This window comes from Myxocyprinus asiaticus, chromosome 3 (genome assembly GCF_019703515.2).
Source record: "Myxocyprinus asiaticus isolate MX2 ecotype Aquarium Trade chromosome 3, UBuf_Myxa_2, whole genome shotgun sequence".
In the NCBI taxonomy this organism is placed as follows: Eukaryota; Metazoa; Chordata; class Actinopteri; order Cypriniformes; family Catostomidae; genus Myxocyprinus; species Myxocyprinus asiaticus.
In genome coordinates this window covers 65,003,454-65,130,302 of record NC_059346.1, presented here as the reverse complement: position 1 = coordinate 65,130,302, position 126,849 = coordinate 65,003,454, and the positions used below count along the sequence as shown (strand labels likewise).

Below are 126,849 nucleotides of genomic sequence, written 5' to 3'. Positions count from 1 at the left end.
GCACTGCTGAGGTGGTATGGAAGCCCAGGTTTCTTTGACAGTGGCCTTCAGCTCATCTGCATTTTTTGGTCTCTTGTTTCTCATTTTCCTCTTGACAATACCCCATAGATTCTCTATGGGGTTCAGGTCTGGTGAGTTTGCTGGCCAGTCAAGCACACCAACACCATGGTCATTTAACCAACTTTTGGTGCTTTTGACAGTGTGGGCAGGTGCCAAATCCTGCTGGAAAATGAAATCAGCATCTTTAAAAAGCTGGTCAGCAGAAGGAAGCATGAAGTGCTCCAAAATTTCTTGGTAAACGGGTGCAGTGACTTTGGTTTTCAAAAAACACAATGGACCAACACCAGCAGATGACATTGCACCCCAAATCCTCACAGACTGTGGAAACTTAACACTGGACTTCAAGCAACTTGGGCTATGAGCTTCTCCACCCTTCCTCCAGACTCTAGGACCTTGGTTTCCAAATGAAATACAAAACTTGCTCTCATCTGAAAAGAGGACTTTGGACCACTGGCCAACAGTCCAGTTCTTCTTCTCCTTAGCCCAGGTAAGACGCCTCTGACGTTGTCTGTGGTTCAGGAGTGGCTTAACAAGAGGAATACGACAGCTGTAGCCAAATTCCTTGACACGTCTGTGTGTGGTGGCTCTTGATGCCTTGACCCCAGCCTCAGTCCATTCCTTGTGAAGTTCACTCAAATTCTTGAATCGATTTTGCTTGACAATCCTCATAAGGCTGCGGTTCTCTCGGTTGGTTGTGCATCTTTTTCTTCCACACGTTTTCCTTCCACTCAACTTTCTGTTAACATGCTTGGATACAGCACTCTGTGAACAGCCAGCTTCTTTGGCAATGAATGTTTGTGGCTTACCCTCCTTGTGAAGGGTGTCAATGATTGTCTTCTGGACAACTGTCAGATCAGCAGTCTTCCCCATGATTGTGTAGCTTAGTGAACCAAACTGAGAGACCATTTTGAAGGCTCAGGAAACCTTTGCAGGTGTTTTGAGTTGATTAGCTGATTGGCATGTCACCATATTCTAATTTTTTGAGATAGTGAATTGGTGGGTTTTTGTTAAATGTGAGCCAAAATCATCACAATTTAAAGAAGCAAAGACTTAAACTACTTCAGTCTGTGTGCATTGAATTTATTTAATACACGAGTTTCACAATTTGAGTTGAATTACTGAAATAAATGAACTTTTCCACAACATTCTAATTTATTGAGATGCACCTGTATATATATATATATATATATATATATATATATATATATATTTTGTAGTTAACATCTGTTATTAAATCTTACAATAATAAAGAAAAGCAAAACACACACATATATATACATATATATATATGTATGTATATATATATATATACAGTTGTGCTCAAAAGTTTGTATACCCTTGGAGAATTGGTAATATATGTACCATTTTTAAAGAAAACATGAGTGAGAAGGCAAAACACATTTCTTTTACTTCTTATGGGATTCATATTCAACTGTAGGTTATAACAGAATGGCACAATCATAAAACAAAACATGGCAACAGAGAAAAAAATTAAATGACCCCTGTTCAAAAGTCTGCATACCCTTAGTTATTAATACTGTGTATTGCCCCCTTTAGCATCAATGACAGCGTGCAGTCTTTTGTAATAGTTGTCTATGAGGCCCCAAATTCTTGCAGGTGGTATAGCTGCCCATTTGTCTTGGCAAAATGCCTCCAGGTCATGCAAAGTCATCTTGCATGAACCGCACGTTTGAGATCTCCCCAGAGTGGCTCGATGACACCCCCCCAAAACATCAGTGAGCCACCACCATGCTTCACAGTGGGAATGGTATTCTTTTCACTATAGGCCTTGTTGACCCCTCTCCTAACATAGCGCTTATGGTTGTGACCATAAAGCTCTATTTTGGTCTCGTCACTCCAAATTACAATGTGCCAGAAGTTGTGAGGCGTGTCAAGGTGTTGTCAGGCATATTGTAACCGGGCTTTTTTGTGGCATTGGCGCAGTAAAGACTTCTTTCTGGCAGCTCGACCATGCAGCTTATTTTTGTTCAAATATCGTCGTATTGTGCTCCTTGAAACAACCACACCATCTTTTTCCAGAGCAGCCTGTATTTCTCCTGAGGTTACCTGTGGGTTTTTCTTTGTATCCCGAACAATTCTTCTGGCAGTTGTGGCTGAAATCTTTCTTGGTCTACCTGACCTTGGCTTGGTATCAAGAGATCCCTGAATTTTCCACTTCTTAATAAGTGATTGAACAGTACTGACTGGCATTTTCAAGGCTTTGGATATCTTTTTATATCCTTTTCCATCTTTATAAAGTTCCATTACCTTGTTACACAGGTCTTTTGACAGTTCTTTTCTGCCCCCATGGCCTAGTATCTAGCCTGCTCAGTGCATCCACGTGAGAGTTAACAAACTCATTGACTATTTATACACAGACACTAATTGCAATTTAAAAAGCCACAGGTGTGGGAAATTAATCTTTAATTGCCATTTAAACCTGTGTGTGTCACCTTGTGTGTCTGTAACAAGGCCAAACATTCAAGGGTATGTAAACTTTTGATCAGGGCCATTTGGGTGATTTCTGTTATCATTGTGATTTAAAAAGGAGCCAAACAACTATGTGATAATAAATGGCTTCATATGATCACTATCCTTAAATAAATAAAAAAAGTGTTTTAGCATGATCAGTCATATTTTCAAAATCAATGCCAAAATTTCACAATTTCTGCCAGCGTATGCAAACTTTTGAGCACAACTGTATATATATATATATAATATATACAACCAATTCTCTATATGACTATCCCCCACATCGATGACCGCCCCATCACCCAGAACACAAAGTCTGGGGCAAAACGAAACCCGAGTGCCTACCACATCACACACAAAATTCTGAACCTTCAACCAGAATTTCTGGATCTCAACACACCACCAAAAACATAGGCCATGTCTCCATCCTCCGATTGGCATCACCAGCAGGTGGGTGTGTCTTTAATACCAAGCCTATACAATCTAGAGGGGGTCCAATAAAATCTATGCAAAATCTTGAATTGCATAAGACGCACCCTTGCATCTCTAGATGCAGACTTAAAGTTTTTTAGAATCCTACCCCACACTCCCTCCTCCAATACCAAGTTGAAATCTTTCTCCCATAATCTCTTGATAGAAGTTAAAGCTCCATCACCCAGGTTCTGAATTAGCAGGGAGTAATACACTGATGCCTCATGACCTTTTCCAAAAGCAGTAATCACCTGTCCCAGAGTATCTGCCTCTTTAGGGGGGTGCATGCTACTCTCAAAAATAGTACAGAGCAGGTGGTGCAGTTGTAAATACCTAAAGAACTGAGATCTGGGAATTCCAAAATGTTGAACCAAATTTACAAAAGATCTCAACACTCCACTCTCATATACGTAGGTCACCGAGTGTAATAACCTCCCTCACAATCCACTCTGACCAGCAGAAAGGGGACTTATTAAAGCATAATTTTGGGTTCAGCCATATGCTCGAGGCAACATTTAAATAAATGTCCGAATTAAACACTCTGGACACTTTTGTCCATACTCAGTGCAAATGTGAGATAACGGGGTGTAACTTAACTTCTCCAATTAGTTTGACAGAAAGGCTTTGCAATGACGAAATAGGGGCAAGAACTTCCTGTTCAACACCAAATCAGGGAGGGGCTCTCTCAGGTGGAAGTGACCAATGAGCCAAAAGTCTGAGACTGAACGCATAGTAATGAAACAAAATCTTGGGTAGGCCTAGCCCACCTTTGTCAATCGGCCTATGTAACTTATTGAAATGCAATCTGGGACACTTACCATTCCAAATGAAGGACTTGAATTAAGAGAGGGGGACATCTACAGGGAGAGATTGTAGCAGGTAGTTGAATTTTGGAATACAATTCATTTTAACAACATTAACCTTCCCAATCATCGATAAATATAATGAAGCCCACCTGCCCACATTGCTCGAAAACCTTTTTATTAAAGAGTCAAAATTAACTAACTAAATCACACAAATTTGCTGGGAATAAAATCCCCAAATACTTAATGCCCTGTTTAGGCCAATGGAAGGCCATTACTGGACAGTATGTTGTCAGAGCCAAAGCTTCGGATTTAGACCAATTGACTTTGTATCCTGAGAATTTAGAAAAGGAATTAATAATTTTGTGGAGGCAAGGCATAGATCTAGTAGGGTCAGAGACAAATAATAAAATATCATCTGTGTAAAGCAAGAGTTTATGCACCACACCTCCCGCCATCACCGCTGGAAAATCATCCTCCTTTCTTATTGCGGCTAATAATGGCTCCAGGGCAAGACAGAACAATAATTGGGAAAGAGGGCAACCCTGCCGTGTGCCCCTATCCAGAGTAAAATAATCTGAAATTAATCCATTTGTTTGTACCGCTGCTACAGGGTGTCTATAAAGTAACTTAATCCAACCAATAAATGTACTCCCGAACCCATACATTTCCAAAATCTTAAAAAGATAATCCCATTCTACCATATCAAACGCCTTTTCGGCGTCAAGTGAGATGGCAGCGACCGGTGTCCGATCATTCGCTACTGACCACATGATATTGATGAAATGCCTGATGTTATCAGAAGAGCTGTGGCCCCGAACAAACCCCACCTGATCTATATGTATAAGAGATGTCTTAACTTTACTTAATTGGTTAGCCAAAATTTTTGACAATATTTTTACGTCTAGCTGGATCAGAGAAATTGGACGGTAACTCTTACACTCGCTTGGATCTTTGTCCTTTTTAAGAATCAGACTGATCCAGGCTTGTGTCATGGTTGGCGGAAGCTTTCCATTCTTTAATGATTCAGTATAAACTTCTAACAAAAGTGCAGCCAGTTCTGTAGCATAAGATCTAACAAATTCAGCGGCAAAACCATCTGGCCCCGGAGCCTTGCCTGTAGGTAAGGAAGTCCATAAATATTAAAAATATTCAAATTAGTGATGAATAAATATGGCTGATTCTAAAATGATTACCCAGTAGTGTTGCATGGTACACTGGTGCCATGGCACTACTTTGTTACATAATCTTCAAAATACTGGTGCCCTGCAATATTCATATGTTGATGTTTTTAAGTCATAAAATTGGTATAACTGTCTTGAAACAGTAAAACATAAAATAAAATAAAAGTCTCATTAAAAGATAAATTTCTTGAAAGAAGTTGTTTTACATAGTTTAGAATAATCTTTCATTATTATTCCTTAAAAATAAGCAGTGAAACAATTTTGTTTACAAATAGCATTAATAAATGAAAAACTTGCAGCATGCAGGCATCCATTCTTCTGTCATGTGACAAGAAAACCATAAAACAGTGTCAAGGTCATTAAGTAAAAAAAAAAAAAAAAAAAAAAGATAGTTTGATAAATATAATTTGATAAAAAGACAAATTTTACTAAGAAAAAAAAATACATTGACATTTTTTTTTCTCCCTCTAATGATGATGATAATGAGTATGTGTTCACACGTAGTGTATGGTGAAAGGAAATATTTCAGTACATTTTATAGTTACATCACTTGACATTTTTCAAGTCATTACATATTTTTTTCTTTTTTTGTAAATTTTTTAAATGTTTTTCAGAAATGTTTAAAACCAACATGGACACAATGATTAAATTCTTTCTAACTTGACACGTGTTTTAAACTAGACTTTTAAAATATTTATCATTTTTATAATTCCGGACATTCAATGATTGTCAGTGACCCCGATACAGTCAGTAAATACAGTTTTACCATATCCATTTACCATATAGCACAAAATTAAATGTTTTTTTTTATATAATTACGTGAAGTTCCGGCACTAAATATGTTAGCTTAGTGGTATAATTGATTAGCTTGCTAATTGTAGTGAATGCATGATGGAATGTTAGCTGGCTCAGTGCTCAGCATGCATTTATCTTAGCATGCTAACTGAAAACACAAAAGAATGATTTATAATTTGACAATTTGTTGCTCTGGTTATATCATGTGATATCCTTCCTTCAGTTGTTTGTTGAGGGTTTGACCGGCCCACATTGCAAAGCTGTGTGAAAGTGAAGAAATTAAGGCAAATGTTCAGAACTGCATTTTTTTTTTTTTAGACAATAATATATACGTTTAATACACAATCCTAAATATTTGTTTACAGCCTTGCAATGTGCCATTGCTAACCAAAGCACTATGTTATTTCAACCTCATCACAATAAGATTGGAATATATGTACTTGATCTTTTGAATAGATACCTGAGTAAATTCTGGCATTATCAAAGAGTTTCAGTGTACCTTGTAATAAATTACACATTCTAAAAAAAAAACCCCAATAATCTATGACATTTCTCTTTGGAATGTTTTAGTTGTTTGTGCCAACCCTGTTACTTTTCAAATATTTAGGGACTGAATAGTACAGGGTTGAAAGTCAGAGCAAAAACAGCTAGTAATGGCCTTAGATAACAAATGTCATTGCACCACACCACGTTACTTACAATCAACAGAGGTGGGAGCAAGTCACACATGTGCAAGTCTCAAGTCCTCACCTTTCAAGTCCCGAGTCAGCAATGCATACAGCCAAGCAAGACAAGTTATGTCAGTGGTTCACCTCAAGCAAGTCAAGTCGAGTCCTGCATCTAAATGTTTTTACAACATTTTACCATAAAACTACATGTATTGTCTTTTTAAATATATTAAAATTTTTTAACTTACAAAATGGAATTTGTTATATTTTATGATAACTACTCATTAACCAATTTACTCTTTTTTATTGTAGCATTTTTACAGTCTTTTACCGTTAAAATTACAGACATATATATGTGTATATGTGTATATTGTAACAGTTAAGGTTAGGAAAGGAGGAGGTGGGAACCGGCTCAACAGTCAAAATAATATTTAATAAGAACTTTAACAAAAAGACACACACAACACAAACACACACACACACACACACACACACACATATATATATAATTGTTTATCATTACTATGATCACATTTTAGCTTTTAGAAATGTTGAAATTCTTTATTCAATCACTTACTATGATGTAATAAAAGTACATATATTATAATAATATGAGCTGTAATTGGTTTAAATTATTTGAACAAATAAGTGCTAAAATTGTACTGTCTCTTTAAGAATGATGGAACACATCACATCCCAGTCACATAGAGAGGTGTTTATAACACATACATGAAATGAGTGATTGCAATTCATGTTTCTTTTTATTTTTTTGATCAATAACTGAGTGTAAAGTATATTAAAAGAGACATAATTCAATGAAAATGGAGCACGTGGATGTCATCTTTGGAAACACAGGGAAGGAGTGAAACCAAACTTTTACTCTCATAACAAGGAGCTTACAGTATTACTGTAATACAGTACACAGAGATAGACTCATACCATATGAGATTATTAGCGTGCTTTAGCCCTTCATATTGCATAATGTAGTGAAAATTGACATTGATAATGGTTCTTCATGAAGTAAACATTAGAATCCATCAATATTTCTCTTAAATATGCACAATTTTGGACTAAACATTGCAACTCGAGTCCCCCTCCTCTGACAATCAATGTTTTTGTGCTTCCTGCCGAGATTAATATTTGTCTGTAGAATATAAATTTGCTTGTCCCATAATAGAGATAAACAAATTTTGACCAGCCCAATATACTGTAGACTTTTTGCAGGTCATTGGACAATGTTTTCCACTATAAAATTGCACATTTATTACTGATTAACTGCTGACACTGAAAGGTGAATTCAAAAATAGGGTACAATATTCTTATTAGGTTTAAGGCAACCTGGTCTCATAGCATCACGTTACTATTCCTACATTTTTGCAAAATGAGTTTTTCGTGGCTTGTTGTACGCTACGTATTGCAACATTTTCCTGGTGAGATGAACACTAGAGGTGCCACAACAACAACAACGACTTTTATTCACTTTCAACAAATCATGAGTAAAATGGCAGATTATCAGTTCGATACATTTTAACATTTGCATCACATATTCATCTACATTTACATGCTTGTTTGAGTTTGATCAACTAATAGAGCGTTTCAATTGTGATGTAAAGGACCGGGGTACGAGTCCTGAAGAGAACCCAATTCAACACGTGAGCCAAAAGGGTCACAGAAGCACCACAAAATGATGTGGATGTTTCAGCAATTGTGTTTTTCATCTCACATTTCCTTTTTCTAACTCTATCGGTTAGGTTTAGGTTTAAGGTGTAGGTTAGGAAGGTCGGTTTTGTTGATTAAAAACACAGAGCATTAACTTTAAAAACCTCATCTGTTTGGGTAAACATTTACCTCAGTTTTTGCAGCACACAGTAGACATTTCATCACAGAACTAGCGCAATATGTGTAATAAACCGCATAATATGATATCAGACTGGTTTTAGGACATAATACATTCAAAACCTTGGATGTACAAAGTACAAAATACATGCATTTCAATGTCAGAAAGAAATGCTTTTCATATGAGGCAGATCCATAGAAACTCTCAGAATTTGTAGTTTAAGGAGCTGATGTGTGCAGTCAGGTGTGGACAGGTAATCAACAGTTTTCAAAAAACATTACTTCACAGTCCATGGATGATTGCAACATACAATAATCTCTCTCTCTCTCTCTCTCTCTCTCTCACACACACACATACACACACACACACACACACACACACACTCTCTCTCTCTCTCTCTCTCTCTCTCTCTCTCTCTCTCTCTATGTCTTTAATTATGTTGTCTCATTAACTCTCCTATCATTAACACACACAATTCTGCTCGCAAACGCAAACAACAGCCAATCATCAGACAGTATACACGTTTGTGCTGCAGCTCTCATCCCGCGCATCTGACATTAAATTCCTTCACTCCCCCCACACCCCAGTCCTGAGTCTTCCCAGCGTTCTGTGCGTCAGAGCTGTCAGTGCTCTATATAAAGCTGCAGCGGGCAGAGGGAGGGCCGCCGTACAGTGGGTCATTCACACACAGGCAGAAGCCGAACACTCGCCTTCACTGGACTCCCTCAACCAGAGAGACAGACACACAGAGAGAGAAAGACAGGTCAGTACAGACGCCTGGAGAGGAAGACCCATTATACAGCACGGAAATGAGCTTATTGTATGACTGTGTGTGTGAGCCAGGCAGTTAAGCTCTTTAAAGTCTTGTTGTTTGCAGGCTGCAGTAGTTTATCAGGCGAAAGGGGGCTGGACTGTAAGACACTGGGAAAGTACCTTGTTGCATGAGAATTAGAATACAAAAAGGTCTATTCAGTGTTTTGACAGCTGCAAGGTCAACTGGAAAAAATAAAGCTGTGTTGATGCAAAAATCTTGCCGAAATGACATGCATCTAGTTCTGCTAATGCATACGACTTCATGTCATAATGATGACATGAACATTATATTTTATTATTCCAGTCACCTACAGACCAGCAGCATTGTGTTTTATCAGGAGAATGTTGTGTAGCACTCAATGAACCCCAAGCTGGCATGCATTAACGTGTTTATTCTATTGATTGAGCTGAATTCACTTCCTGTCCACTCAGAACAGGAATAAACACATCGATGGAATCAGTAGTGTGTTCTCCATTGTAAACACAGCCATCACGCTCTCATTTACGTCAAACAGAGCATCTCGCCTCTCTTAAAGCTACAGCAGCCTTTAAATGGGATACCGTCACTATAGCAACAGCAGAAATGCTGTAATGCCCTGCAGTTTCAAAGTGGTTGCTTGGCTTTTCAGGTTCTGGGAATATAAAGAACACTTTGAAGTGAGTTCTCTCTAGTGCTCAGCAGTGGACAGCTGCAAAGGAGCTTGGTCTTTTTTTAGTGTCGCCACATGACTGTCATGGCGGGGGTGGGGGTCATGTATCTACCACTGGGACATTATTGAGGTTTCCCTGCTTATCTATGTCACCCTCCAGGAACCAGCAACTGTGTGAGAAAGAGAGAAGTGTGCAAGGTTCTTAAACAGATGCACCAATTTCGGATAAAATTTCAGCAAAAGGTCTATGCCGGATTATGTCATTAAGTCAAATCGTAACCCAATTTGGAGACACTTACTGGCATCCTACACTCTTACAAATAAAGGTTCTTCAGTGGTTCTTCAGGTTTAGCAAAGAACCTCTTCTTACATTGCTGTGTAGGGTTTTGAGTTGATATATGATTCTTTGGAGATTAAACCGACCCAGTCTCATAAAATGACCCAGTTTTCAAAATCCCTAATGCAATTCTTCTTTTTCGGTACAAATTTCACCATCTAATTCGTCCCGCATCAACTGTGCTACGGACATGAGTGATGACTCAAATCATGTGGTTTATGGAGAAAATGGTTTCTATGACTTTTACAAGCTATCAGGTGTGCCCAGTTTGCCCGGTTGGCAAATAAAGAGCCAAAAAATTCCAGAGACTTAACATTGAGCACGTTTACATGCACACCAATATGCTGGTTACTCCCAAAAATCAGCTTATTTAAAAATCTGACAAAGCAAGAAAACTGTGTTTAAATAATCGCATTATTCTCTGCTTTTTATGTCAAACCGTGAAGAGACATGCACTCAACACATGCGCACATTGGATAAGCCAGTGAGAACACCGGGAAAGGTGTTTACATGCCACCCGAAATCGGCGTAATGGGCAAAAATCTACCCATGACGACCAGTTTATTCTTGCTGTTTATGTTATAACACCAATAAAGGAACACTGTTTAAACACGCTCATTAAAAAGTGAAAATAGTGATCATATCTCTGGATCAGAATGTCATAGAGACTTGGGGTGGGACTTATGGTGATGGGAAATCCACCCACCTGTCTGCTGACTGTACTGGGGTCATATTTAGAAGAGCTTTTAATAGAAAATGTTACTAACAGATCTGAGCACCTCAAGTTGCATTTGTGACTTCTTGTCCTGGAAATAGAGATAAAACTCTGCAGCATTACGCTATCTAGTAACCTAAACCTAAAGTATAAAGTTACCCAAGCGTTAAGTAATCTAAACCTAAACCCAGCAGGTTTCCTATTTACAGTATAGACTTGTATGTACTGTAGTTAGGTAGGCTGCTCTGTAATAATACAGGAATGAACATGAGGCAGTGAAAATTGTCACGATTCTCAGCTAATGGTTTCCATAAAGGCATAAATGCATCCATTATGTCAGTGGAAATAACTAATATGCCTCCTGAGACTGAGAGCTTTTGACTGTAAGCCACACCTGTGTTTGCGCTCATGTGCAGATCAAACTCTGACACATTTTTAGTTAGTCAAACCTTCAACCGTCATACATTACGTCTTTGTACCAGCTTCCCTTGTAGTGCCCACTGACCAGTGAACTTTAAGCACAACTGCCCACATGCCAAAGAAACCTACACAATCACCATAATTGGCCAGAGGGGGAGTCCTAAAGTGTCCAGTGCTGAGTCAGGCATTTGGGTGACATTTACAGTGAGCACAGGGGTCACCAGACTCATAAAACCAGCCCAACGGAGAACACATCCAACTGGATAAAAGATCAGTGTGGCAAGTGACAGAGTTATATGGAACCACACAACATCACTGACCACTAAAACTCTGTACAAAAAAGTCATTTGAATTGGAAGATAGAGAATATAAATGAATATTCATGAAAAACAATGTCAGTGTGCAAACTCTACTACTTCAAAAATACTTTATGTTGACATTTCACTTACAAAAATGTACCAAAATTTACCAGAGTATTACCACAGCTTTATGGACATGGTACAATGTAAATACCACAGTACTGTACCTGAATATGGTAATCATTCTGATACCAGCACTGTATCATGGTATCACACATTTCACACAATGGTTAATACACTCCATGTGTGAGATATAAAAATCAGCCTGTAAGACTTTGTACCCTATGCATGTTACCGAGTAAATTCTAGTAGTATCACTCGTGCTAAGTGCCTTGTAATGAATGAATATTAATAATGCATGACATGTTACTTATAAAACATGTTTTATGCAATGCTCATTCAACTCTCTTACATTCAAAATGTTTCAGCCAGATCTAATGAAAATTACATGACTGTAGCGCCATTTTTAATGTGGCCCATTACATGTATAGTGGCACTTCCGAGGTGAAAAGTCCACTATGTGGCGCTAAAAGCGAGGTAAATGGTCTCCCAAATAGTTATTTTGGTTAAGGTTATTTCTGTATTGAGTTTTAAATCAACAAAACTGACCTCCCTACCCTAAACCTTAAACCTAAACCTAACCGATAATGTCATAAAAAGCAAATGTGAGTTGGAAAACAATTGCTGAGGCAACCACATCATTTTGTGGTGTTTCTATGATGTGCTCTTCAGGACTCGTACACTGGTCCTTTACATCACAAGTGCAATGCTCTTTCAGTTGAGCTACCGCACAATTAGACCACTCTTGAACAAGCTTGTAAATGTAATTGGTTATGTAATGCAAACGTTAAAACAAGTCATGCGCTATTGTAAATGTTTAGATGTTATAAGATAGCATTGTGTGAAAAGTACGTGTTTTTTAACTAATCATCCATCATTTTACTCGTGATTTGTGTGAAAGTGAATGAAACCCTTACAAAAATTGAAACTAGCTGCTCGTTATTTTCACATGCAAATGAGCTTTTGATTCACTGCAAATGTTTGCCAGACGTTTGCAGCTCTTCGCCGGTAGTGGTGAACCTCCAGCAAACCTTTGGCAACAATGGACAATTTGCCGCAAGTTTGCCACAAAGCTCATTTTCATGTGAAAATTATCAGTGGCGAATTTGCGGCAAGTTTGTGACAAATTTCCCATGAACTCTCGATTTTCGTAAGGTAAGTCATTGTTGCTGTAGCATTTCTAGTGTTCATTTCACCAGGAAACTTCCACAATACATGCAATGAGCCACTTTAAAATCATTTTGCAAAAATGTTTGTATAGTAACGTGATTCCATGAGACCAGGTTGAAATGTTTTGGAGTTGAACATTACAGAGCTGAAAGTCAGCGAAACATTGCTAATTAGCTAGCAAATATCATTGCACCACACCATGTTATTTATTCAATATTTCTTGTGCTTTGTAACAAAAAAACAAAACAAAAAAACACCTGCAAAAACGAACCACTTTTTTTTATCCACATTACAGACAACTTAATTTTTCCCCCATACTTAGGCACTCTTTTTTTTTTTTTTTTGTCTTGTATGAGATATGAAAAAAACAGAACTTAGCTTAGCAACTGGCTCAAAGTCACAGTAAATGCTCCAGCAGAAATAGATTAAAAAAAAAACACAATATGCATTTCTTAACAAATCTTAATTTAGACATATGGAATTCAAATAATCTGTTAATCACTAGAGCAGTTATTAAGACGAGTCTTTGAAACCAAAGCATTTATATGCAAGGCATTGAGGGTCACATGACCAACTGTTCCGTCACTACAAAAAGGGATGTGTTTACACTTGCCATCTAGACGTTCAAGACACAGAACATTTCATACTTACTGCAGAGCGCACTGAACAGTAAGAGGAACACTTTTAATGTACTATGATTTTAGTCAAGTGTTTTGAGACGTTTTGTGGTGTCATAAATTCTGTTTTAGAAGATGACAGTTATTGTGGTGGGTGTGTTGGCTGGGTGTCACTAACTCACAGACTGACAGAGCTGTTTTTATAGGAAGTCAGGCTGAGTTAAAGGAATATTCTGGGTTCAATATAAGTTGAGCTCAATCGACAGCATTTGTGGCGTTATGTTGATTACCACAAAAATGAATTTCGAGTCATCTCTCCTTTTCTTTAAAAAAAGCAAAAATAAAAAACCCATTTAAACAACTTATTACTATAACTCAAATAATACAAAGAGTTTTAACAGAAGAATAAATGTAAGTGCTTTATAAAATTATAAGCATCACATTTCTGCCTTTAAACCTTCCAAAAACCTTCTTTTTTAAAAGAAAAGGAGCTACGAGTCAAAACTAGTTTTGTGGTAATCAGCATTATGCCACAAATGCTGTCGATTGATCTCAACTTGTATTGAACCTGGAATATTCCTTTAATACTTAAGGGATAATGTACAGTCACCAGGTTATCGCAAAATAAACCCTGACTGGGTGATCGCGTCAGAGCAATTAGAGCATTTGAATTAACCTAAAGAGGTTTATTTTGCGATAACAACCAGATGACTGTACATTATCCTGCTTATTACACGGCTACTAACCAAATAAATAAATACATTTACATAAAATATTGATTTGCGTTGAAATTCTGTAATTATGTGAGAAGAAAGAAATTGCTGAACAGCTGAATTCCACCTTAGGTTTGCATCAGAGTTCTGTTGGTGTTATTTTGTGATTTAAATGATTTTATTAGCTTACTTGTAGCGATCACACAGTGATCCGAGAAGTAGGAATGATGACTCGTTATACCCGGATAATCGGTCTGATATGACTTAATCCCTGGATGTAATTCAGAAATATCAGACCACTAGATGATGCCAGTGACCAATCAGAATCGAGTATTCTAGAGACTCATGTAATAATGCAGAATTATGCACAGATATTAAGCTGCAATTATTAAATATATGGTTAGGATATTTCATATGCTGTGGTTTATTAACATGTAATTGCATGCATTTCCACATATACAGTGACTGCATGTTACACTAACTCCAACTTGAGATCAAAATACCACTGCAGCGATTATTGGTGGTTGAAATTTTTAAAGAGTTTTGAATTCCAATCACCTTTACATTGTATATACTGTGAGACAGTAATTGCCTACACATCAAACCAAGTGCACTCAACAGTTGTCTAGTGCTGTCTGGTTCCTGTTCTGTTTTTGTACTATTACAGTAAAAGTGTGTGTTTGTACTAGTTATGTATGCATGTAGTTACTACTAGAGTTCATCTGGAAATGCATTTCCTATAGAGTAGTGTTGTTGGCCTATTTATCTGGGTGCTTTGATGAGACTGCACAGTCCTTTTACAGTGCAGGGTTTCAAAATTGTTGTTAATAGCTGTGTTTTTATATCTATCTTGGGAATACTCACGGGTAGCTATTTTCTATGGATACACGTGGCATAAAAGTACAGCTCCTTTCTACTTAAATGGCAAAAAACAGAAACTGAAATCTCCAAAACGGTTGATCAAGATTACGATCAAAGAACATATTCAAAATCAGCAGTAAAATCTGACAACAATATTATAAATTGTGATTCTTTAGCTCAGATCACACACACAAAAAAAAGCTATTGTTCTTTGACTGACAAGCGATGTCTGTATCTATAAGGTGATTGGCTGTTTTACCTGTAAGGCAGAACTTCCTTTTCTATAACCGCCATATTGGGCATTCAGTTTTCTCCAATTCATTTAAATATAAGTGGTACAACTAAAACATTAAGCTGTCTTATGATTCAGGTCACAAAATATTCAATCAGCTGTTACACTGCAAAAATAATTTTCTTAATGTGTATCTTTGACTTGTTTCCCAGTAAAGGTATCTAAAAATCCCTAAAACAGGATAAATGTACAGTACCTAATCATCAAAACTGTAAAAAAAAATTTAGAGAATGTTTAAGCATAAAATACTATAAAAACCTACCATTGCCACAAGACAAAATACACTTATATTCAAGATACATCTGTCCATATTTTTACTGGAAAACAAGACCAAGATGCTCGTTAGGAATATGAGTATGATTGTTTGAAGTGTATACATATATATATATATATATATATATATATATATATATATATACAGTTTGCACATAGTGTCTTCTCTAAAAGGGGTCATATAAAGAGGTCACATTTTCCCTGACTAATGTCACTTTAAATTTGGCGACGGTAGGTGGAAAGTTTCCCCCATTAAAATCGGTCTGTGCTTACCAAAATTCGAATCCCTGCCCCCAGTGGCCGAAGCTGGAAGTGTCGTTGAGATTAAATGTTCACAGGGTGGCAGCAAAAGTGAGATGTATTTTTAGTTGTAAATGAAAGTCAACAGGAATGCATAATTTATAAACCATAAAACCCAACCCTAAACCTAACCGTCAGTGGATTGAAAATGCAACTTTCGAATCACAATAACCATTTTTTACATGGGTGTGATTACTTCCTGGTTCCCACATGACCAGCTGTGTCTCTGAGGCTGCTCACGCAACACACTATAAGAGGGAAGCATGTTCAAACTTGAACTGATGCAAAAATGTCTAATGGGGGATGACACTCAGTAATTTGGAAGATTCTGGTCGATGTCGAAGGATACAAACTTTTGGAATCAACATGTACATTTCCTGTGTGATCATGTTAGCTCTGCAGATCGTTCTGAAGAATCCCAACATTAGAAATGAGCGGTTGAATTTATTTTTAACAAGATTCAGGACGCACTATACACTATGCAATTACAATATTCACTATGCAGTCAGCCATGTAGTGTATGAATGTTTGAAGTGTAGTATCGTCCCAAATTGAACACTTAATTTATTTATTTTTTACCTACACTGAAGCATTCACCGTTTATTAGCTGACAGAAGTGACTTTCAAACGTGTGTCCTCATGGCCCGGCACTGCCTTCCTCCTCGTCACACTCCATCACCCGACTCAGGCCGGGGATGACGCACTCCCCTCCCCTCCCTTCTGGACGTGCCTGCCGGTTGGTCTTCCCCACCTTTTGGAGCCTGGGAGAGACGAGGGGAGGGAAAGTGGAGATGGAAAGAGCGAGGCGGAGAGACAGAGAGCGAGAGAGAGGAGAGAGAGAGAAAAATTGCTCGCCGGCTCCCGGATACGCTGTTGCCCAGTTCTCAACCGCTCCTCCGCCCTCTGGCAGACGGCAGCTCGCTCCTCCTCCGGCGGACGGCAGCGAGTCCTCCGGCCCCTGGTGGACGGAACCGCTCCTCCCCTCTTCGGCGGACGGCAGCAGTTCCTCCAGCTCTTGGCGGCCGGCAGCGACCCCTCCGTCCCCAGACAGACGGCCGTGGCTGCTCCTTTGGTGGATGGCAGCGGCAAGGACTCCGCGACAGTGCATCCCTCCTCCCTCCCGGGTTTCGGCACCAATGTAACGAGGTTAGGTGGGCAAGGAGGAGGCAGGAACCAGCTAAACAGTTAACGTAAAGTGTAATGATAAAACTCAACATAAAACAAACATAAACAAACACAGACATACATGCAACGCGGCCATGTGTGTGTCCCTCCCTCTCAAACTGGCACCTCCAACTAGTCTTTACCCCCCTCTTGGCTGATTAGCCCGAATCAGGGCCGGCCATGTGTCCTCACGTGCCTTCTCCTCGTCACCCCAATAAAAACAGTGGGCCTTACACATAAGTATTAAAGGTACAGCAGCAATTGAGAGGGTTGAAAATGAGTGGGGAAAAAAAATTATTACAACATTTGGGCATAATTTTTTTGAAAATATTTAGACAAAAATTGTAACATTATGGGTAGACCCCAGGGGGAAGTAAATGAATAAAATGATGACCCCTTTAAGACAACTGTCTGTTTAACTGTGAATGAAAATGTTGTCCAAAGTTTATTGGTCACATGACCAGCAAATGCTCAGCTCAAATGCAGGAAATGTTCTTTTACAACTAATATTACTGCACAAATGAAAGACAAAAAGATGGTGAGACAGACATGAAGGTAAACCATCAATAACAAATCATTATAATTTACATGAAATATGCAGAATGCGCTGTACACAGCAGTGATATGCAGCTGTGTATGTATGTTTGTGTAGAGAGGTGTGTTACAGTGCTACAGGTCTCTGTCAATTAAACGCTGATAGTTTGGGGAAAGTTTCTCCTCTTGAATGTGTCTATATTGACTTTGTGTTTCAGTATCAAGTAGTTTAAAGTGGCCTCAGAAGTATTCGAACATTTAAGTACTAATTCACCCAAAAGTGAAAATTCTGTCGTCATTTACTCACCCATTGATTACTTGTTTACTCACAGGTTGTTTCAAACCCATTGACCCTTGAACATGTCCAAACTATAGACAACCGAGAAGTGTCACAATACTGCATATCATAATTTGAACATGTGTGTTAATATTTGAAACTAGAAATGACAAACTTCTTTTTGTGAAATGTTTTGCCTAAAAAGTGTGCATGTGCTATCTTTCTTTCAAATGAATGACCTTTGCTTTGATGTTTTCTTTGGAAGTATACTTCAGCGTCCAAAAACTTTTTGAGGCCACTGTATTCTGTATCTTACAGGACTTAAAATCAACAACAGTTTTTCAGTCTTCAACTGGACTAATAATTTTTCCTTTTGCTCACAGGAAAATCCCTCACATAACAGACAACCATGGCAGGTAAAGAGAATTGCAGTCCATCACTGTTTTCATATATGACTGGTCATGAAACTCATTTACACTGACAGCCGTTTTATGGAGTCAGCTTTATTGATTTGGTTTAAGTAAACGGTAAAGATAGTTAAAACTGCAGTGCAAAGAGTCTCCTCAAGTGTGACCCGCAGAGAGAAACAGCAACAGTGACCTTTATACACACACATACACACACACACACACACACACACACACACACACACAAAGCAGTTCATGTTTGATCCTACTGCATTATGAAATTAAAATGAATGACAAACACAAATGCCTCTTTTATTATGATTTTATGGTCTCTGTTGACCTCATGTGGACAGTCATGTGTATTGCAAGAGGACAACATTAAAGGAAGATTACAAAATAATTCAAGTTAAACTCATTAGACAGCATTTGTGGCAGCTCAGAGTTTTAACAGGAGAATTAACTTAAGTGCTTTTATAAAATTATAAGCTTCACATTTAAACTTCTGCCTTTAAACCCTCCTAAATTTAGCCCCATTGACTTCCATTGTGTCTCACTGTAACACAGATTTTTATAAAAGAGGGACGAATAAAAATGTTTTATTTTTTTTATTTTTTTTTTGTGGTAATCAACGTTATGCCACAAATGCTGTTGAACCCATAATACTCCTTAAGATTCAGAGTTATATTTGTACATTTCTGACAGTTAGATCTGACGATGGGGGGAAAGAAGCGAGGGAAACATACTGTACTGTGTTGTTTGTGGCCCATATCCTCATGTTAACATCATGTTTGATACACACTTCAGGATCAAACCTGTTTTACAGAAGCTCTTCTATCAGCTATTGCGAGATGTTGGCAACAGTTGCCATGGAGACTCAAGCATTGAGCTCTAACTGAAAAAAAAAAAAAGAAGAAGAAGAAGAAAAAAGAAAAACAATAAAAACAAACAGGCGAGTGTGGTAGATTTTGAGAGTGCTTAAAGATGGGCTCCTGTTTGAGTAGATCAGCAGTGTCTGCTGGGAACACACAGGGTAAAATATCTTGAGAGAAACACACTGACTGATACTCACAAATGACAACAGTCTCATAGTGTCAAGAGTCCTCACAGAAGAAATCAATATGTACAGACAAATGTCTTTCCATGCTCTACAGCCTATATTTATATAACATTTATTTATTAATATGAATGATTTAACTGTGCCACAGATAAACTTAAGGATGCTAAGATCGTCTTTGTTGTGGGTAAGTTCATGCTGTCATTCTTTGAATATGATTTAGGATTGTACTGTTTGGTCATTTACATGAAACTGCATGTATAACGTGTATTTGTTTGTTTTTCGTAAAGCTAAAATGTGTTTAAAAATGATGAATATAGCTTGGTGAGATCAAATCAAAGCAGTGCTATATGTGTGTGGTCATGTCAGGCGGCCCTGGCTCCGGCAAGGGCACTCAGTGTGAGAAGATCGTGGCGAAGTACGGCTACACTCACCTGTCGTCAGGTGACCTGCTCCGTGCGGAGGTCGCATCCGGGTCAGACAGGGGCAAACAGCTGCAGGCCATCATGCAGAAAGGTGAACTCGTACCTCTGGTCAGTACAAAAAAAACCTTCCCATCTCTTCTATATTCTGTGTATGACCTCAGGATTCCACAGGCATCAAAAATAAGAAAATGGATAAAAGTCAATTCTGACAAAACTTTCAGAAACAAAAGTTTACAGTAATGCACTTCCAATGGTAGTCCATGGGGTTAGACATTGCACCAGAATAAATGTCAAAACTCTAACTGTTTCACAGTGTAACCACAATAATAGTATCAGAGCAAATATTCTACCATGTACATAAAATATTATGCATTTTAATATGAGACTAGTATGAAAAAATATATCACTTACTAACTTTGTCTTGCCCATGTAAAGCAGGAAACCTCCATACAAAAAATGTGTGTTATTTTAACTGCGAAGGGTCTAAATCATTTTTATAAGCTTTTCTAGATGGATTAACTTCTAACAAATAAGAAATTATCTTTTGCATATACATAGAATATGAACTTTATTTTTAGGGGCCTTACATTTGGACATTTTTCATGACAGTTAAGCACATTTTACCCCACAATTCGCATTACCACAACATAAATCTAAATAAATTGTAAAGTATTTATACATCATAACAGCACGCTTGGTACTGCCTTTCGTTTTTGTTGATTTTAATCAAAATAAATAAAAATCTATGTATAACAGTATGTTAACATAACCATCATTGAAAACAATGGGAATAATGAGCAAAAGTAAAAAGTCCAGATGCATCACCCCAAAAAATGAAAATTCTCTCATTTACTCTCCCTCCTGCCATCCCAGATGTGTATGACTTTCTTTCTTCTGCTGAACAAAATGAAGATTTTTAGAAGAATATTTCAGCTCTGTAAGTCCATACAATGCAAGTGAATGGTGATCAGCAATTTGTATTAGGGCTGCCAATTTAACGCGTTAATTAAGTGCGGTTAATTTTATAAAAAATAACTTAACTAATGCAATTAATCATGCCCCCGGACCATAATAAGGAATATTCCTGGGCAATTCAAGCTTGAAGTACCACCTGTTTTCTCCAGAGGGCAGTAAGTGAAACTTCAGCTGTATAGGCAACACGCAGCTTATCCACCTTTATCCTGGGGGGTCTTACTGGGGAAACGAATGTGGGTGGGACTTCCGCCAGAAGCCGTTCTACAGTATTCCCTAGCTCTGGCTGCAGTCATTTTAAGACCCTGTTTACAGCTGGTAATAAGACGCATTTCCGATGATCCGATCGCAAAGGTCAGCGCTAAATATAGTTGTAAAAGGGATGCAAAATGTTTTGTGATTGGATCACAAAAAACACATAAAGAGGTAGTCAAAAACCACATCGCATCTGAGGTTAAAACGGTGTCCTGATGCATCCCAGACAGCAGCAAAGATCCATCTCTCACCAATCAATCACCCGCCAAACAATTTTTTAAACTTACGTGTGGATTTAAAAGGATATAACCGTCCGATCGGAAAACTTGAAAAGCGATTTCATACCCAAGTATGAGAACTTCAAAGCTCTTCCTCAGTGTGTCTGTCTGATTTGAACATGCAGGGTAACAAGATGAAAAGCACACACATCTGAAGCTGAACTAACACAGGTACTCCACTAAAACAGCCAATAATTCTGCTCGAAATGTTGCGTTTGTGCTTAGATTAAATCTCAATTGCATCTGGGAGAAACAGCATGCAGGTTTTGTTCGCGCTTTCTTTGTCTTTCTGACATTTTTGCAGTTTATTATCGTACAGTAACACACTGGTATAGTGATTATGTATATCCATACGAAATCATGCACGCTCTCCTCAAAATACCAACACCACAACGAAAGAATGAATGGACATACGCCACTACAACAGCTGTGTTAACATGACAACGGAGGTAACGCCCATATTTCTCACTAAGCGTCACGGGACGTAGGAAAAAAGTGGATACAGAGAGAACAAACCAACTCTTCAGCAGACAACACAAAAAGAAGACGAGTTCATGCGTACAAACACAGCTTAATGGAGCACAAATCTGAATTTAGGGATCTCAAGACGTGTTTTTCTAAGTATTAAACTATGTTTAACTTGTCACAGCAACCTAAAAAAGTATGTTTATGTTGCGACTCAACCAAAGTGAGATGCTCCAAAAGCGTCCGCCTGACGGAAATGTACATTGACGCGTCCTTAAACAAGCACTTATAATAAATCTCGGACTGACTGACAAATTCAATTTCAAAATGGATTGCTGTGAACTGTAGGCCAATGACTGGCTTATGTTCAATAATATGCAAATTAACAATACAGTGGATTCTAAAGCCATTTTTTATTGTCTTATCAATGCTTAACTCCTCAATAATGTCATGCATTTTAATTATCTGAATATTATGATATTCAGATAGTTAAAATGCATGAATTTTCTTGACAGGTTTCGAGAAAATCACCCACGTGGAGCAAACTGCATCCACAGGAATTATGCCAGTATACACATAACTAGAAGTTAATTAATCTAAAAAAGTTAAAAAAAAAAAGTTTTACACTTTACAGTTCAAATAACACACACTGATTGTATGAAAGAATTAGCATAAAAATATGAGCTTCACATTTCTGCTTTTAAACCCTCTAAACTTCCATTTTAAGAGCATTACTGAAAATGCCAATTGTTGATTTTTTTTTTTACCAGCTGCTAAATCAAAAAGATCTTCTGTGTTAATTAATAGCACGTTACAGGTAATTTATGTACTGCTTAACACTGTGGCGGGCCATGCATTTTAAGTCTAGGCCTTCAGTGTGATTCATGCCATTAAGAAAACACAGTTTCACAATGAATAAGACACCCTATGCCTTTGGGCATCATACATTATTTCGCAGCTAACTAGTAATACCATTGACATTTTAAAAACACGTCCACGTACAAAAGCCAGAACTTGAAATGACACTTAATGCTCAAACAAGCCTAATTTTAACTGCAGCATGACTGTTTTGTGAAATGAACGTCTCCCGAACAGACATTCAAAAATCATAATTTTTCATATGAATCTACCAAGGAGGTCTATAATACCTGGAAAAATCGATCTAATAATATTTACGATTTAAATGTTGCTTGCAATAAATTTCATTTCGTCAGGGTACACGGTAATGTTGCGTTCCATTCAAGTTGGTTGTGGGATATTCTTACTTGATATCTCCGACCATAAATGCATTCCATTCCTCGATATTCGGAAGATGACGTTTAAGGAAACAAAACTGCAACGCTCCCGTTAGCTTAGCAGGGGGTTGACTTTCATTAGAGATGTCTCCTAGCAACCCAACTGATAAACAGTGCTGCAGCGCTAGCATTTGTGCTTCAGGTGTACGAGTATCAAAAGAGATTATAATGTTTTATACACCTGTTTGTGCAGGCGTTTGTTAAACAAGCTTTAATATCATGTAATGTGGAAACTAACTCATTTATCGATATTACTTAATAAAGTGAATGTTTATCACTTACTTTGTAGATCTCCCTGAGTGTCGACATGTTTGTGTGACATCATGCACCTGCATCTCAGCGAAATCGGAGCTGAGAATTTCTGCATGAGCCTACAAGTTGTAATTCTGACTTAAAGATGCATTCCATTGCACTTTCCTAGTAGGAAGTTGTAAAATCTGACTTTCCGAGTTAAATGGAATGCAGCACTACTTTTCAAAACTTGATCCGACACTGAATGCTCAAGCAGCCTAATTTACACTTTGAAAACTCCTGATGTTGCTATAACAATGCAAAAAGCACTTACCAGTTTACTTGTAGTGAAATCAGTCCTCCTTTCCTGTTTAATAAATTAAGCAATCACATGGTCATGCAGAACTTCTTGTGTTTTTAAATCCATAAGGATCTCTTTCTCAACGGCAATACCAGCAGTGATGACAGCCAAATCGTCAGACAGATCTCACGCTCTTAGCTTTCAAATTACGTACATCACTTAAAGTGTGATTGCGTCACTCAAGGCCAGCTAGAAGACCTCGACCGGGACATATCCTAAAGATCACACCCACCAAGAACAAATAAATCAATCTGATTGGCTGACGAATCTGACAATCTGACTTTAGTTGCCCATTCATTTGCACTGTTGAAGAATTCTGTGGAAATTCTGAAGGCCTGAGGGTGTGGAGCTCAAACTCACGTGCTGCTTCGTGCATGCAATTTGTGAAACAGTTGTCACGCTTCGCTTGTAAGCATCAAGGAATAAATTCTGACTGGATAAACTTTTTGTTTTTCTCTATTTGTTTGTAGATTAATTAAGAGTGAAAAGCAATTAAAAATACATAGGCAAAAATGTGATTGAGAATGAAAGGATAAAAAATATTTATTTATTTGGCATGTTAGGCCAGCAGAGAAGGTTTTGCTGGCCCTGAGAAATCGCCTCTGGCTTAACATCTACTGAACCAGAAGCATTCCTTAAAAATATGCTGAAAAAATTCACAAGGATCACATTGAGGTTAGATCAAACCGGTTTTGCCAGTCTTGTGGAGAGTTCGTTGTAATAGTGTTGTTGTTTGTTCAGGACACAGTTCTTGATATGATTAAAGATGCCATGATCGCCAAAGCTGATGTCTCTAAGGGTTACCTCATCGACGGATACCCACGTGAAGTCAAACAGGGCGAGGAGTTTGAGAAGAAGGTAGAGGAACAAAATACCTAAAGCACACAGAGTTTGAGTAAACCTCATAAAACTAACGTTCTGCTTGCCAAAATTCAAGATCCACTAAAGGACATACAACATATATTTATTAGATTGGAGCTCCAGCTCTGTTGCTGTACATTGACGCTAAATCTGAGACGATGGTGAAGAGACTCATGAAGCGTGGTGAGACCAGCGGTCGCGCTGATGACAATGAGGAGACCATTAAGAAACGCCTGGACCTGTATTATAAAGCCACTGAGCCCGTCATCACATTCTACGAGCAGCGCGGCATCGTTAGAAAGGTAAGTGAACAAATACAGCTTATAGAAGATGTCTATTGATTTCAGTCTTCGTAATGTTTAGTTTGAACTTTTGTCTCTCTCCTCTAGATAAACTCTGAGCTGCCAGTGGATGAAGTTTTTGCAATTGTTGAAAAAGCAATTGATGAACTAAAGTAAAAATCACATGACAACAAACTCTTGTTTTGGTCTTTCCTTCACATTCAGTCACATAAAGGCATGTTTAACCTTCAAACTACAAATCTCTCTTCAGCCTCTTCATGTTTCCAAACTAACAAGGATTAAATAACCTTCCAACTTTATAAAGCCATTTTAAACTTGCAGGAAAGTCTTCATCAAGCCAACATTCAACTTTTTTGGACAAACATTCCTTTCCTACTCTGAAAAAAACCCTTAAACGGTATGGACCCACCAGTGGGTACTGTGGGCGGAGCCAGAAGCGTGCGATATGCTTTTTGCTTAAATTGTAAAAGTCCCAGATGCATAAGTCACTCATGTGTGGTACCATTTAATAGGCAAGGTGAAGTTTTCATAGAATGCACAATATAGAATACACATTATACAATAAAAAAGTATATATAGTATATATAAAATATACAGTAGGTTGTATTGTACTGTATTGACATTCAGGCTGTCGGTTGATAGTAAGTTGCCAGTGTGTTGTTAAGAGAGTATATAATATAATAATAATAATATAATTTATGACAGTCCGGTGTGAAATATAAGAGTAAGAGTAATAAAGTGCAGTGTTGATGTATTTTGATCATGGGAGATCAAGAGTTCAAAAGTCTGATTGCTTGGGGGAAGAAGCTATCATGAAGTCGGCTGGTGCGGGTCCTGATGCTGCGATACTGCCTGCCTGATGATAGCAGTGAGAACAGCCCATGGCCTGGGTGGCTGGAGTCTCTGATGATCCTCCGAGCTTTTTTCACACACTGCCTGGTATATATGTCCTGGAGGGAGGGAAGCTCACCTCCGATGATGTGTCTGGCAGTTCGCACCACCCTTTGCAGTGCTTTGCGGTTGTGGGCGGTGCTATTGCCATACCAGGCAGAGATGCAGCCAGTCAGGATGCTGTCTACAGTGCAGGTGTAGAACCGTGTGAGGATGTGGCGGTTCATTCCAAACTTCCTCAGCCGTCTCAGGAAGAAGAGGCGCTGATGAGCCTTCTTCACAATGGCTTCAGTGTGGATGGACCATGTGAGTTCCTCAGTGATGTGGACACCCAGGAACTTGAAGCTGCTGACTCTCTCCACTGGTGCTCCATTGATGGTGATGGGACTGTGTTCTCTATCTCCTCTCCTGAAGTCCACCACAAGCTCCTTTGTCTTACTGACATTGAGGGAGAGGTTGTGCTCCTGACACCAGTGTGTCAGAGTGTGCACCTCCTCTCTGTAGGCTGTTTCATCATTGTCAGTGATCAGACCTACCACCATCATATCATCAGCAAACTTAATGATGGCATTGGAGCTATGTGTTGCCACACAGTCATGTGTATACAGGGAATACAGGAGTGGGCTGAGAACACAGCCCTGCGTGGCTTCAGTGTTGAAGGTCAGTGATGAGGAGATGTTGCTGCCCATTCTAACCACCTGGCATCTGCTTGACAGGAAGTCCAGGATCCAGCTGCACAGCGAGCTGTTTAAGCCCAGAGCCTGGAGTTTCTCATCAAGCTTGGAGGGCACTATGGTGTTGAATGCTGAGCTGTAGTCTACAAACAGCATTCTCACATAAGTGTTCTTTTTTCCAGGTGGGAGTGAGCAGTGTGTATTGTAGATGCAATGGCATCATCAGTGGAATGGTTGTTGCGGTTAGCAAACTGCAATGGGTCTAGTGATGGAGGCAGCACAGAGCAGATGTAATCTCTGATTAGTCTCTCAAAGCATTTGCTGATGATGGGGGTCAGAGCAACAGGACGCCAGTCATATAAGCAAGTGATTTTGGATTGCTTTAGAACAGGCACAATGGTGGACATTTTAAAGCATGTGGGGACTACAGAGAAAGAGAGGGAAAGGTTGAAAATGTCCGTAAAAACACCAGTCAGTTGGTTCGCGCATGCTCTGATGACGCGGTCCGGAATGCCGTCTGGACCCGCGGCTTTGCGGATATTCACCCGTCGGAAGGATCGGGTTACATCCGCTACAGAGATGGAGAGTGAACTAACCTCTGTAGCTTCGGCTGTGAGAGCTCTCTACGCGAGGGCGGTGTTATTTCCCTCGAAACGAGCATAAAAAGTATTTAGCTCATCCGGGAGAGAGGCAGCGGTGTTCTTGGTGGAGTTTTTATTCCCTTTAAAGTCCGTGATGATATTAATTCCCTGCCATATCTGTAGGCTCATTCAATCTTGTTCCTGTACTGGCGTTTTGCTGTTCGGAGGGCATAACTGGCTTGTTTATGCTCCTCCACATTCCCAGAATTAAAAGCGGAGGTCCGTGCATCAAGTGCCGCGTGAACATTGCTATTAATCCAAGGTTTCTGGTTCGGGTAGATCCATATTGTTCTGGTCGGAACGACGTCCTCAATGCACTTTCTGATGAAACACGTTACGCTATCAGCGTAAAGCTCGTTGTCGTCATCAGAGGCGGACCGGAACATTTCCCAGTCCACGTGATCAAAACAGTCTTTTAGCGTAGAGTCTGATTGGTCTGACCAGCACTGGATCGTTCTGAGGGTGGGTGCTTCCTGTTTCAGTTTCTGCCTGTAAGCGGGCAGAAACAGAATGGAAGAGTGGTCCAATTTGCCAAATGGTGGGCGGGGGAGGGATTTGTAGCCGTCCCAGAAGGGAGAGTAGCAATGGTCCAAAACCCAGTCCCCTCGTGTGTTAAAACGAATGCGTTGGTGGTATTTTGGTGCGACTGATTTGAAACTGGCTTTATTAAAGTCCCCGGTCACAATGAATGTGGCCTCAGGGTGCACGGTTTTCTGCTTGCTTATAATCCCATACAGTTCCTTGAGTGCCCGGCACAGCAGTGATAATGACCGCTGTGAATTCCCTCGGTAGCCAGAATGGTCGACACAGAAGCATGAGAAATTCCAGATCAGGAGAGCAGAAAGACTTGATAGAATCTACATTCTTCTGATCACACCAGGATTTGTTGATCATAAAACATTCACCACCACCTCTGCTTTTACCTGTGAGGTCTTTCGCTCTGTCCGCTCGGTGCACGGAGAACCCCACGGGTTCAATAGCTGAATCTGGAATCTCAGCAGACATCTAAGTTTCCGTAAGGCAGATAATGCAGCAGTCCCTCGTCTCTCATTGGAAAGAGATCCGTGCTTTCAAAATCATAAGTAACAGTCAGTATCTGGTGTGGCCACCAGCTGCATTAAGTACTGCAGTGCATCTCCTCCTCATGGACTGCACCAGATTTGCTAGTTCTTGCTGTGAGATGTTACCCCACTCTTCCACCAAGGCACTTGCAAGTTCCCGGACATTTCTGGGGGAAATGGCCCTAGCTCTCACCCTCCGATCCAACAGGTCCCAGACGTGCTCAATGGGATTGAGATCTGGGCTCTTCGCTAGCCATGGCAGAACACTGACATTCCTGTCTTGCAGGAAATCACGCACAGAACGAGCAGTATGGCTGGTGGCATTGTCATGCTGGAGGGTCATGTCAGGATGAGCCTGCAGGAAGGTTACCACATGAGGGAGAAGGATGTCTTCCCTGTAATGCACAGCGTTGAGATTGCCGGCAATGACAACAAGCTCAGTCCGATGATGCTGTGACACACCACCCCAGACCATGACGGACCCTCCACCTCCAAATCAATCCCGCTCCAGAGTACAGGCCTCGGTGTAACGCTCATTCCTTCGATGATAACCACGAGTCTGACCATCACCCCTGGTGAGACAAAACCACGACTTGTCAGTGAAGAGCACTATTTGCCAGTCCTGTCTGGTCCAGCGAAGGTGGGTTTGTGCATTGTTGCCGGTGATGTCTGGTAAGGACCTGCCTTACAACAGGCCTACAAGCCCTCAGTCCAGCCTCTCTCAGCCTATTGCGGACAGTCTGAGCACTGATGGAGGGATTGTGCATTCCTGGTGTAACTCAGGCAGTTGTTGTTGCCATCCTGTACCTGTCCTGCAGGTGTGATATTCGGATGTACCGATCCTGTGCAGGTGTTGTTACACGTGGTCTGCCACTGCGAGGATGATCAGCTGTCCTTCCTGTCTCTCTGTAGTGCTGTCTTAGGTGTCACAGTACAGACATTGCAATTTATTGCCCTTGCCACATCTGCAGTCCTCATGCCTCCATGCAGCATGCCTAAGGCACATTCACGCAGATGAGCAGGGACCCTGGGCATCTTTCTTTTGGTATTTTTCAGAGTCAGTAGAAAGGTCTCTTTAGTGTCCTAAGTTTTTATATCTGTGACCTTAATTACCTACCGTTTGTAAGCTGTTAGTGTCTTAACGACTGTTCCACAGGTGCATGTTCATTAATTGTTTATGGTTCATTGAACAAACATGGAAAATATTGTTTAAACCCTTTACAATAAAGATCTGTAAAGTCATTTGGATTTTTATAAAATTATCTTTAAAATACAGTGTCCTGAAAAAGGGACATTTGTTTTTTTGCTGAGTTATATCATCGCAAAGCTGAGGCAAGGCTTTACAATGACCCCTAGACTGAGCTTCTAGACCATTCATAGGCTGAGATATGCATGCAATCCAAAACTGACTGGATGTCTATGGTCTGGGTGCTTTTTTGCATTAGAGTGCCACTTACCTTCCAGATCTGTATATTGTGATGGAAAGTGTTCCCCTTCTGTCACTCACTCGATGTTGTGTCGATGTAGTGACACTAGGGGTCACCCTTGGGAGCCCCAAACACCTCTGCTTTTTGAAAAAAGGCCAATGGGAAATGGCGAGTGGAATTTGCATACCACACCCCCTGACATACGGGCATAAAAGGAGCTGGCTCACAACCACTCATTCAGATTTTTTCTTCGGAGCCGAGTGGTTGTACTATCAGCAAGCTGAATACTACTGCTGTTCCATTCACCTCTTAAGAAGCGTATGCTATTGGATATACGGCGCATTTCCAGCGGCTTTCTCTCCTTCTGCACGACGAGTGCAGATTTCGTCCCTGGGCGCTTCGACAGCACTAAAAGAGTGTATATTCCTGCTAAAGAGTATATTTTCTCTATTAGAGCACACACATTGACGTTGAACATCTTTTTAAAGACACATCTTCAATGGGTGCGGCTCTGCCAGGTAAATCCCTGCGGACATCCCATTCCCCAGCATGCTCATTTGCCCCCGGCGAGTTCCGAGAGGAGACCAGCTCACCCCAGGGCCAGCTTAGTGTCCCTTTCGGAGCTCTGGAGCGGGATGAGTGCTCGATCGCTGCATCGGAGAGCGTACTGGCGATGTCAGATGCCGAGGACTCGACTGGGCTGCCACCTTCGGGTCAGCCCGCCCAGTCTGAGGCTGACGGCGAGATGACCGCCATGCTTGCTTGGGCCGCCGCGTGTGTCGGGTTGGAGTGGAACCTTCCACCTTCCCCTGAGTACTCGCGGCTAGATGATTGGTTCCTGGGTTCGGGGCGCCGCTCACAGCCAAACTACCCCCCCGGTCCCTTTCTTCTCGGAAGTGCACGACGAGCTGACAAGGTCGTGGAGGGCAACTTTTTCTGCCCGAAACCGACCTCCCAGCTCGTCTGCTCTCACTACCCTTGACGGCGGGGTGGCCCACGGGTATACGGATGTCCATCAGGTGGATAAGGTGGTTGTAGTGCACCTGTGCCCGCAAAGCGCAGCCACCTGGCAGGATCGCCCGGCACTCCCTTCCAAGGCCTGTAGGACGATGTCGTCTCTGATGGCCAAAGCCTACAGTGCCGCTGGTCAGGCTGCCTCTGCCCTGCATGCCATGGCCCTCCTGCAAGTACACCAGGCCAAGGCACTAAAGGAACTGCACGTGGGTAGTCCTGATCCCGATGTGATGCAGGAGCTGCGCTCGGCGACGAAGGTCACGGCACGAGCACTCAGGCAGGTGATGTCCACCCACCTGTGGCTGAAGCTGGTTGAGATGAGGGACGCGGACAAGGTTCGCATTCTCAACGCCCCATCTCCCAGATCGGACTATTCGGCGACAGTTCTCGGCGGTGAGGAAGCAGACAGAGGCTATACAACACATCTTGCCCCGGCGTGCCTCAAGATCCCGTATCCTGTCTGCTCGCCGTGGACATCCCCCTGTGGTTGCAAAAGCCCAGGCAGCTCCGCCTCAGCCCGAGCCCAGTTCTCGGCCCCAGCATAGAGCCCCCTGCAGGAAGCTGACGCCCCCCGCCTCACGGGCCGGCACGAGGAACCGGAAGGCTCATAATCCCCCCTGAGATGGACTACCCAGGGAGCGAGATGTCTGCTGCAAACCTGGAGCTGGTATTCAGACCATTCAGGAGGTAAATCCTTGGTTTCCTTTTCTTTTATGTTCGCCACACCCCGAACGGGCTGCGGTACCCACATTCTCAAAAGAGCAGTTTCCTCACTCCCTGGGTTACATAGCCAGCATTTACGACCGCCATTATCACGGCAACCGGGCACTGAGCACCTGTGACTTAGACTTAGACGCCACGAACGCGGGCCCCCCACTCATGGCCAGGTGGTTGTGATGGACTACGAGGACGGTCAAAAAGTCCCTCCTCCCCCGTTGCCGACCCCCCCCCGACGCCGGGTACATGGATCAAGGTAAGTGCTTCGAGGGTCCCCTCAGTGCAGCCATGAGTTCGAGACGAAACGAGGCTACAAGGTAGGTACAAGGTCCTCCCCTTCGGCCTGTCCCTGTCCCCTCAAATCTTCACAAAAGTCGCAGAGGCAGCTCTTGCCCTGTTAAGGGAAGTGGGTGTCCACATACTCAACTACCTCGACAACTGGCTGATTCTAGCTCACTCTCGAGAGTTGCTATGCGCACACAGGGACCTCGTACTCAGGCGCCTCAGCTGGCTAGGGCTTCGGGTCAACTGGGAAAAGAGCAAGCTCTCCCCAGTTCAGAGAATCTCTTTTCTCGGCATGGAGTTAGACTCAGTAGGACACACGAGCGAGGGAGCACACACAGTCAGTACTGAACTGCCTGAAGTCATTCAAGCAGAGAACAGCGGTTCCACTGAAACACTTTCAGAGGCTCCTGGGGCATATGGCATCCTCGCTCCGGTCACGCCACTAGGGTTGATGCATATGAGACTGCTTCAGCACTGGCTTCAGACTCGAGTCCCGAGATGGGCATGGCACCGTGGCACACATCAGTTCAGGGCATCAGGGCAGGAGTTCCCCTACAGCAAGTTTCCAGGCACGTCGTAATTACAACAGACACCTCCAAGCGAGGCTGGGGAGCTGTGTGCAATGGGCACGCAGCTGCTGGCTCCTGGACAGGACCGCGACTGTGTTGGCACATCAACTGCCTCGAGTTGCTGGCAGTATTGCTCACCCTGCAGAGGCTTTTGCCGTTGATCCGGGGCAAGCATGTGTTGGTCCGGATGGACAACACAGCGACAGTAGCGTATATATATATCACCAAGGCAGATCATGCTCACGTCGCATGTCGCAACTCGCCCGCCATTTCCTCCTATGGAGTCAGCGGTGACTGAGGTCGCTGCGGGCCACTCACATCCCGGGCAACCTCAACGCCACAGTGGACGCACTGTCGCAGCAGGTGATGCTCAGGGGAGAGTGGAGACTCCACCCACAGGTGGTCCAGCTGATTTGGAGTCGGTTCGGCAAAGCACAAGTAGACCTATTTGCCTCCTGAGAAACCTCCCACTACCTGCTCTGGTATTCTCCGACAGGGGCCCCCCTTGGCCCTGATGTGCTGGCACACAGCTGGCCCCAGGGGCTGCGCAAGTATGCGTTCCCCCAGTGAGCCTACTTGCACAGACCCTGTGCAAGGTCAGGGAGGACTAGGAGCAGGTCACCCTCGTGGCCCCGTATTGGCCCACCCAGACTTGGTTCTTAGACCTCATGCTCCTCGCGACAGCCCCTCCCTGGCGAATTCCCCTAAGGAAGGACCTTCTTTCTCAGGGACGGGGCACCATCTGGCACCTGTGCCCAGACCTCTGGAACCCCCACGTCTGGCCCTTGGATGGGACATGGAAGACCTAAGTGGCCTACCACCAGCAGTGGTAGACACGATCACTCAGGCCAGAGCTCCCTCCACGAGGCAGCTTTATACCTTGAAGTGGCATCGGTTCATGAATTGGTGTACTTCCCGAGCTGAAGACCCTCAGAGATGCTCAGTCGGGTCTGTGCTTTCCTTCTTGCAGGAGAGGCTGGAGGAATGGCTGTTCCCCTCCACCTTGAAAGTGTATGTGGCTGCCATAGCAGCACACCATGATACAGTGGACGGTAAGTCTTTAGAGAAGCACAACCTGATCATCAGGTTCCTGAGAGGCGCCCGGAGGCTGAATCCTCCTAGGCCACGCCTGTTCCCCTCATGGGATCTCTCCATGGTCCTCCTGGGCCTTCGTGGAGCCCCCTTTGAGCCACTAGAGTCAGCCGAGTTGAAAGCCCTCTCCTTGAAGACAGCCCTTCTGATTGCGCTCACCTCCATCAAGAGGGTCGGGGACCTGCAAGCGTTCTCTGTCAGCGATACCTGCCTGAAGTTCGGTCCGGGTGACTCTCACGTAATCCAGAGACCCCGGCCGGGCTATGTGCCCAAGGTTCCCACAACCCCCTTCAGGGATCAGATGGTGAACCTGCAAGTGCTGCCCCAGGAAGAGGCAGACCCAGCCCTGTCGTTGCTGTGTCCGGCGCGTACTTTGCACATCTACTTGGGTCGCACGCAGAGCTTTAGACGCTCTGAGCAGCTCTTTGTCTGCTTTGGCGGACAGTGGAAAGGGAACGCTGTCTCCAAACAGAGGCTTGCCCACTAGATCGTGGATGCCATCACTATGGCATACCAGGCCCAGGCTGTGCCCGCCCCTTTGGGAATACGAGCACACTCCACAAAGAGTCTGGCATCCTCGTGGGCACTGGCCCATGGCACCTCTCTAGCAGACATCTGCAGGGCAGTGGGTTGGGTGACACCCAATACCTTTGCGAGATTTTATAATCTCCAGGTTAAGCCGGGTCCGTCCTGTGTTCTGTCAGGTACGAACAGGTAAGTTCGGGAATATGGACAGCTGGCCAGGTGTATTGATTGTGTATAGCGCCTTTCCCCTTCAAAGAGGTGAAGATGCGCGCTTCTTTTCCCATGTGAGTTCACGAACCCGTGAACCCTGGATGTCCTTCCTCCCTAGCCCTGTGGCTTGCGAATTCAGTGGAGGAATTCACAGCCGGAACCAGTACATGTGCTAATATGCCCTTACTGAGGTAGGTGCTCCACAGGTGCCGGTTACTCCGGTAACCCCCTGTGATGTATTTTCCGCAGTACGGTCTCCCTGTTGGCAGACCTGTGTCTCCCTTCGACAGAGCCCTCTCTGTCCCGGTCGCCGTATTAGTAGAGCTCCTCCCCTTTCAGGCAGGACCTACCACCGTGCCTCTTCCATGTGTGCTCTGAGCCCACATGACGTGCTTGCCACGTGTTACCTCCCCTCCGGGCAGGATGTGGTCTCCACGGGGTCTTTTTCCCCTGAAAGAATAGGATAGGAAAAGAACACCTTCCCCGGTGCATATATTGAGCATTAAAATGGCCCCAGCCGAATAACTGAATACTCTGTGGAGAGAAAACATAGAGAGAAAAGGCCGCGGCTGGCACAGCAGCAGCTTGCTTGCACCTGCACGGCAGTCCACGTAACACGGTTCAGCTAGTTGTGGCGTTTCGTATAGGGACCCCTAGTGTCACTACATTGACACAACGTCGAGTGAGTGACAGATAGGGGAACGTCTCGGTAACTGTCATAATCTCCATTCCCTGATGGAGGGAAAGAGACGTTGTGTCCCCCCTGCCACAACGCTGTACTACCCGCTGAAGTGGCTCGGCTCCTCAGCACAAAACCTGAATGAGTGGTAGCGAGCCAGCTCCTTTTATACCCGTATGTCCGGGGAAGTGGCATGCAAATTCCACTCGCCAATTCTCATTGGCCTTTTCTCAAAGATCTGAGGTGTTTGGGGTTCCCAAGGGCAACCCCTAGTGTCACTACATCGACATAATGTCTCGTTCCCTCCATCAGGGAAAGGAGGTTACGACAGTAACCGAGACGTTATTTTTTTTCCTTGCTGCCATCTAGTGGAATGAAAAAAAAAAAAAATATGCAGGGAGATAGAGCAAACAGAACCAGCGTTACATGCTTATACTGCAAGTTTAAGACCAAAAAAAAAAAAAAAAAAAAAGATTATGTTCATCATAAGACTGCAAACATATACAAAATTATTTATGTATCGTTGGAGCCTTTTTATGTATTGTTTTTTTTTTTTTTTTTTTTTTTGTTTTTTTGTTTTTTATTAGGCGGGTTTCTGTAAAATGAGTCTAGTTATTTTCAAATTAGTCCACTGTATGCATGTAAGGTGAGCTTTAAATATGGGAGCGAAAAATTGCTGACGGCAGCCAAAACTGCACTAGAGTTTAAGGGGTTAAAGGGGTTACTTTTAATATATATATATATATATATATATATATATATATATATATATATATATATATATTTTTTTTTTTTTTTTTTTTTTTTTTACTTAATGTTTTCAGGTTGATTCAGACATGTGAATATTATTTTTGACTTGAATCAAACCAGTTAATTTCGATGTGACTATATGAAGCACATTTTAGGTTAACGTTTGTTGTTAAGTCTGAAAGTACAGTTTAAAATTGATGTCAGAATATCTTGCCTGTCTTTGTCATCTCTTTCTGAATAGTGTGTTTATCTCTGCCTGCATTGCTGATGGTCACACTGATCTTTAATCAAACACCGCCTTCACATGTTCATGCTTTTTCATTTAGAATACAAGACTTCTTAACATCCCTGTGATCTCTACAATACAGTTTATTCCCAAATCCACCACTGTCTCCACACTGACACCTCATAGAGACAGTCCTTGAGTGCAGGTCTCATACAGTTATTCACATGTGTGTCCTACAGCAGGTTCAGTCCCTCTGGATCTGCACACTATCGAGTGCACTGCTCAAGGACAAACTGGTGATAAATCAGGTGTAATTCTGCAGTTGCTGCCGCTGGCTCCACTAGATATTTGGCTCTGAACCTGTAAAGAGTTATTTCTACCTACTGACCCTCAAAATTTCTTTGGTGTAACCTAATGGAGGCTGATTTAGTCAAATACAATTTTTGAATTTAATAAAAACAGTAAATTTGGACCACATGAAGGGCATTTTTTAGGTTACCTGTTTTTACAGTATATTATAGTATAGTTACCTTTCAATAATTTTATGCAGCACATGAATTTAAAGTGTGATTGAATAATTATTTTACTGTGGTTGTGATAGAGGTAAGCACGTTTAGCGCTTATAAAGTGCAGCATGGGAGATGAATATAAATACATTGGCTTTTGTCTTATTTTTCATTGTATTTTGGTGTTATTGAACATTTTCCCGACACATATACCCATATGAGCACCTGTTTGTGTGCATGCTATTTAAGGAGCAGAAACTGATCACACAAAGCATGTAGATGAACCATTTCAAAGGACAATTCATACCCTCTGCATCATTTTATGTCTTCGTATTTGTTGTTGAATATTTAGTTAAATGATGCTGTTCACCACTAGGTTTTCAATTTACTTATTTACAGTACATAATAATGTATCTATTCAAATGCTGTTCAATGCGGATAGTTATATATTTAAAAAAGGATTAAACTTCAGTGTACTTAAGGCCTATTGTGCATTGCTTGTAGTCTAATTAACTACTAATTTAAAAGGGTGGCTTCAACTCAAAGAACACTGAAAAAGAATGATTTTGTGGTGAAGTAAATATAGCGGAAAAGATTAAGTATTTTCAACATTAAATAAGCTCAGTTAAGCATGAACTTGAAAATGTTAAGTAAATTCTACATTTGGACTCAATTTAAACGTAAAATTGAATGCTCTAGCTAATAAGTAAATATTATTTTTTAAGATTGATTGTTATCTTTATAATGCATCATCATGTATGAATCCTAAAGTAGAAAACCTTGTAATATTTATTTGGTAATCTGAGTAAATTTATCTAGTAAATAAAATACGTTTTACTAAATTTTTTGAAGCTGCTGTTCCCAGCATGCATCAGGCTTGAATAATTAATGAGTTTATTTTAGTGCTGTCAGTCCATTAATTTTTTTAATCTCGATTAATCGCATACTTTTTTTTTTGCAATTAAACGCAATTAATCACAGATTTTAAAAGTGCTGAAATTTGACTCTCTATATATTTCTTTTTCTCTCAAAATGTATTTATTTCCATCTTAAGAAAGAAAACAAAAAAATATGTAACAATATAATGCTTTAACATTTTCCAAACAAAGATGTCCACAATATAAAGAGAGTGCACTAAAATATCACCAATTCAAGTAACATTAAACATTTCCCAAAGTCTAAGTGAGAGTTTGACTAACTGAAAGAACTAGTCCTCACATAGGTTGCATATTCATAGTAATGAGCATTAGATCCCTTAAACTCTCATCCTCCACAATATTAATCTGCTGGTAGACTGTGGCTATCTGTTTTGTTACAGCAACTGTGAAGCTGCATTCATTATTCGTGTCAGGCCAGCAATGCCACATACTCAAACCAGCCCATCTGGAACCAACAATCATCATGCGATTATCAGCCAATTGTGTGGCAGCAGTGCAGTGCATAAAATCATGCAGATACAGGCCAGGAGCTTCAGTTAATCTTCACAGGCCAGGAGCTTCAGTTAATGTTCACATCAACCATCAAAATGGGGAAAAAATTTGATCTCAGTGATTTGGATCATGGCATGATTGTTGGTGCCAGATGAGCTGGTTTGAGTATTTCTGTAACTGCTGATCTCCTGGGATTTTCACACACAACAGTCTCTAGAAATTAATCAGAATGGTGCCAAAAACTAAAAACATCCAGTGAGTGACAGTTCTGTGGACGAAAATGTCTTGTTGATGAGAGAGGTCAACAGAGAATGACCAGACTGGTCTGAACTGACAAAGTCTACGGTAACTCAGATAACCACTCTGTACAATTGTGGTGAGAAGAATATAATCTCAGAATAGCATTCTGAGATGATATTCTTCTCACCACAGGTTTGGCGTTGTTTTGGCAGCACGAGGGGGACCTACACAATATTAGGCAGGTGGTTTTAATGTTGTGGCTGATCGATGTAAATACATTTGTAAAAGTATACATTAAAACCATACATATTGTTTCAAAGCAGCATGATATAGAATAGTGAATTACAACCCTTACTTCTAACATAACTATAAGATTTTTTTCATAATAAAATTACAAAATTATATGCAGTTTTATTTTTATTTCTGTTTTTATTTCTAACTATGGCTGTCAATAAAATAAAATAATCGTGATATATTGAATTCTATAAGAAAGAAATGGTAATAATATCAACAATTTTACACACTTTTTCTCTAAATATTTTTTGTGGACCCCCTAGCACCCCCTTGTGGCCCCTGGACCCCAGTTTGAAAACCCCTGGTCTAATAGACTACATAAAATGCATACATTTTCCCTGTAGAACATATGTTTAGAAAGAAAGTTCAAAATGTGATATTTAATTAATAAATAATTTTCATGTTTAGTTAATAATTATAATTGTATTTAATTAATAAGTTTAATTAAGTACCATATGTATATATAAGATTTGTAAGCAGAAGTTACTGTATTAAATGAAAATATAAGTTAAATTTACTCACTTTAATCAATAATACGTCATGAAGATAAGTAGATTCTATTTCATTTTATACTATAAAATTTACTTTGAAAAAAAAAAAAGACTAGTAAGATTTACTTAACAGTTTTTCTGTGTCTTTTAAACATATACACAATACAATTATTCATGCAATTGTTTAAATAAATTATATGCTGTTTTGTAATAATTTCAAACAAGGAGAAAACATTCATAAGCATGTTATTCATAGCCAGCAGTAGGCTACTCTCTGTTTGTTTGTCACTGTATATAGGGTGTCCAGGAATTTTACAGGGCCAGGGTGGTAACCCTAGCTGCAGGAAGGGGACAATGCTGAAAGGGTTGTTCCAAATGCAAGTGAGCCACTGAATCCCTTTACAGAGGTCCTTCCTCAATTTCGATAATGAAGAACAGATGGTCATTTCAAGGTCGTAATTTTGCAGTTTTGTGACCACATGATCCTGGGTGGTGAAACTTGTGGTAATTTATTTGAAATCTTACCTGGGATTTCAATCAAATGAATAGTGTGCAGCAATGTCCTGCTCTCTTTAGAGTAGGGCTCTACTCTCTGAATCGGGTGTAATGATGCTCACTTTATAATGAAATTCCCCCTGAATTATGTTTCTGCATTGTTCTGCAACATATTTACATTCTGGCACCTCAAAAGTTCAGATGAATCATCTTTATAAACATTACTGCACTCTAGTGGACAAAGTGTTCATTGAACTCCTGCCAAGATTATGATGATGAGAACCAGGGTGTCGAAAATGTTCCTGTACCCTGATGAATCACACTACTGAGTGCTTTCAATAACACTTTACAGGTTTAATTATAAATCTTTTCCTGCTACTGTACAAAAAGTCTCCATATTCTAACCAAATCTGGTTGCCATATACTGACAACTGTTTACCTCTAAAACCTCTAAACACCAAACACCAGAATGGAGCCGAGAGACAAGAGCTGCTGAAATCATCTCAGGTTCCCTCACACTTCACACACACACACACACACACACACACACACACACTAGTATCTGGTTTTTCCTCAGGGGAGCATCCATCTGCTGTGATGAGGAAGACGGAAACAGGAGATGTGTCCATATGAACAAACGTCTGTAAGCATTTTCACAACAACATGCAGCCTGTGTGGAATGCCACATCCTCACAATGGCTACCTGAGATGCAGTGGAAATAGAGAAGAACCGGTGTGAACATTTCAGGAAGGAAGTTGTGTTGATTAGTTCATAAGTGTGTGCGGAGGGTTCAGGTGTACTGCAAAAAAAAAAAAAAAAAAAAGAAACTCACAATAATGGCCAACATAGGCCATGAAACAAAGTCTTATGGCATGCAATGAAAATACACTCACATTAGTTAATCTTTGCTTCACCTTTGGAAGTGTTAAAAATGGTAATCTGCATTTAATACCTTAAGGAACATTTTCCAGTTCATTTAGATGTTACCGCTTGAAGCAAATTTGGTAGGTTAGCATTTTGTTCAGTGTGTGAATACAAAATCATTGTCAGTACACCTTAGAAATATATTGCTGAGAGAAACATTATAACAGCATAATACAATGGTCAACAAACACTATTTTCGTGAAGCCTATCTAATACTACACTAAAAAATATATATATTTTGAAGTAAAGTAAATATAGCAGAAAAGGTTAAGTACTTTCTGCATTAAATAATTTAGTTTAAGCATGAACTTGTACTCTACATGAATTCTACATTTGTACTCAATTTTAACATACAAATCAATGCTCTAGCTTATAAATAAATATTATTTATTATTGCTTGGTCATCATGTATGAATCCTAAAGTAGAAAACCTTGTCATATATATTTGCTTATTTGAGTTAATTTCACAGGTACATAAAATAAGTAAGTTTTACTGAACTTTTCAAAGCTGGTGTTCCCAGCATGCACAGGACTTGAATAATTCAGAATCAGAATCAGAATCAGAATGAGCTTTAATGCTAAATATGCTTACACATACAAGGAATTTGTCTTGGTGACAGGAGATTCCAGTGTACAAACAATACAACAACAAGATAGAGACAATAATAATAATAATAATAATATACAGAAATACACAATAAGACAAAAAAAATAAAAAAATAATTATATATATATATATATATATATATATATATATATATATATATATATATATATATATATATATATATAAATCTGTTATATACAGTGCAAGGGAATGTAATGGGAGAAGAGGTGTGGTATGTTGGATAAATATAAGAAAGACTAAACTGTGTATTGCACATTAATAATTGCTCAATGGGGCAATTTAACTGTTCATGAGATGGATAGCCTGGGGAAAAAACTGTTCCTGTGCCTGACGGTTCTGGTGCTCAGAGCTCTGAAGCATCGGCCAGAAGGCAACAGTTCAAAAAGGTAGTGGGCAGGGTGAGTGGGGTCCAGAGCGATTTTTCCAGCCTTTTTCCTCACTCTGGAAGTGTATAGTTCTTGAAGGGGGGCAGGGGGCAACCAATAATCCTTTCAGCAGTCCGAACTGTCCTTTGTAGTCTTCTGATGTCTGATTTCGTAGCTGAACCAAACCAGACAGTTATTGAAGTGCAGAGGACAGACTCAATGACTGCTGAATAGAACTGTATCAGCAGCACCTGTGGCAGGTTGAATTTCCTCAACTGGTGAAGGAAGTACAACCTCTGCTGGGCCTTTTTCACAATGGAGTCAATGTGTGTCTCCCACTTCAGGTCCTGTGAGATGGTAGTGCCCAGGAACCTGAATGACTCCACTGCTACCACAGTGCTGTTTAGAATGTTGAGGGGGGTCAGTGTTGGGGGGTTCCTCCTAAAGTCCACAATCATCTCCACCGTTTTGAGCGTGTTCAGCTCAAGGTTGTTTTGACTGCACCAGACAGCCAGCCGTTCAACCTCCCTTATGTGAGCAGACTTATCATCAGCTTGGATGAGGCCGATGACAGTGGTGTCGTCTGCAGACTTCAGGAGCTTGACAGAGGGGTCCTTGGCGATGCAGTCGTTGGTGTAGAGGGAGAAGAGTAGTGGGGTGAGCACACATCCCTGGGGGGCACCAGTGCTGATTGTACAGGTGCTGGAAGTGAATTCTCACAAGCTGCTGCCTGTCCGTCAGAAAGCTGGTAATCCACTGACAGATAGACATGGGAACAGAGAGTTGGTTTAATTTAGTCCGGAGAAAAGCCGATTAATGAGTTGCATGGTTTCACTGTTTGAAAGTTTATTTACACCTTTTTATGTTGTTGTTGATTTTGTTGTTACTTTTGGTAACTTCTTGTTTTGTGAAATCTGAAGTTAAGTTTTACTCAAAATTACCTGTTCTTAAAAAAAATAAAAATAAAAAGATCTATTGATTGTTACCGTCATTGTGTTTTGTGCACCAAGGGTTGAGGTCTGCATGTGTAACTCTGAATCTTGTATTTGATTCCAATAATGCAAGGTAATGTTGTCTAATAGACTACAGCATGCATTCAGCTTCCATCTGGAATGCTTCAGCATGTCATTTGGTACATAATTAAACATGTTTATAAGGAAAATTCAGTATGTGAAATGTTTAAATAAAATGTTCATTTATTTTTATTACTTTTTTATTTATGTACCATGTACATCAGATTTGATAGTAAAAAGTTTCTGTATCAACTGAAATGTTCAAGTTAAAATTCACTCACTTTATTCAATATTATATCTTGAAAGAAGTAGATTTTACTCTTTTTGTGTGTGTGTGTGCAAGTTTTGGCACAAGTAAATGTTACTGTTAATTGTTTTCAGTGCATTTGAATTAGTTCGTTCACTAAATGCAAAATGTCTCATTCATCTAATGAATTCTTGTCACGGCAACTACACCTTTCTTATTCAGCAAACTATTAATTAGCAATGCAAGAAATTTCAATTTGTCATCTTTTTATTCTTACAAACAATCTTTGCCTCTGAATAATGGAACACCTTGCAAAGCAAAGATAAATGAACAGTAGATTTAGACACACATATACCTCAACACTCCACACACACAAACTTCAAAAAGTAAAAAGATGAGCTCTGAACTACACCACTCAACAAATAACTAACAGTGATGACAACAGCAGCATGAACAAAAATCAGCAGCATTGTTTGTTCTGTTAGTCTAGTGTGTTTTTATTTATTATTATTTTTTTTTTGTAGATTCAAAGTAATTACATTTCTTCATATGTGACTCAAAAAGCCCTGTATGCTGGATAAAATGTAATTGCTTGTGTTACAGTGTGTTTTTTGTGTGATCTCCATATAAATGTGCACACAAGTAGTGAATTCCTGCCTGTGGCTCGTGTCCTTGAGAAGATCCTCTGAGGGTCACAAGGAAATCTAGGGACTGCGCACGAACACTTTCCCTTTGTTGAATGTGTTGTTTGCTGATGACATGAATATATGCGGCACCAAGCTGAACGCCATATTCATACAGACACAAGACTGTTTCCTGTCATTGTGTGTGTGTGTGTGTGTGTGTGTGTGTGTGTGTGTGTGTGTGTGTGTGTGTGTGTGTGTGTGTGTGTGTGGACACTACGTGCAGATGTACATCACAAGCCACTTTGAAGACCGAAGGCCAAATCAACTCACTTTTATTTCTTTAAACAACACTACAAGGTTGCCATTTCTAAATACTGACTGTTTGACCCTTCCTTACATTTTCCATATACAAAAAGGCTTTAAAGTTTCCTTTTAAGTCTTTTAAGGAAAGTAAATATGAAGGTAAAAAATGCTAACACATCAAAATCTAAGTTAAGTTGAAGTTTTAATTGTCGACACAGCAGATAGAAGTAGGCCTACTTGTTAAATATATATATTTTATATATATATATACAGTTGCAATCAAAATTATTCAACCCCCCTGACCAGCAATACATTCTGGTGATGTGAATTAAAACACATCAACTAAAACCTCAGTAAACAGTCAAAGTAAGTTTTTAATACATATTTGAGTGATTTTGAGAACAAAGAGTTCAGTTTACCCAAATTTAAAAATGAAAAATAACTAATTCTCTCCACAAATGTCGTCAAAAATATTCAACCCCCAAAGTCAATCATTTGTGGAGCATCCTTTATCCTTAATAACAGCAAATAAATGTTTCAGGTAAGTGTTCTCAGGCTTCGGACACCTCTCTATTAGAATTTTTACACATTTTTCATGAGCAAAAGCTTCCAGCTCATTGACATTCTTTGGTTTCTGTGCTGCCACTGCTTTCTTGAAATCCCAACAAAGGTTTGCAGTGGGATTTTAATGATGGACTGAAAGGGCCATTTAAGGACATTCCACGACCTATCCCTGAACCAGATTTTGGACAACTTGGATGTATCCTTGGTGTTATTGTCTTGCTGGAAAGTCCAGTGATCACCGAGCTTCAATTTACACACTGAAGGCATCACATTTTTCATGCCAAAATGGCCTGATACCTGAAAGAATCCATGGTGTCAGTCACATAGACAGGATAGCCGTTTCCTGCAGCCGCAAAACACCCCCATAACAGGACTGACCCACCTCCATGCTTGACTGTGGGGATGGTGTCGTTCTTGTCATCACCTTGTCATCTTACTCCAGACGTACTGCTGACCCATGGGTCTAAAACTCATTTTCAGTTTAGTGTCATACGTCTATAAAACCTTCTTCCAGGACTCCACAGGTCTTTCCTAATTACGTCTTGAATATTCAAGTCAACATTTCCCTTGAAGTTTTGCTTTCTTCCACACCCCAAGAAGGTTGCTGTTGTACCATATTTAAAAAATGTATGAATGGTGCTGCCAACTTTGTCTAATGGAAATTGAAGTGCCTTGGAAATGTACTTTTAGCCATGACCTTTCTTGTGTAATGAAATAATCTCCTCTATTAGCTTTTAAGACAGCTAATTTTTAATTGTTTTTTTTTTTTTTTTTTTTTTTTGCATAGAAATTCATTTTTGCTTGCAACGCTAAACTTAAATTTTAAAACTTAAATAAGTGCCATAGCAGATTGAAGACTTAATTTTGTTTTAAAACAATTACTTGTGTAGCCTTACATATTTAAGAAACAGCTACATGCAATAGGGGTTGAATAATTATGACATGGCTGTATTTTTAAAAAATCCTGCTATTTAGAAATATTAGGTTATATATTCACACTATGACTTTGAATGTGTCACTCAACTGATATAGATGTAAAGTTTAAAAATTCTGGGTCATCAGAAAAGCTTAACTTTGTAAATCCTTACTGTCTTTTGGGGGGGTTGAATAATTTCAATTGCAACTGTGTGTATATATATATATATACACTACCGGTCAAAAGTTTCAAAAGTATTATAATTTTTTTTCACATTTTAGAATAATTGTAAAGTCATCAAAACTATGGAATAACATAAATGGAACTATGGGAATTATGTTGTGACTAAAAATCCAAAATAAATCAAAACTATGTTATATTTTAGCATCTTCAAAGTAGTCACCGTTTGCCTAGAATTTGCAGACATGTACTCTTGACATTTTCTCATCAACTTCTTGAGGTATCACCCTGGGATGATTTTAAACAGTATTGAAGGAGTTCCCATCTATGTTGGGCACTTATTGGCTGCTTTTCTTTATTATTTGGTCCAAGTCATCAATTTCAAAAACTTTTTTTTTTTTTATTAAATTTTAGTTTTATAATGAAATAAATTAATATGGTGGCACGATTATATTTTTGTCTACAAAACTAATTTCAAACATTTAATCAGATCAAAAGATTTTTAAGATCATGTGAAACATTTCAGTCAAGTGTGTGTATATATATATATATATACTGTACGCATATATGAAAATGACATTTTCAACGTTTTAAAATGGTCAGCTTTTTGTCTTGTTAATTATAGGGTTAAATGAACATAGGCTAATTTCATAGCTAACATTTTATGTATCCTAAATACTCACAATCAAATAATATGTTAACATGTTCTACATAACTTGATTGGGAATAAAGCTTGATTGCCCAATAAAAACAATATTCTGCTTAAGTGATATTTAACTTAATTTTTTGATGAAAAAAAAAAAAAAAAGAAGTTGTATAAATCAACAAATACAATAAATAAAACAAGGCTTATTTAGAATAAATAAGAATAAATAAGTGTCAATAAAACATTGTCAGGTGTATTTTGTTGATTAATGTCTTTTATTTTGAAATTCTAGTTCCTGTTTCATGTCATGTGTTCCTGTTTCCCTAGTCATGTGATTTCTGTTTTCCCTCCATGTTCATGTGTCATGTTTTCATTGGTTTATTGTTTAATTAGCTTGTTATGAGTTCTGTTTGTTCATTGGTTTATGTTCTCCAAAGTCTTGTATTTAAGCCCTCATGTTTTCATTGTCTAGTTGTCAAGTATTGAATGTGATGGTATGTGTTTGGTACGCTGTAGTCAAGTCAAGTCAAGTCAAGTCAAGTCAAGTCTTGTATGTGATGGTACGCTGTAGTCAAGTCAATCCATGTTCATGTTTTGTAGTCAGGGTTTTGGTTCACATTTGTAAATAAACTGCACTTGGGTTCTTCATCTTCGTCATTGTCATCATTGTCAGCAGCCAACAACGTTACAAACATATACATTTGTAGGTGTATGGTTGTAGTGAAAGAGAAAACTAAATAAATTACTATGCACAGTGATGGATGGATGAATTTAATGGATGGATGGATAGATGGATGGATAGACAAAGACAGACAGATAGATAGGAGACAGATAGACAGACAGATAGATGATAGAGAACAGACAGACAGACTGATGATAGATAGATAGACAGACTGATGATAGATAGAACAGACAGACAGACTGATGGATAGATAGATAGCAGACAGATAGACAGACAGATAGATAGATAGCAGACAGATGGACAAACAGATGATAGATAGATAGATAGCAGACAGACAGATGATAGATAGACAGATAGATAGACAGACAGACAGATAGATAGATAGCAGATGAACAAATAGATGATAGATAGATAGGTAGATAGCAGATAGACAGATGATAGATAGATAGCAGACAGACAAACAGATGATAGATAGATAGAAGACAGACAGACAGATAGATGATAGATAGATAGTAGACAGACTGATAGATAGATAGACAGACAGACAGATAGATAGATAGATGATAGATAGATAGTAGACAGACAGACAGATAGACAGACAGACAGATAGATGATAGATAGACAGACAGACAGACAGATAGATAGATGATAGATAGATAGTAGACAGACAGACAGATAGACAGACAGACAGATAGATGATAGATAGATAGATAGGCCAAATTAATGCATATTTCTTCAGATATTCTTAATTTAATTTTGTGATCTATTTCTATTTATTATTATATTTTATATTTATTATAGCTTATTTTATTCTATAATATACAGGCTAGTAATTCTATTTAATTTGGAGTATGCAGAGATAAACTGTCATTGCACTGATCTCTGCAGTATTACAGCGCATAAATCAACATTGCCTGTGGGAGGGTCATATGTTAATGAGAGGCGGTCAGTGCGGATCAACCCAAAAAGTTTCGTTCAGCTGACCACTAACTGATTGACGACCCGCTGGATTACTGGATTACTGCTCAACTTCACATGATTTAAATTTTCAGCACCAGGTAAAACTCTTTTAAACGCTTTCACACGTCAGAAGTTCAGTTAAATTCTTTCATTTGTTACAGATCATAACGTGCTCACTTTCAGTATCAGCGGTCATTAGATATTCTTTATATCAACGCTAATTTATTTCATATTATCCGTCCATTATGACTTTTTTTAGTTCTATATAAACTGTTAACAACTGTAATCTGACTGCATAAACTATAATGCACTGCATGTATCAGACGCTTTCAAATCGGCCGTGCAGTATTAATCCAGGGTATTAAAGATTCGTGACTTTTCGTTTTAGTCATTATTTAGGGTGGAGGGGATAGATAGATCTATAGATAGATAGATCTGTCTATCTATCTATCTGTCTGTCTGTCTGTCCGTCATTATTTTGAATATTTATTTTATAAATGTGTAGATATACTGTAGTATGATATTGTCACTATATACACTGTTTTACAGAGAGGACAGAATGATCAGTTTGTACGGTTTTGAATCTAATGCTGATTTCTCTCACAGGAAGTGTTGAGTGGAATATTCTGGTCACTCCCCTGAAACATCAAACGCCAGTGATTCTGTCATAGTCATAGAGCTGAATCCATCATTAGAGACATTAACACCAAACATGAAGATCATCAGGACACTGTTGGCTTTAATGATGGGCCTCACGACTGCAGCTGCAGGTAAAAACTAAAAAACACATTCATATGATTTTCAGCTTCTGATGTACTGGCACACCAATAAAATAATGTCCATTTCTGAAACACATTTTTGTTATTCTGTCAAGAGCAAATGTACAGGATCTGACAATCTAAACAATCTTCCAAAATTCAAGGGTGGCCTATATGAGCTTTATGTTAGAAAGACCTTTGTTTGTGTACTTATGTACTTATATGTACTGTAATTACACATTTGAATATGTGTAAAAGATTGTTATTATATGAATCAGGTTTCTAAAATGAAATATAAGAAACATTTGTCCACTGTGTACCTGTCCTGTAGATGTAATGAATGGTGTGTTTTTTTTTTTTTTGCTTGCTTTTTTTCATATTATTACCATCACTATAAACTTTTGACAGAAGGACAGATGAAATCAGTCGTGTGTTTGGCCTTGGCCAAGCATGCTGCTGTTATCCAAAAAGCTGAATTTCAGATGTTGCAGGTGTCACGGATAGCTTGATGCCTGAGAATAAACACAGGAGATGATCTGGAGAATAATCAGACCAGCTGGATAATTGCATTTGTAATTTAGGTGGAAACACATAAGTGGAAATACATGCAGCTTTTGAGAGAATGACAGCATTTTTATCTGATATCTGTGCAATAATCTGATTTACACAGCATTCTTAAATGATCTACATGATGAAAATGACTATGGCATGGTCCATATTTTGACACGGGACCTGATATTCAGGATTGTATGTACAAGATATAATTTATCTGCCAGTAGCTTATCTTACAGTAGAGGTTTCACTTTGTTTACAGTGGAAGTAGACTCAACCGCTGATGGGTAGCTGACATACATTTTTAATTATTGTTCAACATTTGGTAAAAATGGATATCTGTAACTGGTCAACTTTTCTTTTAATTTCTCAATATTTTTAATCACCTGTTTCCCTTCAGTGTTTAATTATAAATGGTCCTACAGTTTAACAAATGAATTACTAATAATCCATGTAGTCTCTCATTTAATATGAACTCATGACAGCTAAATGTTTAACCTCATTAAAAACGGTTAGTTTACTGAACACGTTTATTTGAGATTTTCTTAGTGTGCTGTACTTGATTTTAACTTGCAGTTCTGGTAAAATGTATTTTATTGAACATATTGGACATGGTATATTATATAGCCTCCCTCCCAAAGAAAAGCAGATATTTTGCATTTTAATATTTAATATACAGAAATTAACCAACTCAGTCTCATGAAAAGTTGTAATAACAGTATACCATAAGATGGTGAAATTGTATGAGCTGGCTTGTACAAAAACTAGAGCTGTCAAATTAAACACATTAACGCATGTGATTAATTTGTACAAATTTAACGCTTTAAATATTCTTAACGCATTTACCGTTAATAAAGCATAAACCAGCACATACACTGGTCGGAGCAGGGCGGAACCTTTGCGATGTGTCCACCCGGAGTCATTACACTGATGCACACACCACAAATACACACAACAGCCGTGCCAGTGATCAAATGATGGAGAAAGGACCTCTTAACGCTAACTGTTGTAAAAAAACAAGCCCAGATAGGATAAATGCAGAAAGAGATGTTTGTAAACGCGTTGTGGAGTTCAAAGCGACACTTGATGCTGGTGTTGCCACCCTGACACGAATCATGAACACATTTTACGATTGCTGCCTCAACGCGGATAGCCACAGTCTGCCGGCAGATTAATATTGTGGAGGATGAGAGTTTAAGAGATTTAATGCACATTGCAATGAATATGCAAGACTTTGGGAAACATTTAATGTTACTTGAACTGGTGATATTTTAGTGCATTTCTGTCTTTATACTGTGGAAGGCTTTGTTTGGAAAATGTTAATAAAACATTATCATTACATATTATGTCATTTTCTTTCCTATGAAGGAAATAAATGCATTTTGACAGGAAAATAAAGATATATAGAGCAAAATTTCAGAACTTTCAAAATCTGTGATTAATCACGATAAACTATGAAAAACGTTGCGTTTAATCGCGATTAACAGATTTTAACTGACTGACAGCACTAACAAAAACGTACGAGTTGTACTCCCATAGAGGAAAATAAACAAAGTCTCATGATTTTGCCATCGCGTACCAATGATTACAAGTTGCCATGAGACTAAATTGAAATTAACATTTTTCAGAACAAAACTTCGTAAAGTTTCCATCTTGGGACTGAGGAGGATAATACAAATACAAGAATTGGCAGATGTTGTTGAAAGTACTTTGATGAATTACAGCACATCACTGAAGGACACTGCTGAAATGGCTAGAAATGTCATGACAAATACCTCAATAACATTTCCCTTAGACTGCCTGTCTGTGTTCAGAGAGGTAGACAGAAGCCATTAGCAGATTCAGGGCAGAGAGACAGAATTCAGAGGACTGCTGCTGTGGCTGTTAGTGACGGTGTTCTGCACAAACCCGGTAGATTTGACATCCTCAGGAAAGGGTATGAAGGGGTTGTTATGTAACCACCTGAGATTACAGCAGAGACACCATCATTACAAGAGCAAAGACTTCATGAGAGAGAGAGACAGACAGAGAGATGACAGACAATTCCTCAGTGAGAAAAACCCAAGGGTCATAACAGAAAAAAAAAAAAAAAATCCCCGTGTTAAATATGGCGTGTAGCGTTTAAACGAGGCACTTCCGTGCGCTACAGGGCCGCCGGCCGCTCCCACCAGTCTGGGTGGCATTGAGACCCGGTGACGCGACCGCATGGAGACCGATTTCTATCTTGCAATTAACAATCTGTTTTTTTCCTCTTCTGACTCCATTCTTTTTTTTTCCCTCATTTTTTTGCTGTTGTTCAGATGTGCTTGTTTAGTCCTATTTTTGTTTGAGATTTACTTGATAAGAAAGCTTTACTTTGCAGTTCCTTTATCAAATATTTAAAATTGTAGTTCATTCTTTATGGGTGTTAATCAGCACATTTTTTTGCAAAGTGGACAGGTGGAAAATTGCTTTTTTCCACTGCGGTGTGATTTCCTCAAATGTGTTGTGTGAATGAGAAGATCTTGTTAAATGCTCATGAAACAACAAAGAAACTGTGATACACACACACATTTCTCACTCTGTGTAGTTTATTAAAGGGTTGTGTTATTAAAACGAAACATTATACACTCTTGTCTTGACGTAATTCCTCATGAAACTAGAATTAGTTCTATAGATCTGCTGTAGTCTTGTTCTCTATATGTCCAGAGAGAGAGAAGCAACTGCAACGTCTTTCCTTGACTCCTCACAATCCTTAACATCTTATTTTTTGATATTTTAGGAGTAGTTCATCCAAAATGAAAATTATGTTATTATTTACTCACCCTCATATCTTTCCAAACCGTATGCTGTTTTTCCTGTGGAACACAAAAGGACAATAATTTTTTTTCTCCCCAGTTTGGAATGCCCAATTCCCAATGCGCTCTAAGTCCTTGTGGTGGTGTAGTGACTTGCCTCAATCTGGGTGGTGGAGGACGAATCTCAGTTGCCTCCGCATCTGAGACCGTCAATCCACGCATCTTATCACGTGGCTTGTTGAGCGCATTACCGTGGAGACGTAGCACGTGTGGAGGCTTCAAGCTATTCTCCGCGGCATCCACGTACAACTCACCACATTATAGCGACCACGAGGAGGTTAACCCAACGTGACTCTACCCACCCTAGCAACCGGGCCAATTGGTTGCTTAGAGACCTGGCTGGAGTCACTCAGCACGCCCTGGATTCAAACTCGCGACTCCAGTGGTGGTAGTCAGCGTCAATACTCGCTGAGCTACCCAGGCCCCCCAAAAAGGAGAATATTTGAAGAATTTTCAGGGAGCTTTTTTTCATACAATGATAATTCATAGTGACTACAGCTGTCAAGCTCCAAAAGGAATAAAAAACATCATAGAAGTAGTCCCATTGAACTTGTGTGCTATATTCCAAGTGTTCTGAAGTCATACAATAGCTTTGTGTGTGGAACAGAACAAAATTTGCTGGAATATTATAATATAAATCAAAGTTAGACTTGGAATATATGTAAAGTACAGTTTTTGATGCATATATTTTTTGTTTTTGGCAGATGTGGTCACTACATCTTTGTATGGAAAAGAAGAGTGTGATTTCTGGTTTTGTATTATTCTTGTTTGGTAACACTTTAGATGGATGTTTCCTTTGTTAAGGGTTTATAAAGGGGTGACTAATTAGTAACTAATTATTTAATTAATGTCTAGTTATTCATTTACAAATGCAATATAAATCATTGATATGCGGTTATAACAACATGAAAAAAGGCGACAATACTGGCCACATAGTGAGCCATTGTAACTTACACTCTTACATGCTTAATTTGATCAAAAACATAAATGTCCTAATTTATTCTATATGTCATAATGCAGCAACAATAGACTATTATAGTGATAGTATATTACATTACTATAATATCTTGACATACTTGTGTTGTCACTTTCCATGTCATATTGATGTCAATAGCATATTATATGCTGTGTATATATATTTAACCATACTGAACTTTTATGTGCTAATAAATGCTTAATAAGTGATCACATTTTACATTAAGGTACAATTTTATAGGTTACTAATGTTAAATAAGTGTTATAATGTATTTATAACAAGTGAGATAAATGATTCACTATTTGGCAGTTATTGCATGGAAGACACCCTTTTTATGCGTTTTGTTTGTTAAATGTAAATGATTTATAATGCATTTGTAAATAAATTATTAGTCATTAATGAACCCATTAATAGTCCCTTGACATTAATGTAAAGTGTTATAAATTTTTTCTTCCCCCCCAAAATAACAGCATATAAGTGTGTGTAAACAATAACAGATTTTTCATTTTGGGGTGAACTATTCCTTAAAGTCTCTTCTAACAAACTGAAACTCCTCTCTTATCACTGTTGTAACCTTTGAAGCGCTACAAATTGGATTAGAAGACAGAATCTGCTGTACCCCTCCCAGTGTCTGTGTCTCTCTATCTGTATGTCTCTCTGTCTCGACTCCCTCTGGACTTGTCCTGTCTCTGGAGCAGCAGCTCAGGTCTTTCGTGCTGACCGATCATGGCGTGACTCATGAATGACTCATTAGCGTCAGGCAGAGATAAACTACAACCCGCTGAAACACACCGCCACTGTGCTGCAACAGCCGCCATCACTGATAAGACCTGCCGTTATGAGTATGCCCATTATCACAGTCTGTCTGTACTGATCTAACAGTTCAACTGGGGCAAAAACCTCTGACCTACAAGGACTGGACCTTATTTACAGGAGCGCCATCTTTAATTTTTGAAGAGAATGACAACTAGGCTGTGAGGGATAGATTTATGCCTGTTGCACACTGCAAGCCGAAGCAGAGCAGAAGCAGCACATATTTTTTTTCGGTGCCCATGTTAACAGGTTAGAGTTTTCACATTGGAGGTAGAAACAGCGACTGAGTCTAATTTTGTTGCGCTGCTCATGAGTTATTAAAGTGACTGAGTAATTAAAGTCCACTGTTGATGGACATTATGAATAGGAAAATTTGAAATTGCACAGAATACACAGATATTTGTACCTAGTATTTTTTTGTAATAATTAGGGAACAAATAAAAAAGTAAAATTACAAAAACAAAATGAAAATATAGCTGTAAGCAGCGATGACAGGCCCAAGCACAACTGGTCCATTTCCTGGAAAACAATGCAAGGTGGAAACAGGCATTTGGCATTTGACATAATTCTAAACAATTTTGAAGCAATTTAAGTAAATATAAGAGGACTATTTTAAAGTCTGTTGTAAGAGCCACACTTCCTGCTGCCAGGTGGTGGCGCTATGACCGTGACCCAAAATAGTCAAATCCATGTGATTAGCCCTAAGACTAAACATACATCTCAATTTTGATCTAAATCACACATTGCACACAGAAGATAGGAGACACTTCCTGTTTCCCATTTTTCGCCATTAATTTAATGCCTCAAAATGGCAACACCGTTTAATATATCAAAATCTGTTCGCAATTTAGCATCTTCAATGTCTTGGCATAATGTTGTCTAAATGTGGTGACTAGTGTTGTGTTCAAGTACACCTTAGTAGAGTCCGAGTCAATTCCGAGTCTTTAAACAGTCGAGTCCGAGTTGAGTCCGAGTCCAAAACGGGCCGAGTTGGACTCAAGACCAAGTCCATAACAGGCCGAGTCCGAGTCAAGACCGAATTAATCTGTTTATAATTGTAACCGTAAACTCAACATCAATATTTTGAGCTTATTTTAAACTTCACAACTAAGAAAAACAGTTTGTCAATATACATGTAACAAAAACACCTCTGTTGCAGTTCGGGAAAAATATAGTACATACAAATGAGTCAACACAGTAGTAATTAGCACTCGCTGAGAAGTTACGTCTCATGATTTGACTGAAAATGCTACATCCAAAAACACTGGAAAATCCCATTGATAATATTAGGGCCATGTCATCACAGACATGATTTTCTAGTTAATTTGCGGGAAACCGCACAATGCAGGGCAGTTCTGCGTGCTGCGTGCTGCCCGTGTACCTAAATCTCTGATGCTTCCATGTGCGTCTTGCAGCTGCTGCCGCAGAAGATACATTTTTTTAAAAAATAATTTATATTTGCTTGAGCAGCAGCCGCGCTGGTCTGCAATCATTATGAAATCTTTAAATACCAACAAAAGAAAATTTAATTGAGCACTTCTTTAACTGCAAAAACATGAATAATAATAATTTTGAGTCATAAATTTAACAGAATTGTCCTTCAAAAAAAGACGTGCATAAGTTACCTGGTGGTTTACAATAAAAATAATATAAAATTAAATTAAACATTTAAAATAAAAACATCATAACCAACTAAATTAATCTCATAACATGAAGTTTAGATTCATACACAAACTTTATTTTATAGTCTATAATTAAATTATAAACAAAACATTTCACTGTCCAAAATATCCTAATATTTTATTGTGCATGGTTGAATGTTGTGAATGGTGGACAAATGCTGTAAAAGAATGTATTTTAAGCAGCTCGTCAATGCTTTGAAAATAGTCAATCAATAATAAATAGTTGCTGTTTATCTGTTTAGAGGTGCTGTCTGCTTTAGCAATAATGCTTTCCCCCCCAACTATTTAAAAAGTTATGCAGTTAATTCATCTAGCTATTATGGACCAGTTCAAGCTGACAACACTGCGTGGACCTACATGTGTAGATACATTACACTTAAAAATACTTAATATCCAATATTAATACTATTTTTATGTATTTTTATTTCGATATGCTGTTTTTAGTAAACTGTGAGAGACATGATATGGGTGATTTGACTCAATGAAGTTCTTGATTTTAAGTTTTTAACCATGATGAATCCGCATTGCGAGTACCGTCTTGGCTGCACAAACACCACACGCACTTTTACCAGTTGTCAGGTCCCGTGTCGTGTCATGTCAAACTGCCTTGTTTAGTTTCTATTACACTGGATACATACCAGTCTTTATGTTTTTGTCGTGCCAGCCACCTCGGTAGTCGATGTTATACAGTAGTCTCTGTAGTAACATTCAAGCATATTGGTTGACTGATGAGTGTGCCTGTGCTCATGCATATGTGTGTGTTTGCTTAAACACAGTGAAACCACTCTGGCTATGTCTATGACTTCAGGGGCTAATACAGCTGCGTGCAGACAGAGATGTGTTCATTAATTTCTGTTTTTTTATTTTTTTATTTTGTATATTTTTCACTGCATCACAAATGTCATGGACTCGCTGGACTCAGAAAAAAATCCCGAGTCCCAAAGGCTCGAGTCTGAGTCAAGTCCGAGTAAAAATGCATCCGAGTCTGTGATAAGTTCAAGTCCATTCAAATTGGACTCTTGACTCATACTCGAGTCCGAGTCCAAACTTGAGTACTCCAACTCTTGTGGTGACAGTCTCATGAATCACCTAGGAGGAGTATTTAAAAGTTCAGAGGCTGCAATATTCAGTCTGGCAGACCTATGACTATAATTATGAAAGTTTTCCGGCTTGATGAGAATTATATATGTACCAATTGTGGTGTCTGTAGGTGAAAATGGGGGTGCTACAGTGGCCGTCTTACACACCCATTTTAAAAGGGATGCTAGAGAGCCCCCCCCCCACACACACGCCCATGCATGAACTTTTGCTCAGACCTAATAGCCAACGTCTCTGATGTGTGTGCACAATTTCATGAAATTTTAAGCCTGCCAAGTGCCTCAAAAACACCCAAATACAGGAAGAAAGGAATAATAACAATTAATGCGTTGCCATGGCAACAGTATTTAAGATATCAAATATCCCTTTACAAATTTACATTTGTCTTGACATTATTCTAAAGTATTTTGAAGCAATTCATGTAAATACAAGAGGGCTATTTCAAAGTCTGTTAAAAGTGCCATACTTCCTGCTGCTAGTTGGTGGCGCTATGTCCATGACCCATAATAGCTGCATAAATGTGATCAGCCCTAATTACCAAACATACAGCTGAATTTTTATCAAATTTACACTACCGTTCAAAAGTTTGGGGTCACTTTCCTGAAATGTTTCTCATGATCTTAAAAATCTTTTGATCTGAAGGTGTTTGCTTAAATGTTTGAAATTAGTTTTGTAGACAAAAATATAAATGTGCCACCATAAAACTCAAATTTTATTTAAAAATTTTTTTTGAAATGGATGACTTTGAACAAATAATTAAGAAAAGCTGCACTAAGTGCCCAGCATAGATGGGAACTCCTTCAATACTGTTTAAAAATCATCCCAGGGTGATACCTCAAGAAGTTGTTTGAGAAAATGCCAAGAGTACATGTCTGCAAAATCTAGGCAAAGGGTGACTACTTTGAAGATGCTAAAATATAACACAGTTTTGATTTATTTTGGATTTTGTTTAGTCACAACATGATTCCCAAATTTCCATTTCTATTATTCCAAAGTTGTGATGCCTTTACTATTATTCTAAAATGTAAAAAAAAAAAAAAAATAGAATGAGTAAGTGACCCTAAACTTTTGAATGGTAGTGTAGGTAGAACCCTACGTATAAACTAAATATATACGGCAGCCTCCGACCAGGAGTAACTGATGGAATAAAAAAGCAGACTCATTTAATGACATCAATGAACTCATGTTTTGGTTGACAGGCATAAGTCTTTTTGACATACACTATATTGCCAAAAGTATTCGCTCATCTGCCTTTAGACGCATATGAACTTAAGTGACATCCCATTCTTAATCCATAGGGTTTAATATGACGTCGGCCCACCCTTTGCAGCTATTAGAGCTTCAACTCTTCTGGGAAGGCTTTCCACAAGGTTTAGGAGTGTGTTTATGGGAATTTTTGACATTCTTCCAGAAGCGCATTTGTGAGGTCAGACACTGATGTTGGACGAGAAGGCCTGGCTCGCAGTCTTCGCTCTAATTCATACCAAAGGTGCTCTGTCGGGTTGAGGTCAGGACTCTGTGCAGGCCAGTCAAGTTCTTCCACACCAAACTCGCTCATCCATGTCTTTATGGACCTTGCTTTGTGCACTGGTGCGCAGTCATGTTGGAACAGGAAGGGGCCATCCCCAAACTGTTGCCACAAAGTTGGGAGCATGGAATTGTCCAAAATCTCTTGGTATGCTGAAGCATTCAGAGTTCCTTTCACTGGAACTAAGGGGCCAAGCCCAGCTCCTGAAAAACAACCCCACACCATAATCCCCCCTCCACCAAACTTCACAGCTGGCACAATGCAGTCAGATAAGTACTGTTCTCCTGGCAACCGCCAAACCCAGACTCATCCATCAGACTGCCAGATGGAGAAGCGTGATTCCTCACTCCAGGGAATGCGTCTCCACTGCTCTAGAGTCTAGTGGTGGCGTGCTTTACACCACTGCATCCGACGCTTTGCATTGCACTTGGAGATGTATGGCTTGGATGCAGCTGCTCGGCCATGGAAACCCATTCCATGAAGCTCTCTACGCACTGTTCTTGAGCTAATCTGAAGGCCACATGAACTTTGGAGGTCTGTAGCGATTGACTCTGCAGAAAGTTGGCGACCTCTGCGCACTATGCACCTCAGCATCCGCTGACCCCGCTCTGTCATTTTACGTGGCCTTCCCCTTCGTGGCTGAGTTGCTGTCATTCCCAATCGCTTCCACTTTGTTATAATACCACTGACAGTTGACTGTGGAATATTTAGTAGTGAGGAAATTTCACGACTGGACTTGTTGCACAGGTGGCATCCTATCACAGTACCATGCTGGAATTCACTGAGCTCCTGAGAGCGGCCCATTCTTTCACAAATGTTTGTAGAAGCAGTCTGCATGACTAGGTGCTTCATTTTATACACCTGGGGCCATGGAAGTGATTGGAACACCTGAATTCAATTATTTGGATGGGTGAGCGAATACTTTTGGCAATATAGTGTATGTGATGATGTTGGCATTTACACTCATTTACATTTACTTTTAAGCGGCTCTTCAGCATGAAACTGATCTAACGGTGCCGTTTTTAGGGTGCGTCGCCCGGTGTCAAGTTTCAACACATTCAAAATATATATATAGGATATTAAAATGAATAAGCTCCCCAGCCTCGCCCATGTGTTAAGGCCTAATGGCCGACAACTCTGATGTTTGTGCAAAATATCATGAAAATTCAAGCATGCCAATTACCTCAAAAACATATACGTAAAAAGGAATAATGACATTTAATGCGTTGCCATGGCAACATTATTTAAGATATCAAGAATCCCTTCAGAATTTTAAATCTGCACTGTCTTGACATTATAAAAAAAAAAAAAAAAATGAAGCAATTCAGGTAAACATAACAGGGATATTTCAAAGTCTGTTTAAAGTGCCACACCTCCTTCTGCCAATTGGTGGCACAGTCATTAACCAGAAAAATAAAAAATGGCATCTATGTCAGAAAGGTTGCTGACCCCTGCTCTATAACAACAATAAAAAAAAAAACACAAAAATGTCAGACATCAAAAGTGTTGGGGAAACACAGACGAAACAAACACTATACTTGCGAAATCGTCTTCTACGGAGATCCAAGATAAATAGAGAGATCGCAAAAGAAAAAAAAGAGTCTATGAGGAGATACAGCAAGAAATTATGCACGTTTGTGTTTGGTGTCCTCTGCAGCTGATCTTAGTAAGTTATTAGATTTGCCAACTTTGTTACATTTTCTCTACACTCTTCTGATCTTATTTTGTGCATTGCTTTGTTCAGTAAAGGGATTTTTGACCAGCTAGTCGCATAGTTAAGAAGGTCATGACTATCTGTTAAATAAACCGGTGTGATTCTCAATCAAGATGTAAACATAATATTATATGCTCTGGCAAAAATTCAAATATAACCATCTGGTACACCAATGTTAATAACGATTCCTTTGTAACAGTATGTTCTTAGCAAGTTAAGCCCCATTAAAAAGTTCATACAAAATAATGTAATTTTGTTACCTGTCATCTTGAGCGTAGATGTCATCTCTGGCAATCTTGTTGAGCAATGTAATAATAATGGTTGTATTTCTCTTTATGTTTAAATATATGTTCTCAAAAATAGATGTTAAAGCTGTACACAAACACTGTGACACACCATGTTTGTTTGTGGGCAGGTGAGATAGTCACGTAAAACTACCACGTAGCCAAGTAACACGTGACGTCGTTGTTCGTAATTCAAGTCAGTGGAAAAGTGACTGTGAACCAGCCGAGCCCAGGCTTGGCACGAGAACCACCACAATTTTGGTGGAAAAGGGAAATCAGAGATTTTGATCTGGAACCGGGCCTGAAAGTTCTCAACAATTAAAAGCTTTGGTTGGTGTTTGAATAAAGATATATTGCTATTCAATGGTTGTACATGATTACTTATATCTGACTATATTATTAGGCTAAATTACAGAGTGTGATCGAGCCAAACTGAGTGATCAAATCATCCTCTGTTTTGCAAAACAACATTCAAAGGCTCGTCGTCCTTCCACTAAATGATGATGTGTGAAATGAGCAGAGCTTATCGTGTTGGCTTTCAAAAATAAAAATACAAATTCTTAGTTCACATTGCTCTTTTACAGTCATATTATACTTAATAGGAACTGGAGCTGTCAAGCTCTCAAAAATAATAAAAAGCATCATGAAAGCATTATAAAAGTATCAGAAAAGTAGTCCATATGATTGTTTTTTGACATTATATTCTAGTGATTTGCACACATTTACATTATTTGTATTGGTGTACCAGTACCAATTATTAAAGAATATGTGGATATGGATTATTATTCACTGAAATGCTCACTGCCATAGCTCTCAAATCTTGTTCACATTTCTGCATATTTAAATTTGGTCACAACTGGTTACATGGCACGTGCTTAAAGCCCCAGTCATGGGTAATGAGAGACCAGCTAACACAGCTAAAATGTTACGTTAAATGATCATAAAATGAAGCTATAAACATAACTGAATAAAAAACTCATTCATAACATTGTTGCCTGAAAGCTGATTCCAAAAACCAGAGTTTGTTTATAACATGCTGCACTTGTTGAATTTTCACCTCATGAAGGAGCAAAGCATGCAAACAACAGTTATCATATTCTGCATTTTTCACAGTCATTGCTAATTATTTTATCATTTACTGCCAAGATCGCTGACAGTAGTGCTATGGATAGTGACGCAACCAATAAGCCCATTCATGAATCCAAGTTAGGTCAAAACAATTAGCACCTTCTCCAGGACTGATACTCCAGTGGAAGCAGATATGTGTAGTCTCCGTTGATGCTTTGGAAAGCATATGTTGTGTGAAGCTTCATCAGATTTGAATGATTAGACGCACCTCCTCTGTGTGGGGACCGGGTCACTTCCATCTGCTTAGAGGAACCGGCTAACAGCCTCTGCTAAAATAGTCTTTTCTCCCTGAGACACTATGCTAATTAAGCCGGAGAAGATAAATTGGTTCTCTGTGAGGTGCATGAGAAATATCGCATTATTTGCTTATCTGTCCGTAGTTTGCATGTGTTGTGTGATTTTAGCATGTCATTTGTAGTTCCAGCTGTTAGAAATGTTGGAAGAAATGTTATAAAAGGGTATTTGTGACAGTGTGCATGTGTACCCCCTTTCAAATTCTGGATTATGTACATCATTAATCCTTTTACTAAGAAGATAAAACAAAGAGCTTGGAAAGAACTTGCAAACTTGCTTTCAAAATGAAAATTGCAAGCAAATGCAATAAAAATTGCAAGCAAATGCAAGTATTTAAATAGCATTTAAAGAGAGCTGAGGCAGCTTTTATTTTTTAACAGATGAAGAAAGGACATGTCAGGGGTGAACTGGTCTGAATTCAGCCACAGTTACTGCTGTCATACTGCTATTGTGTTGAAACATTACTGCCAGAATATCACTAATTAGACAAGAAAAGTTTATCAAGTGGATTGACAAAGCCTTGCCTGAAAGTTTGAAACAGTTTGAAGGTTAATTTGAAGTCTGAAGGTTATATAAGCCTTAGTATTGAATTAATACATACGTCTGAATACTTAGGCAGTTTGAAAAAAGATTTCAAGTTTGAACGGATGTAGGCAATGATAGTCATTGATAGGCAGTTGCTGGGGTGTTATTACGCAGTTGCTAAGTTATTCTGGGTGTTTGTTAGGGCATTGCTAGGCTGTAGCATGAGAGATTTGGGTAGTTTCTAGGGTTACAAGGGATTTCTGGGCAGTTACTATGGTGTGCTATGGAATTGCAAAGATAGACATAGATTGAAAAATCAAGTAAGAGTAACAGTAAAACACTTTCAATGCTATGATTATTTTTTGGATTGTCCCTTACAGGAAACTGTAAGGCCAGAAACTGAATTCATGCAAGTATGCATAGGCAGATAAGGAACACATGACCAATGCATTGCCAACACACGTTCCAATTGAACATGCTTAATGTGCGTTCTTGCATTACAAACCTCAGTACTCAAGGATGGCGATAGAGTTACCTTCAAAATTCTTTATTGGATGTGCTATTATTCAGGTAAGTAAATATCCTTGTGGTTGAGAATTCAATGCGTACTTGCGCTGTGATATGAATTGCAGTCTGGTACATTTTGGAACCGAACAATGCATGACATCGAGCTTGCGTAGCTAGAAGCATCTGTGTTAAAATACTTGCATATAGTATGTTTCGGCCTTAAGTCTGATCAGTAAAAAAAAAAAAAAAAAAAAAAAAAAAGACATAGCACTCTACATTCGGTTTGCTTAAAGGTCTATGCTGAGTTTGGTGGATGTAGCATGCAAGCTCTAGGAGGAATTAGTCATAAAATTTGGTCTTGGGTTATGGATTCAGAATCCCCATGAAAGATTTCAGGGTGAAATCACCTGTAAGTATTTTTGCAAACACCTACACATGCCTGTTCTGCTTTGAGAAAACCTGCAAATTAAGAGGTTGTTGAAAGGCAGTCAGAGACATATATGTATACAGTTGGGGGTTAAGAAAAGGGCAGCATGTTCAAAATCTGCCCCACACAGTTTGTTGCTCTGTTTATTTCTGACAAGATGAGATGGCAGACAGTCAGCTCCCAGAGGTTTAAATAGACCTACACAAAGATACAGTGTCTCCGCAAGTCCTGCTCGAGCCGTCTGGGTGAATTTATTCCACAACGAACTGGCATGAGAACTGCTGACAAGGCAAACCCCTCCAGCGACTCCAAAAGGTTGCATAATTCTGATGATAACGAGAAGAATCTTGGGGGATTTCAGATGGAGCGGCAGTGGGGCGGCCACAGGGGTTAGAGGCCAGGGGACAGTATGGGGCGTCAGTGGGGCGGCCACAGGGGTTAGAGGCCAGGGGACAGTACGGGGCTCTGCGTGCCACTGATAAGAGTTTGTTTGTCTTCCGGTGGATGGTTCGGCCTCAGTCTGCAGCCAAGGAAACGCTGGGACAATAGGTGTGCGGAGCAGCCGAGACCTCCCTTTTTCGAGCTTTCTTACTCTCTCTGTCCCTCCCCCCTCCCTGGCTCACCGTTTCTCTGCTCTCTTCCGTCCTTGCCAACAAAATACTTTCATCAGCCCCCCCTCCAAGTCATCTGACTGTTTCAGGAGAATGAGTAAAATAATTCTCGCCGATAGTTCCTGTAACTTTACCTTTATACGATGAATGTTAGCCGATACTGAGTCAAGTTTAGATCAGGAACAGATCTGAATGAAGGATATTTCATTGGGTGCAAAATTTACAAGATATTTTCTTATCAGTTACACATGCTGTTAAATTTGCTCCAAACCTTGTTACAGAGTGACCGAATTCCAAACAGCATTTTTGCGCCCTTGCGCAAGGGCACTGCGGGAAGAGGACAACATTTAAAGGGTCGTTCCAAACAAAATTAAGCAAATAAATCCCTTCACTCTTTCACAAGGTTGTTAGTGAAGGGTACATTCATAAAATAATGCCATGTTTTCTTCAGAGAACCAACTTCAAGGGCTCTGCCCTTTGGAGTAAGGAATAGTGTTGCTCACTTGTGATTGGAATTCTCCCATTGTTTACTGTGAGAAAAATAGAATATTCTACATGAGTAATGTAAACTGACAACAGCCAAAATAAATAATGATATTCTGTTGCTTCCCCACATGTTCTGATAATGCTGTATGTACTGCGGAAGCCAATCAAGAGGGCAGCATCTGCACTTCCTGAAATGTATTTGTGTAGTAGAAATTAAATTTAAGGTGATTTTTTTGCCTTTTCCACAGAATCTGCTGAAGTTTCATTTTATCTTCATAACCTCAGTATCCAGACCCACTAACACTAACCCAAACCTGACCACGACCCTAACCCAACCCACTTAAACAAAAATGGTTGCATCCTATTCCTTACAACTTTACCTTATCAAACTTATCCTAACCTAACCCAACCCTGCCCCTAATCTTTTACTTTCAAACTTTCCCCTATCCCTCCACCTGACCCTGATCCCAGCTCCCAAGATTTCCCAATCAAAACTCACAACCCTCAATCACCAATTCTGATTCTGTTGAGGAAAATCACACATGCTGCCATGCTAGTCCTAATCAGTTATTAGGGCCCTTATTATTAAACACCTAACCTAGTCTAACCCTAACCCAACCCAGTACACAATCACACATAATGTGGCTTCATTTCCACATCATTTTAGTTTCACAGATAACCGTTCCACTTGTTTGCTCTTGTTGTTTTCGAGGCAGGAAATATTTGATCCATTTACTCTTAAGGGAGTTATTCATGTAAAGGAAACTGACTCCCGTATGCAGTCATGGAGGTTAAAGAGGACTCTGACGCCTTTGACCTCTGAGGAGACTCACAACAGGAAGTGACCATTTCCAGGATGTGGATCTTTGCTGGCAGTTCAGCATGCTTTCTTGAACGCATCACCTTTATCTGAAATGTTCTTGGAGTTTCAGTTAAAGAGTGACTCAATACTTCAGTATTTCTGACTACAATATTCAGCCTCTGAAATTGACCATCTGCTGTTATATGACCTTTAAAAACAAAAAGAGAGAAAACATGGGAGAAAACATTTCAACTTGACATACTGTAGGCATGAACATAATAAGTTCATTAGGCCAGAGACATATTTTACACAAGTACACAAACGAGATTTGCTTGTCTAATGCTTTGTGTGTGATCCCATTGTACATACTTGATGTATCAACATGTCAACGGTTTAACCAACTTTCTCAGAAAGATTCTCATTAACTGTTGCTCCACCATGAAAGTAGACATCTTAAAAGAGAAAATTGACCGCAGAAGAGGACAGTTTACATTAGTGCCCACGATAACACCCTTTGCATCAACATCGAGAATGCACAGCATACTTGTGTTGCATTATGAATTGTGTTCTGACACACTTTAGAATACAGCGCCATTTGAAATAGAGCTCTAATAGCTAGATAGTTACGTTCTTTCAAATCTAACTTTTCCGTATCAGCCATTTTCATATGTCTAGAATTTAGGTAGTATAAAAATACAGTTTACCCAGAAATATCTTCAGATGATCAGTTTATTTTCTAGCATTGTGTCCTTGGGCTGGTAATTTACAGTCTGTACATCAGTGGTTCTCAACATCCCGTATTTTGGCCTATTGACACCTATCATCCTGTACATAGGGACAGGCGACGAAACTCCACCTGAATCGCTCAAAATGCCCAAGTGTCCTGTATTCATGTGGCAAAAACTTGGCAAACCTAGATTCTACTAATCGGCAGATGAATTTGTGACAGTATAATGTAGAAACTGATTGGACACACAGACTTTGAAATCAACAACACAAGATATGGGAAGCATTTTCTCTTCCCTTTAAAGAGCTTATGTTTTGCAAATAATGATATTATAGTTAGATGCATTTTATTATTTACATGCAGCATTGTTTTGTCCTTATTGTCTATGACCCTATCAGAACAGACCTGCAACCCATCTGTTGAGTAGCACTGCTCTAGTTTATTTTAGGAAATTAATATTTTTTTTGTTAATTACTAGGGCAGTGTTCTTTTTACTGATACTTTAAGCCTTTAGACATTTGCGAAATGTACTTTTATATGAATACATTTTCCAAAAATGTAAAGTTTGGAGACTTCGCCTAAAATCCACAACTGCTTGAGCAATGCCTGACCTTCTCTCAGCTCATAATGATAGAAATGCAATTCATCTGTTGGTGCCCTACTGCTGTGTGTCTGTATTTGTGTGCATGAAAGTGTTTTCCAGTATGAAGCAATTCCCCTGTGACTCACTCTCATATTCACCCCATTGGCGAGAGTGGAGACACACTTTCACATGTGTGTGTGAATGTGTGTTGGCACAGATGAAGGCCTGGGGGTGAACATTGCAAATTAAGCCCCTCACACACACGCAAGGGCTGAGAAAATAACAAATGAGCCGCTGTAAAGCCTGAGTGATGGATGGAGGGGCTATTATTTGTATCTGCACTCTGACACAGAGAAATAGGCCCCTGAATCGTTTCCTTGGCTTTCCAATTCAGACTTGCTTTCAAAAGCAATCGAAGCCTTAAACATTTCTTTGCATGGGAAAGAGCCATTGCGCTGATGAAAACAGATAACGCCCCCCACCCCGCTTATAGCTCATTTACCACAGAACCGCTTATTGAAATCTTTGGCATTTCCGGGTCAGTGCAGCCACTGGTAATGTCCTCTTTGTCTGACTGATACATCAGACCCCTGTGAGAGATCATTAATTCTGTCCAGTACAGTCCAGTATCGAGTTACTGCTGATTATGATTAATGTCAGGACTGAATGTGTCTCTGACAGGCAATCAAAACAATGTAATAAAGATATGCAAGTCACCTATCATGAAGAGAATACAGAAAAAACAGCATTTCCTAATCATTATTTTTGTCTTGTTTTCCAGTAAACTTTGTTTTAGCGAGATGAGTTGTTGTCAAGAATGTAAACAAATATTGAAGATTGCAACCAAATGTAAAAGTTTAAGAACTCCGCTGTGCGTCGGGTGGTTCTTTGCCTCTACGTTGTGCATTTAAATGAGTTTAAAGCACACCTAGCCGTGGATTATCCTTTATATATATATATATATATATATATGTGTGTGTGTGTGTGTGTGTACTGATTTAGGGCCATATAGCACAATTGCAAGTGTGATATTGCTTATATACAGCAGTTCAATGAACAAGTAAATGTAAAAAAAAAAAAGGAAAAACTGAGTATGGTCATAAAAACCACATTTGTGCATGGAACTACTTTCTTACGCCATGGATCAGAATCTGCCATTGCTAGTTCAAACCAAATGATGCATCCAAGCCTCTCAAAAATATCACTTTAGAACTACTAGTATCACGGCTTGAGCTGTTTCTAACATGTTAATGGAGAAACAAGGATGTGTGTGTGTGTGTGTGTGTGTGTGTGTGTGTGTGTGAGAGAGAGAGAGAGAGAGAGAGAGAAAGAGAGAGAAATATGGAGATTGCTGATGATGCTGTAGTGTGTTAGTCAGCTTTCTGAAGATAATGTCATTTTGGTGAAATTCATCCTATTTTCTCAGTGGAAAAATAGCCATTCAAGCAGAGGTATTCCTCCCTATTTTGCGGTAGCTGGTGCGAAATATTCTTTAGCTATAGAAACCGCAATCTCCTCTGCCATTTTAAACAGCATGTCCTCTCCAGTGTGGAAACTCCGGTAAGAGGTAAGCGCCTTTAGTCTGTTGTGTCTATCAGCTGTGATGAGTTTAAAGCCGTTTAAAGCTACTTCCTAGCTTTAGTAGTGTAGTAGTAATACGAGCAATCACGGAGTGCTGTTGAATGTAAACACTGACTGACGCTGACTTCATATTACACACAAAAATGGTCTTTTGCCACAACCTGCTGGCTAAAATATGTAATGTCACAGAATTAAATGTAAAGAGACAGATAGCGCTTAACACATCTGTGCTGCTCTTACACTTTAGTTTAGAAAAGCACGAACACAAGTGGAGTGATACATGAGTACCATGGTATGAGACCATCAGTGCTCATGGAACCTCTCTCGTCCAGTCAGATTCGAGGACCGGAACTAACTGCTGTATATATATATATATATATATATATATATATATATATATATATATATATATATATATATAGTGGTATGAAAAAGTGTTTGCCCCCTTCCTGATTTCTTATTTTTTTGCATGTTTGTCACACTTAAATGTTTCAGATCATCAAACAAGTTTAAATATTAGTCAAAGAGAACACAAATAAACACAAAATGCAGTTTTTAAATGAAGGTTGTTATTATTAAGGGAAAACAAAATCCAAACCTACATGGCCCTGTGTGAAAAAGTGTTTGCCCCACCTGTTAAAACATAACTTAACTGTGGTTTATCACACCTGAGTTCAATTTCTCTAGCCACACCCAGGCCTGATTACTGCCACATCTGTTCTCAATCAAGAAATCACTTAAATAGGACCTGCCTGACAAAGTGAAGTAGACCAAAAGATCTTCAAAAGCTAGACATCATGCCGAGATCCAAAGAAATTCAGGAACAAATGAGAAAGAAAGTAATTGAGATCTATCAGTCTGGAAAAGAGAACCACAGCGAGAGCCATTATCCACAAATGGCGAAAACATGGAACAGTGGTGAACCTTCCCAGGAGTGGCCGGCCGACCAAAATTACCCCAAGAGCGCAGTGACGACTCATCCAAGAGGTCACAAAAGACCCCACAACAACATCCAAAGAACTGCAGGCCTCACTTGCCTCAGTTAAGGTCAGTGTTCATGACTCCACCATAAGAAAGAGACTGGGCAAAAATGGCCTGCATGGCAGAGTTTCAAGACGAAAACCACTGCTGAGCAAAAAGAACATTAAGGCTCGTCTCATTTTTGCCAGAAAACATCTTGATGATCCCCAAGACTTTTGGGAAAATACTTTGTGGACTGACGAGACAAAAGTTGAACTTTTTGGAAGGTGTGTGTCCCATTACATCTGGCGTAAAAGTAACACCGCATTTCAGAAAAAGAACATCATACCAACAGTAAAATATGGTGGTGGTAGTGTGATGGTCTGTGGCTGTTTTGCTGCTTCAGGACCTGGAAGACTTGCTGTGATAAATGGAACCATGAATTCTGCTTTCTACCAAAAAATCCTGGAGGAGAATGTCCGGCCATCTGTTCGTGACCTCAAGCTGAAGCGAACTTGGGTTCTGCAGCAGGACAATGATCCAAAACACACCAGCAAGTCCACCTCTGAATGGCTGAAGAAAAACAAAATGAAGACTTTGGAGTGGCCTAGTCAAAGTCCTGACCTGAATCCTATTGAGATGTTGTGGCATGACCTTAAAAAGGCAGTTCATGCTCGAAAACCCTCCAATGTGGCTGAATTCTGCAAAGATGAGTGGGCCAAAATTCCTCCACAGCGCTGTAAAAGACTCATTGCAAGGTATCGCAAACGCTTGATTGCAGTTGTTGCTGCTAAGGGTGGCCCAACCAGTTATTAGGTTTAGGGGGCAATCACTTTTTCACACAGGGCCATGTAGGTTTGGATTTTGTTTTCCCTTAATAATAACAACCTTCATTTAAAAACTGCATTTTGTGTTTACTTGTGTTATCTTTGACTAATATTTAAACTTGTTTGATGATCTGAAACATTTAAGTGTGACAAACATGCAAAAAAATAAGAAATCAGGAAGGGGGCAAACACTTTTTCACACCACTGTATATATATATATATATATATATATATATATATATATATATATATATATATATATATATATATATATACATACTGTATAAAATATCGTATCGTATTGTATCGTACGATACATAAACAAACCCATTATATTGTTTTTAAAACCAAGCAGTGCTATATTGAGAGCTGCCGAACAGTATCCACCCTGGAGAGGTGGCGCTGAGCGCTCACAGGACAACAGAGCAACACACTTACAGTACAAAGGCAAGAAGATCGATGGTAAACAGTGAGTAGATTGTACTGTAGCGGTACAGCTTGTCGAATTTGCCAGACAACGGTGTCATGTCCTGGTTCTACAGTACATCAAACAGGTCATTTTATTTACGCATTTTATTTTATTTGTGAGGCAGAAACAGCAGCAGTAAGTTTAACAGCTGCCTCTTCCAGCCGACACTGAGCGTGACATGCACATAAAGATGCTCACAAGTTATGAGTCATAACTATAAAAAAACAGCTTATTCAAAAAACCAACAACGTAATAAACCCGCGATTGCATGAGACTTATAATTATCTGCTTTTGACTTCAAAATGTAAACAGCTTTGAGAACAACACTTGCGCACATGTTATAAGTTGATTATAACGGCGGTAAAGTTTACATGCAAAGTAAAACGGGGGAAGAGGGAAAAAAAAAATGTGTGACGATCGATTTTTGCTTAAGCCGCTAACTAATATTGGATTTTGTACATATATCGTAAAATCAGATTTCAGGTTCCTCTTGAGTTTTTTTTTTTCACCACTAAATAACATTGAAAGGTGTTTTTTCCTTGCTACAGTCACTTTAGCTTGTTCACAGGGGGCTTTCAGACAACAAGGCATGATTTTCTATAAAGCTGCTTTGAATGTGTATTGTGAAAAGTGCTATACAAATATAAATGACTAGAGTGTAGACAAACTAATTCTGGCCATAGCAGCTTTGGAAATTCTGATTACAGATTATACTGCCGGTAAAACTATGATATCATTCTAATTTCACTATGAATCAGTTCTATTGCTTCTAAAAATGATCATTTTGCAGGGGAGAGTGTTTTTATATAACCTGCAGCAGTGCTCAATGCATCATATGATGAACAAGATTAACAGTCTATCAATGTATCAATCAAACTCACTCGGAATGGTGACACAGTTTTCCACGCATCTGTAACAGGTCCTGCTCGACCCGCTCCGAGCGAGATTCCAACCAGCGTCTCCGGCATGGGAGACGGGTGCTCTAACGAAGAGGACCCTAGCGTCAGTCGTTAGTGCGCCTCTTGAGGCCAGTGGAGTGAGGTTTACACAATGCACAGCTACCTACCAGCTGGCTACTGTTAGACATCATTGTTATTAGGCAATATTCATGTATGTGGTTACAGACAAATTATATATATCAGTGGAAATGCTCACAGAAAACATTTAACTTCTTCCTCTTGCCTGCACTTGACTCCAGAATCTCACACACTAACTGCCAAGAGAAGGATGATGTGAGCACCACTGTCTTCACACTCACTGGAAGTCGCTACCGAATGTCGCTTAGCAATTGCATAAAGTTGAAATTTCTCAACTTTATCTTGTCGCTCGTCACAGCAACCTCTGTCACCAATGGTAAATGTTGCTGGAAATCGCTCTGCTCTCATTAAAAAAAAAATGGGATAGTGTCGCTTTGTTGCGCAATGTCGCCGGCAGTGTGAATGGGGCTTAAGACTGTGTATGAAGTTTTAAAAAAATATCAGATTGATGTTTTATGAAAAAGCACATTTTATTTTGTCTAAGAAATCTTCTTTATATTCATGACACATGATTTTCATTATATTTAAAAAAAAATATATATATATATATATATATATATATATATATATATATATATATATATATATTTATTTTTTACCATGAAATAAAAATGTCGCACTTTATATTAGGTGGCCTTAACTACTATGTACTAACATTAAATACATACAAGACTATGTATGTACTGTGTAACTACAGGTTGTTCTACAAAATTCCCACATTTATTGCTACTGAGGTTGAGGTACGGGTAGGTTTAGGAGTAAGGGTAGGGTTAGGATTAGGGGTTAGAGTTTGGTTTTGGGGAAAGGGTTGGGTTTGGGGTAAAGTTAACAGTGTAATTACAAATGTAATTAAATGCAAGAACTTTAAAAGTAATTACAATGCAACAACATATACAGTATGTACATAATAAGTATATTGTATCAAATGGTGAAGTACATAGTAGTTGAGGCCATCTAATATAAATTGGGTCAAAAAAAATGTTTCAATTATTTTTTTTAATTAATGATTAAGTTGTGTATTTACAACCCGTTCCCACTCCCGAGGTGTCATAGGGAGGTGTTACTGTCAATCTTTGTATATTATTGTGTGTTTAACAGTAATCTGTTTTATTATACCTCTAAATATATTAGTGTAGTTACATTGCGCAATCATATATATATATATATATATATATATATATATATATATATATATATATATATATATATATATATTAGATTCCCTAACCCAGTGGTTCTCAGTTTTTTTTAGTCACACCTCCCTTTGAATCAAGAAAAACTTTCACGCATTCGCCCCTCTGTGTTTTAGACATTTAACAATTTACATTTTAATTATGCCTATATACTTTTTAAAACAAGTTTCTTCTTAACTTCAGTCTCCTAGAGTATAAAGTTCAGCATTAAAAAGAGGCTGCTTGAGGCCACCATTTTTTTTTTTTTTAGCTGGGTACACACGCACTTAACATCCGCCCATGTTTTTTTCCCACACTGAATTTCCCACACTGCCCTAACCCAACCCCATTCCTAAACCTAACCAATCAACAATATAAAACATGTAACAGACTGGTACATTTAATCACAATAATTAGATTTACATTACACTATTATATAGATATTTATGAGCACCCGACCTCACCTCTACATCAAAATCTAAACATTTCTCAACAATATAGCAAGCAGATAAAAGTAAAGTCTGAATAATTAATTTTAAATTATGATACAAAAGCACTATAATAGTATTCCAAATTATACAATAGAGGGGGGCCTGGGTAGCTCAGCAAGTAAAGATGCTGACTACCACACCTGGAGTCGCAAGTTCGAATCCAGGGCATGCTGAGTGAATCCAGTCAGGCTTCCTAAGCAACCAATTGGCCCGGTTGCTAGGGTGGGTAGAGTCACGTTGGGTTAACCTCCTCGTGGTCGCTCTAATGTGGTTTTTGCTCTAGGTGGGGTGCGTGGTGAGTTGTGTGTGGATGCTGCAGAGAATAGCGTGAAGCCTCCACACACGCTACGTCTCACAGTAACGCACTCAACAAGCCACGTGATAAGATGCACGGATTGACGGTCTCAGACGCTGAGGCAACTGAGATTCATCCTCCACCACCCGGATTGAGGCGAGTCACTATGCCACCACGAGGACTTAGGGCACATTCGGAATTGGGCATTCCAAATTGGGGAGAAAAAGGGGAGAAAATTCCTTCCCCCCCCACCAATTTTTTTTTTTTTTAAATAATTATACGATAGAATTGTGTGAGGAACAGAGTGAAACTGTGGGGCAGATTCACTAAGAATTAATTGCGCCCTGTAAAAGCGCAGTTTTTTTTTTTTTTTTTTTTTTTGCACGCACTAACTGCGCTCGTTTAGTGCCCGATTCTCTAAAGGAATTATGCAGATCAGGCAACGGCGCAAACATGCCCACAAAATCGCTGCTGAACATGTCGAATATAGCCGAGGATGCCACAGACCACCATATTTGACACACACTGCTGGGATCACAGCATCACTTTTATCCAGAAACCTGGATCATCTCTTAAACATGCAGAACGTGTACTTGACAACACCACGCAGAATGCCACAGAGATCAGATAATGCTGATAAGGCTCAGGCCTATAACCAAGATTCTTCAATTCTTGAAGACGATTCTTAAACTTTTATATTTGGTTGCAATCTTCAATATTTGCTAACATTCTTGACAACAACTTATCTCGCTAAAACAAAGCCTGTACCAGGACTGCCGTCACCATTAACTTTACTTTTAAACATGGTATTTCCTGTTGTCCTTGCAGATGTTATGGCTCCCTGTATATCCCCCCCGCCCCCCCCAGACTCATCTGTAAATCAGCAGAAAGCGTGTGTACTAGTATTCGGCAGAAGTTGCCCTTTACAATGTGTGTGAGTTGCATATTAGAAACACAACACTGCTGATTCTGAAGTATTGACTCTTCTATCATGTTTTGACATTTCAGTTTTATATTCAGAACTGGTTCTGTTTTTAATTTTGTTTTGTTTTTCTTTTCTTTTTTTTAAATACTGGAGCCAAATGATTGTTATGACGTACCATAGTCTGTTAATGATTTTTGAATGTCTGAAAAAAGGACTGCTAGGGGGGCGCTCATGAGCATCAATCTGAAACCTCATCTGGAACAAATGTTCACTTTGCTGAGTGATGGCATTGGTCACAGATAGCACGCACAACTGACTGTCCATGTTTGAAGCATCAGCATTGAGAAGGGCGGGATTTAGTTCCAATGTCTCAGGAAGTGACCTCTGACCCCTATGTCAGAAAGGACATGGTTTATTCTGGAGATTATTTATTAGCTGCTGGCAGCATATTCAATAAAATAAAAAATAACTATCTCTGCCTTATTTTAATCTCTGTAGATTTGAATGGAATCTGTAAACCGAATTCTGTACCTGGAAACAGGAATGATTGGATTGTCCTGAAGGAAATGACGCCAGGCTGCTTGACAGACTTCATCACTAAGGACGGGGTGGAAGTTCACATCCTTAAGCTGCTGTTCTCACCAGTACGTGAGTTCTTGAGAAAGCGTTGTTAGTATACTGTACATCACTGAGATTTTTTATTTTTTTTTTCAAAAGAAATGTTGGCATTCATCTCATTGCTGTAACACTGAGGTAGGCTCACGGCAAGAAGTTTTATGAATCCAAGTGTGTAGAAAACACAAACTTACAGTATATCCATGAACAACAAGAACAAGGTAAAAAGGTAATCCAAAATAAAAATAAAAAACCCATAACACAAGAAACAGCACTAACTGGAACCAACACACAACTTAACTATGTAAATAACTGACACAGACTGAACAAAACAAAGGGCTTAAATACACAGACCAGGGTAACAAGATAACAAGACAACCAATGACAGAACAGAACTGAGGAACAAGATAACATGACTAACAAAGGCAAAGAAACAAGAACCAATGATAAGACATGACTAATGAACCAAAGAACAAAGCACAGAACACATGACAGAACCAAAATGTGTGTTCGACTTCATGCAGCGCTGCGCAGACCGATCGGCGCCTGACTTGAAGCAGTGCATGTCGGTTAGAAATGTTGTCCGACTGTAGTCGGCACCAGCGCAGCGTCACCAAGGCGTATGCCATTAAAGAAACGCAAGACGAGATTGAAGTTGTTCCAAAGCTGACGACACAGCTTATTCGTAATTGGCCAGATTCTCCGATGACACCGATGACGTGCGCTTCATGTGCTGAGTTCTGAATGGCATACTACCCAAACTACTCTTACTACTTACTATTGCCATGTTAGTTTAAAAGAGAAGTATGGTAGTATGCCATTACCAAGGTGTTTATTCTGATTGTCCATTGTTGCCAAAGGTTTGCCAGAGGCTCACCACTACTGGCGAAGAGCTGGAAACTTCTGGCAAACGTTTGCGGCAAATCAAATGCTAATTTGCATGTGAAAATAACAAATGGCAAATTTGGTGAAAATTTGTGGCAAGTTTGCAGATAGTTTACATTTTTTTATAAGGGAAACTAGACATGAACAGACAAGACATGTTACAATTGCAAACCAACTACTGAAAAGTTTAGATAAACAGTTTAGATAAGCCTGTGTGCCGGTGCTGGTTTTATGCTGGTCTAGCTGGTGGACCACCAGCACACCAATATCCAGAACATAACATATGCTGGTGAGCTTTTGTCAGTAGGGTTAAACACAGAAGAGGATTCATCTATCAAGAATCAGACAATTTATAAACTTTTTATACTGCATCACTCTTGGTCTGTGTGATCTTGTTGGTGACAAACAGGTTCAAACGTGTATTACAGACTTCAGTATGACAACTGTGAGACTTGAAATTATCAGTGGGGATGAAGCATACTATGCCAACACTAACATTAACATACCAAAATGTACCATACTACAAATATGTTTTTTACATAGTAACATGCAGTGGCGGCCCATGCATTTTAAGTCTAGGCCTTCAGTTCGATTCATTCCATTAAGAAAACACCTTTTCAAAATGAATAAGACACCCTATGCCTATGGACATCATACATTATGTCACAGCCCACTAATAATACCAATTGACATTTAAGTCATGACAGTGAATGTTTTGTTAGGGTACACAGTTACTTTTAAAAACTCCGGATGTTGCTATAACAATGGAAAGAGCACTTACCAGTTTACTTGAAATGAAAATCAGCCCTCCTTTAATAAATCAATCACACAGTCATGCAGAACATCTCAGGATTTTAAATCCATAAGGATCTCTTTCTCAATGGTGATTACAGCCGACTCATCGGCTTGATCGCACTCTTCGCTTTCAAATTACGTACATCACTTAAAGTGTCATTGCATCACTCAAGGCCAGCTAGAAGACCTCGACTGAAACATATCCTAATGTTCACACCCACAAGAACAAATAAATCAATCTGATTGGCTGATGAATCTGACAATTCAAATTTAGATGCCCATTCACTTGCCCTATTGAGGGATTCTTTTGAAATTCAAACTCAAAATCACGTGCTGCACGAAACAGCCGTCAAGCTCTCTTGTAAGCATCAAAGAATAAATTCTAATTGGATAAACTTTTTGACCTTCCCTATTCGCTTGGGCCATAAATTATTGAAAATACATAGTCAAAAAGGTAAATTAGAAAGACAGGATGAAAAAATATTTATTTATTTGTCAAGTTAGGCCAGCAGAGAAGGCTTTGCTGGCGCTGAGAATTCGCCACTGCTAACATGGCAATACCATATTTTTTTTGCACCATGTTTTTTATGTACCATGGTTGTAACATGGCATTCTTTGAAGTACCTTGGATTACCATGTAAATACCATGGTACTACCATGTTTTTTAGACATGTACAATGGTAGTGCCATGGTTTTCTTTAAAGTACCTTGGGATACCATGTAAATACCATGGCAATACCATATTTTTGGGCATGTATCATGGTTGTACCATTGTATTTTTTGAAGTGCATTGGATTACTATGTATATACCATGGTACTACCATGTTTGTTGTTAGACATGTACAGTGGTAGTACCATGGTATTCTTTGAAGTACCTTGGATTACCATGTAAATACCATGGTAATACCAAGTTTGTGGACAACTACCATAGTAGTACCATGGTATTCTGAGAACCTTACAATACCTTGCAAATACCATAGTAATACCATGTTTTTGGACATGTACCATAGTTGTACCATGGTATTCTTTAAAGTACCTTGGGATACCATGCAAATACCATGGCAATACCATGGCAGCCTTTTGCAGTTTAATAATCACATTGGGTCACGTAGCTGTCTGCTGTTCCGGAAGTGAGATGCTACCGTCAAAAACACACAGAAACGGAAATGGCTTCACTCCAAAAGAAAAGCTTCTTCCAAAACAAAAGCTCAATTTAAATAGAAAAAAATTATGACAGAACTGTAATACTACTGTAATACTACTACTACTAATAATTATAATAATACATCAATAGTAATTGTATAATATTTAATCAATATCTCATATCTGTGATGCTCTGTTATGCAGCACTTTATTTGACAAAATATAACTACAGTGTTCTATTTTGGATTGTGCTGTGATGTCGGTATTGGCGAGTCCGAAAAGGAAGTGTCGGTACTTGTACACGTTCTCAAACAAATGGTATCGGGATATCCCTAATCAAACATGACTATGATGATAAAACATGATCAAATATGTCTTCTGAGCCATGATATAGCAACCTTTAAACAAACAAATAAATAAATATAAATATAATAATAATAATAATAATAAAAATAATACTCTTTTGGGAAGCCTTATTGAATCCAAAACACTAGATGATTTTTTTGCCCATGAGTATCCTGTTCATAAAGTTTTAGTTTGTTCTTTTTTTTTTGGTGATGAAAGCGGTGATTGCCATTTTTTTTTTTTTTTTTTTTTTCAAACACATTTCTTTACAAACTGAAAGGAAAATTATCTCTAAACCAGCTAAAGCTGAAACAGACTGAAACATGTTTATGCGATAAGATAAAGGAAGCCTTTATCAGCCTCCTCATTCTGTCCAGTTTCAAGTTTTGGCCCACTTCTTAAAGACAGATTCAACAAAACAAACACTGTCATCGATTTAATATCCAGACTTTGTTACATTGACGTCATCAGAAGACTTTCAGCAAACAAAGAGTGAGTTTAAAGTGATCCAAAACTAAAAATTCTGCCATCATTTACTCCCCCTCATTTTGTTTCAAACCAATATGACTTTCTTCTGTGGAGCACAAAAGGAGATGTTTAGCAGTGTTCATGCTGCTCTTTTCCAAACAATGAAAGCAAATGTTAATTTATACTGCCAAACTCCAAAGATGACAACAACAACAACAACAACAAAAAAGACTTTACATTAATGTTTTCTTTTGTTAAGGGTTTATAAAGGGGTTAATGAATTATTAATAAGTAATTTATAAATGAATTCTTAATCATTGATATGTAGTTATAACAACTTAAAAAAGGACAACTTTATGCAGTACTTGCAAAATAGTGAGCTTTAAACTTACATGTTATAAATGCTTAATAAATACACTTATCCATACTTATATTAACCAAAACATAAAATGGTCTAATTCATGATTTATGTCACAATGCAGCAAAAATAGACTATTATAGTTAGATGAATAGAAGTAATTATGTTATTTTGTGTTTATATTGATTACTGTAATGTCTTGACTCACTTGTGTTGTCTCTTTCCTTGTCATGTTGATTTTAAAAAGATGGTGCTACTCCGAGTGCTGTCCCAATTTACCTAGTCCTAGTTACCTGCAAGTAAAACACTTTTTAGCTCTTCATGCTCTTTCACAGCATATATCATATAATAAAGCCTGATGACAATCAAACCATACTGAACTTTATGCACATAGGTTTCAAATATAAATGTAAATAAATCTTTCATTTAACATTAAAGTATATTTTAATAGGTTAAGTGTTATTAAGCATATTTTATCATGTGATGTAAGTGGCTCTTGACTAAGTGACTGTTTGGCAGGTATTGCATGAAAGTCACCATTTTTATGCATGTTGTTATAACCGCTTATCAATTATTTATAAAGCTTCCATAAATAACTTAATGGTCATTAATGAACTTTTTTATAAACCCTTAACAAAGGGTTATAAAACATTAATGTAAAGCGTTACCAAAGTATTATACAACTCGTTATATTCCAACCCTTCTGAAGTCATACATACGGAGCAGACCCAAATTGTCCCAAAAGTCATTATTGACTCAAATTGGTTCCCTCTAGCATAGCTCAAATATCTTATATGATTGTATTGAAATGATCAAATAAGATGCGTCTTGCCAGGTTGCCGTCAATGATGCTGAGCTCCATTGGTTCTCATGTGTCACGTGACCAATCATGGTGCTGCAAGTTTGAGAGCTACAGCAAAGGGGAAGATTAAGAGTGAACAATGACTCAAAGCAATCATATGGCTTCAGAAGACTTGGAATACAGCATACAAGTTGTACAGACTTGGTGCTTTTTACCTTTTAGAAGCTCGTCAGGCCTTGATCACTGTATGCTTTCATTGTATGGAAAAGAGCAGCTCGGACATTCTGCTAAACATCTAAGTAAGACAATCATATATGGTTTGAACAACATGAAGTTGTGTAAATGATGACAACATTAAAACATTTTTTTTGCAGAACTAACACTTTTTTATTCTAGAGTGGAAGCAGCCACACACACACACACACACACCACACACACACACACACACACATACCACACACACACACACACACACACAGAGAGTGAGAGAGGGAGGAGTGGAAATTAGTTGCGTTGAAGTGGGAGGAGCTTCCAGTCTTCATTGATGTCACTCGCTGGCAGCATTCTGGGGATGTTGGCCGTGAGCCGAGTCTGAACCACTGGAGCCGACCCGAGTTCAACTGAGAGCCAAAGAATAACGGGAAGCTGTTATGCATCAGCAAAGCCCTGAAAAAAAAAGTGCTCTTGAGAAAAAAATTAGCAAAGGGAAAACAATTGTATCTTTAAAGTACAGGATCAAAAATAGCCAGGGCGAGTGATCAGGCACCGCGGTGGACATTGTTTGACCCAAACGGAGTGAGGTGGACAGCGATGGATTATGGGAGGGCTTGCGTTTCTGTAAGTGCCATTGAGGATTTGTGCAAATTATTAACGTGACCGGAAAGTTTCTTTCAATGCGCAGTTTCCATCTTAAATATAGAAGCCTACTCCTGCGCGTCTGCTGCCCAGACAATAAAATGAGACTCGGAAATCAAACTAAACCAAATTCCACTGAAAACCCCACAACCTGTCAAACTCACAACCACACAGAACACAACTTCAAGGAATATTCCGGGTTCAACACAGGTTAAGCTCAATCGACAGCATTTGTGGCATAATGTTGATACCACAAAAATTTATTTCGACTCGTCCCTCCTTTTCTTTAAAAAAAGGCAAACATCTGGGTTGCAGTGAAGCACTTACAATGGAAATCAATGAGGCCAATGTGTAAATGTTAAAATACTCACTGTTTAAAAAGTATGAAAAATTACAATATGCTTGTTAACATGGTTTTAGTGCAATGAAATATATTACAAACCTTTTCTGTGTAAAGTTATATCCACTTTTACAACTTTGTTGCCATGATGACGTAATGCTGTAAACCCTGCAATCCGCAAAAATGATGTTTAAAAACAGCTCAAATAATAAACAGGTTTTAACAGAATAATAATAAAAATTAAAAAAAATCCAGTGAATTTGACAGATATTTCTGTTACACTTTAATATAATGTTTCATTTGATAACATTAGTTAACATGAACTAACAATTATTAAACTTGGTTAGTGTTCATTTCAACATACTATACTAACACATTTTTAAATCAAAAGTTGTATATGTGAACATTAGCTGTGCTCTATGAGCTAAAATAAACTAACAATGAACAATTGTATTTTATTAACTAATATTAACAAAGATGAATAAATACTGTAAAAAATATGTTGTTCAATGCTAGTTCATGATACCTAATGCATGAATTAATGTTAACAAATGTAACTGTATTATAAAGTGCTACCAGATTCATATCAGTTTTAAATATGGCTGTTAATTGATTAAATTAATCAAATTAATTACATTACATTGATATGCCGTTTAATTAATCAAATTAATCACAATTATTCACATCAATATGAAAGGCCCCCAAATACAAATGGTTAAAATATACAGTACTGTGCAAAAAACTTAGGCACATAAGATGTTTCACAAAAGCATTTGTCTTAAGATGGTTATTTATATCTTCAGCTTTCGTGTGTCAATAGGAAATATAAATGTTAGACTCCCAAACATTACTCTTGCAAATAGAAAAGATTAGAATAGAAGAACAGGGAGCCCTGCAACAGATGTCATGGCCCCCCACAGAGCCCCCACTGAACATCAAGTCAGTCTGAGATTACATAAAGAGACAGAAGCAATTGAGACAGATGAAATAGATAGAAGAACTGTGGTGAATTCTCCAAGAAGCCTGGAACATCCTATCTGCCAACAACCAAGAAAAACTGTGTCCAGGTGTAAGTAGGAGAATTGGGGCTGTTTTAAAGGCAAAGGTGGTCACACCGAATATTGATTTAGCTTTTTTATGTTTACTGGACTTTGTATGATGTAAACTGATAAATTAAAACTATTTATGGCATTATTTTTGAAGACATCCTCACTATGCAACATTTTTCACAAGTGCCTAAAACTTTTGCTCTGTACTGTATATAAATAATTATAAATAAGATATAATGAATATAATAATTCTTCATTATTTTGGCAGACAAGTAAGACAAGTAATATCATTGGTCTACAGTCCACAACAATACATGTGCACGTCAGTGTACACATGCATCAGAAGGACGCTTTTGCAGCGTGTCACTTTGGTTGCGTTGCATCATAAACAGTGTTTTTAGGACGCTGTTACAAGTTAAACGTAGTTTGGAACTTAGAAAAACACATGTTGAGACCCCTGCATACAGAGTTGTGCTCCGTCCAGCTGTGTTTTGAATGCAAGAACGTGTTCATGCTCATCTTTTGCTGTGTGCTGTTGAGCCAAACCGGTTCTCTACACTTTCACTGCACGGATCATTGTTAAGTGTGGTTTGCTGCCTGTACAGCTGCTCGTTGCACTAACTACCCCCTGCTGACTGAGACTCATAAAATCATGAAGGTGGTATTTCAAGTTTATAATTCTTAGATGGTAGAAAAAGTCCTTTTTTAAAGAAAAACGGTCCAGGGGCATGATTATTTTTTTAATACGTTATTTCTTATATTAAATTGCACTGAACCCCTTAGTTTAAAACTTGCATCTCTACTTTACCTACACACACACAAACTCACAGAATCAAATCTACACAAGCACACACGTTCCTTTCCTTTATTAGCTCATGCTGTCACACCAAACCTTCCTAACAACTTGTTGACAGCAGTTGCCACAAACCTGTGTGATTTGAGCTTAGTGTAGAGTGTGCGATGAACATGAAACACAGTCATGTTGACCGCGGCGAGTCTTTATTAGCTCAGCGGTGGAACTCTGTGGTGCAGCGGGAGGCTGAACCATTGCTGAAAACCACACGGCGAGCACGGCAGGCCGTGGCTGATCGATTTAATAAAGCCATGAAGAAACACAATGTTCTTCTATGCTCTGCACCGGGTGGCTCTTTTAAACAGAGCACTCATGTGCGATACTTCAGACAGACCGACACGTTATGATCTGAATGCTTCAGTTTAACTACACATCCATGTTAATTACACTTTTAAACAGGTGCGATTTTCTTGATGTGTTAAAAGCCCAGTAAAATCAGCATGAGGCTTCTAACAGTAATTACACTTGTCACAGGAAAGACACTTTTGCCAAAAGACACTTTTTTATATCTTCATATTTTTTGTCTCTGTTCTTACTGGCTAAACAGCATGAGTACATTACAGTATTATACATTTGCATTGCATTTTTACATAACAGTGTTTCTTCAACTTCAGGCACTTTCAGGCCTGTGAATTTCTAGAAAGTAAAATCCATAAAACAAATTATAAGTAAAATAAAAAAATCACACTCATTGGTTTATTTCATTGTCTGCTACTAACAAGGTCCAACAGTGTATGTGCATGCATCACAGGAGATTTATGTCATGAAAATTCCCACCGCAGTGTCATTTCCAGCACATCATAAATTCTGTATTGTGTTTTATGGAATTCTGTGCTGGAAGTGACACTGATGGAACATATTTAATGTTTATCAAATAAAATGGCCAACTTCTTTGTCTTGCTGAGGCTAATTTCATAGCTAACATTTTATGTATCCTAAATGCACACAATTGCAGCTTGATGGATTTTTTTCCCTTTCTTACAAACATCACTTATTTCATCTCAAGCATGCTCTTTACTGAAACTTTTGTCGACTTGGCTAATAAGTACACTTCCCTTTAAACATTTTTGTTATTTTTTTTATTAATAGAAATCACAACACAATTAATGCATTTATGCCATACTCTACAATGTCAAAGGTCAAAAGTTTCATTAAATAAAAGGAAATAAAAAACGAACAGCATGTCAAAATAATTGCCAAAGCAGCATTTAATTGGTTGTAGACCGTTTGTGATCAGTCATTTTTAAATCATTCTGGCTATATGTTCCAAGGGAATACTAGAGTGCAGCTTACTGCATACTGTGAAATATGCACAGTATGTTTCTTTTCAAAATAAGTGTGTTTTAAAAATATGTATTTTTAAAGCTACACTATGTAACTTTTTTTTTTTTGTTGTTAAAAAATAACAAAATGTTATTAATGAGAGAGTGCAACAAAAATCCATCTTCCAAACCATGTCTTTACCCAAATAAACCTGTAAATATTATTGATATTTTAGAGCTGTCGGGACGGGAAATTGCATACATACGTCATTCACCCGTGCGTGTCACGCCATATCTGTACACAGAGAAAATAAGATCCAGCTACTGTAGCACGTGTGTGGGAGTAGCGTGAAGCTGAAAGTTTGTTGTCACAATGAACGAGAAAAATTGACCATGGATCATTCAAAACGGCAAACCTCCGAGGAATCACCGGTTGTATAAACAAAGAAACCCCGAACAGAGTCTACAAGCAAAAAGGGAAAGTGACAGAGTCCGTAATAAAACCCAAATCAACATCGGCTTGGCTTTTCAGAGGTGGCAACATCTCCAAGATCAGTGTTTCCAGTAAGTCAAAACAACAGCATAAGAAAGGGCACTTACCTGCTCAGATGACATGTTTTCGGATATCCGTCTTTTCCTTTCTTTCGTTATTTATTTGTCCATTCGCTCTGATAAGATATCCTGTATCCATGTGTACACAGGTGCCTTGAACCGCATTCATCCGCGCAGAGGAGCAGAGCTGAAGCACAACTTCATAACATAACAGTTTTCTTCCGCAAGACACATGCAGTTTTCTTTTTTAACCGCTAGAGGGCCAAAAGTTACATAGTGTAACATATCATCTGGCAAAAATGCAAATAAAAAGTTTTTGCAGTTCAATCAAATATTGAGTAAATAGAGATGACTACATAGAGATGATCTGTTCTTTTTCAAAGATTGGTTGTTTTTATCGATAGCATCATACAGGTATTTGGCTCCAGGGTTTTGCTGCAATAGCTCTGTCTGCATCTGGACAATGTCAAGTTTTCATGTTTATCATGCTTCACTGCAGAGATGCTTCTCAGTTCTCAGTCATGTCATATGCTCGCTGTTTGGTTTGCATCAGAAATGACGTTACTTTGTGGTCCTCAGCTTCAGTTTTGGTCTCATCAGTCACACTCAAGAATGTCATGATGATGTCGCCAAGATGTCGTGTTTTTTCACTCATATTCCAAGTGTGTGTGCAGTTGTTTTCACATCCCCACACTGAAGAAAGTAATAACCTGCAATTGTTATCTTAAGGAACTTTTTCTACACGATCTAACCCTTACATTTTTGTTCATTTATTTATTGGTGTAACAATGTATTCAGGTTGATTCATATGTCTTAAACCAGTGGTTCTCAACTGGTTTTGCTTCGGGACCCAGTCTTTACATTGGAAATCAAGTGGCGACCCACCATAGTAAAAACGTAACCTGCATTTAATGTATCCTGTGTCGCATTTCCTTTTATGTTGCGTAGTTTTGTTTATGGTTTTCAAGTACAAGGATATGCATCAAGTGACATTATTTTTGTTGTTGATGTCAACAACAAAAGTGACAGGAAGTTTTCTCTCCCCCCTTTTAAAATTGAAAAGCATATTTACTTATATGAGCCCATTATTATCCCGTTTGTTTCCTAATTTCAAACATAATTCAAACAGAACATATGTTTTACACAGGAGGAAAGGCTCATCATTACCATGGTTAGGTCAGTGTAGCTAGTCTTAAATAGTAGTAATAATAATAACAAATTATAGTAGTTATGAAAAAATAAATCACATCTGAAACACATCTTGAAACTTTAACTACAACTGCCACTGTTGATATAAAATGAGGTCTAATAGATTCTACCTTTAGATTATTTTATATGAAACTATAACATTTTGTCAAAATATAACTCATGTAAAATCGTGAAACTTTCTAAAGGTGATGTCTAATGATTTTATTTTATTTTTTAGTGCATAACACAGTGCTGTTCCTTTCCTCCTCAGTGCTGTTTGGCATGTCGGGGCTGCCTGTTTGATGAGTTCGACTTTCTCTGTGACGCTTTAAACTAGAAAAGTCTCACTAGAATTGAAATGGGTCACATCAGTTTTGAGGTCTACGCTCCACAGTATCGAGGGAAGCCTGGCTGTTGCGCGCCCGCGTCAGAGAGCAGAGGAGATCATTAGCGCGAGCTGGTAACGTTACACTCGCGCGAAAGCTTATTGCACCGCGAAAATATCGCAGTGCAAATGAGAAGCCTTTAGCTGAATGCGAGATTATCATTAAATCTCTTCATTAAATATCATATTATCATTAAATAATCTCTATCACTTGGGCGGCCGCAGAATCATTGTTCTTTCTCTGCTGTCTACGACCCATTTCGAATAGACCTGCGACCCACTTTTGGGTCGCGACCCACCAGTTGAGAAACACTGTCTTAAATAAAAATTGGACTTGAATAAAAGAGTTCATTTAGATGAAGCACAAGTTAATGATTTATTTTTTCTTCAGGGCAGTTTCTTAATCTCTTTCATGGTGGTCGGTACCCCCTTGAGTTGATGTTGGTCTCTTGTGGTTTTCAGATTACCCTAAATTATGTATTTCAAGATCTGTGAGGTTTGGGGTTTGGCTTGGTCCTTTGATTTTGTCCAGATGAAAGCACTTTCTCAAGACTGACAGTGCAGTTTCTGTGAACTCCTGAGAACACAGATCTACACATGTAACCTTGATTTAGCACATACTCAACTATGAGAGAAAAATATTGTAAATAAAAAAATAAATAGCAAAAAACAATAATTGATTAAGACAACATTATCTTTTCACATAAAACTACACACTAACTATGTTAACATGGACACCGGAAAGCGTTTTTTTGCGAGAATGTAGTGTTCCGGTTTACATGCACTGTATAAGTGGCGTACCCTTTACTCCCGTATACATGCGGCTTGGTCAGTAAGCGGCTCCAGTAGTCAGCAAATTTACTCATTGTGCTACCCAGGCCCCTTTTTTAACCCTTTAAGCTCTGAGGGTGTTTTTAAATATTTCATACCCAAAATTAAAGTCTTAAAAAAAAAGACTTAAAAAAAAAAAAAAAAGGAGGGTCAAGTGTTTGGTATCATTGTAAAGAAAGAAAAAAATCAAACATTTTAATAATATAGATTATGATAAATTCTGAGACTCTCAGCCTAAGAAACTGCTGAAAAAAAATTCTTTCCTTTTTAAATTTCCTTATTATTTTTCTGATTTGACATTATATATCTCTGGGTGTAAATAAAGTGGCTCTGAAAAACTGCTTTTAATTTATTCCCAATCATGTCAACTGTAACTGTGTAAAATTCTGTGTTGATGCAATAAAGCAATCAAAAGTTATAACATTACAAAACAAACAAATAAAACATAATAATTGTACATAAGAACTAATTACACATGCAAACACAACAATGACTAAAGGTTTGCATAGCATGCAGACATGATTTTAGTAATGAGATTACACAGAATGAGTGTCATTCTATGTCATTTGAGTCATCATTGAGTCTGTGTCATGTATTTGGCACCATCTCCTGGTGGCCATCTGTAACAGTCACTCATCACATGTCTCTCTGACCAAATATAGATGATTTTTGCACCGATCTGAACCCATTCCGATTGGTTCGGCTTCATTTCCGATGACATCATCCGATCAAGGAAAACTAACATGTTTTGAGCCAGAATGCAAGATGCCAGATAGACAAATGCTGTGTGCACATTGTGCTTTGTGTCAATTAATGATTAATACATCCGATTACATTGTGTGTGGGCTCGTTTGAAAGTCTAAGTAATGGTATGTGCTATTTTATGTACTGTTTATTTTTCGTAATAGTAATAAGTGAGAACGCGGCTTATAAGCAACATATGTTCACATGAAACATAAATGACATAGACATAAATAACTTAGCTATTACTCGCTATATTTTTGTCTGAGTAGAACAAATAGACTGGCTGTATTCTACTCTTTGAGAGCTTTCCAACAACATATGACACATGGCTATTTGATCAGTTTGATGTTTTTACCGATCACAATAATATGTGCAGTGCAAAAAATTTTCTTAAATTATCAAAACGGAACACTTCTGATTTGTCTGCAAATTTCAAAGCACTTGTTCAGTTTTGGTCATAATGTCTGCATGCATTCGAAAGTAGAGCTTCTAAGCCTTCAAACGATACCTATTTTGTGTTGGTCAAGACTGCAATTAGTAATATTTTGATAATTTGTTTTCTCGCAGGCCCACCGGCGGGCCCATCTTAGATTAAGCAAAAATGTACTTAGTGCAGCTTTAAATATTTACATCAGACACCTTATGATTAATGAATTGCAAAAATATGAAAATAAAGCAGATTTTTATTCAGAGTAAAGGCATGTGGTACCGCAATCTAGAATCATTCTTCAGTCTTTCTTATATGATTGAACTCGAGGCTTTGAGTCACAGTTTCACAGAGTACAGAAAACCACAGTCAGAGCTCTGACCAAACACACCGTTACTGTGTTTATTCAGTCATAAAACATTCATAGCCGCTCTTCTCACGTACTGTGAGAGAAACATTGATCTCTTACTGATACATTCACTGCAGGAGGGAATGATAGAGAGGCAACACACTTTTTCAAGAGTTCTCAGAGAATTCGAGGTGTTAAATTGAATTGTGTATTTGTAAAGTTTCTCTCACACATCAATCGAGTGCCAGCACCAGTCAGTATGTTCTGAGATCTTTCTATGTTCACTCGTTCACTTGAGCTGTGAGTGTGATTTGCTTGTAGCTTGAATTTACCTTCTTTACTTCATGAAGTATTGTGCTTTTTAAATCCAACCTGGAAATAAGTATTCTTTCAACCAACCCATCTTAAAGCTGAAATGTGTCATTTATGCACCACTAGTGTCACCCAACGGATTTGCAAAATGATCACTGTTTTTAAACAGGTTTCCTGAACATTCCATTGCTAGATAAACAGATAGTCATGCCCCAAACTCATGCCACTGAGTCAATGTTGCTGTGTCAGGCTGGTCAGTGTGCTCTTACAAACAGAGAAATGTTTTGAAAGCATGAGCTTTTATGCTGATTCAAGTTGGTTTATGCTAGTTAGTGCTGGTTTAAAGCTGGTCTAGTTGATGGTGCAGCATCACCATGCTATTCACCTCTAAAAAGCACTAGTCAATTTGCATGGTCTTTTTCAATATATTCTCATGATCACTTTCAGAAATTAGCATTAGATGGTGAAATTGTGTGACTTGTGAAAAGGTACAGGTTAATTCCCATACAGAACAACCAATCATCAAAGACAATTTCAAATTGAAACAAAACAGGCATCAAATTTGATCTAGCCTCCTGTACTACACTATATTTTGAGAAACAAATTGTCTGTGAACAATTTTGGTGACTCATTTCAAATTTATTTAAGTAATAATGTTAAAAACCCTCGTCTCATTCAAAACCCTGATGAATTCTTTCTGTGGTACACAAAAGTTATTTTCCTATTAAAGTCATGGTCTAGGGTTTGGGTTTATTACTATACTAACTTTATGTTTATAAAATGGAGTAAACCCAATAAAATTAGACATGTCAAAGTAACTCTATTATATTTTTGTTATTTAATAGCTAGTTACAGTGAGTGGATGTTAGCATCACCGACTCACTTTCATGCATAGACAAAATTTGTTACTCTTTTCAATAAATCATGCTCCCTAATCTTATCCCCCTCATAACTCATCCTCACATCCAATCCTGCATGTGTAACCACGGCGATTCACCAAACTAGAGACACTGTGACAGCTGAAGGTCAAGATGACATTTAGTTAATTTACACGGCTAGTCACATGACTTTAATATCACTAAGAAAATTGAGTAAATGCACTATAGCCCACTTTATGATTAATTATGAATATAATCATGATTTATTTTTTTCTGAAATAAATGTGAGTAGCGCTTGCCTGTGCATGATGCTAGGTTGTTCTAGGCAGTTGCTTACTGGCACAGGTCAAAAGACCCTCAAGTCTCTAACATATTTAGTCCCTCCAGGATTTTGCTATCGCAAGCATAAATACAAATTCAACCACTCTTTGCATTACTTAAGGTAGCTTGCAAAAATGGTATATTTTCCGATATTTTTCGGCATAAACCGTGAATATGAGGCAATCCAAATGCTTTCTCCATGCTTGACAGCATAAAAAAAAAAGCTTGAAAAGCCTGACGCAGTCGAGACATCCAACTGAACAGCCACATCGCTATCATCTCCAAATAGGGTAGCCAAATTTCCCATATTTACATTTATGCATTTGGCAGATGCTTTTATCCAAAGCGACTTACAGTGCACTTATTACAGGGACAATCCCCTTGGAGCAACCTGGAGTTAAGTGCCTCGCTCAAGGACACAATGGTGGTGGCTGATTACCAGTTATGTGCTTTAGTCCACTACGCCACCTCCACTCCATATTAGCCTGGACGTCCCATATTTTGGCTAATACAACAACGTCCCGTATGGGATGCCTATTGTCCTGTATTTTAGAGACAAAATACTCAAGGGGGATCCTACTGTGTTCTCTATCAAAATCCTTGCCTAAACTTTGGATCAGGATCGCAGATGGTGCATGTACATCACAGCTAGTGTTTAATGTTTACGCGCTCTTCCAGAACTGCTCTGTGTGCGGTCTGAGTTTATTTGGAGCACTCACATAACACACTGTTGCACCAGAAAACGCAGCGTTCATGGCATTTCTATTCCCTTATTTGGATAGTAAAATGTGATTCAAATTTGAAGTGCTCAATAATCACAGTTATCTAAGACTGCGATTAGATGTAATAATTGCTACAGGCCTTATTATTTAATCCTCATTTGTGTTTTTAGTTTACAGTTTTATTGAAGGTTTACTATTTTAACCTTAGGAAAGTTTACTTGCATTGTCTAAGGCAGAAAGTTTTAATATAAAAAATAATTAAGGGTCTTCCTTATCACAGATTTCACCTCTTAAATGTCTATTTATTATTTTTCATTATTATTATGCACTAAAAGTTTTAAAGGTAAATTCCTTTTACGATACAAAAAACGCTGCAAATGTCATTGCAGTTTTGAGAAAAGCTGCAGCAAATTCAGTAATTTTGGACCGCAATAATCAAGGGAAGTGCCACGAAATCCTGGTGGGTTATTCTGGTCTCTAGATATGGCTCAGGTCCCTCCTTCAATGTAAATCTTTGGGATGTTTTCTGGTTTTATCGTCCGTCAGGTAAAATCGTAAGTCTAATTGCTTAGAAAAGTAATAACATAACTCTCCTCAACAAACCACATGAATTGAGGTATCATTCATGACTGAAGCACAAACAGTGTGGGATGAGTTACACACAATTTAATAACTCTAACTATGAGCAATAGAAATAGTGATGCTTGACTAATGGTTTGAAAAGGTGCTACTCGAAAGAATCTGTATCACAGAATATGGAAAATATTCAGGGGTGAGTTTCCCGTACAATGGCGTAACTCACTGCGTAACCACAATAGTATGATGCATCGTTGTAGAAATTAACTAGCTAGTCACGACTGTTTCCCGAAACCGTAGCAACTATGTCGCACATCCAACGTTCGAACCACGTTGATTGAGCTGGCGTGAATGACGTTACTCAGGGGGTGAAGTAATAACTTCCACAAATGTTCAATTATATTAGCTCATCTACACATACACCAGAAAGCCGTTTAATATGAGAAAGCTGCTGAAGACACGAAAGCGACATGCCCTCTGTAATATGACAGATACATTGCGCTTCAATAGATGGGTTTCCCTCTACGTTAGACTCCGGTGTTTCCCTGATGCACTTGAGCACATACGCACATGCACACTCTTCAAAAACATATTAACGCCACTTATGCGTTAACATAAACACATGAAAGCTGCGTTCTCCGACAGAAACTGTGTGTGATAAAGCGTCTTTAATCCCTTAAACGGCTGCACTCGTGTCTACATCATGTTTCAGAACACCGCTTTCTGCAAAACCCAGGATGCATGCAAACGTGGTCAAAGTCTTGACTGAATGAAAGATATATATGGAATAAAAGATATAGAAGCCTCAGCGAAGTCAAATGATGTCCACACAGCAAACTAACAAGAAACTATGCTTCTAGCCACAGGTAAAGAGCTGTAGTTCCAACCACACAAATTTCCAATGCTGTAATAATCTCAGTCCTGGACATTTTGAGAGTGGGTCACCATCAGTTAGTTGGTTTTGTTAAGGGATGTCAGCCAGACCTACACAGGATAAACCACATGGTGGAGTAGCTGGTTTTTACTTCATTGGGTGTAACATGCTGCAGTTTATGGCTTATTACTTTGAATTACACAATTCATTGTTTATATAATAGCCTTCTTTTTATTTCTACTGTATCTTAGATATTGTGTGATCCCATCCTTCTGTGTTGTTGTTTGTGAAAGCTGAGCAGCATGTTAATATTGTGTTGCACTTGTTAAAATTGACAGCTCTGATTCAGTTCAGTTGTAAATGGTAATCCATGTGTGTTGGTACCGTGGTAAAGCAGGAAGTGTGAGGTAAGACTCTGGGTGAAAAGAGCAGCTTAGCTTCCACTTCATGCTACAGCGCGTCTGTATGTCTGCAAAACAACAACAGTGCTGCCAGACGAACACAAATGTTTATGCTGTTTGATTTCTGCACTTCCTGATCGCAGGGAAAATGCCTGTGGGAATTTCTTTGTGTGTGTGTCTGTTTCACTGCGGTTATATGCTGCTATATGGATCAAACTCTAAACATAATGCAAATTACTATCAGTGCCACAACAATCAGGGGACATCTGTTTCTGCAAATTGACTGATCTGATGAAAGTTACATAAAACTCTGGAATATAAGATGTCTTGTCTTTTCACCCATTCACAATCACTTGATTCACTTGACTCTCATAGACTAACTAGGTTTTTACATTTTCTGCAGAAAATGTGAGTGGTGCTTGCTCATTCAATACTTACTGCCACAATGCTAAGGTGTTCTGGTTGTTATTTTAGCATGTTGATTTGCAGTTGCAAGGGTGTTCTGAGGGGTTGTTTACTGACGCAAGTCAAAAGATTTCACCCTCAAATCTCTCTAATATTCTGGTCTCTAGATATGACTTGAATCCCTCCTTCAATGTAAGTCTACTGGATTTTTCACCTGTTTTATTGTCTGCTGCAGCAGAAATCAAAACTCCAATAAAAAAGTAATTGCACATTTGTACAATTTTAAGTGTCATTCAAACAGTTTAAATACTTAAATACTAAGTTTAATACTAAACAGTTAATTCAGTAAAACTTTACAATATATTAGTTAATGCATCAATTATCATGAACTAACAATGAACAGAATGATTTTTACAGCATTTATTAATCTTTGTTAATTCTAGTTAATAAAAATACAATTGTTCATTGTTAGTTCATGTTAGTTCACAGTGCATTAACTAATGTTAACATATATAACTTTTTATTTAAAAAAAACAAACATATTACTATATGTTAAAATTAACATTAACCAAGATTAATAAATGCGGTAACACTTTACAGCAAGGTTCCATTTGTTAACATTAATTAACAACATTAGTTAAACTCTGGTGCATTTTTGGCTGCTGCCCACAATTTTTCACACTCAAATTTAAAAGCTCACCATTCACACATACTGTGGTCTAATTGCAAAAAATTGGTCCAAATAAAAAAAAAAACAATTATTCATAAAAAAAAACAAAAAACAAAAAACATTGTATGTGTTTATAGTCTAATAATAAACAGAATTTATTTGAATTTAAAAAAAAAAAGCATTTTTTATTTTTGCCCTAACTTTGTAAACATGTAATTCTGGTTCTGTTCACTCAACCTCACTTTGAAACATCTCATTTTATTCCACTAGGTGACAGAAAGCACAAAAAAGAGAAAATTTTCTCTATTACATCCCATCCCATTATACAGATCTGAAATGTAGGTGGCACTCTAACACATTTTAGCCCTCACAGGTATGCTCGTCCATAGACATTCAGTCTAATTTTCTTAAATTCTGAGTGGACTGGAAGCTCAATCTAGGTGTCATTAGAAAGCTGAGAGGTTCAGTTTAATGAACTAACACTAAACAATAATTTACAGCATTTATTAATCTTGGTAAAAGTTAATTTCAACATATAGTAAACATTTTTTAAATCAAATGAAATAACATGAACCAACAATAAACAATTGTATTTGTATTAACTAATACAGTATCAACAAAGATGAATAAATGCTGTAAAAAATATTTTGATCATTGTTAGTTCATGATATCTAATGCATTAACGATTTAACGATTAATGGAACCTTTTTGTAAAGTGTAACCCAAATCTCAAAATTGTTCAGACCTCATTATGCTGTCTTTAATGTTCTGCTGTTTCAAACAAGTCACCCAAAATGCATAAAAAAATGACAATAACAGAATTCATTCACAAACCTGTACACAGTATATTCATGATAACATGTAAACAAACAAGAACGGCTCATGCCCGTTTAGGTTCTGAGGTAAAATTTCCACTCTGTGGCGCAAAATGCAAGTTAAATACTCTCCAACACTCCAGGTTTTCAAGGTTAATGCTTTATCGAGTTTTAAATCAATATAACCTACCTCACTACCATAAACCTTAGACCTAACCAACAATGTCATAAAAGCAAATGTGAGGTGAAAAAGGCAATTGCTGAAGCAACCACGTCATTTTGTAGTGCTTCCATGACACTTTCGGCTCACTTTTCAATTCGCTTGCTCTTTAGGACTCGCACCACGGTACTTCACATCACAAGTGCAGTGCTCTATCAGTTGAGCTACTGCACAATTTGATCACACTCGAACAAGCTTGTAAATATAGTTAGTTAAGTAATGAAAATGTTAAAATGAGTCATGCGCTACAGTAAAAGTGTTAGCCCCGTACACACATGCAGCGACAAAGTGACCTCATCTCAATCATTGTCAATGAGAGCTGGCGACTTCCGCCGACAGCGACCTCTGGCAACTAGATGTGGGCATGGCAAACAACACAACAAAGTTGAGAAAAGTTTAACTTTATGCAAATGAAGAGGGACTTTTGGGAGCGACAACTAATAGGAGCGAAGACTTTGTCAGTGGAGCTTACGTCATCCATCTCCTTTGAGATAATGGAGTAGAGTGCAGGCAAGACAGAGGAGAAGTTAAAGTTTCTGTGAGCGATTTCACTGTTCTATATGATTCATCTTTAACCACATACATGGTTATAATAAGAAATGGTGCGTGGAAAAGAAATCGTCGGCAGTCTGAGTGAGTTTGATTCGTACATTGATAGTTCGTTCATCTTATTGATGTTATGATGCATTGAGCACTGCTGCAGTTCATATAAAAAACACTCTCCCCTGCAGAATGTACATTTTTAGGGACAAGAAAATGGATTTCTTATCAAATTAAAATTAAATCGTAGTTTTACTAGCAAAATGCCTCATCTGTAATCATATTTTCAAAAGACATGGCCAGACATGCAGTCCACCAATAATGTTAGAACGACAGCAGTAGGAACACCCACTGGCGACTTCACAGTACAGAGACTAGCGACATCAAGCGATAAAGTCGCTGCATTTGTGGTCCTTTAAGATCAGCGTTGTGTGAGGAACAAGGCGAAAAGTTTTGTGTGCAAGTGAATAAAAGTGATTGTTGTAGCGTTTGTTCATATCACTCTACACCACCAACAAGCATCTGTGATTTGTTTTCTATAACACTCTTGATATTGATTTTCCCTGCGAATAATAGATGTATTTATACGGTCTCACAAACATTAAATATTGAACTTCCTCTTTTTTCTTTTTTTTCTTCTTTTTTTTACAGGGAATTTATCCAATAGTCAACCTCAACGTAACTGGAGCAAACCCTTCCATTCTGATCATCACCTCCACCAGCACACAAACCTTCCATGTCATGGTTTTTGATAATCCAGCAGTAATCCTCTATGTAAGTACTGGATCCAAACTGTTTTTAGTATAAAGTATGTAGTATGTATAAAGTTACATTTCTGCAATTTTAAAATCTGCGATTAATCACGATTAACCTAGAAAAACAATGTGATTAATCATGATTAAATATTGTAATAATTGACTACTAGTGTAGGAAACATTAGCACAAAACATACATGCTGCGATACATACATTCAGTTTAGTTATAATGTAGTTTGGAAATTCCTTTGTAAATCTTGCCAGTGTTCATTAAAAAGTAATAAAAAATGTCATATTTTGCAAAAGGATGTATCCAGATCTACCTTCCTTCACTAACTGGCAATAGAAAGACGCTTACAACCATGTCTATATTTAAGAGTGGAACAAACTGTCTGTCGCGTGGGAGCTGTTGCCAGCTGCATAACAAAAAAAAAGAAAAAAAAGGCTACAGATGCTCAATTTCAGCCCCGTTTGAGATGCAATTAATCTTGTTTGTTTAGCCTGTGATCCCTATGAGAATTTGCAAACAGAATTAACTAGTGTAAAATATGGATATGACAGAGCACTGAAAAACAACAAAAAGCCCAGTATGATACAAGCAGCGCAGTGTTCAAGAATTTGTTTGCAATGGTTTTTTTTTCCACCATTGAATATTGTTAACATTTATTAGATTGCTGAAAGAACAATGGACACTTGATAAAAGTGTAAACAGAGAGGGAATGAACGTTTACTTCCTTGCGAGGAGGAAAATCTAGACCCAGCCCATATGCGACTGATTTCAGAGCCAAAATATTAAATATGTAGTGTGTTCTGTTGGGATAATTTGATGGCTGGAGGGAGACGTGCAGCGTGTTGAGTGTGGAGAAACAGCATCTGCTGTTCATCTGGAATTGTCTTGTCTGAGCACTCTTATCTGAGAGAGACGGTCAGATTTGGTAAAGAAACACACCATTTCTAACAACACTCCCTCACAGTTATTCAGAACAGCAGTGTGAATAAATCACTATCTGTTCACTCAAGAGCATGTGATTAACCTTCAAAGACAAACCCCATCTCAAACAATTCATCAGGCAGGGTTTAAAATGATCTTTTTGCCATTTTTAATAATGGTGAAAATAAGCACCAGTAATAATTGACCAAAATTTATCAGCAATACATACGCTGAGAGCCAAAACATTATGACCTGCCGAGGCATGGACTCTGCAAGACCCCTGAAGGTGTCCTGTGGTATCTGGCACCAAGACATTAGCAGCAGATCCTTCTAGTCCTGTAAGTTGCAAGGTGGAGCCGCTGTGGATCTGACTTGTTGGTCCAGTACATCCCAAGATGCTCAATCAGATTGAGATCTGTGGAATTTGGAGGTCAGGGCAACACCTGGAACTCTTCATCGTGTTCTTCAAACCATTCCAGAACAATTTGTGCAGTGTGGCAGGGCGCATTATCCTGCTGAAAAAGGCCACTGCCATCAGGGAATACCATTGCCATGAAAGGGGTGTACCTGATCTTCAAAGATGTTTAGGTAGGTGGCATGTGTCAAATTGACATCCGCATGAATGGACGTACCCAGGGTTTCCCAGCAGAACATTGCCCAGAGCATCACACTCCCTCCACAGGCTTGTCATCTTCCCACAGTGCATCCTGGTGCCATCACTTCCCCAGGTAAACGGCACACACATACATATACATGTAAAAGAAAACGGGACTCATCGGACCAGGCGACCTTCTTCCACTGCTCCAAGGTCCAGTTCCAATGCTTGCGTGCCCATTGTAGGCACTTTCAATGATGGAAAGGGGTCATCATGAGCACACTGACCGGTCTGACTCTGACTGATCTGATCTCTCTATTCAAAGACCCTGTGAATTCACATGACGAGCACAGTTGTATAGAATTATTTCCTATTGAAACATTACATTTGGGCAAAACTTGTTAGATTCTACATATTGCGTAAGGTGTGTTTCTGCAGTGTTTTCAAATGTTTAATTAATGGAACAAAAAGTTTACAAGTTAGCCAGAGTGCTTATTTTTATGTGCCATTAAATAGACTCTTATAACCGTTAAATAGACCTTTATAACCAAAGTCATGTTTGCCTGAAGAAGTTACTACTGTAACAGTTCGCTTTCGCATAGTATTGCATTTTAGTTTGCATTATTCATCGAAACTGAAGTACTGCCATCATTTATCACTATATTTTACATTTATATATCACACAGTCTCTTAGGTAAAACACCAGCTGTCAAAAAAATATTTTTTTTTTTTTTTTTTTAAATCATAAGGGCGCTTTATGATTTTGTTCGTCATATTTTCGATTTGGTGGCTTAATATGCAAGGTGTACTCCATATCTGTAGCACCACTCAGAGTTCTGGAGGGAAAACTTTTGGCATCTTAGATAAACTTTTAGAAATATTATAAGACAAGTAAGTTGTGACAGTCACTGATCTTTTTGTAGATCATCTACTGTAAGTAGAGCACTTGTTTGTCTTTTGAATCACTCATGTCACTTATGTCAAATTAAACATAAGTGAGGGTCAGACTTGAGATTCTTGAGATTTAATTCATGCATTATGTTGCAGTTCCTAATGAAGTTTTTGGTAAAATGGTTATAATCTCCTTTTTTCACACCAGGAACCAATTTTTACTTGCATTTGGCACTAGGCAAGTGTTTGCTTGGCAAGTAACCCTGGCATCAGGTTTCAATATAATATCAAATGCAGTGCAATGACAAATGGATGTTCATGTCAAGACATCAAAAAGAGAATCTACAGTATTGTACAATATTTCTTCTTCTCGAGTAAATAATAGATCAGTGTTTCCATTAATGGATTGTTCCGACTGCTTGAACAATTGAGTTTAACAAAAGACTGTAATCTTCCATTCACTGTGTTCATATCTGCAGCGCTAGAAAACCTATTTTGCAGCTATTCAAATTGTGACAGTCATTGCTTTCTCAGTTCTCTCTTTCATTGCTAGTTTCTAAGCTGCTAAACCGATGACATGTATGGTATTTAAGGCAGAACAAGCTTCTATGAAAGCAGAAGAAAATATGCTTTACAATCTCAACAGTCACTCTGTCAAAGTTTTTTTTTTGTTCATGAAATATCCCATTCTTTCAGAAAACTCTTCCTCTGTGCTGTGAGAATTCAACCCTCATTGGCTTCTTTATTAAAGCAGCAGTGTGTAATATCTGCGCCATAAGTGTCACCAAACAGAATGGCAAAAATAGACATTGTTTTCAAACAGCTTTTTTAAACACTCCCCTCATCTGCTGTCCAACAAACAGATTGTCCGGTCCCAAACTCATGGCAGTCAGTGTTGTTTTGTCAGGCTGGACGGCCCGCTCTAAACAAACAGAGCAATTTTTATAGAGAACCAAAGAGACAGTTCTACAGTTTTCGGGGAAATCAACCTACGAGTGGCTTATGTATAGTTGCCTTTGCATATTAAGCTGGGATAGGAGAAAGTTTTTTTGACAGGAATGATACAGATTTCAGCTTTAAGTACAGTACATCTGCCTGCTTTTGCAAATATCTAATTAGGTGACAGCATCTCAATGTAATATAGCATGCAATGGGGATCAATAAATTCAGTTGTTTTTTAAAAGAAACATCAGAATGAGGATGGAATGTGAAACGTGACCATGGAATAATTGTTTGTGTCAGGAGATTAGCTGTTTGCTGAGTCTGCTGATTTCCTGGTATTTTTGTGCAAGACAATCTCTGAAGTAAGGTGCATAAAAAATACTTAATCCAGTGATCGGCAATTCTGTGAGCGAAAATGGCTAGTTATTGCGAAAGGTCAAAGGAGAATGACCAGACTGTTTCAAGCTGATAGGAAGGCGGCATAAACTGAAACAGTATCATGCTACAACAGTGCTATGTAGAAGAGTATCTCTGAATGCACAACACATCAAAACTTCAAGTGGATTATCTACAGTAGAAGAAGACCATATCGGGTTCCACTCCTGTCACTAAAGAACAGGAAACAGAGTCTACATTGTGCACAGACTCACCAAAAACAGACATTAGAAGGTTGAAAAATGTTGTCTGGTCTGATGATTCTCCATTGCTACTGTGACATTCAGATGGTAGGATGAGAATTTGATGTAAACGACATTAATTAATGGATCTATGCTGTCTCGTGTCAGTGGTTCAGTCTGCTGGTTGTAAAATGTTGTGTGGTATCTTTTCTTGACATACATTTGACCTTAAATCATTTTTTTTTTTTTTTTTTAGTCTACAGCCTACCTGAGTCTTGTTGCTGACACTGTGCATCAAGGCAATGTTCACTCCTATACACATCTAATAGGGCACTTTGAAGGTGGTGGAACAGCAGATTACCAATACAAATGTGAGAGACACCCCCCCGACGCGGACGCTATATGGCTCCCAGCTGAACGATTTTTCCTTTTGGGGAGAAGAAAGAGAAGAGGCCACGGCTGGGGCAGCCGGTCCCCATTTTTTGGGCAGTCGACTTGTCCCCGAGGTGCAGGGGACCATACGATGCTCGTAAGAGCGTTGGGGGAGGTTAAGTGACGGTCGGGTGTGCTGGTTACGAAGCACACAATGGTTTGCCCATCTCGCACCGCCAGTTCACATAACACAGTTCAGCTAGTTGTGGCGTTTTTTATAGGGACCCCTAGTGTCACTACATCGACACAACACTGAGTGAGTGACAGATAGGGAACATCCTGGTTACTTTCGTAACCTCCGTTCCCTGATGGAGGGAACGAGACGTTGTGTCCATCCTGCCACAACGCTGAACTACCCGCTGAAATGGCCGGGACCTGGTCTCGGCTCCTCAGCACAAAACCTGAATGAGTGGTTGCAAGCCAGCTCCTTTTATACCTGTATGTCCAGGGAAGTGGCATGAAAATTCCACTCGCCAATTCCCATTTGCCTTTTCTCAAAGATCAGAGGTGTTTGGGGCTCCCAAGGCGACCCCTAGTGTCACTACATTGACACAATGTCTCGTTCCCTCCATTAGGGAACGGAGGTTACAAGTAACCAGGACGTTTACACCTTCATTTCATCTGTTTATCACAACCTATTTTGCATGTAAAGGCTCATGGCCTGAACTCAGAGTAGAGGCATTGGTGGGGTGAGCCACTTTTGGCTGCTCTTACAGAGTGAATCAAAAAGGAAATTTCACGTGATCTGGTTGTTGTCGGTCAAACAGCTTCCTGAGGTTTTGATGTGTCACATCACCCATCTAAGACGAATGGCCATGAGTCTACATTTCCTCTGACTCCCTCCTTATCTCCATTGTGCTTTTTATTGTTTTGTTTTTTTTCTACAAAGATTCCTGTCTCTGTATTTCCAATAATCTAATCCCCCTACGCAAAAAACAGTCTAATCAGCCAGAGGTCTTCCTTCCACAAAGACCACTGACTGCTTATGAGATCTGTTGTCTAGTTCTCCTCTTGGTATAGAATCTCATACATGGTTCTCTGTATGTTGCAGTTTTGAAATATTCTCATGCAATAAATGTAGTCTGCACACTTTCAAGGTTACTTTTTCATCATAATGATAGGATTGTTTGAAACTGTGGGGGAAATCTCAAATGTAGGGCATTCCCAGAATATATATATATATATATATATATATATATATATATATATATATATATATATATTATTATTATTATTATTATTATTATTTATTTTTTATTTTTATTTTTTTTACTTATAATAGAGCAATTTCTGGCCATAAATAATATTTTATAAATATCACAGGGATATTGTTGTCTTAACGTCATATACAGTGGGGTCCAAAAGTGTAAAACTGCTCCAAAGTGAATCATCCAAAAAGTATCTTGTGTGCTTCCAATGAAAGCAAGGAAATCAGATGTCTGTACAATCGAAGTCAACATGATCAGTGTCATTATATTGTTTATTTGATTAGTGGTATAAAAAAAGTACAGAATTTGAAATATTTATTTTGTATACATTTTATGCCTTAACCTTTCTTTGTTTTACATTTTTCAAAATCCTAAAACTTTATTTACTGGTTTAAATCCCAGATTTTTGATATGGACTTTTGGAGAACACTATATGTGATCACTTCTATTTGCCATATTGGCTATTCTATGTACATTGTTTTGCTTTTACTCTGTGTTCATGTTCTGATATCTACACTGCTTATATGAATACAGTATATATATATATATATATATATATATATATATATATATATATATATATATATATATATATATATATGTATGTATGAATAAATATATTAGCCCAATATATACTGTATCTCTCATTTTCAATCCCCACCAGGAAGTAGAAGAAAGACTGTGGCTCCAATGGGGTTGTGTAATACAGTAGATAATCATTTTACTATAATAAACATTTCTTTTCAAGCGCTTGTCTGGGTAGAAGAAACAGACAGACAGGGGGGTGGTTTCCACACTGCTTTGTGAATAAGGTGGCACACTTGAACTTCATCACAGTCTCATTAATTTCAGGGTAAAGGTCTAACACTGCCATCTAGGATTTCTAGAAGCAAGTGTCAGACTCTTCCACCATAATCACTAGCCTTGAACAGAGCCAAGAAGATGTTATGAAAGTGTTATGAAAGATTCAAGAGATTGTTAGAGGCATATGTAATTTAAAAAAACAAAGCAAGTTGCTCTCAATTAGTTTTGTTTTACATTTGTTATAAAATGCAGACATATCATAGTGCCATAATTCTTTATTAGACAAAAGTAACAAAAATGTCCTTCGCGTTGAAATGTATTATTATCTCCATGAACAGCATAGGCCCCAAAATATGCTACATTTTTATCATAAGATAGGCTGAATAGGAAATATTGACAAATTTGGTTTCTAAATGTATCTTTTGATGGTTTTATGCTCTCTGCAGCAAATAATTAATTGTATAAAACACACTTTAATCTACAGAAAACATGTTTATCCTCACTGCAAGGGAATCTGTATTTAATGTAGTCTTGGTTATACATTTTTTGACCTTGGTTTTTGAGGATGAGGGCATGTCACATAACCTGTCCATGTTGTCATCTGTTTAATTTGGCTACATTCTAGCAAATAACAGATTGATTTGTGCCAAAATACAGCAGAGTTGGAGGCATGGCCTTTGACAGCAACACAAAAAGATGTGAGAAGCGTTTTCTTCTCCTTATCCCAACTATGTGCTATTATATTGTTTGTTGCAGTTTATTGGCTTTTATCATTATGTATTTCCTACTTTCCTTGACCCTATAACAGACATATGACCCATTTTGTGTCGCAACCCACTGATTTAGACACTTCTCTATCCAAAGTGACACACGGTTTACTTACAGGTTTTATGTGTGTTTCTGGAAAGACATTTCTATCAACTAATCAGATTTTAGATTTTAGTTAAAACTATGTTTTCTCTAGTTTCGGGTGTAGTTAATGGTTGGGGTTAGGGATAGGGCTAGGTTTGTGGTTAGGTTAGGTTTGGATTAATTTTATGTTAATTTCCATACACATTTTAGTCATTTGTTGTCTTTTGATGAAAATGTCCTATAAGTCAGTATAAGTCATATTCTTTCATTTTACTGTGATTGAAATGGCATATCATTTTAGGTTGACAAGAAGAACATAGATTATGTACAAAATGAAAAAAAAAAACGTAACAAACCAAACTTTGACCAAATATTCAAATATTTTGTAAAATGTATTTTTTTAATTTCCATTTGTACAAGCATCCAATTTATACGTAGAATATATCCTTAATATATAAGTAATTAATACCTTACAAATAGCATATAATTAATATACTGAAGTATTAGCTACTTTTTAATAGTGACTGTTGTGAATTCCTCATGTTTAGACAGTTTAGGATACTGCGTTAACATATAGCACGTTTTTAAGCAAACTACGTATTCACAACGGAAATTACGCATTCTGACTAATGCGTAATTTAGTTCAAGTTTACCTGTTCCTTGACTTCATGGTCTGTGCAGAAGTAAGTTGTAATATTACATTTATGTTGTGGATATATTGATTAATCTCACATATACTGTATAAAGGACTTGTTTAAAGTTTGAAGTGAGGTATTTAACCTGTTAGTAAAGTTCATTGTACAGGTGTTCAGTAATGAAATCACCAACATACTATGACTAGATTATTTCAATCAATTTTTTTCAGATTTTTCTTTAAAAAATAAATACATAAAAAACAGTGTCAGTGCATTGTTAATATCTTGCAGTATTGTTTTCTTTTCTCGTAATTTTTTCATCATCAGTATGTTTTAATAAAAACCATTCATTATTGCCACGATGGATCTTTTTCATCTCATCTTCATTATCATTGAAAACATCAAATAACCATTCGTCAACTAACATTTTTGTCAGTCATTTTGTTGATGAGATTAACACTGGTTTGGACTATGTTTGGTTGAGTGTAACATTAACCTCTGTGTTAAGGTGCAGATTATGGGCAGAATAGTGATAGCTCATTGCTTGCTCCTTTTGGGGCTCGAACCAGCAATCTTCTGATTACCAGCCCTGAGCTTTAACCGCTACACCACAGAAACAAAAAGGCCTTTTCATGGAAAATCTCGCTTGTGTGGTTTTACCAGTTCTTATCCTAAAAGGAAACTCTTTATATATTTTACAGGTTACAAATGGAACCTCAGTAAATTTTTTACAACCAACTACTAGAGATCTTGTACAGAAACAGGTCGCCACATCCACAGAGGGAGATTCTGAACTTCTGAAATGGGCAACAGATGAGTTTAGAGGGGTCACATCATTTACCACAGTGCTAGACCCCAGAACCATCACTTTCACAGGGATGAAAGGTAAGATCATTCTCTAAATACAAATGTCAGCACTCTGGTTTTCACCTGTTTTTTTTTTTTTTTTTTTTTTTTTTGCATTGATATATTCGACTCATAAGATACATTATCAAAGATCTAAAATATTTTAAAATTGTACTTAAATCTTTCTAGATTCACATCTACCCTCCAGTTGTGACCTGCAGCTGGAGTTACCATCAGAAAAACCCCTGATTGAGCTGGACACATCATCTAACGATCTGAAATCATGTTATAACGAGCATCCTGGAGAAGAACTGCACATTATCAATATTCCAGATGATGTCAGAATAAGGTATGTCTAATACTGGTCACTTGATAGCACGTTAGATTGATGTAATACTAATATACATTACTGTACACTTATTTATATTTGTTATAGAAAAAAGAAATACATTTAATATGGTTTATGCAAGCTTTTTCAGAAGTAGTGTACAACGGGACAGATTAATAACTGTCCAATAAGCAAAATGACAATATTTGGGGTAAAAAGCCCCCCTGTTGCAGGGGCTAAAGGCTCCCATAAAACACATTGTTTTTCTTAAGCGGAGGTGGGACGGTGGGGGGATAGATTTGTTCTATAAAATGTTCAAAGTGGGCTCACATTGACTGATCCAAACACAATGGAGATTAATTTGTTAATAGAATACTTGAGATGTTATGAAATGCCAAATGTGATTGAAATGAACAGAACATGTTTACCCTTTTCTGAATTGGTTATTTTATATAAGCATTTTCATAATTTATTACTCAAAAAAGCATCTGCTGTCTTAAAAGTATTTGCATAATTTGACAAATTTTGCCCCATAACTGTTGTCCCAAACACTGATGAACCAAAACATTATGACCACCTGCCTAATATGCTGGTGGTCCTCCGCGTGCTGCCAAAACTGTGCCGACCCGCCGAGGCATTGACTCTACAAGACACCTGAAGGTGTCCTGTGGTATCTGGCACCAAGACATTAGCAGCAGTTCCTTCAAGTTCTGTAAGTTGCGAGGTGGAGCTGCTGTGGATCGGACTTGTTGGTCCAGCACATCCCACAGATGCTCAATCGGATTGAGATCTGGGGAATTTGGAGACCAGGGCAACACCTTTAACTCTTCATCATGTTCCTTAAACCATTCCCCAACAATGTGTGCAGTGTGGCAGGGCCCATTATCCTGCTGAAAGAGTCCACTGCCATCAGGGAATACCATTGACATGAAGGGGTGTACCTGGTCTGCAACGATGTTTAGGTAGGTGGCACGTGTCAAATTGACGTCCACATGAATGGCCGGACCCAGGGTTTCCCAGTACATTCCCCTTTGCCTTCGTTGCTCCATGATTTCAATGAGCCTTGGTTGCTCAACACCCTGTTGCCGGTTTGTGGTTTGTCCCTCCTCGGAACACTGTCGGTAGGTACTCACCACTGCTGACCGGTAGCACCCCACAAGCTGACTCAGTCATTTGGCCATAACAAGTTGGCCCTTATCAAAGTCACTCAGGTCTTTATTCCTGCACGTTGACTACAAGAACTGATTGTTCACTTACCATCTAATCTACCCAGACTTTGACATGTGGCCTTGTTAGGAGATGATCAATGTTATTCTCTTCACCTGTGAGTGGTCATAATGATTTGGCTCATCAGTGTATTTACATGATATCACTATAACCCTCCAGGGGCCTTTTATCCCGAATGTGTGGGCCTTTTACCCCAAGTGTAGGGTAAAAGGCTCCCTCACCAGCTTTTAAAAAAAAATAATAATTTAATCAAAACAACCTTCCATTAATATTTAGTTTCACACATTATGTTGCTCCACTATTATTCAATAAAAAGAATGTTTTTCAGTCTTGATACACTTTGTGACCATACAAAAAGCACATTTTCCTTAAGGTGTGCCTATAGCCTTGTACCCTAAGTGTGCTATTTTTTTTGTACTGCTTACTTAAAAATAAGAATAAGAATGGTGGACTTCGTTACACTTGTCATTGAATGTATTTGATAGATTTTTTACAGCGTGAATTGCACAATTCATGCTATCATTTGATCACTCAATTGACACATTTGTACACATTTTCTAAATCAAGCATGTGTTGTTCATCTCATTTTTATTGTTTATCTTGTTTTTCTACAGAACTCTGTCACTGCTTTCTCATGTCAAAAATCACTAAAATAATTATTTATCAAAATTAGATATTCAAGAAACATTCTTCTAAATAAAAGACATTTGAAAACAATTAATACCTTGTTGATTATTATTATTTTTTAATCACAATGACTTGACATGATTTTATCTTGTTTTAAGGATGCTTAGACATTTGAACTTAAAAACAAGACAGAAATACAGATTAAGCATCCACACAAATATGTGTTTGACACCTAATCAACGTCATGGTTTTCTTCCACTGAAGACTTTTTGAAAACGGCCTCCATAACCGCATACTTTGGAAAACGATGATGAAGGGAAACTGAAAGCGGAGCTTTCAAACTTAAACAAATTAGTGTGGATGTGGTCTAAGAATCAGTTTTTTCAGTGTAGTGCTTTGCATTAATGTGTATTTTAATATATAAAATATATTTTCTTTCAGGAATGTGTCTGTGCATTTGCTACACGAGTCCAAAGTGGTCTTGAGAGGTCCACCAGACACTCAGTGGAAAATCCATGCAAATCATGAGATCAAATTACTGGTGAGAACTGTGGTTTACTGTATGATCTTAAATTAATTTGAGTACCGAACTAATAAAATTATGGGCATAGTGTACACTTCTACTTCTAATATGAACTTTCTTTCTTTCAGTCTAATAATCATATATTCTTCAATAACCTGCTGATGCATCCACGGATGGCGATCTCAGATGATCTTGAAGACATCACGCGGAAGGCTTTTCCATACTTCCACAGCACATCAGTCACCAGTTACTCTGTGATCCATCTGAACATCTCTGCGGTCCAGCTGTGTATCGGAAAGATCACAAGTTCTACAGGTGATGTTCTTTTCTTGCATGCGTCTGGATATTCTCAGGTTATTTGTGTGGTACATGTGTCCCAAACTGATTATAAACTTTTCTTCTCTGCAATGAGCGGAGCAATGTACAGCACAATTCCCTGACAGGACAGAAACATCTTTTAAGGTCACTCTTTCGAGTGCTTATTAACATGCATACAGTGCTCCTGTAGTTCATAAATTGCAGCAGCTGTTTAATACATATCAAAAGTGCCACTGCAGTGTCTGTGATATGCACCTTCAACCGCCCACAGCGGAACAATCCTTCATACCACGTTATTGAGTTTACTTTTCCCATTCTTTATGCCTCAAGCTGAACAAACACTGCTTTTCATTTATGGAAAGCTGTTGCAATTTCCTTTAAAGAAATGTAAACCACATTCAGAATGTTAAATGAAAATTCTCTTATCATTTGCTCAGCCATAAGTAGTTTTGTTAAGTTCATATGACTTTCTTTCCCTCATGTAACAGAGATTTTTAGAAAAATGTCCAAACTGCTCTTTATAATAACAAATACTACTGCTGTTGAGTTCCAAAAAAAAAAAAAAAAAAAAAAACACACACCATAAAAGTAGCTTTGTGTGAGGAACAGACCCAAATTGAAGTTGTTATTCCCCAAAAATCATCCCCTCCGCTTTAACACTCAAATCTCATTCAATTCAAATGTAAAGTTCAAAGGCGCATCATTCTAGGTTTGACGTCAAAGACGAGACACGCAACAACCAATGACCTTTGACATCACTGACCTTGACCATGCTACCACCATTTTCCAATTTAAAAAGAGATTTGAGAACTTTGGCGATGGGGAAGATTTTTGGTAAGGAACAACTTATAGGAATAGTTCACCCAAAAATGAAAATTCTCTCATCATTTACTCACCCTAATGCCATTCCGGATGTGTATAACTTTCTTTCTCCTACAGAACAAAAACAACATTTTTAGAGGAGCATCTCATCTCTGTAGGTCCATACAATGCAAGTGAATTGTGACCAAAACTTTAAAGCTCCAAAAAGTACATAAAGGCAGCATAAAAAGACTCTCTAAAAGACTCTCTAGTGGTTTAATCCATGTCTTCTTAACCTGTTGATGCTCATTGACCCCACCCATGGGTCTGAATTTACTTTGCTTAAATGAGTTCACATTTACTATTTAGTGTGCTGTTCAAAATTGTTCATAATGTTGACAAATTATACATCTTTATAATTTCTCAACATTATTAACTCTTTTTTGACTAGACTATATAGTATATGTGAACTAATTTAAGCAAAGTGACATCAGTTCTGGGGGGGGGGGTATGCACATCAACAGATTAAGTGATCCAATTGGTTTTGGGTGAGAACAGACCAAAATATAACTACATTTTCACTAAAAATCTTGACATCTGCAGTCTCCTTGGCGATCATTATTTCAAGCTCGATTTCACTTCCTAGCAACAGCTAATGCTCTGCGCATGCGTCAAGCACTAGGAAATGTAATCAAGCTTGAAATCATGATCGGCAAGGAGAGTGCAGATGTCAAAATGTACAATGAAAAGAGAGTTATATTTCGGTCTGTTCTAAGCTATAATTTATTGGATCACTGGATTCGTATGGATTATTTTTATGCTGCCTTTATTTGCTTTTAGGAGCTTCAAAGTTTTGGTCGCCATTCACATGCATTGTATGGACCTACAGAGCTGAGATATTCTTCTAAAAATCTTTGTTTGTGTTCAGCAGAAGAAAGAAAGTCATACACATCTGGGATACCATGAGAGTGAGTAAATGATGAGAGAATTTTCATTTTGGGGTGAACAATCCCTTTAACCAACAACACTGTTGCTCTTAAAATATGCTTTTTCTTAAAACACTCTATTTGATCACTTTCTGTGTTTCTCTTTATATTCATCAAAAGCACCACCAGAAGTGGAGCACACCACCTCGGCACCCAGTTCGCCATCGATTCCTTTTCATATGCAGCTGTACTCATCTCCAGACTACACGTCACCTCTGGATCCCAGCAGCAAAGTTCACAGTAACAAGAGGGTCTATGCAGAGGTAGATGAGTTTTGCCTTTTTTCACCAACAGTTGTAATTAATTTTTTCATGACCATTTTCCACCCTCTCCCTGACCCTTACAGTTTAGCAGACTGTTTCTACTGTACCTTTAAGACTTCTATATGTAAATTCATCAGAGAAAAGTATTAACAAAATCAAAAATTCCAGCCTGGGAAGTTTCTGAAATTTGGTTGATTTGACATTGAATAAAACACCTGTCTTTCTCTTTAACCAGATCTCTAGTGAAACATTTGGAGAGATCTCCTTCATCATTAAAGTGAGAAGCTGTCGAGTGCACTCTATGCAGCTGGAGAGGAACATGCCTTTTAAAGAGGAGATGTGTTTCATGAAAGACTGCCCCAAGAGACTCAGTTTCTCCTTCGAGCTGCTTCAAGATCTTCCATCTACCTCATGGGAACTGGAGTGTGCAGTTCAGCTCTGTCATGAAGTGATCAATGTTTGTGCAGATATTTTCTCCACACAGTCAATAAAATGTCAGTAGAAATTCATGTATCACATCATTTGCAAAATCATCTTGTGTTGTTCTCTTTTGTGTTTTCAGTTTTGTCTGAATGAAACAAAAGTCAAAAGGAACTTGCAGGTCATCAAGTCTGATATACCAAGCCCAAGTAAGTACAACTACAAGAGCTGCATATTGCAATAATATGCAAGCCCAAAAAAAAAAAAAAAAAAAAAAAAAAAATCCAAACCAAAATTGAAAGCACATCCTAAATTGCTCAATTTGGTTGCACATCATAACTAATGGTCAACCAATAGGGCATTTTAATTGCCAAAAGCAAAATCCAGATGTCTACAGAGCAGGGTGGCTGATTTACTGTATATATTTTTACAACAGTTAGTTCCGGTCCTCGAATCTGATTGGACGAGAGGTGTTTCCAAGATCGCTGATAGGGCGGTTTACTGTTTGTATCACTCTGCTTGTGTTTGTGGCATTCCAAACTAATGTATAAGAGCAGTGCAGATGTGTAAGAGCAGCTAGAATTTCATTCATCCCTGTGAAATAAAATCTTTAAACCAGCAGGTGGTGACAAAAGACTGCCTTGTGTGTTATGAGTGAGTTGAGCTGACATTTCTTTAAAGTCATCCAGAATTGTCTCTCACTCCATGATCACTCAGATTACTCTTACACTTTAGCTGAGGAATAGAGTTAAACTAACAGCTTGGGCATAACTGCCATTCACAGCTGAGAGTCACGACAGACGTAGTAATCAAACACGCTCACGCTTACCTGATTCAAGTTGGGAAGAGAGAACGTTTTCTTTGTGTCAAAATAAGAGTTCCCTAAGACATATACAAGAATGAAACTGGCTTCCTCCATGTTTTCTTTGTGACAACAAAACACTTGAACATGATTGAAATCATCGTAGGATAATTCCGGTAGCACAATTGGCAGCATCACTCCACGTTGGGAGAGGATTACTATCACACACCTGCTGAGGAATAGAGTCAAATTAACAGCAGCATTAATTTTCATCACTGCAACAGACGCAGGTAATCAGATGCTCAGTTGCTCTCTTTCTCTTATACTGTACACACACACACACACACACACACACACACACACACACACATGTCCTTGTTTCTACAATAACTTTAGAAACAGCCCAAGCTGTGTGCTGAGTGACTCCAGCCAGTTCTCCTAAGCAACCAAATTGGCCCGGTTGCTAGGGAGGGTAGAGTCACATGGGGTAAACTCCTCGTGGTCGCTATAATGTGGTTCGTTCTCGGTGGGGCATGTGGTGAGTTGAGCGTGGTTGCCGCGGTAGATGGCGTGAAGCCTCCACATGTGCTATGTCTCCGTGGCAATGCGCTCAACAAGCCACGTGATAAGATGCGCGGGTTGACGGTCTCAGACGCGGAGGCAACTGGGATTCCCATATATATACACCGATCAGCCATAACATTAAAACCACATGCCTAATATTGTTTAGGTCCCTCTCGTGCTGCCAAAACAGCGCCAACCCATTCAGCAGTTACAGAAATACTCAGTCCAGCTCATCTAGCACCAACAATCATCCATGCGATTATCTAATTAGCCAATCGTGTGGATGCAGTGCATAAAATCATGCAGATACAGGTCAGGAGCTTCAGTTAATGTTCACATCAACCATCAGAATAGGGAAAAATTTGATCTCAGTGATTTGGACTGTGGCATAATTGTTGGTGCCAGATGGGCTGGTATGAGTATTTCTGTAACTGCTGACCTCCTGGGATTTCCACACACAACAGTCTCTAGAATTTACTCCGAATGGTGCCAAAAACAAAAAAACATCCAGTGAGGGGCAGTTTTGTGGATGGAAATGTCTTGTTGATGAGAGAAGTCAACAGAGAATGGCCAGACTGGTTTAAACTGACAAAGTCTACGGTAACTCAGATAACCACTCTGTACAATTGTGGTGAGAAGAATAGCATTCTAGAATGCTATTCTGAGATGCAGGTTGGCGCTGTTATATTAGGCAGGTGGTTTTAATGTTGTGGCTGATTGGTGTATATATAGGTAACACTTTATTTTAGGGGTAAAAAAAAAACAGTAATTCATGACTAGCAATTACACTTGTAAGTGATTATTTATGGACTGGTTTGGCATTATAAAGTATTTATGAAGCCTTTATTGGCTGATTTCTTATTCTTCCTTTATAGCCCCTTTACAATTGCTTTTGTCATAACAATGAATTTATTAGCTAAAACCAAAACATATCAATAGCTAGTTTGACACAAATGGCATGTTTTATAGGTTCTCAGTACTCTGTGTGAACGTGTGGCTTATAATTATAAAATACATGTAGAATGCATATAAATACCTTATCATTCTAAACAAGTTTGTAACTAGTCCCTTACAACTCCAATTATTAGTCATGAATTACTGTCTAATTTCTGATTCCTAAAATAAAGTGTCACCAGTAAAATGAATAATAATGAGTCATGATTACTGTCTTAATATAGTTTACTAAACTTAAATACCACCCAATACATGCAAAACAAACCTATAACTTCAATAGGTCAAAGTTTCACTTTAGAACAGGGGTCAAGTTGTCTTTAATAGAAGATTTTAGTTATTTATAATTAACAGCTCTGTAAAGCCAGTACTAATTATCCTTAATTACTGTATATGATAAATATGATATCTGAAATAGAGCATTAATTGCACTACTTTCTACACAAAAATAAGACATTTAAAGAGTTGTAAATTATGGGTAAGATAGCCTTACTTAACATTCAGTTATGCATGAATTACTGTCTTATTCATGCTTAACTACTGCATTATTGTGGACCCTTAAAATAAAGTGTTACAGTTTTACTAAATTGTCACTCAATAATTGCTAAAATGTTCAAGACAATTTGTGTAAGTGAAACACTTACACAAGTTATTAATTTGTTTGACATTTATTAGGTGATTACAGTATTTGCAGTTAACTTAATGTATTGTAATTGAAACGTGCAAAGCAAATCCATAACTTGAGTAGGTTAAACTTTCACTTTTGAACAGTGGGTCAAGTTGCTTTTAATTTACTAGTAACAACATTGTTAAGCCAATACAAAACAATATTATGCCAGTAATTCAGGCTAATTAGTAAACTTAATATGTATTCTCTGGAACTGAGCATTAATTAGATTTTCTACACAAAATAAGACATGTATAAGTTGTAAATTATGGCTAAGATAGCCTCATCCTTCCTTTATGTCCCTTAACATAAAGTGTATTATATAGTGTTATGCTAGCAATTTAAATGTACACAAAATAGCTGAAATTACAGTAAATGTCAAATTTTTAGATCAACGTTATTCATTGAAATTGTTTGTAATTGTAATGATGAGTATGTCACATTCAAGTGCTTTTATGTTGGGAAAGAATTGAGGCCAGGTTCATTCTTGCATGTTTCTTGAGGAACTCTAGTTTTGACATCATACATGTTAGTCAGCTTGCTAACGATAATGTAATTGTGGTCAAATAATGTTATCTGTATAATAAATGTACAATATGCATATACAGTATGTAAATGTTTATGACCGTAACAGCAAATGATAACAAGGCAGCTGTATTTATTAAAATGTATAAAACCTAACATTCACTACAGAAAGCATACTTTCATACGCCATGTTGAAAGTTTCTGTCTCCTCCCAACTCGGAAACTCAGGTATCAAAATCATTTTTTGCGTTTCCTAGTCGTAATTACAACTTCATGGGCAACTTTCAAGTAGAAAACATGTATTTACAGTATAATAATTCTGATAGCACGTGAAGGCAGCATACATTTGTTTTATTCAATATTTACTCAAAATTATCAATTGACAAGGCTGTCTGATGAGTTAATTCCACTTCTTTTAATCGGCTAAGCAGGAACAGTTATTTGTATTAATCTCATTATTTCTACTACAAATATATTAGTCTATCAGTAATCATAACTGTAGAATACTGGCACACTGTTGTACTAATTAAAACAATATGCCATGAGAGTCTGTGTGTTACATTGATTTTACAAAGGGTATGGGGTTTTCTTAGACTAAAACCCTTTTAACCATTTTAGAACTGATTTTATAAAACTTTGGCAACAGCAATATGACAGACATTTTGTCTGTGAATAGTTCAACAAGAATTTATTAATAATAATAATAATAATAAAAATGATCAGAATAAATTATCCTTCCCCGAAGTCATATAGTTCATTAGTCTAAATGTAGACTGTTTACAGTTGTCAAGTAACATAGCAATTTGGCATACGAATATAGAATATGCGGTAACAGGTGTGCATTTATCAATATTTTGCAATGACAAGTGCAGCTCAACCAATCGGAATTAAGAGTCAGAATCTCTTTTATAATTACAGGTTTGTTGGGTCATCTGTGTGCGTCACTTGCAGTAAATTTATGTCCAAGATATTCAGAAAACTTGATGACACTCTGCAACACAGAACCTTTAACCCTGTTATTTTCGATAATCTTGAGTTCTAATTTGGAGACATACAGGAAATAAAAACACCATTCAACACCATTCATTACAGATGGCAACAAAAGGAAGACACACTATTGTCCCGAATTCAAACAACACCCATCTCATCTCAGCAAAATTTGTGCTGGTGTCGCCCCACCTTCAGTTGACGGTATCAGTCTTCATGTAGATGAGGTCAGGATACGAGGATGTGCGGGACTGGAGGCTGTATGTAGGAAGGCCTGCTCGCTGACCTTGTGGCCGCAATCAGAAATAATGAGTCAGTGGGGGATTTATTGTGTCCGAGGTCTGGTATGTGTGGCCCTCCAAACCCAGGGCCCGAGTCGCTATTGTCAGGCTCACACAAATAAGGGAAGGTGTTGTTCTTCAAAGGGGAAGACGGTCCCCGGGCAGATGAGTCAGGAACAGAGCACACATTCCTCGAGGTCGGCCAGAGCCAAACTCCATTATATTTCACTCTAGACAGAAACAGATCCCGGGAAACTGACACAGGGTCTTGTTTTCACCATACGTGCTCAGCTCAGTCTCGGTCCACATGTTATTTTTCCTGCATTGTTGTCTATTTGAGACACTTGCGAGACAATGGAGGGCAGTTTTAAAGTTTTTGCAATAAAACCGTCAATGGAAAATCAAGACTGTTTCTGGGGTAATTCACTGAGAATAAATTACACCCGCTGATAGTGTTGTTTATTTGAAGACAATGCTTTATCACCTAATTCACTAAAGTAATTATGTAAATCAGGTAACAGTGCAAACATGCTAAAAATGAGTGACTGTACAGTTTCACTACACCACTGTAATCCAGACACCTAAATCAATTCTTCAAAACACTGAAGGTGCACTCAACTACACTGCACATCTTGATAGACAGCCTAATCTCATTATTATTCATAGCTGTTTGTACGTAACATTTACATGCACATTTGTGTATGTTTGGATATACACTGAAACAACATGGACGCATTGACAGCATCTAAAAATAAAAATTTTTTTTTCGACATTTACAGCTTTAGAAATTTACAAATATTTATGAATCCTTAATATTATAAATATATTTGTATAGAAATGTTTACTATTGTATAGATATTTTAGATCTCATAACCCTACAAATAAACAATCACTTTTTAGCAATATAAATAACATAACAGGGCTTCGTTCCCCAAAAGCATCGTAAGATCGTAGAATTCAACTTACGATTCATCTTAATTTTGCGGCCTGTTTCCCAAAAGCATCGTAAATTAAGTAGTTCTTAAAAATGCTCATATATTTACGAGTGCTCTGGAGTAATCATTCAGCGCTACGAGCATTGTAAGGACACAAACTTATGCAGACACCTGCAGGACAATCGTGAAATTACACTTCATACAATTTTAATACCAATACCAATAGTGTACCAATAGTGACACTTTATTCTGAGACTGATAATAATAATAATAATGATAGTAATGAAATGCATAAAATAAATAGTCTAAATGTATAAATAGATTAATTAGTAAACAAATAAAGTTATTTGTGTGGACTAGTTGGTAACAACAAAGTGGTGGCATGATTGATACAGACAACTGTATAAATTAATATTACAAAGAGAAGAAAAAAGTCATTAACTTGCATGAAAATCGTCTGTATATATTTGCTCATCATCCTAAATTTACATTTATTCATTCGGCAGATGCTTTTATCCTCGTCTCTTCTTCCTCTTTGACACCCAAAGGCTCTCTTGCCAGTACAACAAGTTGTGTAGCACCGCACATGCAGCATTACTGTCACCGTTATCACTTTTGGGAGTTAAGAGCAGACCTCCACTTTATTGGTGAATGTCCCTAAAGCACGTCTTCCAAACATCTCCTTATTTTGCGCTCCACGATAACATGGAATAATATTCAATGAATGCTTGTAATTAGCAGGATCATACACAGGGCCTCCACTGTCTTATCTTTTAAAACAAATCACAGAAGCTTTTACAATGAGAGGAATTTGTGAAAATGAAATATTACAAATGCACACCTGATTATGGAAGCAGATTGTGTAAAAGACATTGTGTAAAATGCACAAAATTATTGTAAAAGCAATATGTAAATATGCAGTTAGTTAGATCGAATATTTAAGAAAATATATTTTTTTAATGTAGGGAAGTAAATTACAAATGATTGTAAAGTTACGCACAAATATAATGCGGTTACAATGATGAACAGCACTATACGGTCACATTTCAGCACTGTCACACCCACAGCAACACTTTTAAGTAATCCTTAAAGCGCATCCTCGCATGTTCATGTTAAATGCAGCTTTGGGAAATAATGAACATTCGTAAAATTGCTCGTAGAAAACGTTAAGATCGATCGTTATTGGAAAACGCAGCCCAGGCAGATAAATGAATAGAGACAGTAATTTTAATTAAAATATTTTATTATTTTATTTAAATACATTTAAAATCATTTTATGATGTTTTTATAGGAATGTTTAGAGATGTGGCATATTTAAAAAAAAAAAAAACTCCTTTTGTGTGCCACAGCAAACAAAATAAAAATGTATAATTAAATGATGATTAAACAATTACATAATTTTTATTAATTTAAACATTTTAAAGTTTAGTCTTGGGAAAAGTGATGTAATCCTTCGAAACGTGTTGAATAGTGCACCCAAAATCACACAAGACAAAAGGAAACTGTTATAATGTCAAATTTGGTAAATGCATTACCCGTGTTAAATAAATATGATCGCATTGAACATTTAGTTAATCACATTGATTATATATACAATAAAATCATCCAATTAATTCCATAAATGCAATATTCATGGATTCAGTAAGAATTATTAAACATTGTATGCTTATAAAGTTGTTCATATGTAAAATGATTTAGATGCTGTCAATACGTCAATATTGTATGTTTCAGTATCTATGCAAATAAAAGTACTTGTTTTTGTGCTAGAACCACACTTTACCTAAGAATACATGCCAATATTCATGAGATCATGTTGTATTTATGGCCACTTATGACGCTCTTCCAGAGACTATTAAGCAGAGACGGACTACTTATATTAAAAATGAATGGGAGAAATTGGTACGCCCAATGGTTGTAGAAAAGGAAGACCTGCCTTAAAGGTAAAAGAGCCAGTCAGCTTTTAGATACAGAGATCGCCTGTCAGTCAACTCGAGAATGTGCATACGCATTAGCTGAACCAGCCTGAAAAAATTGTTTTTTAGCGTATTCTGAGCTAAAGAAATAGAATTTATGAAACCATTGTTGTCAGATTTTACTGCTGATTTAAAAAATATTTTCTGAACGTAATCTTGACCAACCGTTTTAGAGATTTCGGTCTTTCCCCATTCAAGTAGATAGGAGCTGTGCTTTTATGCCACTTGTTTAAATAGAAAATTGCTGCCTGGAGTGAGTGGACTAACTTACCTTGAAAGGGACTTTGGCTCTTCTGTTAAATGTACTCAAACATCTATTGACACAATTCTGTTTACCACCTGATTCATTTGATTGATTGAAAATACAATTGTAATTGCTCTATGCAAATAGCACTTTTGTGAATAAGGGGCAATTTATTATGAGCCTGATTTACATACTACTGAAAATAATGACATTGACTAAACATGTATGGTGCAGCACTATTCCCGCACAGACAGCAACCAGTTAATCTGGATGTTTTGGTGGTTAGTGAATAAGAAGCAGCACAGAGTCTCTTCTCTAGAGTTGTAGGAGGTGTTTCAAATCACCATCCTCTCTTCCACCTCTGAAAGCATGTTTTATTGTCCAGAGATCACACTAGTTTATTCTGCAATGAATAGAAAGCAGCTAGTAGAATCAGTCCGAAGTTGCTGTTTTTGAGGGAGCAGTCAGGATGTGACTGCTCGGGTCTGTCCTTCCTGTTTGAGGGGCCAAAGTTCATCCCCTCCTGACCACCTGTTCAGCTGTTTCCTGCCTGTGTTTGCTCAGCTCAGACTTTCTGACCAAACACACAAATATTTGGTGGAAGCCCTTCAGCTGACTTGGGAAGGAAAACAAATAAAACGGCATATAAAACAGATCCGTCTGTGGCACCACAACAAAAAAATGTCAAGTCCCTGGGAACGGTTATTGGAGTGGTTGAGGTGTTTATGGTAAACACGCTCATACTGTTTGCTTTGAGAAAGGTTCTCGGCCTTTAACATCAAACACCTTGAAGTCTCACCATCAAAGAGTGCACAAGCAGAGACACATACAGCCTCTTTAAAACAGATTGAAATAAAATAGCTGCTTCCTGTCATTGTGATTGGGGAGGAAGATCAGAAATTCAGAAGTGTGTGGGAAGTGTCATATATGATGAGGTCAGACACTGGAGGTGTGAACAGAGAGGACGCAGGTGAGGGATGCAGGTTGAGTGGAAACCACACGATTCAATCCACTCTCGCAGCAGCACACCTGAATGTCTGACCACATACTCTGTGTTTGACATCTGCGACCGGTGCAGTTGCACTTGTGCAGTTGTCTTTAAGTAAGTGGATATGCTGTCTTTTGAACATGTAGTCTTAAAATCATCATCATATTTGGGAGTTACTAACCTACGTCCAAAGCATACTTGCTTAAGCAAATTTCGTCCACACCACAGTACACACAGTACCACAGTACACTGCCTAGTTTTTCCAGCTGCTTTCAAGATTGTGTAGCTTTTCCAGTAATCTGCTTTTTACAATGAGTAACACTGTAACGTGACATAATGCTACTTTGCTATTTTTGTCATATCGCATTGCATGTGCAGCTTTACAACCGAGCAAACCGAAGTTATTTAATTATGTTTTTTTTTTTTTTTTATGTTGTGCCCAGAAAAATAAAATGATCTGATCTGATACTGATACTGATCTGAATTTTCTGTTTGTTTCAGATCAATGTTTTAAGTTTGGACTCTTGGCTGTTCTGGGAATCGCATTTGGGGGATTCATGATTGGAGTTCTCCTCACTGGAGTTTTATGGTTTATTAAAATACGCACAGGTAGGTCACAGTAACAGAGAGCGAGTTATCTTGAGTGGAGTTTATCATATAAATACTCTAGCGTGAGCAGATACTGTATTTGGTAGAGTTTTCTCTGCTCCTTTAGCTTATGAGGGAAGAGTTGGAGAGAGCAGCTGTAACAAGCCGCGAGATGATTTGCCACTAGAAATAAGATGAAACAGTTAAGTAACAGTGACAATTTGATTCCGGCTGCTGCAGTTTATATATCCAGACAGATGACAGTTTATATTTGATCTGTTTATTCCAGTGCTTCTCAAACTGACAAAGATCTGTTCCTTCACAATTTTTCGAGGTAAAATGTCCACTGTGTGGCGCTAAAAGCGAGTTAAATGTTCTCCCAAACAGAGGAGGTTTTTAAGGTTAATGCTCTATTGAGTTTTAAATCAACAAAACTGACCTCCCTACCCTACACCTTAAACCTAAACCTAACCGATAGTGTCAAAAAAGTCAAATGTGAGATGAAAAACACAATTGCTGAAGCAACCATGTCATTTTGTGATGCTTCAATGACACTTTCAGCTCACGTGTCGACTTGCGTTCTCTTCAGGACTCGTACCCCAGTCCTTTACATCACAAGTGAAATGCTTTATCAGTTGAGCTACCGCGCAATTTGATCACACTCGAACAAGCTTCTGTAAAACGCTACTGTAAAACTGTTTTGATGACATAAGATTTCACTTTGTGTGGAACAGAGGGAAAAGTAAGTGTTCAGTAAATAAAATCATTGTTGTTGTAGTGTTCATTTCACCAGTCGGCTGCTGCGATACACACAAAAAGCCATGTAAAAATAATTATAGTAACACGATTCTATGAGACCAGTTTGGGAAATTGAACATCTACATGCTCACAGACTTTGACTTTTTTTTGATCACCTCTTTTTAGGGGGGGGGTTGCGTGGTCTAGCATGTGCGATTACAATTGTGATTAACTTATGGTCAACATCTGACCTCATCACATCCTGCATTGCTAAAAATGAATGTGAGCTTTATATTAAATTCTAAGAACAAAACTATATTAAAATTTGTAAATACAGTAGATAGGAAATTAGAACAAAAACAAAAAAACATACTATACATAAACATACCTAAATAACTTGTGTCTATTGTTTACTTTTTTAAGTGCTGTCATTCGATAACATTTTTATACAATACAAAAAGTGCCGTTAAAAGTCAAAATATTGTTTGTTTTATTTCCATCTCAATAATTGGCCTACTTCCATCTGTGCTATGTTCAGTTGATGGTCTATGTACTAAAGCATCAGACGGACATGTTTGGAGCATCTCACTTTGGTTGCGTCGTGTCTCACTAGTTTTCAGCATCTCTAGTCATAAATGCTGTGTTAAATGGACTCTGTGTCAAGTTAAACGTAGTTTTAAACTTTGAAAATCACGTCTCGATATCCCTGAATTCTGTAGTGTTCGGTCCAGCTGTCTTTGAGCGAGTCATCTGTGGAAGCCTGTGCTGTTGGTTTAACGAGGTTTGTTGTTTGTACAGCTGGAGTTGCGCTAACTGCCCCTTACTGCATCAAGGTGGTACATCAAACTTCAATTGCTCCGATGCTAGGAACATTACTTATTACAGAATTTACATACAGGTCGGGGGCATGATTGATTGTGTACATCTTTTTTAACACTTTACTTTTAATATAATTAATCACACTAAATTGACTCGCTAAGTCAACAGCCCTACTTTTTATATTTCCTTTCTATATTCTTAGTTATTTTCCAGGGTTGTTTTACATACCACAGTTTGAGAACCACTGGTTTGTCCTGTTACAATTGAATATAAGTGATCACTGTGTATTTTTATGTTCACTATAATCTTTAAAAAATTTTAATTGTCCAGAATATTTAATCAGTTATAATGGGTTTCAGGCCATCCAACATCTATGGGATCAACCGCAGCCGAACTCTCAGGTACTAATACTCTGTTACTCTGTGTTATTCTGTACAAAGCGATATAAATGCTGTTCCCGGAGGAAATCTTTTCCTGCACACTTCCTTGAGTGTTTTCAACTCTTTCGCATTTCCTTCTCACAATATGATAGTTCGCTTGATAGTTGCCATGGACACCAACATGTTTGTTGGGTGTTTATTGTGCTCAGTCTCTCTTTCTCTTTTGTTTAGTTCTCTCGATATCAGGATGCCCGTGTGGTCTGACCAAACGTCAGCCGGTCCCCACCCACCAGTCACCCTCTGAGAACAGCAGTGCCAGCGCCAGCATTGGCAGCACCCAGAGCACACCTACCAGCAGCATGGCATGACACCGTCTTCTCTCTCTCGAACCTGTTTCACTTTAAATATCCCAAACGAGTGAAACTGATAGACGTTCCTTGTACCTCACACTACTCCATTCAGTCTCCAGCTATGGGAAGTCAGCAGGGACAAAGCAAAAAAAGGAAATCTTGGCTCCCAGAAACAGGAAAAACAAAGAATAACCCCCAGGAACTAACAGGAAATTTGTCGCATTCTTGCGCCTCTCTGATGGAGGCAAAATACGATTTCACAAAAAAAGAAAGACAAGCGGCGCGTCAACTCAGCTTTCAAATGTGGCTAATTACAGCTCAAAGACACGTTACCCAGTTGTATTCACTGGTCCGGCGACCAAACTAATGCCAACAAACATCTCATAGACAAACACATTGGACTGAAACAAAAAATATATCAACATATTGAACATGATCTATAAATAGAATAGGAATGAAATTGGAAAAATGCTTTTTCAGAATTTTTACTGTAAAGGTCTCACTTGGGACATTTTGGGAAAAGGCTACCTCTGAGTCTCAGTGAAATAGAATTGTTCAATATTTGTTTGACTTTGAGTGGATCTAGAAAACTAGAAACCATGGCACCAATCATTTTTCTTTAAAGCCACAGGGAGGGAATTTATTTTATAACAGATTTGCTTTCCCTCATAATTATTTTGGGTTCACTCACAATAGTTTTATTAATACCTTATGGAAATCAACCATGGTTTTTCAACAGCTGAACTATGGTATTTGTAGTAAAACCATAGGAACCACAAAATGTACCATGCTTTAGTACAGTAACCATATTTTAAACATGATATTTGTGGTAAAAAAAAAATATATATATATTTACAATAATTACACCATGATTAATTCATTATTCATTTTTAAGTGAAACCATGGTTAAAATTAGTTTTTTGTTTTTGTTTTTTGTATATATATATATATATATATATATATATATATATATATATATATATATATATATATAAAATAAATAAATAAAAATAAATACAAAAATAACCATGATGTAACTATAGTTAAACTGTTGTTACCATGCTTTTTTTTTTTTTTTGGCAGGATGATTATGACTTTTATTACCATTGTTTGGGTTTTCTGGTATTATAATATAGCTGTACTTTAAATATAATGATTAAAATATGGTTACTGTAGTAAAACCGTGGTATATTTTGTGGTTATGGTTTTTCTATAAATACCATAGTTGAACTATATTTACTGTAGTAAAGCCAGGAGAAATGTTGTGGATACTATGGATTTAATACAGATACCATAGTTCAACTTACAAAGCATGATTAATTTTCACAAATAATGGACAAAGCTGTTGTAAGGGAATGCAAAACTATTTAATAAATTCCCTCCATCCTCTAAGGGGCTCTGTAGTTCCTAATAACTTAATCATTAAAAAAAATCACCCCAAAATCAAAAAGAATTAAGATACCATATTTTGCATAAATAAATTGAAGCCTATTAGGACCATTAAGACTTTTTTGTATTGTAATTGTTTTAATGACAACCAAGCACATTCTCATTAATGCAATACAGAAAAATAAATATTATGCAAATTGTTTAGTATTTATCCATCATGGTAGTATTTGTTTTACCGACTTTAAATTAGGTTGATTTGAATAATAAAAAAAATGTAATTTTTGCTGTGCAGTAAGCATATATCAGCTATATTACAGCAATTAATTGAGAATAAAGGGAATTACAAACAATCTAAAAAAAAAAAAAATTAAAGGTGCTTTATGGAACCTGGGGTGCTTAATTATCATGAAAATAATGTCACAGTACAATTAATAGTATATATATATATATATATAATTATTTTGATTTTGGGGTAAAATGTGACCTGGACATGTGTTTCATGGGATTTACCCGAATGCACAACATGAAAAGCAAATAAATCACAGTGTTGCATTGTTAATATTGCTTCTTTTTTTTTTTTTTTTTTTTTTAAGTAAAAAATGAAACACTTAGTTTCCAAAGATAGGTTATGTAGATCTCAGTTTGTAAAGTTATCTGTCCAACTTGAAAGCTGTACTTTATGTGAGTGTAATGTATGTGTGAATGGAGAAACCGCACAGTAACATTTTTTTTTTTACATCATGTGTCAATAATTTTGTACTCTATTTTTATTTTCACACTGTGCATAATTTTTTGACCCCATAAGAAACCTCTTATTGTAGTTCTCTGTTTAGTCGAAAGCATGAGTTTTCACAACAGAATACACAATTTGAATATTGGAAGTCAAAGACAATTAAATGTTTTCAGTAAACCAGCAAAATCAAGCGCAACATTCTTATTTGACAACAGTTCATCCTGTACATTTCATGTGAATTTATTCATGTATTTGAAGATTATTTTTATTTTATGTTTGTGTGAGTGTGTGTGTGTCTGTGTGTGTGTGTGTGTGGGGGCAGGTTTAAGTGGTTTATGAGGACTTTGTTTAGGTTATAAACTGGTAATTACAAGGGTATTATGCTATAAATGTGGTTTATGAGGACATTTCTAGTGTCCCCATAATTTAAATCACTTAAAAAAACATACTAAACGATGTTTTATTGAAAATGCAGAAAGTTTTCTGTGAGGGTTAGGGTTAGGGGATAGAATCTATAGTTTGTACAGTATAAAAATCATTATGTCTATGGAGAGTCCTCATAATGATAGCTGCACCAACATGTGTGTGTGTGTGTGTGTGTGTGTGTGTGTGTGTGTGTGTGTGTGTGTGTGTGCACGTGCATATGCGCCTTTGTGCATGACAGAAGAGCAAGAGACAAGTTGGTAAAAAATTTAAAGGAATAGTTCAGCCAAAAATGAATCATTTCCTTACTCTATCCAAGTCATTATGATTCAAATCATTCAAAAATTATTCAAATAATAAAAAAATCCAATGGCTTTGGCATTAACATAATTAAGGTGAACCCTTTTATTTCGGCTGAACTATCACTTTAATGTGAGATGGATGTGGAAAGCAGAAAAAATGCCACTTGAGCATTTGTGCAATATATGTGGTATTCTTTTATGATGTTCTTGTAATTTAATGTTCTTGTGTGTGTCTGTATATGTACATTATTTTTTAAACTGCCCTCATTATATTAACTCAACATTTGTATTGCATATTCTGTTTTGTCTTGAGCGTTTCCATTTTAAGCACTTACTGAATGTATGTTTATTATCTGAAGTCAGATTTGTTCAGTTCTCCCCCTTTGAACAAGTATTTAATCAAATGTTTCATATTTTAAATTAAATCATGATCATGAATAATGCCTCCTAATGTCATTACAGAGTTTATTTATTGCTTTTTCAGTGGCATTCTGGAAATATTCTGTTCTGAGAATAACAGAACGGCTTAGAGGTGTGGACGCAAAAGTACCCAAAGCCAAATAAAGTTCTGTCCAACTCTGTTCAGTTTTGTCAAACAGCTCTTTAAGGAAAATCACCTCACAACAAAACATCTACTGAAATTACTCCCAAAGAAGATTATGTTTTAAGATAAGATGAATATTTACTCAAAATACACATTTTTAAAACATATTTTTAAGACATATGGTCACTTTCCCAATAGAGGAGATGCATGTTTCTCATGTTTTTAGGTGTTACTTGTCACTTTAATGAAATACTGTCAAAAACAAGTGACATTTTTATCTCAAAATTGTACAAAATCAAATCTCTTGATTAAGATCCTTTAAATAAATTTGCTTTAATCTTTACTTGTTCATTTTCTTCAACAGCAGTACATGTACTACATATCAGTTTTAACAAATTAACCCAGCCATGACTGACCTCACATTTCAAGGGAAAGTAAACTAGGAAAAACTAACAAGTCTCATTTTCATTTTGTTTTGTGATATTTTTCATGTTTAATCATCACATCCAATGTGATCTCATGAGTATTCATAGCTATTCTTATGTAAAATGTGTTTCAGGCACACATACATTTGTGTACATTTACACAGACACTGAAACGTATAATGTTGACGTATCGACAGCATCTAAAACATAAATCATTTTACGAATGGAAAACTTTAGAGAAGTTTAAATGTTTACAAATCCTTAAATTGAATTCATGGAATTGATTTTATTGTATTTCTAGTCAATGAGATGAATGAAATGTCCAATGTCATCATATTTATTTAACACAGTTAACTAATTTACCTAATTTGACATTACAACTTATTCATTCTGTTCTGTGTGATTTCTGGTGCCGTATTCAACTCGTTTCAAAGGATTATATCCAACCTAGTCTCATAGAATGAACGTCACTATAACAATATTTTTGCAAACTGACTTTTACATGCCGAATTCTACATTTCGCTGCAGTTTCCTGGTCAAATGAACACTCTACAACAATTGTGCGTTTTATTCACTTTCACACTATTCACAACTACAACGGCTGATTATGACTTTATAAATGCTTATTTTATGCTCTATTACTCATACACTGCAAAACCTATCGAAACACTTTTACTACAACGCATCATTTGAAAAAATATTTTTACACTTGTATTACAGACCCACCTACCTTTATACATGTAACCAATGTGATTAGCTTCCGCAGTAGCTCTCCTGATAAAGTGTTAGACCAATGATTTGTTGATGGTGGAAGATGCTGGAAAGTGCTCCATTTTAGTGTTGCTTGATTTAACTGCAGCATTTGATCATTCAGTTTTAATTGACACATTAAAAACGACGGGTGGGAATATCTGGGGGGGCTTTAGACTGATTTGTTTCCTATTTGTTGAACAGGAAATTTGTAGTGTCTGTTGGAGATGAGATGTCCTCCTCTTAAACAATAAATTGTGGTGTTCCGCAAGGATCCCTGTTAGGGCCAATTTTCTTTTCTCTATATACGTTACCTCTTGGTTCTGTGTTTCGAAAATACAATATTAATTTTCATTGCTATGCAGATGACCTACAGTTATATTTGTCGTTGAATCCCAATGATCTGTCTAGTTTAAATGCTCTTCAAGAGTGTATAGCAGATATAAAAAATTGGATGGCATGTCATTTTCTGTAGTTAAATTCTGATAAAAGAGAGGTTGTCATAATCAGTCATAAAATCAGACTGAGTCAGCACTTAAGTGGTCCTGAATATTCAGCAGGTGGTGAGAAATTTGTGCGTCTATTATGACACAAATGTAAATTCCCTATCTGTCACTCACTCGACGTTGGTGTCGATGTAGTGACACTAGGGGTCATTCTTGGGAGCCCGAGACACCTCTGGTCTTTGATAAAAAGCCAATGAAAATTGGCGAGTGGTATTTGCATGCCACTCCCCCGAACATACGGGTATAAAAGGAGCTGGTATGCAACCACTCATTCAGATTTTCTCTTCAGAGCCGAACGGTCATGCTCACTGAGCTGAATACTACTGTTCATTCACCTCTGCTGGATCTGACGGCACATTTCAGCGGCTTCTCCCTCCTCTGCACCGGTGCACTGCAGAGAATGCCTCTGGGTGCTTCAGCAGAAAAACTAGAGTGTTTATTTTCTGAAAGAGCATTTTTCCCCTCTAAAAGAGTATATATTTCTCTAAAAGAGCGCACACATGGAACGTCTTTTTAAAGACGCGTCTTTTTAAAGATGCTTTTCCGATTGTGTGTTATTCCTGGTTGTGCTCGTTATCTCTCACCTTCTAACGGTCACAATCACTGTCTTTCGTGTCTGGGCACTGCTCACGCGGAGACAGCGTTCGTGGATGGTCATGTTCTCATTGCGAGAATATGTCCATGGCAACGTTGCGGTCGCGGCTCGCCTTTGTAAGAAAGCGAGCCACCCCAGAGGCTCCCGCCTCGGTCCTTTTACCCACGGGTTTGAGGCCAGCGCGGCTAGCACTGGGGGTGATTTGGGGACCCCAATAGGACCGCCTCCTCTGGGTATCCCCCCGCGGACCTCCCATTCCCCAGCACGCTCATCTGCCCAGATCGGGCATCCGGGTGA

At 38.1% G+C, this 126,849-nt stretch overlaps 2 protein-coding genes and 1 long non-coding RNA gene across 8 annotated transcripts; 2 read left to right on the top strand and 1 right to left on the bottom strand.

The window, feature by feature from the left end:
• Positions 1-8,921: 8,921 nt before the first annotated feature.
• Positions 8,922-24,925, top strand: LOC127426422 (adenylate kinase isoenzyme 1-like). Of its 3 annotated transcripts, none has more exons than XM_051673214.1 (7): positions 8,922-9,053; positions 18,229-18,261; positions 19,458-19,493; positions 19,676-19,839; positions 24,330-24,446; positions 24,560-24,751; positions 24,839-24,925. In XM_051673214.1, the coding sequence occupies exons 2-7, from the start codon at positions 18,255-18,257 to the stop codon at positions 24,905-24,907; spliced, it is 585 nt and encodes a 194-aa protein (XP_051529174.1). In that variant the 5' UTR covers positions 8,922-9,053; positions 18,229-18,254; the 3' UTR covers positions 24,908-24,925. The 3 variants fall into 3 exon arrangements, with proteins under 3 accessions (XP_051529174.1, XP_051529182.1, XP_051529189.1); XM_051673222.1 differs by lacking the exon at positions 8,922-9,053 and adding an exon at positions 13,387-13,483; XM_051673229.1 differs by lacking the exon at positions 8,922-9,053 and adding an exon at positions 17,524-17,589.
• Positions 24,926-40,712: 15,787 nt separating this feature from the next.
• LOC127426482 (uncharacterized) lies at positions 40,713-83,864 on the bottom strand. Of its 2 annotated transcripts, none has more exons than XR_007894783.1 (3): positions 83,483-83,864; positions 77,930-79,189; positions 40,713-41,642 (listed from the first exon to the last, which is right to left on the bottom strand). It is a non-coding gene; the product is annotated as an uncharacterized LOC127426482 (long non-coding RNA). The 2 variants fall into 2 exon arrangements; XR_007894782.1 differs by lacking the exon at positions 40,713-41,642 and adding an exon at positions 79,821-79,886 and having other exon boundaries at positions 77,147-79,189.
• LOC127426156 (endoglin-like) lies at positions 46,666-124,619 on the top strand. 3 transcript variants are annotated; one of them, XM_051672751.1, is made up of 15 exons: positions 46,666-47,121; positions 47,630-47,793; positions 73,611-73,756; positions 94,744-94,866; positions 103,456-103,639; positions 103,790-103,949; positions 106,224-106,323; positions 106,434-106,620; positions 108,531-108,673; positions 108,909-109,130; positions 109,236-109,302; positions 118,512-118,619; positions 118,726-118,800; positions 120,515-120,556; positions 120,767-120,861. In XM_051672751.1, the coding sequence occupies exons 2-13, from the start codon at positions 47,736-47,738 to the stop codon at positions 118,794-118,796; spliced, it is 1,569 nt and encodes a 522-aa protein (XP_051528711.1). In that variant the 5' UTR covers positions 46,666-47,121; positions 47,630-47,735; the 3' UTR covers positions 118,797-118,800; positions 120,515-120,556; positions 120,767-120,861. The 3 variants fall into 3 exon arrangements, with proteins under 3 accessions (XP_051528711.1, XP_051528701.1, XP_051528720.1); XM_051672741.1 differs by lacking the exon at positions 118,726-118,800 and having other exon boundaries at positions 46,671-47,121; positions 120,767-124,619; XM_051672760.1 differs by lacking the exons at positions 46,666-47,121; positions 47,630-47,793; positions 118,726-118,800 and having other exon boundaries at positions 73,630-73,760; positions 120,767-124,619.
• The last annotated feature ends 2,230 nt before the right edge of the window (positions 124,620-126,849 follow it).

What these genes read in the sequence shown, in the direction of transcription:
- LOC127426422 (XM_051673214.1), top strand. An exon ending in TAAGATCGTCTTTGTTGTGG is followed by an intron (nt 19,494 to 19,675) that starts GTAAGTTCATGC and finishes TGGTCATGTCAG; the next exon opens with GCGGCCCTGGCTCCGGCAAG. An exon ending in GCGAGGAGTTTGAGAAGAAG is followed by an intron (nt 24,447 to 24,559) that starts GTAGAGGAACAA and finishes TATATTTATTAG; the next exon opens with ATTGGAGCTCCAGCTCTGTT.
- LOC127426156 (XM_051672741.1), top strand. Translation starts at nt 47,736, where the DNA reads ATGAAGATCATCAGGACACTGTTGGCTTTAATGATGGGCCTCACGACT. An exon ending in ACAAGAGGGTCTATGCAGAG is followed by an intron (nt 108,674 to 108,908) that starts GTAGATGAGTTT and finishes CTCTTTAACCAG; the next exon opens with ATCTCTAGTGAAACATTTGG. An exon ending in TCTGTCATGAAGTGATCAAT is followed by an intron (nt 109,131 to 109,235) that starts GTTTGTGCAGAT and finishes TTGTGTTTTCAG; the next exon opens with TTTTGTCTGAATGAAACAAA.